This window comes from Amphibalanus amphitrite, unplaced genomic scaffold (assembly GCF_019059575.1).
Source record: "Amphibalanus amphitrite isolate SeventyFive unplaced genomic scaffold, NRLGWU_Aamphi_draft 000166F_arrow, whole genome shotgun sequence".
Lineage (NCBI taxonomy): Eukaryota > Metazoa > Arthropoda > Thecostraca > Balanomorpha > Balanidae > Amphibalanus > Amphibalanus amphitrite.
The window spans coordinates 242,501-386,679 of NW_024881661.1; the positions used below are offsets into that span (position 1 = coordinate 242,501).

Here is a 144,179-nt window from a genome sequence, read left to right on the forward strand (position 1 = left end):
GTACCACCTTCGTGTTTGTGGTTATTCACGTATCTCCTTCCGTGTTTGTGATCAGTTGCGTCTCCCCTACGCGTGTGACTAGTCTCGTCTCCCCTCAGGGTTTGTGATCAGCCGTGATGTGATCAGCGATGTGATATGGAGGCATCGTGTTTCTGATCAGCCGTGTGTCCCTCCCTGTTTGTAATCAGCCGGGTCTCTCCTTAGTGTTTGTAATCAGTCTCATGTCTCCCCTTAGTGTTTGTGGTCAGTCTCGTCCATAGGTGTAGGAACAGGGGGGACGGGGGGGGGGCGGTGCCCCCCCCCCACTTTTCATAGTGGGGGGCCAGTAATGTTAACTGCCCCCCCACTTTTTGCCGAACTTTTTAATGTATTTGTAGGTATCACCCCGAAGAACAAACTTGACGGTTCTCCGGCCTGCCCTTCCATGAAGATTTCCATTTGTGCTTCATCGTTATTGAGTGCAATTTTCCTCCACCCAATGAAAGGTAACTTTGTCAGAAGCAATAAGTGGCAGCTTAGGGGCAGCGCGCGCTGCAAAGAGAGACAATACATACTGGCGCAGCAGAATGCGTAAACGGCGTAAACTAACAATTTATGTTAGGCGGCCTTGCATTAGTTGATCGGTTACTGGCATAGGCGTAGGAACAGGGGGGGGGGGGGGGGGCAGAGGGCAATGGTCCCCCACTTTCGAATGGGGGCCAGCAATGTTAACTGCCCCCCCCCCCACACACACCTTTTGCTGACTTGTCACTTCTTACGTTTCACGCTCGGTCGTAATAAAAATGTTTTTGGATGCTTCTGGAATTTGCATGGGTGCCAACTAGAGATGTCAATCGGATACCAACTTTTTGGTATACCGATACCAAACCGATACCAAGTTGGTATTTGGTATTTCAATTATAATGCTTTCGGTATTTTGTTGGTAGGTATTATGAATCCTCGCTAATGTATAAGAGGTTAAGCATTTGGTAAAAAGTTGGTTTTCATCTCATATTCCCAAGTTGTTTGGTTTCGGTATTTTCCCATAGTTCTAGTTGGTATTTGGTTCGGTATCGGTATCCCGATTTTCTGTAACTGACATCACTACTCACTAGTGCCAACCAGTGGCGGATCCAAGGTGGGGTCACATGGGTCATGCCCCCTTGGGGCCCGGGGGCACCACAGGCCTACCAGGGGCACCACCGACCTATCAGGGGCACTACAGACCTGACAGGGGCACCACCGGCCTATCAGGAGCACCATCGGCCTAGCAAGAGCACCACTGGTCTGCCAGGGGCACCACAGACCTGTCAGGGGCACCACAGGTCTTCCAGGGGCGCCAAAGGCCTTCCAGGGGCACCACCGACCTCGCAGGGGCACCTTGGGCCTGTCAAGGGCACCACGGACCTGTCAGGGGCACCTCAGGCTTGTCAGGGCCCAGGGGCACCACAGTCCTTTCAGGAGCACCACAGGCCTGTCAGGGGCACCAGAAGCCTAGCAGGGGCACCACAGGTCTGCCAGGGACACCACAGACCTGCCAGGGGCACCCACTGGGCTCGCAGGGGCACCTTGGGACTGTCAGGGGCATCACGTGCCTGTCGGGGACACTTCAGGCTTGTCAGGAGCACCACAGTCCTGTCAGGGCCCAGGGGCACCAGCGGCCTAGCAGGGGCACCATGGCCTCGCAGGGGCACCACCGGCCTCGCAGAGGCACCTTGGGCCTGTCGCTGGCACTTCAGGCTCGTAAGGAGCACGCACAGTCCTTCCAGGGGCACCACAAACCTGCCAGGGGCACCTTCGGCCTAGCAGGGGCACCACAGGCCTGCCAGGGCAAAAACAAATATATAAAAAATGAAAATAGGGCACCACCAAAATTAAGTGGCCGAAATCAGTTGAGGTTTTAATTTTGGGTATAGGTAGGGGCACTACTTCGATTCATGACCCTCCCTTGGAGTTTTCCTGGATCCGCTCCTGGTGCCAACGCGGCTGCGGAGGCCAGGGGGACGCGTCCATGAGATTTAATTTCTGGACGGGAGTCTCCCCGAGATTTTGGTCGATTTTTTTCTTGTCACGTTTTTTTTTACCAATTTGAACATGCTTGCGAAAATAAAGTGAACGAAATCCGAGGAGAAAATGGATTTTGGGGGTAGGTGAGGTTTTGTTCCTCTGGGAGCCTGCCCCCCCCCCTCCCCCCACTTTCGAAAACGTTCCTACACCTATGGTCTCGTCTCCCCACCGTGTTTGTGGTTAGTTGCGTCTCCCCTACGCGCGTGATCAGCCTCGTCTCCCCTATACGCGAGTGATCAGCTTCGTATCTCCTTAGTGTCTGTGGCCAGTCTCGTCTCCCTTTAGCGTCTGTGGCCAGTCTCGTCTCCATTTAGCGTCTGTGGTCAGTCTCGTCTCCCCACCGTGTTTGTGGCTAGCCGCTCTCGGCCAAGGCTGTCAGGACCGGCTGCAATGCCAGCCTGTTGATTACGTGCTGCTATCTGAGGCCACCTGGCAGCTATCGGTGCCCAAAAACAGCCGGGTGACCTGGCCGCCGGCGCCCGCTGGAGTTCTGGTATACGGGGCAGGTTCTGGTGCCACACACGGCAGCCTTACAGGGCTGGTTAGGGGCTGGGTACGATGGGAGGTTGTCTGGAAGTGTGAGTACGTGAGAGCGAGTGGGGATGCTGTCCAGAGAGAGGGCGAGAAGAATAGAGGTGAAAACATCTGGAATGGCCACGTGATTGTTATGAACAGCAAAATAAGGCTCTGCTAGGTAGAAGACGGGTTTCAAAGGGACCTGAAGGGGTGCCGCGGAAGGGCTCCAGAGGTGCTGCAGCCGGCGTCGCGTGTCCTCCGTGCAGATGGCCACTACCAGCCGCCGTGAGGGGGCGATCCCACGGTCACGCTCCTTGCTCAGTTCGCACACAGCTGGTGTTGTGACCGCTCAGCTGTCTGGAAGACGAAGGAACTCTGGTGAAACGACTGGAGCGCGGCGTTTACCTGCCCAGTCGACCGGAACGGCGGCTTGTACGACGCGGTGGCGACGGCGCGTGTACGAGAAAGCTCGGCGACGCGAGCGGTGACCTCTGGGGTGGCCCGGGGGCAGGGCGGGCCGCCGCAGGGGGGGGGGCGAGGGGGTCCGGCCGTGCCCAACCACGTCCCCTGCTCGTGAGCGGCGTGGCGACACCGGGCATGTCGCCGTCCGCGCTGTTGTGGCGTGCGTAAAAATCAGAACCGTAATTGGTGTAGCGACCTTGGGCCTGACCTTTTTTGGTTGCGAAATTCAAGGAATGTGTTCAGCCAACGAGACCGATATTCTCAAGCCATTTGCTAGCTTGTCCTTCATTTTCGGAATGTGCTCTGCCCATTTAGGCTGTCACCTGTGCTGATTGGTTGTCCTTGCTCGTTCAGCGACTCCAGAACGCACCCTGGGATAAGCAATAGTTCGAACCTGTTTAGAAAGTGTGCCTGAAAATACAGCGCATTCTCCAGCGCCGGTAAAAGTAACTAGTTATTCTATCGTATCCAGATTATCGCGATTTTTACTCCTCAGTTTCCTGTTCATTTTCCCATTTATAGCCAAGCTCATTTGGTGAGAGTAATTTTGAAACAGAGTTGGTCAACCATCAGCTTCAGAATATCGGCTTCATCAGATGTTGAGTGGCACAGACCCGGTGTTTACCCTGACCTGGTTGTGTTCCGCCCGGCGGGTCTATGCGGAAGATATGTAAATGATCCGGCCACCCGCTGGCACAGGGCGGTGCATGGACTGGTGAGACAGGCAACAGGAAGGGGTGCGGGCCAGCTAACCAGGCAGCGGTCGATGCGAGGCGCCCTTCACCTCCATCTATCCACGCGCTGACATCTGATCTCCGTCCATCGGCCAGGGCAGTCCGGCCAAAAACAACCAGACGACGCAATTAATTAGTACACTACTTGATAACACGGATGTGATGTGTGCGCATGATGACCAGTAGTTTGCCGTGACAGCTCTGCTGATTGCTGATTGTGCTGATAGCTCTAAGTTCCACTTGGAAAGAAGTACGACTGTACATAGCGACAATTCATTTATTGTGCATTGTATAGGTACAGGTTATAATTGAAGTCAAATGAAAGAATGCAGCATCCACGTCTGGATTGCTTCATATTTTTTTCGCTTTATCAAATTGAAAATAAATCCCCTGATCAGCCATGGAAGTCTGGAACTGCATGCCTTTGGATAAATTACCCAAATCAATCAGTTTTTTTTTTTTGGTTAAATTATCTCTAGGCTAAATTAAAACAGGCATAACAAAATTCACCAACAAATTACCAATTCGCTTGTGTAATAGCTGCAATGAAAAATTTATAATTGGTGTAAATATTTTGAGCTCATATTTCACATACCGAGCTGTCGTCTCGATCAAGGTAATACGAGTACATTTCAGCGTCAAGACTATACGTCATTACCCTAGATAACCTCGCTAATTTACGAAACCATGATTTCATAAGTAAAACATAATTAGCACATAATTGAGGTTTTGATGATACAGATCATATGAAAAATCATTAACCTACCATAGTGCGATAGGCACGTAAGTATCCTCATACAGCACTAACACCTAAAAGTTCCGCAGGTAGACACGACGTGTTTCACTTTCGACACGACGTATACATTTTGGCTCTATAGCACGGCGGGTTTAGGACGGGAGAAGGATTTTCGGTGGTTCACATGCTGCCCAGTTACAAGCACTGGGCCTTGTAGAATGATTCCGTGCCTGGGAAACCGCGTGGTGACGACATTCGCTGATCGTGACCGACACTTGTCCCAAATTGCCCTTCCTGAGCTGTGCAGAGCTGAGGAAATGTCTCTTCTCCGTGATGGGAAGTTTATTTGTGGCAATGTCACGATGCAATGTCAAAAATACGGTGCCTCTGTCAAGAGGTAATCTGCACTCGGAAACCTAGCAACCCAGCTGCAGACCGACAGTTACCGCAGAATGAATGACTTGTTCTGTACTATGACAGGAATGTGCGACTCGCGAGTTACTTCGCTGCGTTGAGTGCCGCACGGCGCGCACTCGCATCGTCTGCTTGCCTTCGATGAAATGTTCTCATTCATTTTTTATTGTGACGTTGATTTCTTAGTATGCAGCGTCGATTGTGAGATGGCGGCTAATGACATTCATCAAACATTTTATGCCGTCAGAAATATACGAAAAAGTTTTTTTCATTTTGGTTCAGCCTTTGTGTCTTGAATCTCTGCTCGCTAGTGACATGCAAAAGTTGATTTGAGGCCTAGGAAGGTCACAAAGCCAGTCAAACAGCATGCTAGTCGAATACCGACTGCACTGGGTTTCAATGAACGTGAGTTGAAATATGCGCATAGCTTAGGTAGGTACTGACTTTTGCTAGCATGCACCCGAATCTATGTATGCATATAAAACCGAGACTTTATGAAAATTGTATATTCCTAATTATTAGTTATAGCTTGGGCTAGATTGCGACTGGGTTGAAATCATTTATTCAGGAACGACGCCATCAGGCATGTTGGAACGCGAAAAATGGCATTAATGATCACATTAAATAACGATAATCGCTGAGGTGTGTAAATCTACACATGAAATGCAATACCTACATAGTTACTAACACGAGAGAATGTGCGGCGTGCTTACAACTTCTAACCAGCCCACCGTGAGCCACCCTGCGTCCGAGTGTCCACCATACCACAATCTGACGGAGAAATCGTAAGCCGTTCTTCGAATCTGTCTGGACGGAGCCATGGTGCAGGGAACACCGCTCTGCTGCATGCAATTCCAGGAATGCTGCGCTACTCGCAACGACTAGCGCTTTAGATTATATCCATCCATGTGAGGTGACAGCCACTGTCGCCAGTATCTGATCTTTCAGTGGTCATGAACACTACTGAAACGCGTTTGAACGGCTCAACAGTCGACATTGCAAAGTTTATAAAGTATTTTTTAAAAATAAGACCACCTCTTGTTGTGTATGAAGAAATAGTATGCAGTGCTCTAGCGAGGAACATCTTGATATATGTAGTTAGGATTTTAAATGACCTTTTCCTCGATAATTAATTGGAAATTCAATAAAAAGTAAATATTATATTGTTTGGCAAATTTTCGAACAACAGTTCATTCTCAAGCCACATGAAACAATTGACAACGAAGTTTTATAACTGCCGCCAAGCTACATTTTTTGAATTATCACACGTGATGATTTGTTTGTGTGTGGATAATTGTTATGTGGATAATGGATAATTTGTTGTGGATAATTTGTTATGTGTGGATAATTGTTACTGCGCTTGATTCGAAGATGTACACATATGTATGATTGTGTAAACCGCACCTTTTACGACACGATCTATTACGAGACTTTCGAAGTGTTTGTAATGTTATTGTTGTTGTCTTCTTCCTTTTTTTAATGCGACACGATCAGCTATGTAGCACGACTACGACCAAGACGAACCATATTCATGTATGGGAATTGAGAGTGCTCGCATATTAGTTGTATGCATTTGTATGATTGTTTAAACCGAACCGAACTTTATACGACATAATCTGCTACGAGACTTCCAAAGTGTTCATATTGTCATTGTTGTCACCTTTTTTTTAATGCTACGCGATCTATTCATCACGAGCACGACCACGACCAAAACGAACCATGTATATATTTGTGTGGGTGTGCTCGCATAATACTTTTGATGGTCATGTATGTATGTATATGTGAATAGGTGGATTCGGAACAGCTTGGGATATGATCGATTAAGTTCAGATTTCTGATTTTAAGAAGACCACCTTGTACATCACGTGTGAGAATTCAAAAAATGTAGCTTGGCGGCAGTTATAAAACTTCGTTGTCAATTGTTTCATGTGGCTTGAGAATGAACTGTTGTTCGAAAATTTGCCAAACAATATAATATTTACTTTTTATTGAATTTCCAATTAATTATCGAGGAAAAGGTCATTTAAAATCCTAACTACAAATAAGACCACCTGTTCATCTCGGCGTGAAAGTTTCGCCATTAACGGTTACCCTACAACCAATACAATCATGTCCCTTCCCAAATAACTACATCCGAGCTGCTCATATTACATGCATCAATTCACAGCGCCGCCATGCAGAAAGTTTCGGTCGTCGCGAACGACACTCGGAAGTCGCGTCCGACGCCGGGTGGCGGGCCGGCCGATTTCGCTGCTCTCCCAGCCGTGGCATCTCGCCGCACGTGCCGACCGCACGAGCCGGTACACTGTAAACTCATTTTGACAAGGGGTTGTCGTACAACGACGAGCGTTTGTCAAAAATACTAATAAAGGTTATGTCGAACGACGAATATCTTGTCATAGTTGGTTGATACAACAGGGCAAATATTAGTATCAGCCCCAGCACCTAGTCGACCATTCATAAAATTGACGAGGATTATGGAGGCTATTGTGAAAACTACCAGGGCCTTATTCGTAATATGGAACATAGATTTGCTTATGATTTGTAATTTATATCCTTGTCGAAAGAACCAGCTACACCATTGCAACAATACTGATACATACTTATGTAATCTATGTCCTTGTCAAAGGTATCAGCTATTCCTTTGCAACACGGACTTAGTAACGCTAGTTAGACGTGTTAGTAGTAACATATACAAAGCTGTTACTTGTTATATAGGTGGCGCCAAAAACGTTTCCGGCCGTTTCATTTTGAAAGTTTCAGTTGCGCACCAACCGCCGTGCAGTGATGTGGCCTCCTGCGCACTTCCGTGAAAATGGTAGGTGATAACAGTGTTCGATCGTTTTTGTCATTTTTTAATGAAATGTATGTCTTTCAACTGATAGTAATGCAGATTGAATCAGAGAAATTTGCTAAATAAGTGCGTGATGTATGGAAGCAAGCACAATGTGTTCTGCTCCAGGCCATATTGTTCTGCATATGCTATATATAGCGATGCTTTCTTTCAGGCTTTCATCAGGAGCGAAAGCTCCAGCTTGCAAGCAAGGGTCGCTACACTGAAGGCAGCAAACTACAGAAACTCAAGAATTCTAAAAATGAAAAAGCACCTGAATTCCAAGGGGCTAATGAATTTGAATGCCCCTTAGATTTGAATGGGTTTGCCCCTTAAAATTCGTGTTCCGCAGACTTAGAAATAACATATTTCCGAATCAAGGCATTCCTCGATGTTGCGAGTCCCCAAACCAGTTATTACGAGGCAGGGAACCCAAGTTGACTATCAACTCAAACCTAATGCATGTAAACGTGTGATTCTACAGTGTACTCGATAAGTGATGACGCTCATTGCCTTTTCGCATGCGTTATTGCCCTTGCCCCTTGGGTCATGAGTGTCATCACCATTGTGTGTGTAATGTGTATGTACCATTTTAAATACATGACCTACTTTCAGTAATGCTGTTTTGCTGTAATAATGAGACTGCAGAGCGGCGACCTGCGATCTGTGGAGAAAACTGACGAATACAAGGGAGGTCTTTGTAAAACGTTACAAACCTGAGACTAGTAGATTGCTTACAAGTACAGGTTTGCTGCACGTAGACATTACTATGCTAACTAAGATTTGCATTGATTTGACTTAACAAGTACACGGCTCAGCCCTTTTAAATGCAAACATGCGCAGGTCTTTACCTAGTAGCCGCATGATTATAACTAGGAAAACAGTCGTTCACACAACAATGACAAAGCAAACTTTGGTAGCTAGTCTAACGAACTACATGTGAGTGGGTTGTAAGAAAAACTACCATGACAAACAATAGGGTCGTTCGATGACATGGCAAAGGGTGCGGGGATTTGCGCTAAATAATTTTCCTTGTAAAAGTAACAAACGTTTGTTGAAATGAGTTTACAGTGTAGCACGTGCCGACCGCACGTGTCGGTAGCACGTGTAGCGTTGATGGTCCATGGACGCGTCAGTGATCGCTGTGAAGGGAGACCGCAGCGCCCATGGGGAGACCACAGTGCCCATGGGGAGACCGCGACTCCCCGGAATGAGAACGAGGACGTGGGATTTGATGGGCCATGCTGCGACTGTTTCATCGCGAATATTTTCACACAAGTTCACCCGGGCGTGGAGTCATCAGTAATTTGAGGTGAGAAGATGCACATATATTTCACTGGTGTTTGTTTTAACGAAAGTAATTTGTGCTGTCAGCGGTGGGATGGCTACAGCTGAAAGTTGCAAGCAACAACTGGCAGCTTTCCTCGTACACATTTTATTCGTGGACTGATGATTACAACATGCATTTAATCTAGCAATGCAAATTATTTATTTATTTGACATAAGAACAGCTGGACCCACTTGATCAATTAAGTAAGTAGCATAATTTTTAAATCCTATTTTTACGTTACAAGACTGTATATTTGTGGGCAGATTTTGTACAACGTAACAATTTAGACAGGTCTTCGGTTGTCTCAGGCTATGAAAACGTAACAAAAAAACATAGAGCAAGACTTATATGGCCTTGGAACAGGAGATAGACGGACAACGAAAAATAATGGGAAAACGGAGGTCATGAAAACAGAGCCTTCAGGGCCCTCGCCAAACGTTAGTAGGACATACCGTTACGTGAGGCCTATTTTAGAGTCACTGATCTGCGAAAGAAAAACAGACTGGGTGCAATTTTGACATGGTCAAAAGCTCACGAAACCACTTAACGTCAGGCAATCTAAACCAAACAATGATATGCAGCATTTTTTACCATTTTTGTCGATTTCTAAATGTTTATAGCAGCTTTTTACAACAACCTAGTGATCCAGCTACAGAGGGCTTATGACCAAAGTCATAGAATGTTTCACGCAAAAGAAAGACGATTGTGGAATAGACGTGATGAAGGCGCGAATAATGCTTCTTCGTTTCCTCTCACTCCCCCCCCTCTATCAGCAGAAGGGGAACAACACTTCCCTTATAAATGCATAACACATGTGGTCAAAACACGATTTCAAAGCTATCTTGACTAAGAATGAAAATTTATGATTCAAAATAATTTCATTGAGTATAAAAATAGCAATTCTCAATATATTTTGCAGTGCAATAAATTTGGAAATAGACAGTAAAGGACACAGTGCGCATGCTGGCTAATATGAAATTATCTGACATGTGAGAATGTTCCTTTGAATCTCGTTAATGAGCAATCTTGTCATTTCTCACCGTCATGAAAACAACAATGGCTTCAGAGCGGAGACTTGGTTGGTTCACAACATAACACCACCAGCGGGCTAAGCGGGTCAGACCACAAACGTGTCGGTACCGCAGTGGTTCCGTCTAACAATGCCGTCTCGACTCACTCTTTCCATCCTGTTCCTTCCATCCCCGCCTTGTCCGTGGCGGCCACCCGTTCTATGCGCCACTCCAAGGCCACGCCCGTGTGCCGGCGGCGCCCCCCCCCCCCCCCGCCGGCGGGCCCCTCCCCCTGCCGTGGGCCCGCCCGTCGCGGGCTGCCCGGTCGCCAGAGGTTATATAGGAGAGGCGGACGGCCCAGACTGACACTACCGTCTCCGATTCAGTGTGCCGTGCAACGCCGGGAACAGAGCTAAGATACAAGATGCGTGTGCTTGTGGCCATCGGAGTGCTGGCGCTCGGCGTTCCAGGTATGTGCTTGTGGCAGGGCTCTAATGTGACCTGACCTGACCTCACCTCAGGTGACCTGAGCTGAGCTAGCCCACATAGACACTCTGCTTGCGATTGCGTATCGAAGTGTCTTATACTGGATACCCGGGATGGCCCTTGAATCCATTGTGCATATTTAAATGACATTTTGGTTTCCCTTTATTGCTACTTTCCTATCGTAAATTACTTCGAAATGAAAAAGTAATTGTCATCTATTACAGCATAGAGACTCATTGCTTATGGGCTATCAGCACTGTAAACACAATCCTGTGAAATATAAGCTTTATTTTGGGATCTCTTGATTTTAAACAAAGCTTCGATTTGTTGATGCTGGAAAGTGGAACGAAATCTCGTTCATCGGCCTACGAGCAGACAAAACCTGGAGCTTCTTTGCGCTTAATCCAAGTGAAGCAATGCTGAGATTATTTTCAAAAAAGAATATTTAAATCCTATTTTTACGTTACAAGACTGTATATTTGTGGGAGATTTTGTACAACGAAACAATTTAGATAGGTCTTCGGTCGTCTCAGTGGCCAGTGCTCTGAAAAAAGAAAAATAACCGGACTTAAAATGGGTTTATTAGTTTTTTTCTTCTGTGCTTGCGAGGAGGACATTTTTTATATATATTTTCTGTGACCTTTTTTAGATTCGGCATTCAGAACATCATGAACCTTAGCCAAATAAAGAATTAGTTTCAATGGTTAAAATATAACACATTTTTTAGAAATAATTTTCAACATTAACTTTATACATTAACCCGCGCCCGGCTGGGGGTCCTGGATTTCCACGCCCTGCTGGGGGGGGGGGTGTTTGAACACCCCCCCCCCCTTCTAACTCGGCTCCTGGGCCACGTAGCGATACGCGGAAGGCGGCGTTCGAAAGAGCGTCAAAAATAATGACGAAATCACTTCGGTCAATTTTTTGGTCAGGTCAAAGGTCAGGTCACCAGAGGTCATTGAAGGCAAAATTTCGCCGATTTCCAGGTCGAATGTCGAAAATTTCCAAGAAGCCAACGCATAACTCGGGAACCAATAGAGCTACAACGCCGCGGAAAAGCGCATTCGATAGCCCTACTAACGCCCTTTCTGAGTAATTCTCTCAGATTTGACCTAACGTCAACGGTTTTGCCTGCAGGGGGCAAAAACTGCAAAAATAGCCGATTTTTTCGGAAACAGTTTTTCTGCAATAACTTTTGACCCAAGCCTTATACGAGCTTACTTTTACCAGCATCGTGTTCCTCTCGTCAAGACGCATCGAATGAACTATAACTTGACCTTGAAAGGTCAACTTGAAAATTTGACCTCAGGTCAAGGTCATGACCTGACCGGAAAGGGTCATGTTGCATATCAGTCGATCCGTATCGTCGAGCTGAACACATCTAAGGTGTTTTCATCGCTCTAGCATGCCTCTATCAAAAGTTATTTGCGAAAAACTGTTAGATACCATTCGTGACCTAAGATGACCTCAGGGCATAAACAGGGGTCACGGACACCATTTTCATGTTCAGTGTGTCTAAACCACTTGTAATTCAGTGTTTGGGAGTGTTTATAATGTCTTTCGTCCAAAAGAGACGCATTTCAATTTTCTCCCATTGACTTATAATGGGTAGGTCGCAAAATTGACCTGACCTTAGGTCATCGATATCAAAATTCTGAGATATACATTTTGTACATGCTATTGCTCTTAGCAATCGCTGAAAGTTTCAAAGCGATCGGTCACTCGGTGTAGCTATGACAGACATTGAAACTTTTTATGAGGTGAGGTCACTTCAAGTGACCTGGTGACCTGACCTTGAATGACCTTGGTCTGAAATTTTCACAACATGTGTAGAATTGATGCATGATAAGGTGTACCAAAAACGGCGGCGCTCCGCGCCGCCGTTTTTGAGATATTCGCGAAAAACCACAAGGGGGGGTGTTCAAACACCCCCCCCCAGCAGGGCGCGGGTTAACATTTCGAATGATGCTAAATGATCATGAAAGCTTTTTGTAATCCCGATGTAAAAGTTTCATTTTTAGAGAAGTCGTTTTCATACAGTTTTTATATTTATACAGGAACGTCATGAAAACGTTGTACTTACTGCATTTTCGTCAAAACTTCTTATAACTACCTCCATCCATTTTAAATTTTGAACGTTGTACGTATCGTTTGCTCTGCTGTCACATATTCCGTCTCCGAAGCGGATGTTTTATTTTTATTCAAGCAATATTTAAAACGTTTTGAATCCTACCTTACGGAGCCAAACGCTCACTAAGCTAGAGCCTAGAGCTCCTTGGCTTTTTTCGTAACCCCCTTAAAAACGCCTGCTCACGCCGATATCTGTGACAACGCCGGTCATCAGATAAATTGAGCCCTGTTCGGACGCCGAAATCGGTTCGGAGATGGTTGATAAATGTTGTCGCGGTGAAACGATGTCAGCTGCTAACCGGCTGCGCTCGTTCGCTCGTCGCTGTTGGTCATGGTGACGGTCATAAACAGAAGCAGTAGCTAGTGATACGGTCACTGACTCTATCCGGCTCAGATCAGGTCACTGGCACGCTTCTATCTGATTTCGGGTCACCATCGTAGTAGCGGACATGATAAGGCTCATATCTGGTTAAGTGCATGACCACCGACCAGTAATCACTGGTGCATTTAAAGGTCGTGTCAGGTCATTACGAGGTCACAGTTTTGGGTCATTTCAATTTTCAGGTCACTGGGACGGCCACTGTTTCGGTCACGTCAGGTCACCGTAGCACGCTGGCGCATAGTTGTGTCATGTTTGGACTTATTTCGTGTCTCTGGCCGATGGTGAAAATCCTCGGCGCTTGGTAATCCTTTATGAACTAAGCAGTATGCAGAGCTGTAAGGGTCCACATACGTTAATTTATTTGTTATTTTGCATTAGTCTGCATTTCTAAATACGTGAAGAATCATTGACCTTTTCCTCGAAGAACACCATTGATTTAGTCTGCATTTCATTGAGGCTAGCTTGCCTACCTCACATTTGTTTTAGCAGTCAACTTCCTGGAAATTTTGCATATGAAAGCAATTATTTTGAGACAGTGAATTGGTTTGTTCACTGGGACGTTCATACCAAGTGCATCAATCACATCAGCGCTGCTGGTGAAATAATATAATTTTATTGGTCACGAAGTCATAAAATCTAAGCGGCTTGCTACGCCCACTACATTCTTGCCAGAAACGAAAATCTTGTGTCGGGATGCATGTTGTTGTTCATGCAACTGCAATTTTTCTAATGCTTCCATGCAATCTGCCTAAAATCAGAAGTCATTCAGTCTCGTACAAATAAACGAACCGCGTCTGTTCGTATCACACTCTCATCATGGCCAAGTTCTATTCGTATCGAGCGTCAGTCTGTGGTGGGCTTAGTCAATCATCACATCTAACCGGACACGCTACAGTGCCCCAACGGCACTCGACTGTGACCGAGCCACGCTTGTCGATAAACCAGCGATGCGTGGCTCTGACCCGGTGGCGCGTGCTTCTGACCCAGCAGCGCGTGGCGGTGACCTGGTGACCCGTGTCAGTAAGACGGTGCCCGCTCCGCCGTCACTTCTGACCGAGTAAGCGGCAAACTGTGGCCAAGTGTCGCGACCCGGCTCGTAACGTGTGTCTGATGGAGGGAAGTGAAGGGAGGTCTTTACTCTGGCCGGTCGGACAGTCCCGTGTTGAGAAACACTGCCTGAGGCGAAGGTGCAACCAGCACCGCCGACCGGCGCCGGCCGGCGAGGTGTTGCGTATTGGTGTCGTGTGATCCTCGACGGCGTCCGAGAGTGTCCACTTGTCCAGCGGTCGCGGGGGTCCAGTCCAGTCGCGGGGCCCACCGCCGACAGCCCTGTCGGCCAGTGAAAGTCCCTCAGCTGACCTCGGAACCGAGACATTTTAATTTGCGACACCTTGATCGCTTCCGGCCGGAGCGCCGTCTCGCGTGGGCCAGCTCGCGCAATCTTCGGCAGCGGTCGGGCTCATTCGACATCGCTAGCCCCGCTTCGATTACCCGGCCTCGCTCGCCGAACTGCGGCGCTGGCTGTTTCCAAATATCCGCCTCCGCCCTGTGACAAGTAACAATGAATGGCCACTGACCACTGGCATCAGTAGGACGAGGCCGAGCACGTAGCGGCGCATTGACGCCGCAGGGCGCGCCTCTAGATGGGGTGGAGGGACCGGAGGCAGGCGGCAGCCTTGAGGATGGTGAGAGGACGCCCCTCACCCAGGTGCGTGGGACACGCCCCAGCCCTCGGGCTGGTCTGTGGCCGTCTGGCCGTCCCTGCAGGCTCAGACTGGGCGGAGAGGGTGTCGCGACACCAGCTATCACTTTGACCGCAGGCGGATCGCCCACGACCACAGCCTTGAGGCTGCATGCGTGATGAGGTGGAGAGTGGGGATGTCAAACCGCTGGATCAGCCGGTGAACGGGGACAGTTTGTGGGCTGATGTACGCATGGACAGGAGAGAGTGATTTGCGGTCAGAACAGACTGCTTTTGCAGTGATGCAGGTCCACTTCTGGTGAAATCGTATATACCAGAAATACATTCACAATATTCTGGACGGAACGGTTAGTTCTTATCACAAATTGCTCGAGACGAGGAGAGGTAGACTTTCCATTTCAGTGCCAATTCTTCCTGTGCTGAGAAATATGTCACCTATATTTCACAACAGGACATTTTCCTATTGCCGAATCGCCAGATGGATGGATAGCGCTGTCCTCCGGAGTGCGAATGCCCTCTTGCCTCACAGCTTTATATCGGTGATCTTCGTCACGTGCTTCTCAGGCGTGCCCGCGCCTCTGAGGCCAATCTGAGAGCAGCCCCGGGTCCATCCATTGCCTCAGCTGACCGGTTGCGTAAGGCGGCGCAGCTCGTTTGGGTCTGACGGCCACTCCCGTTTTTGCCGTCGCCGTCGCTGTGGCTGGCTGATTGGTCCATCGCTCGCCCCTACCTCCTGCGCCGGCGGGCCCTCGGGCGCCGGTACGCCTGGTCCCTCCCGACCGCTGGGGTCATGTTTACGCATTAGGTGACTGCCTGCACAAGACTGGCGCAGCGGGCCGCCGCCGTCTTGGGGAGCCAACTTTCTCCTGACCGGCTGTGCACGGTGAAAGGAGCGTGCGGCGCCGGTTAGGCTCGTGCAGAGCTGGTGGGGCGCGACCGAGGGACCCGGTGAGGGGAGCGCCGCCGTCCGCTGGAGATTTGGTTCAGTCAGCCCCGCGGAGCGAGCCAGCCAGATGTGGGGAGAAGTGAGACGGCCGAGGGAAGTAAGCCGTGTGAGTGCTCATCGAAGCCGAACGGGAACATCCACCGGAGATGTGGTGCCTCGCGCTGCACTGCACATGCTGGAGATAACCGTGTTCGTTAGTAGCACGCCGAGACTAGGACACCAAGATAGGTGCTCGGTGTGTGACTCACGGAATGGGAATTTATGTGGCTTCGTGTGTGAGTGGTAATCAGGCATGACGCAGTCGGTTGAGTTACGACGAAAATTACCAATGGGTCTCATCACCGTGTTTAGGAGATCAGAGGAGCGATACATGACTCATGGCTAGCCTGGAACGCTCAGATCAGCTGATAGGAAAACTGGGTTATTGAGCACTTTCACTAAACCGGCGCATCCTCACGACTGTTTTTGCTGAAACGATCTCCGACGCTTCACGATTTTATGAAGAATGGAACATCGATCTCCGAGAGAATAATAATCAGTTTTGTCAAAGGATGTCGAAAAAGCACGATCCTGATCAAAAACGCATGTATCCATCATTGTATACAAGGTTTTTTTTCTACTCATGTTTTGGACTTGACGTTGTTAGCTGCTGGGGACTGTCTGCTGAGCACCAGCATGCACAAAATTACATGACCATTGACCGCGTAAAGCGAGCACGACGGTAACTCAATGACCCTCAGTCCGGTGCCAAAACACACGTGTAACCAGCATAGTTCGGCACGACACACCGTTCAAACATGTAGTTCGTTCCCAGCCATGACCCAGTGTTGCATGAGTCGGTCATTTGGCTTGTGCAACATCTTATTTTCCACAGCGATCTGTAGAGATCTGAATCATTGTACCTGTTTAATTACCATTTATAAAAATGGCCGGTAACCGGCTCAATTAGTCGCTATTTTCTAATACATTAGATAGACACAATCATGAGGAATTTTAGCGAAGTTATCATTCATTAGAGCGAATCAGCATGACCTGATCGTGGCTACTTCAGGCAGCTTATCTGGGATACAAGGAAAGACATGCTGTGAAAGGGAAATTGGGTCGTGTTTAAAACGAAAAATATAAATGTGCAAGACGTAATCTTATTTCAATGAGCACAATTCTTCAAAATACCAAGCAATAATTTAAACAACTATACATTATATCTTACTTTAATTGGGTACTTATCTTCCTACAATCCTCTAAGCAGCACATGAAGACATAGAAAGGAAAGGGACGATTGAAGCGACATCGCGATAAACGTTTTTTGTGCTTGGTATGTTGCAGAATTTCGTGTTGAATGCAAATGCGACTGATGCAATAGCATTGCACTGGCAGCAGTTTCTAATCATGATGCAGCGCTATTGTTATCTAAATTTAAATTCAGCATTATTCTTAAATGCTTCGCAATGTTCTGTATGCAATTTGATTTTATGCACGCTCCCGCCAGTGCCACTTTGTGAAACTGTCTCAGTGTGGCCTAACGATCGTTGACAGTTCAGCCCCCTAATAGCAAATGTGCTTTTGCCTTTCGGGATGTATGTCTAAAATTGATCAGCCAAAATTGTCCAAAATTGTCTCACTGTTGGTGCGCTCTTGGAAAGAGCTGGGTGGTTTTCGCAGGGCTAAGATCTCTCTGCACACCAGCACATAGCTGCCTATAAGGTCCATCTCCCCGACAACCAGTTCGGTTGGCTGGATTGTTAGAATAAGCCGCCCACTTCTGCATGGCTTCCAGTTGGAGACCACAGCTGCTTAGGAAGGGCTTTTCTCGTGACTCTTATCGCCGAGACTCGTTATATATACAGGATGCAACGTCAGCCGCTCTGCACCCGTTAGGGGACAGCTTTAGCATAATCCTTGCCAGAAGCTTATCGGTAGACGAATTCCAGAGCATTTAACCCTATTAGTTAGTGGCAGGGGGGTTGTTTTCATCCACCCCTCAGGTTTTTCGGGAATATCTCCGAAACCGCTGAAGCTACGATGCTGAAATTTTCTGACTTTTCCTAAAACTAAATTGGGCACATTCCCTGAAAATTTCAAGTTCATAACTTTACCAGGGGCGGCTCCAGAGCACTGGGAATTGGGGGGTCCTATTCGTGAAGCGAGTCATTTGGGCGAAGATCACGATGCTGCACCAGTTTTACGAACAGTGAATGAAAGGTATCATGTGATAACATATACAGTTGTTGTGCACCCTCTTTTGACACGTTTTTGCTATAATAGGCGGATCCAGGCGTCCAAAAAGGGGGGTTATGTTTTACCTCCCAACATAGGTGCCCTGACACCGCCTATGCATGACCAATACAATTGTAGTCGTTCTCTCATAAGAAAATTGTAACATAACAAGACCATTACCACCCTTTTTAGAAACAGTACCAACAAAAACCTTATTTACTATACTTTTTGTGTACCCCCAATCTCAATGATCTGTATCCGCCTATGATTTTTGAAAATGCATATTTTTAGGATCCATGTGAATTCCTGGTTCATTCTCTATCGATCGGCAAAAGTTGCGTTAAGATTGGTTCAGAAACCTGGCCGTGATAAACAGTCTAAAATGTATCTGCAATTTGCCCGTTTTTACCCCCCTCTACCCCCCTATTGACATTTTTTAATTTTTATTTCTTAGAAATGTAGATCACGTTGAGCGAAATCGAATGCCGTTTGAATTTTGAAAATCGGCCCGTTAGATCTCGAGATATCAAGGGGGGGTCGTAAACAGCCCCCCCCCCCCTGCCACTAATAGGGGTAGCCAGGAGCCTGCCACTAATAGGGTTAACCGTACAAAATGGTGATTAGTATATATATCCAACAATGTAACGGTAGTCGGATGAAGAAATGACAGCGTCTCGTTCTGGGAGTTTGTATTCCAAAAGCTTTTACTCGAATTCTAAGAAAAAAAATCTATAGAGCTAGCTCTCGCTCTATATTAGTCATTCTTTCTTATGATAATGGGGGCGTGACCAAATTAATATCCAGCACGCAAACGTTTCCGCACGCTGCACGCTAGTGCGTGCTGGAAAGTAAGTGCACCAGCCATGCACGTCACAATTGGCAACACTTGCCGGTCATTCCGATATAGGTACATAAAAGCTCTTTCATTCTTTTGGAAAATTTATGGCTCATGCCCGCATCGACATGTGAGATTTTGTTAGGTGGTATAATCAGTTATGTGTAAATTAGTTACATGGAGTTTTGCTGCCATGTCTGCATCAAATTTTAACCAAGATCTAATTGCCATGCTCGAGTGTATATTATGTGATGGCATGTCCATTATCCTTATGACGATGCATGGCCAGGAATCGGCCTTTGTCAGCGAGCTACCTCGCTATGTTATCAATTGAGGCAGGCACCATAGCATGATAGAATGAGTAGTGAGTACACATTTCAAGGACATCGTTTGTCGCTTTGACATCTTACGGGTCGGCGCACGCATTGTTCGCCTACGGGGATGAACTGCTTCATCAAACATTACCGTGACAGTAATGATCCGCATATCGACTAATGTCAGCCATTGAGTTTAGCGGATGTGTCGTAATGCAGGCTGAAAACTGGGAAATAATGTAAGCGGTGCTCTTACGTAATCGAGAACAACGTGCCAACGCATTTAAGGCATGCCATTGCCATAGTACCACAGCAGCAATCAAAGGCTTTAGATATCGGCGTTAGTGAATGCACGCAACTATGCACGTTTCCATCAGCTTCAGTGCCACGCCTTCTTGTCATCTGACCTACCAAAAGAGGCACGTGGTCTAACCTGCATACTCTCCTCTTCCAGCTCTGGGTCAGGCGGGTTTCGAGTGCCCGGACCAGCTGCCCGGCTTCTTCCCCCACGATGTCAGCTGTGACAAGTACTGGGCGTGCGAAGAGGGCGTCGCCACGCTGAAGACCTGCGGCAACGGACTGGCCTTCGACGACACCGACCCCAACTACGAGAAGGAGAACTGCGACTACCTGCACAACGTCCAGTGCGGCCAGCGTACCGAGCTCGGTGAGTCAACAGGATGGACGGGAGGGTGGCGAAGTCGTCTTCGCGGGAATGAAATGGAGAGCCTCGGTCAGGTAGCTACTGAGTGCAATGCGTCAGTGATGAGGCCAATGTCTTTGATAATTTTGATGAATTAGATAACCTAGGCTAACTGAGAACAATCCTAAATCAAAAAGGTTAGCTTATTAGGCACAGTGTAAACGTCCAGTATTGCAAAACGACGCCAATATCCTTGGCATCACGTTCATCACAAACAACTGGCTGGGTGTCAACATTGACGTCACGTCCACATTAATCACCGAACATCTCTTTGTCCGCAGAGCCTGCGATCTCCTCTCCCAATTGCCCGCGCCAGTACGGCATCTTCGCCGACGAGGCCAACTGCAACACATTCTGGTCGTGCTGGGCTGGCGAGGCCAACAAGTACGAGTGCCCCCCGGGCCTGGCCTACGACTCGGAGCAGCGAGTCTGCGTCTGGGCCGATCAGGTCGCCGCCTGCAAGAAGTCCGGTAAGTGTGGTGGTGGAGTGACAAGAGAGGGACATTTAGGCGTTGGGCTGTAACGTACCGTGACAGTTTTGCCAGTAATGTTATTGGACTACAGCTTGAAGGTAGAAGACCTCAGAGATAAGGGAAGCAACGGAATATTTATAGTTGCGTTCAGACACAGCCCCAGGTGTTGCGTTTTATTTAGAAATGGTAATCGCGCGCTCAGATATTCGTTCAGCACGTCATCTACTTCGCCCACCCCCACTGACCTTGCTCTTGGTGTCGCCTCACAGAGAAGGAGGGTGACTTCCGGTGCCCGGCTGAGGGCAACGGTCTGGGCACCTACTCGCTGTACGCCCACCAGGAGGACTGCAGGCTCTACTACGTGTGCATGGGTGGCGCACCCCGCGAGTACGGATGCCCGCTCGGCACCGTCTTCAAGATCGGAGACCTGGACGGCAGCGGCCAGTGCGCCGACCCTGCCGACGTGCCCGGCTGGTGAGTGACCTCTGACCTGACACCCGCGAGTCGGCAGAGCTGACCGCACCGGCGGCACCTTCGTGATCTCAGGCCGTCTCAAGAGGCAGTAATCGGATTGTCTGGCTCCAGCGGAGGATTGGCGTGGAAACAGCCAACTGGACGCAGATTTTCTGAAGCTATCCACTGCACGATGCCTGCTGCATTACATAATTGTCCTGTGCGCAACCCTGCACGGCATATACCGATTATCTCTGACGATCCTTGCCTTGCTCAGTGAAAAGCTAGCAGCACTTTAGGTACCTGAACTTGCAAATTCAGCGCATGGAAACTCACCTGTTTGTGTTTGCTTTAGTGCACTTTTAGATAAAACATACATTTTGTAATGTCCGTCAAGACAGCCCATATTCAGCCCAGATTCAGCCCGGATTCAGCCCAGATTCGGGACACCTCCGAACAAGCTGAAACTCGCACACAATGTAGGCCATGACATGTCCAATCCACAGTCCAAGTCATTCGGTGGCACTCCTAGCCGTTTGACCTACAGAGGTCAGCAAAGGTAACGTGGCCCAAATTTGCACAGCAGATTGTGGCCCACCCAGTAGGGGTAGAGCGCTAAAAATGGCACCAATCGACTCGCCAGCATCTAATCTTACTTTCCCAACACTCATTTGACCTCTCAAGGTCATGCGATGACCTAAGGTCATTTGTGGGCTATGTCGAAAATACACTTGCACAGCAGTTTTCGAGTAGAGGGATTGACCGAATTCCAAATCAAAGCACATCATCGGGTAAAGTTATTACGGCCCATAGGCCGTAATAACTTTCCTAAAAAACCGCTTCTCGATATGTGACCCCGTTTGACCTTGGCAGGTCAAAATGTGCAAATTAACGACACTCAATACGTCGCAGCCCGGATTCAGCCCAGATTCGGAACACCTCCGATCAAGCTGAAACTCGCACACAATGTAGCCCATGACCTGTCCAATCCACAGTCCAAGTCATTCGGTGGCACTCCTAGCCGTTTGACCTACAGAGGTCAGCAAAGGTCACGTGGCCCAAAATTGCACAGCAGATTGTGGCCCACCCAGTAGAGCTAGAGCGCTAAAAATGGCACCAATCGACTCGCCCGCATCTAATCTTACTTTCCCAACACTCATTTGACCTCTCAAGGTCATGCCATGACCTAAGGTCATTTGTGGGCTATGTCGAAAATACAATTGCACAGCAGTTTTCGAGTAGAGGGATTGGCCGAATTCCAAATCAAAGAACATCATCGGGTAGCCCATAGGCCGTACGTAGTAACTTTCCTTAAAAACCGCTTTTCGATATGTGACCCCGTTTGACCTCGGCAGGTCAAAATGTGCAAATAAACGACACTCAATACGTCGCAGCCCGGATTCAGCCCAGATTCGGGACACCTCCGATCAAGCTGAAACTCGCACACAATGTAGGCCATGACCTGTCCAATCCACAGTCCAAGTCATTCGGTGGCACTCCTAGCCGTTTGACCTACAGAGGTCAGCAAAGGTCACGTGGCCCAAATTTGCACAGCAGATTGTGGCCCACCCAGTAGAGGTAGAGCGCTAAAAATGGCAACAATCGACTCGCCAGCATCTAATCTTACTTTCCCAACACTCATTTGACCTCTCAAGGTCATGCGATGACCTAAGGTCATTTGTGGGCTATGTCGAAAATACACTTGCACAGCAGTTTTCGAGTAGAGGGATTAATTGAATTCCAAATCAAAGCACATCATCGGGTAGCCCATAGGCCGTAGTAACTTTCCTCAAAAACCGCTTCTCGATATGTGACCCCGTTTGACCTCGGCAGGTCAAAATGTGCAAATTAACGACACTCAATACGTCGCAGCCCGGATTCAGCCCAGATTCGGGACACCTCCGATCAAGCTGAAACTCACACACAATGTAGGCCATGACCTGTCCAATTTACAGTCCAAGTCATTCGGTGGCACTCCTAGCCGTTTGACCTACAGAGGTCAGCAAAGGTCATGTGGCCCAAATTTGCACAGCAGATTGTGGCCCACCCAGTAGAGCTAGAGCGCTAAAAATGGCACCAATCGACTCGCCCGCATCTAATCTTACTTTCCCAACACTCATTTGACCTCTCAAGGTCATGCGATGACCTAAGGTCATTTGTGGGCTATGTCGAAAATACAATTGAACAGCAGTTTTCGAGTAGAGGGATTGACCGAATTCCAAATCAAAGAACATCATAGGGTAGCCCATAGGCCGTAGTAACTTTCCTTAAAAACCGCTTTTTGATATGTGACCCCGTTTGACCTCGGCAGGTCAAAATGTGCAAATAAAGGACACTCAATACGTCGCAGCCCGGATTCAGCCTAGATTCGGGACACCTCCGATCAAGCTGAAACTCGCACACAATGTAGGCCATGACCTGTCCAATCCACAGTCCAAGTCATTTGGTGGCACTCCTAGCCGTTTGACCTACAGAGGTCAGCAAAGGTCACGTGGCCCAAATTTGCACAGCAGATTGTGGCCCACCCAGTAGAGCTAGAGCGCTAAAAATGGCACCAATCAACTCGCCGGCATCCAATCTTACTTTCCCAACACTCATTTGACCTCTCAAGGTCATGCGATGACCTAAGGTCATTTGTGGGCTATGTCGAAAATACAATTGCACAGCAGTTTTCGAGTAGAGGGACTGACCGAATTCCAAATCAAAGAACATCATCGGGTAGCCCATAGGCCGTAGTAACTTTCCTTAAAAACCGCTTTTCGATATGTGACCCCGTTTGACCTCGGCAGGTCAAAATGTGCAAATAAACGACACTCAATACGTCGCAGCCCGGATTCAGCCCAGATTCGGGACACCTACGATCAAGCTGAAACTCGCACACAATGTAGGCCATGACATGCCCAATCCACAGTCCAAGTCATTCGGTGGCACTCCTAGCCGTTTGACCTACAGAGGTCTGCAAAGGTCACGTGGCCCAAATTTGCACAGCAGATTGTGGCCCACCCAGTAGAGGTAGAGCGCTAAAAATGGCACCAATCGACTCGCCAGCATCTAATCTTACTTTCCCATTACTCATTTGACCTCTTAAGGTCATGCGATGACCTAAGGTCATTTGTGGGCTATGTCGAAAATACACTTGCACAGCAGTTTTCGAGGAGAGGGATTGACCGAATTCCAAATCAAAGCACATCATCGGGTAGCCCATAGGCCGTAGTAACTTTCCTTAAAAACCGCTTTTCGATATGTGACCCCGTTTGACCTCGGCAGGTCAAATTGTGCAAATAAACGACACTCAATACGTCGCAGCCCGGATTCAGCCCAGATTCGGGACACCTCCGATCAAGCTGGAACTCGCACACAATGTAGGCCATGACCTGTCCAATCCACAGTCCAAGTCAATCGGTGGCACTCCTAGCCGTTTGACCTACAGAGGTCAGCAAAGGTCACGTGGCCCAAATTTGCACAGCAGATTGTGGCCCACCCAGTAGAGCTAGAGCGCTAAAAATGGCACCAATCAACTCGCCGGCATCTAATCGGCGAATCCGGGCTGCAACGTATTGAGTGTCGTTAATTTGCACATTTTGACCTGCCGAGGTCAAACGGGGTCACATATCGAGAAGCAGTTTTTAAGGAAAGTTACTACGGCCTATGGGCTACCCGATGATGTGCTTTGATTTAGAATTCGGTCAATCCCTCTACTCGAAAACTGCTGTGCAAGTGTATTTTCGACATAGCCCACAAATGACCTTAGGTCATCGCATGACCTTGAGAGGTCAAATGAGTGTTGGGAAAGTAAGATTAGATGCGGGCGAGTCGATTGGTGCCATTTTTAGCGCTCTAGCTCTACTGGGTGGGCCACAATCTGCTGTGCAAATTTGGGCCACGTGACCTTTGCTGACCTCTGTAGGTCAAACGGCTAGGAGTGACACCGAATGACTAGGACTGTGGATTGGACAGGTCATGGCCTACATTGTGTGCGAGTTTCAGCTTGATCGGAGGTGTCCCGAATCTGGGCTGAATCCGGGCTGCGACGTATTGAGTGTCGTTTATTTGCACATTTTGACCTGCCGAGGTCAAACGGGGTCACATATCGAAAAGCGGTTTTTAAGGAAAGTTATTACGGCCTATGGGCTACCCGATGATGTGCTTTGATTTGGAATTCGGTCAATCCCTCTACTCGAAAACTGCTGTGCAAGTGTATTTTCGACATAGCCCACAAATGACCTTAGGTCATCGCATGACCTTGAGAGGTCAAATGAGTGTTGGGAAAGTAAGATTAGATGCTGGCGAGTCGATTGGTGCCATTTTTAGCGCTCTACCTCGACTGGGTGGGCCACAATCTGCTGTGCAAATTTGGGCCACGTGACCTTTGCTGGCCTCTGTAGGTCAAACGGCTGGGAGTGCCACCGAATGACTTGGACTATGGATTGGACAGGTCATGGCCTACATTGTGTGCAAGTTTCAGCTTGATCGGAGGTGTCCCGAATCTGGGCTGAATCCGGGCTGCGACGTATTGAGTGTCGTTAATTTGCACATTTTGACCTGCCGAGGTCAAACAGGGTCACATATCGAGAAGCGGTTTTTAAGGAAAGTTACTACGGCCTATGGGCTACCCGATGATGTGCTTTGATTTGGAATTCGGTCAATCCCTCTACTCGAAAACTGCTGTGCAAGTGTATTTTCGACATAGCCCACAAATGACCTTAGGTCATCGCATGACCTTGAGAGGTCAAATGAGTGTTGGGAAAGTAAGATTAGATGCCGCCGAGTTGATTGGTGCCATTTTTAGCGCTCTAGCGCTACTGGGTGGGCCAGAATCTGCTGTGCAAATTTGGGCCACGTGACCTTTGCTGACCTCTGTAGGTCAAACGGCTAAGAGTGCCACCAAATGACTTGGACTGTGGATTGGACGGGTCATGGCCTACAATATGTGCGAGTTTCAGCTTAATCGGAGGTGTCCCGAATCTGGGCTGAATCCGGGCTGCGACGTATTGAGTGTCGTTTATTTGTACATTTTGACCTGCCAAGGTCAAACGGGGTCACATATCGAAAAGCGGTTTTTAAGGAAAGTTACTACGGCCTATGGGCTACCCGATGATGTTCTTTGATTTGGAATTCGGTCAATCCCTCTACTCGAAAACTGCTGTGCAATTGTATTTTCGACATAGCCCACAAATGACCTTAGGTCATCGCATGACCTTGAGAGGTCAAATGAGTGTTGGGAAAGTAAGATTAGATGCGGGCGAGTCGATTGGTGCCATTTTTAGCGCTCTAGCTCTACTGGGTGGGCCACAATCTGCTGTGCAAATTTGGGCCACGTGACATTTGCTGACCTCTGTAGGTCAAACGGCTAGGAGTGCCACCGAATGACTTGGACTGTGGATTGGACAGGTCATGGCCTACATTGTGTGCGAGTTTCAGCTTGATCGGAGGTGTCCCGAATCTGGGCTGAATCCGGGCTGCGACGTATTGAGTGTCGTTTATTTGCACATTTTGACCTGCCGAGGTCAAACGGGGTCACATATCGAAAAGCAGTTTTTAAGGAAAGTTACTACGGCCTATGGGCTACCCGATGATGTTCTTTGATTTGGAATTCGGTCAATCCCTCTACTCGAAAACTGCTGTGCAATTCTATTTTCGACATAGCCCACAAATGACCTTAGGTCATCGCATGACCTTGAGAGGTCAAATGAGTGTTGGGAAAGTAAGATTAGATGCTGGCGAGTCGATTGGTGCCATTTTTAGCGCTCTAGCTCTTCTGGGTGGGCCACAATCTGCTGTGCAAATTTGGGCCACGTGACCTTTGCTGACCTCTGTAGGTCAAACGGCTAAGAGTGCCACCGAATGACTTGGACAGTGGATTGAACAAGTCATGTCCTACATTGTGTGCGAGTTTCAGCTTGATCGGAGGTGTCCCGAATCTGGGCTGAATCCGGGCTGCGACGTATTGAGTGTCGTTAATTTGCACATTTTGACCTGCCGAGGTCAAACGGGGTCACATATCGAGAAGCGGTTTTTAAGGAAAGTTACTACGGCCTATGGGCTACCCGATGGTGTGCTTTGATTTGGAATTCGGTCAATCCCTCTACTCGAAAACTGCTGTGCAAGTGTTTTTTCGACATAGCCCACAAATGACCTTAGGTCATCGCATGACCTTGAGAGGTCAAATGAGTGTTGGGAAAGTAAGATTAGATGCTGGCGAGTCGATTGGTGCCGTTTTTAGCGCTCTACCTCTACTGGGCGGGCCACAATCTGCTGTGCAAATTTGGGCCACGTGACCTTTGCTGACCTCTGTAGGTCAAACGGCTAGGAGTGCCACCGAATGACTTGGACTGTGGATTGGGCATGTCATGGCCTACATTGTGTGCGAGTTTCAGCTTGATCGGAGGTGTCCCGAATCTGGGCTGAATCCGGGCTGCGACGTATTGAGTGTCATTTATTTGCACATTTTGACCTGCCGAGGTCAAACGGGGTCACATATCGAGAAGCGGTTTTTAAGGAAAGTTACTACGGCCTATGGGCTACCCGATGATGTGCTTTGATTTGGAATTCGGTCAATCCCTCTACTCGAAAACTGCTGTGCAAGTGTTTTTTCGACATAGCCCACAAATGACCTTAGGTCATCGCATGACCTTGAGAGGTCAAATGAGTGTTGGGAAAGTAAGATTAGATGCTGGCGAGTCGATTGGTGCCGTTTTTAGCGCTCTACCTCTACTGGGCGGGCCACAATCTGCTGTGCAAATTTGGGCCACGTGACCTTTGCTGACCTCTGTAGGTCAAACGGCTACGAGTGACACCAAATGACTAGGACTGTGGATTAAACAGGTCATGGCCTACATTGTGTGCGAGTTTCAGCTTGATCGGAGGTGTCCCGAATCTGGGCTGAATCCGGGCTGCGACGTATTGAGTGTCATTTATTTGCACATTTTGACCTGCCGAGGTCAAACGGGGTCACATATCGAGAAGCGGTTTTTAAGGAAAGTTACTACGGCCTATGGGCTACCCGATGATGTGCTTTGATTTGGAATTCGGTCAATCCCTCTACTCGAAAACTGCTGTGCAAGTGTTTTTTCGACATAGCCCACAAATGACCTTAGGTCATCGCATGACCTTGAGAGGTCAAATGAGTGTTGGGAAAGTAAGATTAGATGCTGGCGAGTCGATTGGTGCCGTTTTTAGCGCTCTACCTGTACTGGGCGGGCCACAATCTGCTGTGCAAATTTGGGCCACGTGACCTTTGCTGACCTCTGTAGGTCAAACGGCTAGGAGTGACACCAAATGACTAGGACTGTGGATTGGACAGGTCATGGCCTACATTGTGTGCGAGTTTCAGCTTGATCGGAGGTGTCCCGAATCTGGGCTGAATCCGGGCTGCGACGTATTGAGTGTCGTTAATTTGCACATTTTGACCTGCCGAGGTCAAACGGGGTCTCATATCGAAAAGCGGTTTTTAAGGAAAGTTATTACGGCCTATGGGCTACCCGATGATGTGCTTTGATTTGGAATTCGGTCAGTCCCTCTACTCGAAAACTGCTGTGCAAGTGTATTTTCGACATAGCCCACAAATGACCTTAGGTCATCGCATGACCTTGAGAGGTCAAATGAGTGTTGGGAAAGTAAGATTAGATGCTGGCGAGTCGATTGGTGCCATTTTTAGCGCTCTACCTCGACTGGGTGGGCCACAATCTGCTGTGCAAATTTGGGCCACGTGACCTTTGCTGGCCTCTGTAGGTCAAACGGCTGGGAGTGCCACCGAATGACTTGGACTGTGGATTGGACAGGTCATGGCCTACATTGTGTGCAAGTTTCAGCTTGATCGGAGGTGTCCCGAATCTGGGCTGAATCCGGGCTGCGACGTATTGAGTGTCGTTAATTTGCACATTTTGACCTGCCGAGGTCAAACGGGGTCACATATCGAGAAGCAGTTTTTAAGGAAAGTTACTACGGCCTATGGGCTACCCGATGATGTGCTTTGATTTGGAATTCGGTCAATCCCTCTACTCGAAAACTGCTGTGCAAGTGTATTTTCGACATAGCCCACAAATGAACTTAGGTCATCGCATGACCTTGAGAGGTCAAATGAGTTTGGGAAAGTAAGATTAGATGCCGCCGAGTTGATTGGTGCCATTTTTAGCGCTCTAGCTCTACTGGGTGGGCCAGAATCTGCTGTGCAAATTTGGGCCACGTGACCTTTGCTGACCTCTGTAGGTCAAACGGCTAGGAGTGCCACCGAATGACTTGAACTGTGGATTGGACGGGTCATGGCCTACAATATGTGCGAGTTTCAGCTTAATCGGAGGTGTCCCGAATCTGGGCTGAATCCGGGCTGCGACGTATTGAGTGTCGTTTATTTGTACATTTTGACCTGCCGAGGTCAAACGGGGTCACATATCGAAAAGCGGTTTTTAAGGAAAGTTACTACGGCCTATGGGCTACCCGATGATGTTCTTTGATTTGGAATTCGGTCAATCCCTCTACTCGAAAACTGCTGTGCAATTGTATTTTCGACATAGCCCACAAATGACCTTAGGTCATCGCATGACCTTGAGAGGTCGAATGAGTGTTGGGAAAGTAAGATTAGATGCGGGCGAGTCGATTGGTGCCATTTTTAGCGCTCTAGCTCTACTGGGTGGGCCACAATCTGCTGTGCAAATTTGGGCCACGTGACCTTTGCTGACCTCTGTAGGTCAAACGGCTAGGAGTGCCACCGAATGACTTGGACTGTGGATTGGACAGGTCATGGCCTACATTGTGTGCGAGTTTCAGTTTGATCGGAGGTGTCCCGAATCTGGGCTGAATCCGGGCTGCGACGTATTGAGTGTCGTTTATTTGCACATTTTGACCTGCCGAGGTCAAACGGGGTCACATATCGAAAAGCAATTTTTAAGGAAAGTTACTACGGCCTATGGGCTACCCGATGATGTTCTTTGATTTGGAATTCGGTCAATCCCTCTACTCGAAAACTGCTGTGCAATTGTATTTTCGACATAGCCCACAAATGACCTTAGGTCATCGCATGACCTTGAGAGGTCAAATGAGTGTTGGGAAAGTAAGATTAGATGCTGGCGAGTCGATTGGTGCCATTTTTAGCGCTCTAGCTCTACTGGGTGGGCCACAATCTGCTGTGCAAATTTGGGCCACGTGACCTTTGCTGACCTCTGTAGGTCAAACGGCTAGCAGTGCCACCGAATGACTTGGACTGTGGATTGGACAGGTCATGTCCTACATTGTGTGCGAGTTTCAGCTTGATCGGAGGTGTCCCGAATCTGGGCTGAATTCGGGCTGCGACGTATTGAGGGTCGTTAATTTGCACATTTTGACCTGCCGAGGTCAAACGGGGTCACATATCGAGAAGCGGTTTTTAAGGAAAGTTACTACGGCCTATGGGCTACCCGATGATGTGCTTTGATTTGGAATTCGGTCAATCCCTCTACTCGGAAACTGCTGTGCAAGTGTTTTTTCGACATAGCCCACAAATGACCTTAGGTCATCGCATGACCTTGAGAGGTCAAATGAGTGTTGGGAAAGTAAGATTAGATGCTGGCGAGTCGATTGGTGCCGTTTTTAGCGCTCTACCTCTACTGGGCGGGCCACAATCTGCTGTGCAAATTTGGGCCACGTGACCTTTGCTGACCTCTGTAGGTCAAACGGCTAGGAGTGCCACCGAATGACTTGGACTGTGGATTGGGCATGTCATGGCCTACATTGTGTGCGAGTTTCAGCTTGATCGGAGGTGTCCCGAATCTGGGCTGAATCCGGGCTGAATCTGGGCTGAATATGGGCTGTCTTGACGGACATCATTTTGTAGCACTTTTCACTGTAACATTTTCATTTGCTCATCACATTCTTTTCAACAATGCTATCCAGTTTATATTTTTCGACATTAGCTACCCAAATAAGGCAAAATATGCATGCTAATGTTCTTGAGCGTAAGGCATGTGCACGATCCATATCCATGACAACTGTTTTAATTGTCCCGTGCTTGTCCATTTATGTATTCATAATTCAGCTGTACATATTTTCTCGCGTACCATCGATCGATGTCTTTAATAATGTTTTCATTGCTTTCTTCTTTTATCAGTAAACGCCATCTGAGCGCTTTACTAACATACACCGTACTACTTTCTATCTGTTTCTTGTTTTCGCCTTGGCTTACTGAAGCCTGCGGCTTTCTGTATGACCGTGGCTCTGCCAACCTTGCATGAAGCACGCGCTATGCGCCATCCACCTGTGTGCCTCTCTAACTTGTCTGGACCTCTCGCTTGGCGCTCGCCTCCCCCAGTGAGGAATACTACGGCGACCTCGACGTCAAGGAGCTGGCGATGCGTGCGCTGGGCGGCGGCAGCGGCACCTCTGGACGTGTCTCCAAGCAGCTGGAGCCCGAGGTGGAGCGCTCGTCGGCGCTCGAGCTGAGCCGCAACATCCAGTGATGACCCGAACAGGGCGCCCCTGTGACCGTGGTACGACGCCTCGAGCGGCAGCGCGATGAGGGAACGCCGTGCTGAAATGACGCAGAGCTATGATGACGACTTGACGTCCTGGATAGGCTAAATTCAACTGCACTTGCTTGAGCTGCTAATGTGGAGCCTATTCAATTCAGCATGTCAAGAAGTGAAGTGGTGATGACGGCATTGTTGTTTAAGGATTGTGATATGTTGCCGTTCTTTGTGTGTAAAAGGTCAAACGTGGTTTCCAAACAATTTTCCTGAGAGCGAATAACCCAAGGCTCTTCTGTATATATTTTTATAGACACATTTGCGATATTAACGTAATGAAAAGTTAGTCTAGCACGATCTCTTATGCTCGAGGCATGCCAATATCGATAATGCTTGGCAGAAAGTGCAACCTCTTGCATCTCCTAAGGAGATTTTGTTATGATAATTCAAAATCACGCATCTTGCAGCAGCTTTTTATTCAAAACATACGACCCGACACTGCACTGCCGAAGAGCCTTTCTTACAAATGTTTCGACTCCCCACCCCCACGCTGACCAAGTGTCTCTCTTGTTTTCAGTGAGGAGTACTATGGTGACGTGGACATCAGGGCTCTGAGAGCACTCGGGTTCTAAGCATGGACGGGAGCGAGCGAAGACGACGCGTGGATATGCTGCGTGTGTCTGTGTGTCTGCGCGTGCTGGCCGGGACGGTCGTGAGCGAACACTTTCCGTGAGGGTGCCGCCGCGCCCCCTGCGCCACCTGAGTGATTGAAGAGGGGGAGAGTATGCTGCCCTGTGCTACCCCGAGTATTTGATGAGATGAGGATGTGCCAGTGCCAGTGTGCCGATGTGGTGAGAGCAGGGTCGGCAGTGGTGTCATTACCCGTCACCGACCCGCGCTCTTGCGCGTTCGGTGAAAAATTGAATGTCGTTAGGCTGCTCAGAGGAAAGGATTGGTGTAAAATGGACGATCTGTGTTCATAGTATGTCATCTGAAAACAGAAGTTGTAGACAGCTGGTGTACTTGTTCAAGAATGTGTCAATCTTTTCGTCAAAACAAGAAAAACATGGATTTAGAGTGTAAGCAAAGTATGCATACGTTTTGCGTCTTGTTTTCCAACAAGTGAGCAGGCTGTCCAAATATTTTGCTCTTGCGATGGTCTGGCTACCGCTTTCCGAACAGTGTCTGTGCATCGTAATAAGTTATGACTGTAAAAATGACCGACATCGATGCAATATTGAGTACATGTCTTTTTTTACAACGAATGTAAGCACGTCCTGTGTATGAGCTATGGCTTGTTTCTTATCGTTACTTTTACAATGTATATCTGTCACGATTACAGATACACTGATGAAATTTGATTTGTAACAACAGACTTCAATACATGATAGGAGTCAACAACGTTTTTTGGAAACAATTGGACAAAAGATGTCGGTGGGGCTTTCAAATCAGCCAAGTGACACAAATATGAGAATGGTGGGGCCATATAGAGCATAATTGTTATACAGTTTGCATTGATTGTTGGGTTAGAAGAAAATGAAAAAGAGAATTCCATTTATCAACAGGTAAGTTTATTGAGATCAGTTGTTTTACCAAAAATATACAGACTAGCTTTACATATTAAAATATTTGTGAAAGCTTCGCTGAAACAAGAGCATGCCACTTTTTTCAAATATCCACACGTTCCAAAGCGATTATTACGAGCGAGCAAGCGCAGCGAGCGAAGCGAAGTCTTTTCAATATAACGGAAAAATATCAGTATGAGCAGCCCGTCCCGGCCCGGCCCGGCCCGGCCTGTAACGCTTTTGAGAGGCTTATATCTCTGCAACCGCTGGACCGATTGGCCTGCGGTCTTTTTTGCTGGGTAGCCCCATCCCTTCTACCCCGTAATTGACTACTTTTGACACATCTCAGTGACCGTCGTGGCACGTGCCACTTGAAAAGTCAAGGGTGTTCAAGCTGTTTTGCAAAAGTAGTAATTTTGAGAGGCTCATATCTCAGCAGCCGCTTGGGCGATTGTCTTGCGGTAATTTTTGTAGGGTAGCTGCATCCCTTCTACCAAAGGTCGGATACTCTTGATCTATGTGAGTAACCCCCACTGCACGTGCAAAATAAAAAAGAAGAGGTGCCAAATTTGTTCCCATTTGAAAAACTCGGTAATTACTGGGTCGATTTCGCTGAAACTTGGCATACAGGTAGGCACCCACCAGGCAATGCATTCCCATGTGTTGCGGTTAGGGTGCTACTGCACGTGCGCACGTGCAGGGGGCGCTTCCAGATCTCGAGAACGGCTGGGCCGATTGCGCTCAAATTTGGTACACGGTTGGGGACCGGTTAGTAGGGTGCCGTGCAAAAGTCAGTTTGGACCCCATTTGCACGTGCGCACGTGCAGAATGCCGCTTCCAGATCTCAGGAACGGCTGGGGCGATTGCGTTCAAATTTGGCACACTGCTAGCGACCGGTTAGAAAGGTGCTTTGCACAAGCCCCGTTGGAAGTACCCTCTCGCCCTTCCGCACGTGCATGGCTCACTATCTCGCTCGCTCGTTCTTCGCCCAAAAGGCGTTTTACTGGTTTTTTATTTGTCCAGCGTCACTAATTCAACTGAACATGAATAGCAGTCATATGCATAACTACATTTGAAAATTTAAATAACATTTTAGATATTCAAATTATATTACCTACATCGAGGTTTTGTGTTCAATAATGACTTAGTGTAAATATGTAAAAAGCATGTTGAGAATAAGACATACCTACCTACAGCTGATCGAAGCAAATACAACGCAGATGCGACCACAATGATTCGAAACATAATAGGGGAGAGAGGTCATATTGCGCCATGTTCTTAAATGCGCCACACCTTCCTCCTGCCCAAAATGCGATTCGAACGAATACTCGAATGTGTGCATTTACTTCACCACCAATAACTCGCTCTTATTCCGGTCCACGGGGGCAGGTGAGGTGTCTCAGCTTTCTCGCATACCATTTTTTGTGATTTCCTCTATTTTCTTACGCGAAACAGCCTATTTCGACCTTTGCTAGTGTCATGGTTTATCTTAGAGATAGTGATTCAACTAATAATAATTGTTAATTGCTCGTTTAATGGTAGTTTTGGAAGTTTATCACCACCGTGGCTTCGCTGTCGTCGCCATATTTGAAGCTCATGAAAAATGTGTTCCATTCGTAATTGCGCCCACCCTATTTGCGCCCTATTCTTCAACCCAGAGAAACAGCATCTGGTGGTTGGGACACATTTCATTGAACACTTAGATTATTAGAGCGCTCACCTTACCATTACCTTAGCCTTCACAGCATAAATGGTTAATGGGCTGACACGTTCAAATACGCTACTTAGTTAGGTGGCAAACCGTTGTTTTTAATAGGGCGCTTTTGCATGAGAGGCATGGGCGCTTTTTGATGGGGGAGTCCGTAAATGCGCCCTTTGCAGATGTGCCGGAAAGCTTTTCCCTTGTTAATTTTTCTGGGTGTGATACAAATTGGGAGTTGTTATTTGATGCCAAAATAACTGAGGTACAATTTGAGATATCATCAAACATGACAGCTGGTCAACTTTAGCCGCAATAGGCCAATATCCTTAAGGTGGCGCAATATGACCTCTCTCCCCTAAAGCACGAATATTTTATGCAGCTCTTGAAAAACGATAAACCTAGGATTGTGGTAAATGACCTACCAAAGCAACTATAATTATCCAGAATCTCGATCCATGTCTGCAAAACAACAACGAATAACGAAAACATGTCTCTGGACCGATTCAAAATGATCTTGAGATGACTGTTTCGGCTGATTTGTAATGCTGATTACTATGCATTTCAACTGCTGTTATACTCGGGATAAGATTCGCATTTGATCATGCATGCCAACCAGGGTTGTTACGAGCAAAAACCCAACCCACTGGGTTTTTTGGGTTTTTGGGTGGGTAATTGAAAGCAAAAACCCAGGGTGGGTTTTTGCAAAAAAAAACGTGTTTTGCGAACCCCGCGAACCCCGTGTCTGTCACTTTTTCCAGCAAGAAATGACACAAAGCTGAATGATGAAGACAGAAGTGACCGTGACGTCATCGACGAGTGCCGGCCATGCCAGAGACGTTTTTAATCCCAGCAAGAAATGATAAACAAGGCCTGCGAACCTGGATCTATACCCGACCAAGCACTTTAACAGCCCGAACACCAAAAAGACCGTTATGACCAAAAGACCAAAATGACCAAAAAGACCAAAAAGGCCAAAATGACCAATAAGACCAAATTGACCAAAAAGCTCGATGTAGAGACCAAACAAGTACCAAGTACGTTTGCAAGTACCAAATACTATTACAAATACCAAATATGTTTGCAAATACTAAACCAGTACCAAAAACTTTTGTAAGTTTGAACAGATTTTCGCGTATATCTCAACTTTTACACGTCCAATCGGCTCAGGCAAAACACCACTCGAGTTCATATTTCATCGCCAACCGTATCAATCATTTCCATGCGTAGCGATAGCGAGCAAAGATCCCCTAGAAACACGAAAAAACCCACCAAAAACACCAAAAACCCACCAAAAACCCATGAAAAACCCTGGGTTTTTGCAAAAACCCAGGGTTTTTGGGTTTTTCACCAAAAACCCTGGGTTTTTAACAACCCTGATGCCAACTGCCTTCACTTATTACTGACATTTTCATAGATCCTAAGATAGAGTAAAGGTCGCCGTGCGAGAAAAATGTCCAAGATATTCTGGTCGCATGTCATTATACCTACCTATCCGCAGCTATTACATGCGGTCAGTGCAGTCCAAGGCCGTATAAAAGGTGTAGTCTGATAACCGATTATGAAGGATTTCGATCTATTACAAAACTTGTTACCTAACATGTCGAAATGGGACATCGTGTGGTTGCGTGCGAAAGTAAGCAAATATCGATGCAGTATTTATGCTTGTCTCATATTAAGTGCACTTATGATATACTCGAGATTGTTTTTGCACATCTTGCACTTGGACTGTGACTCAATATATTTCCTCTCAACAAATCAGACCACAAATTAGTTATACCTAGCGTTATTTGCGACAATAGTACCATATCCCGCGTCCCGATGGGGGGGGGGGGGGGGGCAGAATCTGCCCCCTCCCGTTTTTCGCCAATAACTTATAACGCGTTGCTCCAGCGACGTCAAACTTTCAGTGCCTTATCAGTTATCATACATCAATTAAACACGTTCCCTGAAAATTTGAGCGAAATCCGTCGGATTGTTTTTTTTTTAGAAAATGACGATTAAGTGACGTCATGTCCGCCATTTTCGCCTAAAAACGGCAAAATTTCAAACGCCGCTAAAATCTTCATTTTTTAACCTTCGCCCCAGTGGGGGGGGGGGGCATATGTTACCACCCTGTCGCGTTTTTCGCGTGTTAACCCGCGCCCCAGTGGCGGTCTCAGCCAACTTCGCCCTAGTGGGGGGGGGGGGGGGGGGGGGCATATGTTACCACCCACCTCTAACTCAAAAACTAAGAGGGCTAGAAAGACGAGGTAAAAAGCAGTCGATAGCTCTCAATGCGTACGTTTGAAAGTATTTCGGTCATTTTTCACCTTAGAGCAAAATTGGGGTCACCAGAGGTCATCAAAGGTCAAAATTTACCAATTGTCATTATATTTTTCAGAAAACATGCCGCTATCTCAGGAACTATGGTAGCTAGAAAAACGCATGGAAAAGCAAGCGATAGCTTTTGAACTCTTCTTTTGAAAAGGTCATAATCAATATTGACCTCCGGTCAACGATTTAGCCTCCAGAGGGCAAAAACTAAAAAAATAGCTGTTTTTTACGAAAAGGATTTTTCGACAATGACTTTCGACTACAAAAAGCCACGACATTTCTATTGCCAGAATCGTGTTCCCCTCGCCGAGACGCGTCAAATGAACTATAATTTAACTTTGAAAGGTCAACTTGAAAATTTGACCTCAGGTCAAGGTCATGACCTGACCGGAAAAGGTCATGTTGCATATCAGTCGATGTGTCTCAACAGGACAAACACAATGAGACCATCCCCAGCGTTCTATCTCTTTCCAATCGCGAGTTATTGGCAAAAAACTGTTTGTAGCCTCAAATGACCTCGGATGACCTTTCTAGAGGCTATCAGCAAAAATGACACCTTGGTCATCACGAGTGGACTAAATTATTGTGATTCTGAAATATTTGGACTGTTCCTATGCGTACACACGGATCTAGAGGCATTTTCATTTTTCTCCATTGACTTGTAATGGAAAGGTCACGCCACTGACCTGACCTTAGGTCACGGATATAAAAAATCCAAGATATACAAATTGTAGGCGCCCATAACAGCATGCAATCCGCCAAGTTTAAAACCTTTCTTACAAACACTGCAGGCTGGACATGATTGCAAACTTTTTTAGGCTTGGTCAGTTAACTTGACCTGGTGACCTGACCTGACATGACCTGGAGTCAAAAATTTCACACATTGTCCAAAATTGATGTACTTAAAGCTACCCCAAGCGGTGCGGCGCTACGCGCCGCGGTTTTTTATTCACACGCAAAAAACGCCACAGGGTGGTAACATATGCCCCCCCCCCCCCACTGGGGCGAAGGTTAATAAAAAACCGCGGCGCGTAGCGCCGCACCGCTTGGGGTAGCTTTAAGTACATCAATTTTGGACAATATGTGAAATTTTTTGCCCCAGGTCATGTCAGGTCAGGTCACCAGGTCAAGTCAACTGGCTAAGTCTAAAAAAGTTTGCAATCATGTCCAGCCTACAATGTTTGTCAGAAAGGTTTCAAACTTGGTGGATTGCATGATGTTATGAGAGCCTATAATTTGTATATCTCGGATTTCTTATATCCGTGACCTAAGGTCAGGTCAGTGGCGTGACCTTACAATTATAACCCTCGCCCGTAAACGGTGTTTTGCCACCTTCGCCCATGCAGGGGGGGGGGGGGGTTGGTGCGACCCCCCTGGCGTTTGAAAACGGAGCGTCGTAGAGCTTAGCGGAAAAAAACAACGGATTGCTCTCAACGAGATCTCGCGATTGGTGGTATATTTTTTGGTCCTAGGTCAACATTTGACCTACTTATGACAGGTCAAAGGTCAAATTTTCTGAAAAATATAACTTTTTCAGATTTCCGCGCCGATTGCGGCAAAACGGTGAGAGATATCGACTTGAAACCTTCACTATCGTGATCCTTGATCAATTCTCTATCGTTTGGTGTGTATTTCGATGTCATAACTCTAAAAATGATGCGTTGGGAGCATCGGAAGTCTGCAAGGTCATTTGTGCATTGGGTCACGTCAGGCGTGTGACGTCACTGACCTGACCCTGACCCAAAATGAACTACAAGAAACAACCGACGATGCCTGAAATGGATAGCAAATTCGAATTCAGGGCATCAAAATACCCCGAAAAGGCATACAAGTGCAAGAAGTCATTACAGGTCAACCGAGGTCACTGACCTGACCTTGACCTTTAGTAACCTTGAAAAGGTCAACGGACATTGTGCCAATGTCAAATCAGCCAGTTATGATTCTAAAACAATCCATCAGTGTGTCAGGTCAGTCGGCATTTATACCAATGTGAAGCAATCTCCAATTTAGCGTAAATCTGGCCGGAGGTTGTTCCCTTTATGACGTCATAACTCCGTGACCTGACATGACCTTGACAAAAAAATACCAAAAGTTGCGCAAAGGATGCCCCATAGGGTACTGAAAATTTGAGCAGGCTATCTGAAACGGTTCGGCGTGTAGCTAAGAAAAACCTCAGGGGGGGGGGGTTGCACCAACCCCCCCCCCCCTACATGGGCGAGGGATAAGTCAATGGAGAAAAATGAAAATGCCTCTAGATCCGTGTGTACGCATAGGAACAGTCCAAATATTTCAGAATTACAATGATTTGGACCACCCGTGACAAACAAGGTGTCTTTTTTGCTGATAGCCTCTAGAAAGGTCATCCGAGGTCATTTGAGGCTACAAACAGGTTTTTGCCAATAACTCTCGATCGGAAAGAGATAAGACGCTGGGGATGGTCTCATTGTGTTTGTCCTGTTGAGACGCATCGAATGATATGCAACATGACCTTTTTCGGTCAGGTCATGACCTTGACCTGAGGTCAAATTTTCAAGTTGACCTTTCAAGGTAAAATTATAGTTCATTCGACGCGTCTCGGCGAGAGGAACGCGATTCTGGCAATAGAAATATTGTGGCTATTTTAAGTCAAAAGTTATTGTCGAAAAACACATTAAGTAAAAACAGCTATTTTTGGAGTTTTTGCCCCTGGAGGCTAAACCGTTGACCTAAGGTCAATTTTGATAAAAAACCTTATCAAAAGAAGAGTTCAAAAGCTATCGATTGCATTTTCATGCGTTTTTCATGGTGTGTCAAAAGTGGAAATAGCCGCCCGGCTTTAGTTCGCCAGCCTTGTCAATAGATGGCAGTACCACAATATGGGCAGCGGATCGTGCAATTGACGTCAAATTTTCGTTATCTGCTAAGAATTGAATGGCGGATCTTTTCATGCAAGAATCAAGTAAATCGGTCCACAACTTTTCTAGCAACAGAGATATGAAATCAAACACCCTGCCAGAGCGACGGCGCGGCGGCCGGCGGCAGCCGTTACGCGCCGCCTGGGAGACTGGCGGCGCTGAACGGTTCCGAATTGGCACTGCACTAAAACCTGTTAACTGCTTGGAATAGTTATTACAGCAAAATTTTCATTCAATTGAGGAATAACCAAGGGCAGGAAGTATGTATGCTTGTGTGCGTACTATGCAAGCCAAGAAACTGCATTAGCAGATACTCGCTAATATTAGATCCAGCCAAGTCCAAACGCATTCCAGGTGATGTGTTTCTGATGGGTCAACAATATTTATCGTTCGAGGGCGGATACAGTTTTAACAATACAAAAAATATTTTTGCACAGCTCTATTCCTTGAATAATTCTCTTCAACGCCTCATTCCTAGTTAAGCGAATTAGGCCATCCTGGTTGAATAAATAAGGCGATTTCGCCACAAGGTCGGGGAAAACCGACCGAAAACGGCCGCGCTCAACGTTAATTTGGGCATGCAGACTCTTAAAAACTCGCATTGGGCGGGCAGGGTTTCCCAGGTATTGGCTCCAAAACACCGTATTCGGCTCCCGAATACGTCCAAGTGACCCGCCTCGTTCCTAGTTAAGCTCTAATTAGATCAAGTGACTCATAGGGAGCGAAAAAGCGACAAAAAGCATGAATTTCCCTATGGCGGCGGGCTGCCGGGTTGCCAGACGGCGCACCGGCTATTTCCACTTTTGACACACCATGTTTAGCTATCATAGTTCCTGAGATAAATGCATGTTTTCTGAGAAATATATTGACATTTGGCAAATTTTGACCTTTGATGACCTCCAGTGACCCCAATATTGCTCTAAGGTGAAAAATGACCGAAATACTTTCAAACGTACTCATTGAGAGCTATCGACTGCTTTTTACCGCGTCTTTCTAGCCCTCTTAGTTTTTGAGTTAGAGGTGGGTGGTAACATGTGCCCCCCCCCCCCCCACTAGGGCAAAGTTGGCTGAGACCGCCACTGGGGCGCGGGTCAAGGAATCAAGACGTAACAAAAAGGTTATACGTGATTCTACTTTGTCTATCAAATAGCTATCTCGGTTTTTTGAAAACGTTGGATTTTGGCCAATTTTTTTTCTTAAAAAAACTGACTTTTTGGGAAAATCATTATAAAATCCAAAATAGTGAGTGTATCGAAAAACCGGAAAAAGTGTCAGAAAAGTGGTCCATGTGCACCTACATACCAAATTTTAGAAGAATCAGTTCAAAAATAAGGGAGTTATTCAAACTTTTATGACGTCACGACACACAATTTTTTCAAAAACAATGATTTTTTGACGTTCTAGACCTCGTACGGAAACAAAAATAGCACCATTCGATTAGCTATAAAAACCTGCATCACATAGACACCTTGTTAGGTCTTAACAACCAACTTAAAAATTTGACCTGATTTGACCTGAACTTGACCTGGCCTCGACCTGAAATTCATCCAGATGTTGTCCATATCGCTTATTGAGTGTGCCTATTGAATTATATGAATAAAATGGCCCATAAAACATGTGTCGCACATGACCTTTTCTATATTTCATTTTTGGTGACCTGACCTGACCTTGACCTTGACCTTTGCATGATATTGTATGCAACGAATATTGTCTTGATAGCCTAAGAACACGTTTTGGACAATCAGTCTCAGTCCATTCTTCGGCAGCTACGGTGCAAGGCCCATACTGTAGAAACTTGCATTTTGTACCCTTGACCTGACCTTGACCTGACCTCTGACCTACTTAAGCAAACAAATAATCGGATCTTAACCCGCGTCCCACTGGGGTCTGCGTATAACGCCCCCTACTGGGGGGGGGGGGCTCTTCATAGCCCCCCCCCTTCTAACTCCGAAACTACTGGGTTGATTGTCAAGTTCAAACGGCGTCGGATAGCCCCGGAAAAACTGTCGAACGAAACCTAATTTCATTGACCTTGAGGTCACCGATGACGTCACAGGTCAGGTCAAAGTAAAAATTATTACCATTTTGGCTTGTTCACATTTTGGGTTCTGGCCGCCCTCTTACAAGTCAAATCAAGCTCATTTTTTGTTTACACACCCGTTAAGATACTTTAGATACCCTGAGGGTACCAAACTTGTACTTTGATTTTCAGGTCAGGGTCAGGTTATCACATGTCACGGAAATATTATATCATACGTTGGTCACGTAACACATGTTTTATGGTCCATTTAGGTCATAGATTTCGAATTTGATGTCGTTTGTGTCATTTGAGGTCATTTTGAGTTAAATTTAGCTTAGGTCACTTTCAGGTCAAAAGGTCAAATTTTGAAGTTATAATTTTTCAACAAAAAAGGTGTGTATTGGATGCAGGTTGAGCTCAGCAACACGATGGTGCTATTTTTTTGGTGTAAGATGTCAAATACGTACTGAAAAATTAATTTGAAAAATTTATAATTGTTATTTTTTTTGCAATAATGCGTATAACTTGGCCATTTTTGAAGATATTTAGCTGAAACTTGCTTGAGTACGTCATAAGCATGTGTTCTACCACATATATTCCAGTTTTTGGAAAAGTCAAGAACTTTTTGATAAAAGATAAAATATAAATTTTGAATTTTATTATAAATGATTTTCATAATTTTCAACATTTCGAAAATCCGAGATGGTAGTTTGATAGCGCAGTCTATTGTGAGTCCTCTTATGCAAAGAAATTGGATCTAGCTTCAAAACTGAGCCCTTGGGAGCGATTGCCGTGGTTCAATGTTTTGCGTCGAAATCGGCCGAACATGACGTCACTCTGACGTTATTTTCGGCGGACTTATGGTACCTACGAAGTTCATATTTTGACACAAGGTGTCAAATTGATGCCTATGAATATCCCCCCCCCCCCAGTGGGGCGAGGGTTAATTAAGCGTCTATCCGCTTCTGTCCCGTGACAACCAGCGCCAAAGCGTGCGGCAACTCATGCCCAGTGGCTCGGCGACCTGGTCGTGGGTCATACAGCCGGCAACTATGCCGAGTTCCCCGCTGTTGGACTATTTGCTGTGCGGCTTTGCTTCCCTGGACACCTGGTACGCGCGCGCCGAGTACTACCCCGGAAATGACCTCCGTACACCCCTTGACCGGTCATGGTCACACAAATACGAAGGTCACGTGACTAGAATATTGCCAATATGGTATGGAAGCCAGTACCCGGGAAATTATATTGAAATTGCGCCGTAGAAGGCAAGTAAAACAAAAAGGTTGTGGGAGGGTGTGACATTAATTTTGGGACACCCTGTAATCTGCCGTTAGCATAAAGCGCATTCGTTGTATGCTAAAGGGATGATAATATAAGCACTGTTTTAAAACATCTGTAGGGGTATGCTTGCAATAGTTGTTCGTCACTGTGAATCATATTCACATGAAAAATAACTATATCACATTTGCGTCACAATCGGTCTCAGCTCCGTGACTGACGTCGTTCCGGTGGCACTGCACCCGGCACGGATAGCAGCCGATCCAGGATGCGCTGCTATCTGAGTTAGTCACTCATCTGGAGCTGGTTTCGGCAGTGCAGTGGGGCAGTTGGGTCGATCAGTGGGACGTTCTAGCCGGTGACGGGAATATGAAGCTTAACAACGTTGCTAGATACCAGTGGACAGGACGACTGGTGAGTAGGTTTTTTATAGCCCGCAATCCGCATCAAATGACAAAAAAAAACTGATATGATAATTCAGGTCGGCTGTTCGACTATACTCAATCATTCTTCTCGTAAACCATGTAACGCAATGGGAATATTTACATGGATGCTTTTTGAAGACCATGCTATGAGAAATTAAAAGGATGTCTCCCTCTTTTTGTTATTTTAGTGACATAGGCAATGCCAATGACATTGCATCTGCCGTATCAATGACTTCGAAATGTTTCAATTGCTATTAAACTTCCATAGTAGGTAACTAGGTAACAGTGGCGGCGAAACACCTTCAATGAAGGGGGGGGGGAGGCACTGCCGACTTTTGGTCCCACTCTTTCCATGCAACGCCCATAGTGATAATGTTAAAATGTCAAAATCAAAGGGGGCCACAGCGCCCCGGTGCCCCCTCGTTCCGCCGCCTACGCTAGGTAAGATACTGAAATGGCTGATGGTGAGTTACCTAGTATACCTACTGGTACTGTGTGCTTGCTTCGCTTACCGATACCTATATACGATCGTATATTTCAGCTGCCAGCAGTTATTGGCTAATGAATATCTACATAATCCCAACTGACAATCTCGGCTGCTTGCTGTTTCTCACAGACGAGTCTGGTGCTGCTTCTGCTGACCAGTGATCAAATATTAGCACATGCAACAGCGCAGACTACCGGGCTGGCCGCTGCTCCTCAAACAAACGCCACCTTGATGGTGGCCGGACAAGGTGGTACCTGGACGTGGACGACCAGGTAGGGTCGTCCGGCGATTCTACCTGATCGTGACGTCAGCTTGTGACGTCATCTGGGGGCAAGTCTTGAAGCCCCGTTTGAGTCCCATGTAAATGGGCGATTTTTGAAGCGCTGTAGAACAAACTCTGTTGGAGCTAGCACAAAACTAAGTGCATCATCGGAAAGACGAGACATTTTTCTTTGAATTATCCAAGAGCAGTTTTTCACTAAACCCATTAGTTTTTCCGAAAATTCGTAATAAAGCCCCCTTGCCTCCGCAGCCTCCCTTCCGCCGGCCTCTTCGCCGTTTTTTTTTAATTTTGCATCCCGGTTGCACTAAGGCCTACCGGGGAGGGGGACCGCGGTAGTTTAGTGGTTAGGATGCTTGCACCGTGATCCAAAGGTCATGCGTTCGAATCTAGGCGAGGGTCGGACTCAAATCGAAATTGCAAGTAGAATATGTGTTTTTTCTTTAAAAATCACTTATATTACAGCTACCCGTTCATAAAACTATCGATAACAATTGACTGAAAGCCAAAATATAGATTATATTCTTATAAAACAAATTCAACTATGGCGGCCGTTGCGCTAGGCTCCGCCCCCGACTCCGCCCCTTCGTGTGACGTCATCTGTGCACTTGGACACACAGGGAGATAAGGAGAGACATACCGGGCGTGTCATGGGCCACCCTTGAAGTCACTTGCTCAGAAGGTCTGTACCACTGCGGCGACGGACGGTGCTGCCACCTGGCCGAGTCTGGTGGGAGTCGGAAAGAAGCCCGGCCGACTACAGGTGGCGCCCTGATCGCCGGTGTTCTGCTGGTGCTGCCGCTCTGCTGATCAACTGATGATTGAGTTGAGGAATTGGAAAAATAAAAACGTGTTTTAGGTATCTGTATTTATGCGAAAGATCAGCATCAAAAGACAAATGTCAATGAAGTGTAGGGATACATTGTATAAGATGCCCACAAGATAAAGAGTCTAGGTATTAGGTACTTACCTAGGGGAAGATGGGGGAACACCGCCCTCTGGGGAACACCGCCCACCCCGATATCAGAAATATGAAAAGGTCTAAAGCGACAGCTGACAGTCTTTTGGCAGCGTGACGTCAACAGAAGTGCAGGTATGGGCAGTGCACCGCATTGGTTTAGGTGATTTGCGAGAAATTCCTAATTTTACGTTTCGTGAATACGTCCTACTTTTTCTAGCATAATAATAAGAGGAAAACTTATCTTATTTGACAGACATTAGTCCTGAAGTAGTATTTTCTGCCATAATTAGGACTCATCCAAGCATTACGTGCTCCTGTTCGAGCGAAATTTTTGATTTATCTATTTAAAAAAAGTTACCTACTTATGTAGTTATTTTAGTAAGTTAAATATTTAAACAGTAGTTACTTATGATGCTGCAGTAGGTAGGTAATCAGCTCCGTTCCAGTAAAAGGCAATGGGAGTGCGATTTAACTTGTCATTTTTTCATCCTTTCCGCACTTCCCCACCCATAGATAATGTCATAGATTACATGAACTACCTGGATTGGACACTCGTTTTTGGCGCGAAAAATAAGAGGCCACTTTGGCCTCTTATTTTTAATGACGGATTTTTAATCAGTATTTTGAGAGGCTGATATCTCAGCAACCGCTGGGCCGATTCGCCTGCGGTCTTTTTTGTTGGGTAGCTCCATCCTTTCTGCCCCGCAATTCACTTATCGTGATGCATTCAGGTGACCGTCGTGGCACGTGGCACGTGAAAAGTCGGGGTGTTTAAGTTGTTCTGCTGGAGTAACAATTTTGAGAGGCCTATATCTCAGTAGCCACTGGGGCGATTGACTTGCGGAAACTTTTGTAGAGTAGCTGTATCCCTTCTAACAAACATTGGATACTCTTGGTGCACGTGAGTGACCCCCGCTGCACGTGCAAAGTGCAAAAAAACAGAGGGGGTGTTAAATTTGTTCCCATTACAGTAACTCAGCAACTACTGGGGCGATTTCGCTGAGACTTGGCATTCATGTAGGCAGTAGGCACCCACCGGGCAATGCATATCCGTATGTCATGGTTGGGGTGCTATTGCACGTGCGCACGTGCAGGGGTCGCTTCCAGATCTCGAGAACGGCTGGACCGATTGCGCTCAAATTTGGTACGCGATTAGAGACCGGTGAGAAGGGTGCCGTGCTTAAGTCAGTTGGGACCCATATTGCACGTGCGCACGTGCAGGGTGCCGCTTCCAGATCTCGAAAACGGCTGGGCCGACTGCGCTCAAATTTGGCACCTCGCAAGAGACCAGTAAGTAGAGTGCCGTGCACCGGGTAGGTTGTAGCTCTGCGCGTGCTCACGTGCTCACGTGCACACCCCTCTGTCATATCTCAGGAACGGAGTGACCGATTGCAATGAAATTTGGTGCGTGATTGGATGCTGAATGTGTATGAGTTTTTCTAAGTCGATGTAGGTGAGGTAATGCACGTGCGCACGTGCAGGGGTCGCCTCCAGATCTTGAGAACGGCTGAACCGATTGCGCTCAAATTTGTCACACAATTAGAGACCGTCGAGAATGGTGCCTTGCGAAAGTCAGTTGGGACCCATATTGCATGTGCGCACATGCAAGGTGCTGCTCCAACATCTGAAGAACGGCTGTGTCGATTGCAATCATATTTGGCACATCGCAAGAGACCAATAGGTAGGGTGCCGTGCACCGAGGAGCCTGTAGCTCTGCGTGTGCTAACGTGCGCACGTGCACACCCATCTGTCATATCTCAGGAACGAACGGACCGATTACAATGAAATTTTGTGTGTGATTGGATGCTGACCGTGTATGAGTTTTTCTAAGTCGACGAAGGTGTGATAATGGACGTGCGCACGTGCGCACCGCACACCCCATATTTACAGCTAAAAACGGACAAGCCGATCTCAGTAAAAACTGGTGTGCGATTCGGAAATAACAAAGTGCATTAACCCTCGCCGGACCTATTGGTTTTCTACATACGCGCCGGCCGAGGGGGGGGGGGGGGCGGGTACGACCCCCCTCGCCGTTTCGCCCCTGGTGGAGCTAGCGCGTCGCGGAAAAAACGAGCGTGTGCGCCGTTACGAGACGCAGAGATTGGTACCCGATTTTAAGGTCCTAGGTCAACCGGTGACCTCTGAGGTCAGGTCAAGTGCCCCAAGGTACGGTTCAGTTTTTGGTGAATAACTTCGCAAAAAACGGCCGCAGAGCCGCGATTTTGGCAGCATCGTGTTCGCCTCGCTCAGGCGCGTCGAATGATATACTTTTTGTTCGGGTCAGGTCAACTTGGGGTGTTGACCTCAGGTCAAGGTCAGGTCAGCACCCCAAGGTCACGAAGTTGGTCGAAAGAGTTCAAGTTGCATATCATTCGATTCGGCAGGTCTTCCAGAGTCCATTGGTGGCTTCCCCGACTCGCTAGCTCAATTTGATCAGGAGTTATTGACGAAAAACTAATATGACCTTGATGACGTCATAAATGACGTCACACAAGGTCAACATTGCAAAAGTGACGCATCTAACCTTGCAAGGAGTGCATCAAATCACGATTCTGTGTGCTTGAGATAGATGGAGATCATTCCCGGCGCCAGAATAACAGTTTTCATTTTTCCCCATTGACTTATAATGGTGAGGTCACGAAAATGACCTGACCTCATAGACCTTTAGGAAAAATCCGAGATATACAAGTTGTGAGACTCATAATGGATACTAGATCCTGCAAGTTTCATTTCCCTGTGACATCTCCTCTGGCAGTGAGGGCGTTGCGAAGTTGCGACATCTGAAGACCGTGCAGAGGTTCACTTATGACGTCATAGGTCAGTGACCTGACCTGACCCAAAAATGCGGTTGGTGTCAAAAGATGCGGCTTGGATCAAAGGTCAGGTATGCCAAGTTTCAGCTCTCTATCGCCAGCGTGTTCGGAGCTATCGCGAAAAAACCCTATGGGGGGCGGCACCCGCCCCCCCCCCCCCTCGGCCGGCGAGGATTAATTGTGTTCCAGCACTGAATATGCATGTGCGCAAGTACACACCCAACAGCAACAGCTTAAAAACTGGATGGCCGATTTCGATCAAATTTTCCGTGCGATTAAGGGATAAGATGACAAAGTGAATTGACTGTGTGCATCATAATGGGTGTGAGTATGCACATATGAAGATGCACAACCCATTTTTATAGCTGAAAAACGGGAAGAGGCTGCAGTGGTGATCAGCTTCGGGTCATAATCGATAGCGTAGCTCGCTCAGACTGGGGATTTCAGTCAGGTCAGGTATATACCTGACCTGAGCGACGAGCGTACTACCCAGCCTGAGTGAGCTACGCTATCGATCATGAACCGAATCTGATCACCACCAGCGTGCTCATTTTTCAGCTCTAAAAAATGGGTTGTGCATATTCACACTTATTCTGATGCACACAGTCAATGCAATTTGTTGTCTTATCCCCTAATCCCACGGCAAATTGGATCGAAATCGGCCTTCCAGTTTTTAAGCTGTTAATGTTGGATGTGCTCGTGCACGTGCGCACGTGCATTATCACACCTTCGTCGACTTGGAAATACTCATACACGGTCAGCATCCAATCATACACCAGATTTCATTGTAATCGGTCCGTCCCTTTCCTGAGATATGACAGATGGGTGCGCACGTGCGCACGTGAGCACGCGCGGAGCTACAGGCTCCTCGGTGCACGGCACCCTACCAACTGGTCTCTTGCAATGTACCAAATATGATTGCAATCGACACAGTCGTTCTTCAGATGTGGGAGCGGCACCTTGCACGTGAGCACGTGCAATATGGGTCCCAACTAACTTTGGTAAGGCAACCTTCTCGCCGGCCTCTAGTCATGTGACAAATTTGAGCGCAATCGGTCCAGCCGTTCTCGAGATCTGGAGGCGACCCCTTGTGGTGTTAGGTTAAGTTCGTTGCGTACTAGTGATGTCAATTTCAGAAAATTTGGAACCCAATACCGAACCGATACCAACCCAAAGTACTGTATGAATACCGATACCAAACCGACTTGGGCAAACCCAGAAAAAATACCGACTTTGTACCGAATACAGCATGTTTTAAGATATTTACATAAATATGTTATAAAAATAATTCTACATGTCTCAGAATGTATTATGCCCAAAAACATTAAAACTACAAACTTGCGCAAAGCTGACATACCAGATGGCACTGGCCATTGGGCACTGACAGATGAAACATGACCAAACATTAACCAACCTTCTCTTAGTAAGACATATTCATAGCATAGACCTCTGTCTGTAACTCTGTATACAGACTACAGAGGTCTATGACTGTATACAATTACAGACAGAGGTCTATGACATATTTTACAAAGTCAAGTTTTAATAACCATCAACATGAAATATAAAGCATAGATACATTTTAAAAAATTAGGTTGAAGCCTTTTATTTCCAACCTGTATGAAGGCTGAAGCTGCATCATCTAGGTTGAAAATGCTTTATATGCATATATAGCTCATGGGTTTATTAAAGGTTGGTAATTATGGGCAAGTTACTACTTTAATTAACCCTCGCACGACCAGGCCATTTCTCATAACACGAACGACCAGGGGGGGGGGGGGTTGTTACGACCCCCCTCCTGGCGTTTCGAAACGGAAGGTCGTAGAGCTTAGCGGAAAAAAACAACGGATTGCTCTCAACGAGATCTCGCGATTGGTGGTATATTTTTTGGTCCTAGGTCAACATTTGACCTACTTATGACCGGTCAAAGGTCAAATTTTCCGAAAAAATCAAACTTTTTCAACTTTCCGCGGCGATTGCGGCAAAACGGTGGGAGATATCGACTTGAAACCTTCACTATCGTGTTCCTTGATCAATTCTCTATCGTATGGTATGTATTTCGTTTCCCTAGCTCTAAAAATGGCGCGTTGGGAGCGCCGGAAGTCGGCAAGGTCACAGTCGGCGGCAGAAATTCGAAAAATCAAAATTTAAATTTTTGAAATCTGATTGTATTTTTGGATTTGGGAGGTCCATTTGCTCCCTATAGAAGCTAATATTGCTGCATATTCCCATTGAGGTGACAAGAATTAGCAAAATAGTGGTTCGGGCGCTTTTCAAAAATAGTACCGGACGCTGTTCCTCTTGTGACGTCATAGCTCCGTGACCTGATCTGACCCGGTCAATTTTCTTGCACCACACGATAGCCAATGCTTGCCCCAACATGCATGGGAAGTTTCATCATGATCCATCAAACAATGTGGGTATCACCGGCAGAAAACCTAGGGATTCGGCGCACACGTTTGGTAACTGTCGGCCGGAGGCTGTACCTCTTATGACGTCATAACTCCGTGACCTGACATGACCCGATCAATTTTTTTTCGGCAAAAGATGCGCAAAGGTTGCCCCAGAGGGTATTGAAAATTTCAGCCCGCTACGACAAGCCGTTTAGCGTGCACTTCGAAAAAACCTCAGGGGGGGGGGGGGTTGATACAACCCCCCCCCCCTAGGCGTTCTAGGGTTAATATTTGCAGCTCTACACTGCAAGCCAAAAAGGTTAGGTACATGATACACTTTGCTTGACTCACCAGCCTCCAGGAAAGATCAACCAGCTACCAGAATGTAGATTGTTTCTTATTTGAGGCAGTCTATTTTTGATAAATAATTATTCATTGTATTTAAACAATGTTGTAGACGCTTAGCACTTAGAAATGCAACAAGCACTCAGCACATTTACATCTTCTGTCTGTCCAACCCAACTTCAGCTACACAACCCACACACAACACGCGCGAGGACATGCGTTCGCTTTCAAGAGACGCGTTTACATAGGGTTTGTTGCAAGCTTATATCTCCGTCCGTGATGTTGCAAAAGATGCTTATGGTGCTTAACAATTTACAAAATGATCCCCTCTAAATATTTGAAGACCACTGCATCGAAATTATCGCCACATTAACGAGCTAGAGCCTCGTCAAATATGCTATGTAAACCGGGTTAATATAATCCTAAAACGTACAAAGAAAGCAATTCACAGCCACAAAATCACCTTCATTTCACAGTACGTGCAAGTGCACACTGCACTCCAGCTCAATTATAACTAAAACACCAGGCTAGTGGCGGGTTGTGCGAGCAGGACTCTACGGCAGCAGATCCCTGTTATCCCTTATCAGAAGCAGATCGTCGATGCGGCTCGAGAGGAGTCGTGTCCGGCGCTTCTCGACGATCCTCCCGGCCTCAGAGAAGGTGCGCTCTGCCTTGGCGCTGCTTGCCGGAGTCGAGTGGACTTGTCTGGCTAGATCCGCGAGGCCGGGAAGCCGTATCTCGTTGCGCTGCCAGTATTGCAGTAAGTCCGCACCAGACGAGACGTCTCGGCCTCCCTTACCGTCCATATACGTCTGAAGTTCGTGTTGCGCGGCTGCTTTGGCGCGCATCTCTGGCTGATCCTCACTTGCTGCGCCTATGTTGTCGGCATCGTCGTCTGACATGGCTTCCAGTGCCAGGCTGAAGGCGCCATCCGTCGTCTCTTCTCTTCCAGATGTCGACGGCGTTGTCGTCAGCTCACTCGGCTTCTCCACCGGCAGTTCCTGAAGTCGTCTCAGGCACGCTTCCGTCGTCTTCTCTTTTACCAGCTCCTGGATCCTTGAACGGTGCTCTTCGGTAAGCCAGGACATCTGTTGGAGGCGCCGGTACCTTGGGTGCAGGACCATCGCCATATAGTGGTCGTCGCCGATCTTCCCTGCAAACTTCTCCCCTTCTACACGAAGGCGCAGGTTGGTCTTCAGCGAGGCGACAATGCGCCGATCCTTGGCCGCCGGCTGCAGGTGCCGCTGCGCGTGCGCAAGCACCAGTGGCACAAGAAATGATGTCGGATGTTTTGATGCCGACAGCTGCTTGCTAGCCTCGTTAACCCGCGACCTGGTGGGGGGGGGGCTATTTTTTGCCCCCCCTCCAGACTTTTCGATATATCTCCAGAACCGCTGCGCCGATCGTCACCAAACTTTCAGTACCCTCCCGGACATCAATTTTACATATGGTGACCAAACATTTTTCCAAAGGCTATGATAGGTTGGCCGGAAATGACGTCAGAGTGACGTCATGTTCTGCCGTTTTCGACCCAAAAAAGGGTTTCGCGGGAAGAGCTGTCAGGCCTATAGCTTTGCAAATACAGAAAAATGATAAAGACATAAAAGCTGTAGAATTGACAGGGCTAAAAAACTGTCATCTCGGATTTTTGAAGTTTTTGGATTTTGACCCCCAAAAATCAAAAAATAATTTTTTTAGATATAATGATCGAAAAATCCAAAAAAATTTTGAATTTCGCAAAAACCGGAATATATGTGATAGTCCTTACCGCCTTCCATCCACATACCAAATTTGAGATTGATACCTCTTTTTTTGGCGAAGTTATAGCGAAAAAACTGTTCAAAATTGATGACGTCAAATTTTCAAACTCAATTTTTAGCAATTCTAGACCCCGTAGCGCAAAACAAAGACCACCATTAGACTCCCCGTGACAAGCTGCATCGAATCAATACCCATTTTATGCAAAACTATCAACTTTAAAATTTGACCTTTTTTGGCCTCACCTTGACTTGACCTTGACCTGAACTTCACCAGAAAGTGACCTAAGCGGTACTGATAGTCTTATAACCAACACCATTGAGTTGGAAATGAAAAATTGGCCATAAAACATGCATCACACAACCTTAGTAAAGTTGGGCTCATGTGACCTGACCTGTGACCCTTGGTGACCTGACCTGGTTTTGTCAGTGACCTCTAATAGCAACATATCTACTAGGCAACTGACGCCCTATCGCTGATTCTCGACAAAATGCGTTTTCCTCGGTGTTATAGCGCATTCCCTAGAAAACCCGTGAACGGTGAAACATTTCATCTTTGACCTGACCTGTGACGTCATCGGTGACCCCGAGGTCAATGAAATTTGGTTTCCTTCGACAAATCTGACAGGCCTTTCGAACGCCGTTTGAATTTTGCGGATCCGTCCAGTAGTTTCGGAGATACGAGGGGGGGGGGCAAAAAATAGCCCCCCCCACCAGGTCGCGTTATAAACAGACCCCACCAGGGCGCGGGTTAACCCGCGCGGGGCTGGGGGGGGGTAAATTTTACCCCCCCCTCGCGAATTTTCGCAATATCTCAAAAACGGCGGCGCGCAGCGCCGCCAAACTTTCAATACCTTTTCTCACATCAATTTGACACGTTCCCTGAAAATTTGAGCGAAATCCGTCGGAAAATTTTTGAGAAATTGACGTTTTAGTGACGTCATGTTCGCCATTTTCGCCTCAAAAACGGCAAAATTTCAAACGCCGCTAACATCTTCATTTTTAAAGGAATCAAGACGTAACAAAAAAGGTTATACGTAATTCTACTTTGTCTATCAAATGGCTATCTCGGTTTTTTGAAAATTTTGAATTTTGGCCCAAATTTTTTCAAAAAACTGACTTTTTTGGGAAAATAATGATAAAATCCAAAATTTTGAGTGTATCGAAAAACCGGAATATATGTCAGAGAAGTGGTCTATGTGCACATACATACCAATTTTTAGAAGAATCAGTTCTAAAATGTGGGAGTTATTCAAGATTTTATGACGTCACGACACGACACACAAAATGATTTTTTTTGGAAGTTCTAGACCTCGTACGGAAACAAAAATAGCACCATTCGATTCGCCGTGAAAAACTGCATCAGATAGACACCTTTTTAGGCCTTAACCCTCGCCCGCACATGCCATTTTCCCATCCTAGAACGCACATGGGGGGGGTGGTTGCCACCCCCCCCCCGCGCCATTTCGTTCCTGTTGGAGATAGAGCTTAGCAGTAAAGACCAAAAAGATTCTTTGGGAAGAGACGAATCCAATGATACCCAGTTTTACCTTCTCAGGTCAGTCATTGACCTTCCAGGTCAGGTCAAACTAAAAAATGTTGCTGTTTTGGGTCACCGTTGGATATCAAGTGCGCTGCTTATCAAATACCGATGACGATGCTGTTTTCTGGTGCCAAGCCAGCTAAAACCTTTGTCACACTACCCGACCAGAATTTTGCTGCTGAGGTCATTTCAGGTCAAGTTAGGTCAAGGTCAATTATATGTGTTTGTATGTCTGTGTGTGTCTGTGTGTATACTGATGTGTGCACCGATTGTTTTTGGGTCCATATTACATGAAATCATGATCTGAGAAGCTTTTACCAAAAATGCAGTCAAAAAACTTCACAAAAAGTAAATTCAGCTTGCCTAAAACGCAATTATCTTAGGTGACCTAGGTTGACCTTGACCCTGACCTTGACCCCTGTACATCGTCGAACAACATGTTCCATGATAGGTGGGAGGTAAGACTGGCAAAAACGGCCGAAATCAGGGTGTCAAAAGCTCACAAGGCCCATGGCAAGCGCAAGATGTTGAGAATTGGCCATTTGGGTCATGACATGACCTGAAAAACAAGGTCATATCTCCGAAACCAAAAATCACAGAAACTTGAAATTTTCAGTGAACATCAAGAAAGGATAGAGGAGCAGCTATACGAAAAATCAGCCTTCTAGCTCTAAAATTGTTGAGTGCAGAGCAGAAAGACTACCTGGGGGGGGGGGTGGCAACCACCCCCCCCCATGTGCGGGCGAGGGTTAACAACCAACTTCAAAATTTGAACTCTTTTGACCTGACCTTGACCTGACCTCGACCTGAAATTCATCCAGAGGTGGTCCATATCACTTATTGAGTGTGCCTATTGAATTCTATGAGTAAAATGACCCATAAAACATGTGTCGCACCATAGGCGTAGGAACGTTTTCGAAAGTGGGGGGCCAGGCTCCCAGAGGTCTAAAACCTAACCCACCCACAAAATCCAATTTCTCCTCGGATTTCGGCCACTTTGTTTTCGCAAACATGCTCAGAGGTTAAAAAAATCGAGACAAAACCAAAAATAAAAGTAGTTAAATTTCAGGGAGAGTCCCGTCCATAAACTCAAACTGATTGACGCGTTCCCCTGTCCTCCGCAGCCGTTGGCACCCATGCAAATTCCAGAGGCATCCAGCAGCTTTTTCATTAAGAGCAAGCGTGAAATGTGCAAAGCGAGTCTTTTCAATATACCTATAAAAATCAGCATGAACGGCCCAGCTAGGCTCAGCCAGGCCTGTAACGTTTTTAAGAGGTTTTATATTAGCGACCACTGCAACTGGGCTGATTGACTGTCAGAGGCCGGTGTGGGACTTTTAGAGGCCGGTCTGGGCCCTCAGAGGCCGTTTATCACTCGCCGGCCCGGACCTATAAGGCCGGGGGGATCCAGGGCGTCGCAAGTCCATCTACGACACGTCGCAAGTTACGACACATGTCCCGTCGCAAGTTGTGTCGTAGCGAAAAAGGAGGGATGTTGAGGAAAGAGGGGTTTGTCGGAGGATACGACAGAACGTAGCTACGACGAGGCTTAAATACCCGCTTTACTCGAGAATTTAAAAGGCTACACGATCAGCTGATCCCGTAGTAAACGTCAGTAAGGTCGAAAACTCTATCACGCATAACGGAACATTCGTCTTTCTGGTTTGCAAGCTTATGAGACAGCCAGGTCAAGCATGTTCTCTGATTCTGAAGCTTTGTCTCAACGGGGTGACTTGTGATCGCTAACGCTCACGTGATTTGCCATAAAATTTGGGATCGATCACAGGAAATTCGTGGCTAAAGAGCATCTAGAAGCGATGCTTTAGAAGAAATGAGTTCAGTGAGTTTGAAGTCACAGAGAGGTAAGAGAGTTGAAGTTGGAGGTCACAATTGGAGGTTACAGAGGTCATCTGGGACACGTCAGGTCACAGAAGTCAACTTGGGGACACGTCAGGTCACGGAGGTTAACTTTGGGTCACCACAGAGCTCAATTGGAGGTCAACTGGGACACGTCAGGTCACAAGAGTCAGCTTGGGGTCATCAAAGAGCTCAATTGGAGGTCACGGAGGTCATCTGGGACACGCCAAGTCACAGAGGTCAACTTGGGGTCATCACAGAGCTCAATTGGAGGTCATATGGGTCATCTGGGATACGTCAGGTCACAGAGGTCAACTTGGGGGTTATCACAGAGCTCTATTGGAGGTCATGGGGGTCATCTGGGACACGTCAGGTCACAGAGGTCAACTAGGGGTCATCACAGAGCTCAATTGGAGGTCATCTGGGACACGTCAGGTCACAGAGGTCAGCTTGGGGTTATCAGAGGTCAATTAGAGGTCACAGAGGTCATATGGGACACTCAGGTCACAGAGGTCAACTTGGGGTCATCACAGAGCTCAATTGGAGATCATCTGGGACACGTCAGGTCACAGAGGTCAGCACGGAGTCATGAGAGAGCTCAATTGGAGGTCATATGGGATACGTCAGGTCACAGAGGTCATATGGGTCACGTCAGGTCACAGAGGTCAACTTGGGGTCATCACAGAGCTCAATTTGAGATCATCTGGGACACGTCAGGTCACAGAGGTCAGCTTGGGGTTATCAGAGACGTCACTTAGAGGTCACAGAGGTCATATGGGACACGTCAGGTCATAGAGGTCAACTTGGGGTCATCACAGAGCTCAATTTGAGATCATCAGGGACACGTCAACTCACAAAGGTCAGCTTGGGGTCATCAGAGAGGTCACTTAGAGGTTACAGAGGTCATATGGGACACGTCAGGTCACAGAGGTCAACTTGAGGTCATCACAGAGCTCAATTAGAGGTCACGGAGGTCATCTGGGACACGTCAGGTTACAGAGATCAACTTGGGGTCATCACAGAGCTCAATTGGAGGTCATCTGGGACACGTCAGGTCACAGAGGTCAACTTGGGGTCATCACAGAGATCAATTCGAGGTCATGGGGGTCATCTGAGGCACATCGGTTTTAGAATTTGGAGAATCTTTTGGGGGATGCCCCTCGCAACGTCCAAGACCGCCTTTCTGGATTCGCCAGTAGTTGCTGGAATGGTGTTAGGCTACTTCATATCCCTGAATACCCCAATAAATGTGAATATAACATATTATGCACCATGTTCAACACTCTCGCTGGCGCGGATTGAGGCCTCATAGACGAACCGTTAGTTCTTGCTTTATAACTCGCGTTAGCGGCAATGGATTGCAACGAAATTTTCAGGATCTCAAGTTTGAACAATTTTACACGTACCATGCAAATTTCGTGACCATGACCCCAATGACCTGTGACCTGTGACCTCTCCCTCAAGGCCATATCAACTTGCGACACAACTTACGACTGCTATTTCAAATTCGTAAGTTGTGTCGCAAATCAGGCACTTTGCGATAGACTTTACATCTTAAGTAACGCTACTCATCAATTGATCCCTCCAAAAACGACTTACTACACAACTTGCGACACGTCGCAGCTGCGACGAGGCTTACGACGCTCTGGATCCCCCCAGCAAGTTTTCTACATACGCGCCGGCCGAGGGGGCGGGGAGCAGGTACGACCCCCCTCGCCGTTTTGCCCCAGGTGGAGCTAGCGCGTCGCGGAAAAAACGAGCGTGTGCGCCGTTACGAGACGCAGAGATCGATACCCGATTTTAAGGTCCTAGGTCAACCGTTGACCTGAGGTCAAGTCAAGTGCCTCAAGGCACAGTTCCATTTTTGGTGAATAACTTCGCAAAAAAACAGCCACAGAGCCGCGATTTTGCCAGCATCGTGTTAGCCTCTCTCAGGCGCGTCGAATGATATACTTTTTGTTTGGGTGAGGTAAACTTAGAGTGTTGACCTCGGGTCACGGTCAGGTCAGCGCCCCCAGGTCACGAAATTAGTCGAATGAGGTCATGTCTCATATCCTTCGATTCGGAAGGTCTTCCTGAGTCTATTGGTGGCTTTCCCGACTCGCTAGTTCAATTTGATCGGTAGTTATTGACGAAAAACTAATATGATCCTTATAACGTCATAAATGACGTCGCGCAAGGTCAACATTGCAAAAGTGACGCATCGAACCTTGCAAGGAGTGCATGAAATCACGATTCGGTGTGCTTGAGATAGTTGGAGATCGTTCCCGGCGCCAGAAAAAGTTTTCAGTTTATCCCCATTGACTTATACCTAATGGTGAGGTCACGAAAATGACCTGACCTCATATGACCTTAACCCGCGCCCTGCTGGGGGGGGGGGTGTTTGAACACCCCCCCCCCCCTGTGGTTTTTCGCGAATAAACGGCGGCGCGGAGCGCCGCCGTTTTTGGTACACCTTATCATACATCAATTCTACACATGTTGTGAAAATTTCAGACCAAGGTCATTCAAGGTCAGGTCACCAGGTCACTCGAAGTGACCTCACCTCATAAAAAGTTTCAATGTCTGTCATAGCTACACCGAGTGACCGATCGCTTTGAAACTTTCAGCGATTGCTAAGAGCATTAGCATGTACAAAATGTATATCTCAGAATTTTGATATCGATGACCTAAGGTCAGGTCAATTTTGCGACCTCACCATTATAAGTCAATGGGAGAAAATTGAAATGCGCCTGTTTTGGACGAAAGACATTATAAACACTCCCAAACACTGAATTACAAGTGGTTTAGACACACTGAACATGAAAATGGTGTCTGTGACCCCTGTTTATGCCCTCAGGTCATCTTAGGTCACGAATGGTATCTAACAGTTTTTCGCAAATAACTTTTGATAGAGGCATGCTAGAGCGATGAAAACGCCTTAGATGTGTTCAGCTCGACGATACGGATCGACTGATATGCAACATGACCCTTTCCGGTCAGGTCATGACCTTGACCTGAGGTCAAATTTTCAAGTTGACCTTTCAAGGTCAAATTATAGTTCGTTCGATGCGTCTTGACGAGAGGAACACGATGCCGGTAAAAGTAAGCTCGTACAATGCTTGGGTCAAAAGTTATTGCAGAAAAACTGTTTCCGAAAAAATCGGATATTTTTGCAGTTTTTGCCCCCTGCAGGCAAAACCGTTGACGTTAGGTCAAATCTGAGAAAATTACTCAGAAAGGGCGTTAATAGGGCTATCGAATGCGCTTTTCCGCGGCGCTGTAGCTCTATTGGTTCCCGAGTTATGCGTTGGCTTCTTGGAAATTTTCGACATTCGACCTGGAAATCGGCGAAAATTTGCCTTCAATGACCTCTGGTGACCTGACCTTTGACCTGACCAAAAAATTGACCGAAGTGATTTCGTCATTATTTTTGACGCTCTTTCGAACGCCGCCTTCCGCGTATCGCTACGTGGCCCAGGAGCCGAGTTAGAAGGGGGGGTGTTCAAACACCCCCCCCCCCCCCCCAGCAGGGCGTGGAAATCCAGGACCCCCAGCCGGGCGCGGGTTAAGAAAATCCGAGATGTACAAGTTGTGAGACTTCTAATGGATACTAGGTCCTGCAAGGTTCATTTCCCTGTGAAATCTCCTCTGGCAGTGAGGGCGTTGCGAAGTTGCGACATCTGAAGACCGTGCAGAGGTTCACTTATGACCTCATAGACAGTGACCTGATCTGACCCGAAAATGCTGTTGGTGTCAAAAGATCCGGCTTGATTCAAAGGTCAGGTATGCCAAGCTTCAGCTCTCTATCGCCGGCGTGTTCGGAGCTATCGCGAAAAAAAAACTATATGGAGGGGCGGCACCCCCCCCCCCTCGGCCGGCGAGGGTTAAGGCCCTCAGAGACCAGTACAGGGCCTGCAAAGAGCAGTTTGAGACTTGGGCCATCAGAGGCTAATGTGGGTCCTTACAGGCCAGCATAGGCCCTCAGAGGTCAGTGTGGGACCCTAAAATGCCGGCATGGGCCGGCGTTGGACCCCAGAGGCCAGCAGAAGGCCCTCAAAAACCAAAATGGGCCTCTGAGGCCAGCATCGGTCTTCAGAATCCAGTGCAAGGCCCTCAGAGGCTAATGTGGGTCCTTACAGGCCAGCATGGGCCCTTAGAGGTCAGTGTGGGACCGTAACAGACCGGCATGGGCCGGCGTTGGACCCCTAAGGCCAAGATGGACCCTCAGAGGCCGATGCAGACCCTTAGAGGCCGGCATCGGGTCTCCAGAATTCAGTGCGGGGCCCTCAGAGGCACCTAAAGGCTAGTCTTGAGACCCCAGAGACAGAAATGAGGCCACCAGAGGCCGGTGTGAGGCCCTCAGACGTCGGCTGGGCCCTTGAGGCCGGTTTAGGGGCCCTCAAATGCCAGTGGAGGACCCTCAGAGGTCAATGTGGGTTCTCAGAGGTCAATATGGGCGCTTGACCGCCATTGAAGGGCCCTCCGAGATCAGTGTAGGACCCTCAAAGACTGGTTTGGAAGCTGTTAATAGCTGGCGTGGGATTCTTGAGCCTCGTGACAATCGAATAAGTGCCAGAGCCCCATACGCCCATGGGGGCCCATTGTTTGTTTCGGGGGGGGGGGGGGGCAAATAGAGGGGCAGATACAGACATTGCTAGCCCCCAGCCTGTTTGAACCGAGGCGGGGGCACGGTCACCCTGGCCCCCAGCTAGTACGCCTTTAACGAACTATGCCGACCCCATGAAGCAGATCTGGTCAAGCGTTGGTCGTTTGTATACGCATTCTCCTGCACCGTGCTAGTATTGTCTTTATACCTTTTCAGTGCTCGCTGTCCCGTATATCGTAATCAACAAAATGCTGCGGCACCAAGACTCACAGTCTTGTCTCTGATATGGTTTTCTTCATTGAGTGAAGGAAATTGCGGTCAATAACGCTGTAGAAACAAAAGGGAATCTTCACTAAAGGGCAAGCTGAATAGTTGTCAAGTTCTGGTGTTTAGGGTACCGGGTGGTAGGTACAGATAGACACTTAAGTCAGCAAAAAGTGGGGGGGGGGGGGGCCAGTTAACATTGCTGGCCCCCCCACCTCCTTAAGTGGGGGGCCATGGCCCCCCCCGGCCCCCCCTGTTCCTACGCCTATGTGTCGCACATGCCCTTTTCTATATTTTGTTTTTTTGGTGACCTGACCTGACCTGACCTGACCTTGACCTTGACCTCTGAATGATATTGTATGCAACGAATATTGTCTTGGTAGCCTAAGAACACGTTTTGGGCAATCAGTCTCAGTCGATGACTCCATTCTTCGGCAACTACGGTGCAAGGCCGATACTGTAGAAACTTGCAATTTGTACCCTTGACCTGACCTTGACCTTGACCTCAAACTTTAAATTAAGTACATGTTTTTAGTTGTTCGTGATGAGATCTTTCGATTGGCGTTTGATTTTTCCAAATCGGACCATTAGTTCGGGAGATAACAGGGGGGGTAAAATTTACCCCCCCCCCCCAGCCCCGCGCGTTCGGCTGGAGACCCCAGCACCGCGCGGGTTAAAAAAGCGCAGGACGTCCACCACTCCGGTGAGGTCGGTTTTCTCGAGCTGGTCCATGAGGCTGATAATGCTCTCCCGGTCGGCCACTCCGTCCAGTGAGGTGAGCGAGGAGTGCGCGTGTAGGATCGAGTCCAGCATCACCCACTCGGAGTTCCACCGCGTGGGGACGGCGGCTTTGAGTCCGCGACCGAGGGGATCCGCGGCCTTCAGCAAGCTGTTGATGTTCGGCTTCTTGGCCAGTCTGACGAGCTTCTTGCCGGTATCGACGAGTTCAGCGACCCCGGCTGTTGCGTTGACGGCGTCTTGGATGACCAGATTGAGGTTATGACAGAAACAGCTCTGCCACCCTCGTCCCTTCCCCTGGAAGGCGAGTCGATTATTGGCCGCGTTGTCCGTGACGAACTTGATGTGCTCGCCGTCCCGCCAGCAGCCCACAGCCTCGAGAGTCTGCCGCATGGCCGCGAAGATGTTGGCTCCAGTGTGGCGCTCCGACATTGGCTTGGTGCCAATCACCCTGGTCTGAAGCTGCCAGTTCTTGTCTATGTAGGACACGTTGATGGTGTTGTAGGAGGTGGACGTCTTCTTGTCTGTCCAGAGGTCGGTACTGGCGGCGATGTGCGGCTGCTCGGAGACCTCAACCCTCAGCCGGGCACGGACGACGGCCGCTCGTTGCTCCGTCTCCTTGGCGACAGTGTTTCGCCCAGGGAGCACGTGGTCGACATCAATGCGACCGTGCTTGGCGCCCAGGTCTACCAGGAGCTGAGCAGCCTTCCGGAACCCTCGACCCGCCAAAACCCAAAAACAAGCAAAATATTACAAATGAGTTGGTAAAATGGCACACAACGACTAACGAAGTTGATTGCAGCATTTCTTTCGCTACATCAACTTAGCCGTTACTCTAAACTGGAAACTAATATCATGCTACCTCATGATGAAGTGAGTAAATATGTTACCAAGTTGTATCACAGCACAATACTGTCTTACAGTTGAGCCTTGTTTGAATAGGGGAATTAAATCGTTTTTTTTAATTAGTCATCCTTCGATACAGCAAGAGACGTCTGCATCCAGTAATTTAATCACAAATCCTTTCTGGATACGCCGGTACCTATTTATTAACAAAGAACCAAAAATGTGTCGCAGAAGAAATGGCACTGATTTCAGAAATAATCTGCAGGTGGATCCTACCCTACCTACCTTCTACCAGGTTGAAAGGTCGGAGGTCTTCAGAGCTGACGTCGCTTAAAGCCGTCGCCACTCGCTTCTTTTCAGCTCGCAGTAAGCCCTCCGGTACCTCCTTTCTCAAAAGAGAGGTTATCTGCGGCTGACTTTGGTTCACAGGACAAGAGTGCTTCTTAACCCGCGCCCGGCTGGGGGTCCTGGATTTCCACGCCCTGCTGGGGGGGGTGTTTGAACACCCCCCCTTGTAACTCGGCTCCTGGGCCACGTAGCGATACGCGGAAGGCGGCGTTCGAAAGAGCGTCAAAAATAATGACGAAATCACTTCGGTCAATTTTTTGGTCAGGTCAAAGGTCAGGTCACCAGAGGTCATTGAAGGCAAAATTTCGCCGATTTCCAGGTCGAATGTCGAAAATTTCCAAGAAGCCAACGCATAACTCGGGAACCAATAGAGCTACAGCGCCGCGGAAAAGCGCATTCGATAGCCCTATTAACGCCCTTTCTGAGTAATTCTCTCAGATTTGACCTAACGTCAACGGTTTTGCCTGCAGGGGGCAAAAACTGCAAAAATAGCCGATTTTTTCGGAAACAGTTTTTCTGCAATAACTTTTGACCCAAGCCTTGTACGAGCTTACTTTCACCGGCATCGTGTTCCTCTCGTCAAGACGCATCGAATGAACTATAACTTGACCTTGAAAGGTCAACTTGAAAATTTGACCTCAGGTCAAGGTCATGACCTGACCGGAAAGGGTCATGTTGCATATCGGTCGATCCGTATCGTCGAGCTGAACACATCTAAGGCGTTTTCATTGCTCTAGCATGCCTCTATCAAAAGTTATTTGCGAAAAACTGTTAGATACCATTCGTGACCTAAGATGACCTCAGGGCATAAACAAGGGTCACAGACACCATTTTCATGTTCAGTGTGTCTAAACCACTTGTAATTCGGTGTTTGGGAGTGTTTATAATGTCTTTCATCCAAAAGAGGCGCATTTCAATTTTCTCCCATTGACTTATAATGGGGAGGTCGCAAAATTGACCTGACCTTAGGTCATCGATATCAAAATTCTGAGATATACATTTTGTACATGCTATTGCTCTTAGCAATCGCTGAAAGTTTCAAAGCGATCGGTCACTCGGTGTAGCTATGACAGACATTGAAACTTTTTATGAGGTGAGGTCACTTCAAGTGACCTGGTGACCTGACCTTGAATGACCTTGGTCTACAATTTTCACAACATGTGCAGAATTGATGTATGATAAGGTGTACCAAAAACGGCGGCGCTCCGCGCCGCCGTTTTTGAGATATTCGCGAAAAACCACAGGGGGGGGGGTGTTCAAACACCCCCCCAGCAGGGCGCGGGTTAAGGTTAGAGGTGCCCGACGACCTCCCAAAGCTACCGTCGTACGCGGACCCAGTCCTATGTGGCAACACGATCCCACAGCTCTTACATTTAACGGCCTGACAAACTCTCCCGTCCAAACGTACTCGTACGAAACGTCGCCACAACGTGCTGTTGCAAGAGGGACCCGAAACGCCTGCTGCAAAGGAAATCCTACCGCTTTCCGAGTTAACCAGACGTTCAAGAAGCTTGATATCTTCTCTAGTTGCAGGAACTGACTCTGCCATAACTGCTGCAGCTCGCCAGCGTGTTGCACCTGAGGCAAGCCGAAAATAACCTTTTACAAGCTGTTTAGGCACATAAGAATAAGAAACGAAGAAATGAAGTCGTACGCTAGAAATTCGGCTGAATGCACGCGGTAATTGTATATTTTTTAATACAAACGTGACAAAAATTGTTTTGAGACCGTCAATTGCATTTACACTTATCACAAGGAACTAGGAAGACTTCTGAGTATTGTATCCCACGAAAATGACTGGAAATCGGTTAAAAAAACAGCTCGTAGGTACTGACAAATTGCAATGCTGTAAAAAAATAAGTTATTTGAACTTGGCAAAAAATTGATGGGAGAATAAAGGGAACTTTTTAAGTGTCTTCTTCAAAGCAAATCAAATGAAGCACCAATCATCAAACGTATACAAAACCGGATATGAGTGTACTAGACTTACCTTCGCTCTCAACGTGCCTGTAACCGCCACTGCGCACTGACATTGACTGGTAAGAGGTCAGGGCGCGACCCTGACATCGAATTTGAATTCGCGCCAATTCAAGTACCTTTATTATTCAAATTTCAAATAGTGTTTCACGACAGATTTCCTGAAATTGCTACACAAATCTACGCTTAGATGAAGCATTTTTTATTTTAAAAAAAATAGAAGAAAATAAAACATGTTTTTATTTGAACACGACAGTTGAAAAATCTTCTCCAACCGCCAATTTCAATTTTTGAATGGTCTTGGAATAGGAACAAATTGAAGGTGACCTTTGATTTGCGACCTTGATAAGGTCATATTTGGGTCATATCTTTCAAATATATTAATTCTTCAAACCACAATTGAAAAAAATCAAATAAAATAGCAAGAATAAATCATGCCTAAATTAAACAGCTAATAAATAAAACAATGGAATAAAAAACCTTTTTAATAAGTCAAGCCCCTGTTTCAATGACCTGCACAAAATGTCAGTAAAATAAGGGCTATTGTAGCCAGTAGACATTTACTGCGCGCGTGCTTTTGTGACGCGCTCACTTCCAGCGTGGCGGTGCGTCGATATTATTGTGGGATTCAGCAAGCTGTAATATTATTTTAAATAATGTAGATTTTAGGCTGGCGGGACTAAATATGTTTTCCGTTTGGTGTATTTTCCTGTGCCATTACTATGCCCTTTGTCAATTTGTGTAACCAAGTGCACTTTTTATGGACAGCCACATTGTATTTCTTGCAAGAATTGGAAAGCTTGTGAGTATCTTTGCTCAACAATCAATGCACTTTTGCAATAGGTTCACACAGAAAGTGCTCATTATTTTTCCATTCAATAGCTACTGTATTTGTGAGCCAATTATTATGTAAAATGCCCCATGTGCCCATTGACTTATGTTTTGATCGCACCATTGAGTACTTTTTAAATATTTGTCTATGTTTTGTTAATGAAAGATACTCCTAGTTTTCTCTGCAACAGATTTGCATTATTTCTCTGCATATATTATGTGTTTTGTATTTCAATGGAAATGACTGACTGAATTTGAGAAAGCAAAGATTTTTCCAAGTAGTTTTTTAGGAAACGAAAAATGTAGTTTTTGAAAAAAATAAGCTTGATTGATATTCTGATACCGACAAAATACCAAATGTTTTTGGTATGTTTTACCGAATACCGAGTCGGTATCGGTTCGGTGTTGGTATACCGAAATTTTGGTAACCGATTGACACCACTAGTGCGTACCGCCCCAGCAAGCTGCCTGGGAGCGCCCGTGCGCAGCCCCGAGACTGCCTGGACTCGCCCGTGCGTCGCCCGGGGCGGGACGTGACCAGACTGGGTCGGTCGCGCGGCGCGCGGCCCGCGCCAGTGGGCTGGCGGAGTGTGCGGGGCGCGGGCGGAGTGAGCGTGACGGACTCGGACTCTGAGACGGACCGATCGCAGACGGACTGGACGGGGCCCGTCTGCAGGAGACGACTACGCGTGTGCCGGTGCGTCTACATTAGTCTTCACTCCAAGTAAGTCCCACTACTTGCGATTACAAGCTATTTCGGCTCTTCAAGATGTCGACTTCAGCGCCGGGTACTTCTGGAACTTCATCTATGGTCTCTGTGAGTGTGACGACCGCCGTTCCATCGACGATGCTGAGTGTGACGTCGTCGGTGACCGGGCCGCTGACGTCTGTCTCTGCCGTGCCGTTTCCCATGCAGCCTTCGGCTCCTGTGGCTGCAATGAGCTTCGATGCCAGACTGATTCCCGAGTTTGATGGATCTACTGATGTTGTAGAGTGGTTCACGCGAGCAGAGATGCTCTGTCAGCTGAGGGGGGCTGCACCGGAGTCTCACCTGCCGCTGAGATTAGCCGGGGACGCATTTGTTGTTTGGCAGGGGATGGAGTCGCAGCATCGGTTCTCCCTGGACGCGATAAGGCAGGCTCTCTACGCAGCTTTTGCGCTGGATCAGTTCGCTGCCTTTGAGCGTTTTGAGTCCCGGAGGCTGGAGGCTGGGGAATCCCCTGATGTGTATCTTGCCGACCTTCGTCGATTGGCCGAGCTGTTCGGCGGCATGCCGGACAGATCGTTGGTGTGCAAGTTTGTAGCTGGTTTGCCTGAGCCGGTGCGTCACACCGTCCGAGCCAGCTCGCGCGCCGACTCGCTTGACTTGACCGCTGCATTGGTCATGACGAGGGCGCTGTTGAGTGATGGACGGGCGCAGCTCGCGGCGGCAGGTGTGGCAGATCGTCGCCGTCTGAGATCGACGATGCCATCTCAGTCGGGGACTGGGATGCCGTCTGAAAGACCGGCCGTCGAGGCCCATGCTGCAACCGCTGCGACTGTGCCAGCAGGTGTGCGGCGCCGCAGGCGGTGCTGGACCTGTGGAAGTGTCGAGCATCTGGCGGCCGGCTGTCCCCGACGCTCGGGAAACTTGGCAGGGGAGGACGCGTCACAGCCGGCGTCCTCTCCAACTCGACACTGAGCGGCGTGCTGCCAATCACACGGCTGTTGGTGGATGGTCATTGCCGAACTGCGCTGGTCGATTCAGGGTGCACTGATAATATTATCCATCTGTCGTGCTGTGAGCGTTTTGTTAAACGCTCTGTGACCGTGACGACGGTGGGCGATGAGAAGCTCTCCTGCAACGGTGTGGGTCGAGTCACCGTGGAGACATCGTCTGGACAGATGGCGGAGATTTCGGTGCTGGTGATGGAAAAGGAACCTTTGGGAGTGGACATGATCCTCGGCATGGACGGGATCTCAGCTCTGGGTGGAGTCAGCGTCAGGTCCCCGACAGAAGTAGTGTTCTGCGGTGTCGCTGTTGCGTTGGAGGCCGATCTTTCTGTCGATGCCCCTGACTATAAAGTGCAGTTCGACCGGCGGGAGCAGACCTGGAAGGTGTCCTGGAAGTGGTCCGCTGGTTCCGCCCCAGAATACTTGAAAAATCAGGTCGCGATGTACAATATTCCTGAAGGCATTCGTGCGGACTTTGACGGAGAGCTTCGTCAGTGGGTGGCGAACGGCTGGCTGGTTCGGTACGATGAGTCGCGGCTTGGACCTCCACGTGGACTTATTCCGTTGATGGCAGTCAATCAGCCTAACAAGCAGAAGGTTCGCCCCGTAATGGACTACAGAGAGCTCAACTCGCACATCACGGCTCACACAGCTGTGGCCGACGTCTGCGCTGAGCAGTTGAGACGCTGGCGCAGACGCGGAGAAAATGTGGCCGTCGTTGATCTTCGCAGAGCGTACTTGCAGCTGCACGTGGACGAGCGTTTGTGGCCCTTCCAGACGGTGATGTTGGATGGTGAGCGCTTCTGTCTGACGCGGATGGGATTCGGTCTCAGCGTAGCGCCGGAAGTGATGCGTGCCGTCGTGAAGATGATTCTGGAGCAGGACCCACTGGTGGAGCGTGGAGTCTTGGGCTTTGTGGATGACCTGCTCGTGGACGAATCGGTCGTCGATGCCGAGTACGTTATCGATCACTTCCGTCGGTTTGGCCTAGATTGTAAGCCGCCCGTGCGAGTAGCTGACGGCGCGCGTGTCTTGGGCCTGCGTGTGTCCAGTGGACACGATGGACTGCAGTGGGCCCGAGACAGTCCGGTCGAGGCTCCCCCTGCCAGACTGACCCGGCGTGCCGTGTTTTCCTGGTGCGGCAAAATCGTGGCCCATTTTCCAGTGTGTCGCTGGCTGCGCCCCGCGGCTGCGTTTCTCAAGCGCAGGGTGAACGGCCTGACGCGTGGGTGGGATGACGAGGTCGAAGATGACGCTCTCCGGGATCAGATGCAGGATGTTTCGACGCGGATTGCGGAATGCGATCCGGTCCGTGGGCCGTGGTGTGTGAGCGGCCATGCTGCAGTCGTGTGGGTAGACGCGAGCTCTCTGGCGGAAGGAGTGGTGATCACGACACCAGAGGGCTGCGCGATCGAGGACGCCAGTTGGTTGCGACGAGACGAGAGCTCGCACATTAACCTCTCGGAGCTAGATGCCGCAGTCCGAGGTTTAAACCTTGCCGTGGCATGGGGGATGAAGGACGTCGAGCTACGCACGGACTCTGTGAATGTTCACCGATGGCTCAGTGACGCACTGACCGGACGCGCGCGGCTCCGTACGAAGGCGCAGAGTGAGCTGCTGATCCGGCGGAGGGTCGGCATCGTCAGGCAGCTTGTTGAGGAGCTGTCCCTCAGTGTCTCTGTGACGCTGGTGCGTTCCTGCGAGAATCGTGCCGATGCGCTGACACGTGTGCCGGGAGAGTGGCTCCGTGCTGATCATCGCACAACTGTGGCTGCTGCCGTGGTCGTGCCCGCTGGAGAGACTCTATCAGCTGCAATCAGGGACGTTCACGAGAGAGCTGGTCATCCCGGCGTTCGCAAAACACTGTATTTTGCGCGCCGAGATGTGACGAGGAGCGTCAGGCGTGCCGACGTGCAGCTGGTGGTGTCCCGGTGTGACATCTGTCAGTCCATTGATCCGGCGCCCGTTCAGCTACCGCATGGGTCTCTCGAGGTGCGCGGGCTGTGGGAGCGCCTGGCGATCGACATCACGCACTATCAGACTCAATCGTACCTGTCACTTATCGATTGTGGTCCATCGAGGTTTTGTCTATGGGGCCTGCTGCGCCGTCCAGACGCTGAAGCTGTGACCGAGTTCCTGAACAGAGTTTTCTGTGAACGCGGTGCGCCGTGTGAAATACTCTGCGACAACGACACAGTTTTCCGCGGGCATCGGTTCGCGGCGTTTGCGGCAAAATGGGGCATTGCGCTGCGATTCAGAGCAGCGTATGCTCCAGCTGGTAATGGCATCATCGAGCGTAACCACCGCACTGTAAAGGTGATTGCTGCTAGGAAGAGGTGTTCCATTGAGGAGGCAGTGCACATCTACAATATCACGCCACGGGACGGAGAGAATGAAGAGGAGTCACCTGCAAGTGGCGTCTACCGATACCGTGTGCGAGATTGTGTGCAACACGCTGACCGCTCGCTCGAAGGTGCAGCGGAGGATGTGCACCAGCCTGTGAGAGGCTTGGTGGCCGGCGAGCCGGTGTGGGTCCGCCAGCAGGGCTCTCGATGCACAGACAGGTCACGGCCGGGCGTCGTAACCGCCGTGCTGTCACCATGGGTGGTAGAAGTGGACGGGGTACCACGTCACGTCAAAGATCTGCGGCGGCGGCAGGCAGTCTCTCCGCACCGTGATGGAGCGGCTGCACAGCGAGGCGTGACGCGGTGCTCCGCCGGGCCTGCGGTTGATGATCCGCCGTTGCTCATCACTACGAGCGTCGCGGCCCCCGACTCGGCGGCCATCGTGGCCGGCGACCCGGCTGTGGCGGTTGGTGGAGCGCCGGGGAGTGTGGCGACTGTAGCACCCGCGGCATCTTCTTCTGGCACGTCATCGGCCGTGTTGACACCGGCGGCCGTTGGAGCGGCGCCTGAGACTTCTTCGGCGGAACCAGGGGCGACTGAGCAAAGTGGTCTGCGTCGAAGCGCACGGAGACCAGTCGAAGTGAAACGCTTCTGCTGCGAGTTTGGTTATTGTGTGGATTCGCAACATAATTAAGTGATCTTGAAGATCAGGTGGGGGTGTGGTGTTAGGTTAAGTTCGGTGCGTACCGCCCCAGCAAGCTGCCTGGGAGCGCCCGTGCGCAGCCCCGAGACTGCCTGGACTCGCCCGTGCGTCGCCCGGGGCGGGACGTGACCAGACTGGGTCGGTCGCGCGGCGCGCGGCCCGCGCCAGTGGGCTGGCGGAGTGTGCGGGGCGCGGGCGGAGTGAGCGTGACGGACTCGGACTCTGAGACGGACCGATCGCAGACGGACTGGACGGGGCCCGTCTGCAGGAGACGACTACGCGTGTGCCGGTGCGTCTACATTAGTCTTCACTCCAAGTAAGTCCCACTACTTGCGATTACACCCCTGCACGTGCGCACGTGCATTACCTCACCTTCATCGACTTAGAAAAACTCATGCACATTCAGTATCCAATCACACACTAAATTTCATTGCAATCGGTCAGTCCGTTTCTGAGATATGACAGAGGGGTGTCACGTGAGCACGTGAGCACGCGCAGAGCTACAACCTCCCCGGTGCACGGCACTCTACTTACTGGTCTCTTGCGAGGTGCCAAATTTGAGTGCAATCGGCCCAGCCCTTCTCGAGATCTGGAAGCGGCACCCTGCACGTGCGCACGTGCAATATGGGTCCCAGCTGACTTTTGCACGGCACCCTTCTCACCGGTTTCTCATCGTGTACCAAATTTGAGCGCAATCGGTCCAGCCGTTCTCGAGATCTGGAAGCGACCCCTGCACGTGCGCACGTGCAATAGCACCCCAACCATGACATACGGATATGCATTGCCCGGTGGGTGCCTACTAGTGGTGTCAATCGGTTACCGAAAATTTCGGTTACCGAAAAGATATGCTGACCGATTCGGTAATCGGTCGGTCAGGCCCCCCAAAAATCGGACACTTTCGGTCACCCTGCCAGTGAAACCATTTCCAAAAAAAGAAAGTATTCCATTTTTGCCTAGTTAAAATGAAATTTATTGGGATGTTAATGATAGAGTTGCAAAATTTCCCCCAAATGCCAAATGCCACATTTTGGCAACTTCATTAGCCAACCCACCCAGCAGGCAGCAGCCACCCATTGTCCAACCACAACTACAAGCAGGCTGATATTGACTCAGTTGGCCCCACATGTACACACAACTTTGAAACTCTATTCCAGTCTAACTGTTAAAATTTCACCTGTAATCAAAGAAGTATTGCCTACAAAAATCATTATACAGTCATCAAAAATGCAAGGACAAAAAGAACTTGAATTACTGAAATGTGTTTCTGAAGACTTGACAGTTAGCACTTAGCAGTGATCACATTTACATTTCACAGGTGTTCTACTATCCCACATTCTCCTTAAATATTGCAGGTACCAACCAAATGTTTGAAATCTAGATGACCACAACATAAAAACATAGGAATCTTGACAAAAACTACATCAGCCCATGTCCGATTTCTGGAATCTTCCACATTCCAAACACAAGGAAGGGTTTCGAAACAGATGCGCCATAACAGAGACTTTAAACCAGCTGATAAAGTTGCTGCAAAAAAAAGTTTTGGATTGTTACATGCTGCCTCGTGAATTATTTTATTGATGTAAATGATCCAACACGATATTGAATTCTAATGAAATCAACATTGTGAGTGTAATTCACTACAAGAAAATTAATTTCCCTTCAATAATTCGACCAAAAGGGCATATAAATAAATATTACGTCATCAACATACATCCTTTCGTTACGGAAGAGAGGATCTTAAAAGTCAATCCTTGGTTCTTCTATTACTTTTTGCGCCACTTTGGCGCCACTTTGTAGGTATTAATTTTGTCTGCATATTTTGTTTTCTTGTAAAGATAAGACAAACAAGAGATAAGACAAAGTGCCTGTGTAATGAATTTTCATTTCATTTTTGGGACAAAATTCAAGCTCAGAGCTACCTAATACCTGCCTTTTCAGCTGGATTTTCAGTGTCAAATTATTTGTAGAGTATCTCAGACCACATCTCAAGACTCAAGGCAAGTTTCCAAGCAGTTTTGATGTGTTTTGTGGTGTTTTGATTCCGCCTTTTCTCCTAGGGAATGTTGTCATGAACATACCTATTACCAACCATTTGACTATACTAATTGATCGTGCTTTTGCAACATGAATGAGCATTCTTCCTTACATAGACCACAGTAGATTCTTGACAATTCTAATCATTTAAATCTGTGAAATGCTGAGGTCCATGTGTTGCTACCCTCAGCAATGTAACTTCTACCACAATATGTATTTTGCAGTGGCTAAGAATTGACTGAACTTGGACTGAAATGCCATTTCCCATTATTTTCCATCAGAATTTACCAAATATTTTAATTTTGGGGTAGAGTAATAGCAAATAGAAGTTCGGTCAAATTTCGGTCAAATTTTGGCTTGGGATGTTATCGGTCGGTATTCGGTCGGAAATTTTTCCCAAATTTTGGTTTCGGTCGGTATCGGTCAGACATTTTTTGGAAAATGACATCACTAGTGCCTACTGCCTACATGAATGCCAAGTCTCAGCGAAATCGCCCCAGTAGTTGCTGAGTTACTGTAATGGGAACACATTTAACACCTCTTCTGTTTTTTGCACTTTGCACGTGCAGCGGGGGTCATTCACGTGCACCAAGAGTATCCAATGTTTGTTAGAAGGGATACAGCTACTCTACAAAAGTCACCGCAAGTCAATCGCCCCAGTGGTTACTGAGATATAGGCCTCTCAAAATTGTTACTCCAGCAGAACGACTTGAACACCCCGACTTTTCACGTGCCACGTGCCACGACGGTCACCTGAATACATCACGATAAGCGAATTGCGGGGCAGAAAGGATGGAGCTACCCAACAAAAAAGACCGCAGGTGAATCGGCCCAGCGATTGCTGAGATATCAGCCTCTCAAAAGACTGAGTAAAAATCCGTCATTAAAAATAAGAGGCCAAAGTGGCCTCTTATTTTTCGCGCCAAAAACGAGTGTCCAATCCAGGTACAGGGTGACACAAAAAAACGGTCATCACCAAAATTCGAATAACTTCGGAAATTTTATTCAGATCATCACCAAACATCGGCCACTTTAGGTCACACCTATGTAGCAGACATCCACCAAGTTTCAAGTCTTCACTACGAATACTTTTAGTACAGTGTGTGTTTTACGGACGCTCCACAATGTGCTCCAGGTGAGCGCCCCGGCGCTGCAGGGCGTAGGCACACCTGCATCCGGCGGGCAAAGTTGTCGATAACCCGATAAGAATAACGTTTCAGGGGTAGCACACCCCCTGAGCACTGTCTCCAGAGGCCATTGCACTCTGTAAAGTGCACAGCCATCGGGTTATCGACAACTTTGCCCGCCGGATGCAAGTGTGCCTACGCCCTGCAGCGCCGTGGCGCTCACCTGGAGCACATTGTGGAGCGTCAGTAAAACACACACTGTACTAAAAGTATTCGTAGTGAAGACTTAAAACTTGGTGGATGTATGCTACATAGGTGTGACGTTAAGTGGCCGAAGTTTTGTGATGATCTGAATAAAACTTCCGAAGTTATTCGAAATTTGGTGATGACCGTTTTTTTGTGTCACCCTGTAGTTCATGTTATCTATCATCATCATCATCATTGTTTATTAAACATCGCTTAAGCAGCGACAAAGCATGTACATTGTACATATAACACATCTCAAATTCGGTGATTGTCATGGCGCTAAAAGTCGTCGAGTGCGATACTGCACTGGTAGGGTAGCGGTCAGCCCAGCGGTAACTACAGAGCGAAGGTCGAGCGGGGCGCCGGACGAGAGCGCTGAAGGCTGCAATGTCAGCGTGGGCACGTGAGCAGCCTCAGCAGTCGTCGGGAAGCCTCGCAGGTTCCTTGTAAAACCAGCCGAATGCTGTCCGTTAGGCCGTTCTCCATGCGTGGGGCCCGCACTCGCTCAGGGTCCACCGGACCGCCGGCAGCCAGCTCCATGACCGCTTGGAAGTCCATGCTGCACATGTTGTAGAGCTGGTGGAGGAATGAATCCTCCAAGTCGCTGGGGCACAGGGCCAACTTCGCTAGGGAGGTAGTCATAGCCTGCTGCAGGCGATGTTGCGCTGCCATGGCCGTCCTAAATGCGGAGAATATCGCGCTCCTCAAGGACTCGCGAACCGGTGCCAGGCCGGCGGCCGCCAGAAGAGCAGAGTGGTGTGCGGTGCGGGGCAGCCCGAATGCCACCTTCACACAGTCGGCTTGCATGGCGTCCAGGCGATCCACATCAGACGGACGGAGAGGAGCCGTGTTGCACCCATACATCAGGGTAGGCAGAACAACTGTCTTCCACAAGAAAGCTTTGTCTGCTGGACAAAGACTTTTAGCCAGCATACCAGCAGGCGCTAGGCCGTAAAAGGCAGCTCGTGCTCGCTTGGCTCGCTGGTCGACGATGCCGGCAGCTCTGAGGCGAGAGTCGAGCGTCACGCCGAGGTGCTCCGACAGAGGCCGGGTCTGCAGCGGCTGACCGGACAATGCCCACGACGGTAACCGTGCCAGCCCTAGCAAAAAAGTCCTATTAGCCGTTTTCACGACGGAACTTTCGCAGAGGAACTTATTTGATACCTGAAAAGTACCTACTCTTTGAGGCCTTAACATCCCTCAAACTGAAATATTTTATGTTCAAAATAATTTTAGAAGTTTAAATCCGGGCATTCTTTGCCCTCAAATCACTTATTTATTTACAAACACAGCAATTTTCGGTTCTAGTAGCCCACCTTTCGACTATGAGGTATCAAATCAGCGTGGCAACTTGCTCCCTCTTTGCTCCCTCGGGTATCTAATTCCGGAATTCTTAAAAACAATGAAAGTATTTATCGAGTTCTCTTTTATACCTATTCAGTTATGTTTTAATGGTGATTAAAATATGGCAAATTTTTTAATTACATTTCACATAAGAAAAACACGCAAAACAATGAAACAAAAATAACTACGGTGGAAATAACCAATCAGCACCTCAGTAGGATATGACGTCATACAAGAATGGTGTTGAAGGCCGTTTGCAGTCCCGGCCGGTAGGTCACGTGACCGCCGGGAGCCTCGGGTCACGCGGCGGTCGGGAGTCGGACGCGGGACGTGGTCGCGGGTGGACGCGCGGGGCATCATGCTTTGCTTTGCTTGCTTTGTCAACTTAATATAACTTACGATCGCATACGTGTGAAACCCAAACACTGCTCAGTGCCCTTAGAAATTGAGTTTTGGAAAGCTCAAGTCCCTATAGCTCCTCAGGTCGGCAACAGTTGAAGCCTCATCTGGACTAGTGAAAAAAGCGAGGGTAAGGAACCTTGTGTTGCTTTTTCTTTTACCGTTATAATTATCTCAAACCATCACAATTTTGAGTTGCCACATTGTCTGGTTCACTACATTCGTGTAAAACTTGGTGAAGGCTGGTGGCTCAAAGAAAGGTGAAGATATTTCTTTAAGTGCCTAATCCGTGAAATATCCCGGCTTTACAAATCTACACTTTTCATTTTTTCCACGATACATTTTTTAAAATTGTTAAAATTTATTCAACATTTGTTAAAAGTGGCTTTGGTTTTGTGTAAACTAGATCATAAAGTTTACTATAGTTTTGTGCAAAACCTGGTGGCTGAAGAAAATAGTAATTTTGCTAAAATGATGTGCGGAAATTTGTTGCTTTCCAATTTCCAAATCAAATTACTCATACCTATATTATATTCAAAATTAGGAGGCATTATTACTGTTTTTTCTTGCAACATGAACTGAGTTTGGGTACAGTGCTCCGGAAACGTTGTGGAACTTTAAGCTAGCTAGAGCAGTTTCCATAAAAATTGTTTAGATAGTTGACATGGCATGTTGACAACGGTTTTGCGGTTTCTAAAAAAGTGAAAAATATTTTCCTGCATTAAACAGACAAGGCATGTTATTCTCATAAGCTATCGAATGTGTGTGCGTGTGTGTGTTTTTTTAAGCTGTCAATTGTAACTTCAGTTACTTCACTTTAGAACATATTGCCCAGAATGCGTCACTGATCATGAGCTGGTATATCATATCATATGTAGCAAATACATAAATGGGAATAGTGTGTCATGAATTTTTGTGCATGCTTCTGGATCATCTGTAATTACATCAAAGGCTCGGCTCAAGAGTGTCCTGCCGACCAGCTTATGCCCAACCCTTTCTGTCCGCAGAACGTCTTCCGTCGCCTGCGACTCCCGCACGCCGTTCGCGCCCCGGCCGTCCGTACCGGTCTTCGCGCTGCGAGCCGCGCTGCTGGAGTTCGCGGCGGCGTCGTGGAGCTCCCATCGGGACAACGTGTGATGCCTGCGTCGAGCTTATAAGCCGTGAGCTTCGATTGGCGGCTCACGCGGTCACCAGCTGTATGTACAGCCTCGGCCCCGACGACCCCGCTAATGGCCGAGACCGGCATACCCCCTGCATGGGTCCGCTGTCCGGCGCAGCGCTGGCCGCCCGCATGTTACGTTTGGCTGTATCGCTGCCCAGCGGGAGCGCGCTCCACGCTGCGGTAGAGGTACACGTTGCGACCCGACTGAGGACCGCAACCGGATGGTGAGACGTCGGCCTCTGCGCCCTGGCCGGGGTAGGCGTGACCGACGTCACAGTGGAGGAACACCCAAACAAGACCAGCCCACCGTCGGAGCAGCATGGAAATATCATGTTCTGCCTGGACGTCGGACCCGGCGGCCGCAGAGCACCTGCACACGTGCGGAGAGGGGCGCTGGAGGCGCGGCTTCTGACATCCCGCGGCGCGGCTGCTGGCAATACCTGACAACGGCGGCAATGGAGGCGGTTGGGAACAGCTGCAGCAATGGTGATGGCGGTGATGGCGACATGGCGGTTTGGGACTTCATCTCAGCGCGGCCGCCGCCCAGGCGCCGCTGCGCCCGGCTGCTCAGCCACCTACCGGATGGCGGGGTGGCCCTTACGGCCCTCACGCCCGTTCGGTCTGCGGCCACGTTCTGGGGTGGCGGTCGCGGGGTTAGCGGCGTTGGACTTCGTCCTTTATCCAGACTGCACCGTACCATCTGAACGGATGGATCTGCCAAGAAAGATGACATCCAAGGCGGCTATGAGGCGATCACAAAGCTTCAGCAAGAGCTTCTCCTTCATGGGGCCGGCCGGCCGTTAAGTCGCAACACCGGCTGCCGAGTGCCAACAGCTGCGTGCGCTGGCGCCGACGCGTTGTGGGCCGCGCTGCTGACGCTCAAGCTGCGATATCAACCATCTATGAATAAGTGGCAGCGGTGGCGGCTTGTCAGTTGTTAACGTGCCTTTGCAGACGTTGTGAATAGCCCGCGTTGGAATCGCATGGTTGGCAACACCACGCAAGCTAAAATGGGCTTCCTTGATGAACCTACTTTTTAAGCATTGTAGCCTTTGTAATTTTTGATGCTTTGCTGTAGGTATTATCTTCTACATATATACTATATAGGCACTCACGTGCTTTGAATCATGCAATTGAACCATGGTAAAGACAATGATAAATGAACTGAGAGCTGACATGCCCCATGCTTTGTGTGTGTGTGTGTGTGTGTGTGTGTGTTTTTTTTTTTTTTTTTGGCGAGTCGATAAAAGTGGTTTTTGACACTGGATGAGTTTTTAGGGGTGTGGTGAGGGGGAATGTAATTCCACAGACCTTTTGTCAGATTCACCAATGCAGTAGGTATGTGCGGTATTTAGATATCGGAGCATTCTTTGAAAGTCGTGAATAGGGCAACTGAGTACCTACCTATAGCCGTGATATCCCCTCACAAAAACTTCTTTTAAATAACCGGGGATAAGTACATAAGCAGAGTAATTGCTATTACGAACACCTAGGTATCACAATGCTGAGCGAATAGGAAAATCTATAGATGGAGAATTGTGCCGCGTTACGGGTGCTCGGGCGCAGCCAATCCAGCGTTACCCCAGCGGTGACCTTGACCCGCATCGTCTGTCTCTGCTCCAAAGCCAAACCGGCGTGGAATTGGGAGCGCTCGAGCACTCATGGTCCAGCGCAATTCTCCACCTGAATCCATTCCTGATACACATTTGCTTGCTCATAGTCATGTAACCCCGGTAAATTCATCTAACTTTCATATTGGTCGCTCCATAGACAGATGGCCACAGATATCAACTTAAAAGGCCATTGTTGCATTCATTTAGTGGAGATCATTAAAGAGCCGTGATAGGCCACAAGTCGCGTGACATCATACGTGTAACAACCAATAACGTCGGCCTGCAAAACCCAATGGAAGCGGCTAGCAGCGTGCAATAAAACAGGGCGCTGCTTTCTAAATGTCTGTCGTGCGCCATAAATGAATATATCTTTTGTAGTGTGGCAACTCAGTATCTTTTTTTAACTATTGTACTAGTATTTACTAATTTCATAATTTTGTAATTGTGCTTACGCTTTATGTTGATGTTAGTGATAAATCCTTAGATAAAGTAAATCGATGTGATATTTAATAGAAAAATAGCAAACTAACGCGCCATTCATTCGAAAGCTGGTAAACCTACTAAAAAGAACTACTAAAATTCCTGAGGAACCAAAGGATTATATTGGTATCAAATAGATGCCTGCTATTCCGTCGTGAAAACGGCCATTGAGTCCTATAGGACAGTCCTATAGAAATTGTGTAGGACTTCTCAGGGAAAGTCCTATAGGATTCTTATAGGATGCCTATAGGATGCCTATAGGATACCTATAGGATACCTATAGGATACCTATAGGATACCTATAGGATACCTATAGGATTCCTATAGGACGTGTTGTTCGATATGACTTGTGATAGGAATCCTATAGGACCTTTACATAGTCCTTTAGGCATCATATAGAACGTTGCGGCTGTCCTATAGTATTTTTCGGTGTCCTATAAGAATTTTATATAGGAGTCCTATAGGAATCCTATAGGAAACGTAAATAACAGCGGTCCGGTCATACACGGGAATCGAACCCAGGACCCTCCGCATAGCAGACCAACGCCCTAACTAAATGCGCCACCAGGACTGGTGGTTTTTAGAAGTCACGGTAAAGGAATGATAACATAGCTCTTAACGACAGTGACTATATAAATGGTCCAACCTGTCAATAGCCTGAAAATGTAATCGTATTACATCAATCATTTAGTACCTATTAGAGCGCGTCTGCGAGATGCGAGATCTAGGTGTTCTCGACTCAAATGGCATTTGGTGTACGCAGTGACAGAGTCGTGAAGTGGGCGCAAACCTTGTCCTGGGTACCTATGTACCCTCCTAATTTTTTAAGCTGCTCTAGCTACATTTAGCATGTATGCATGAGTTGACCTGATGGTACCTATTTACGTATATGACTCCGCGTCATTAATTTTTTTTTTGTCCCATACCTATTGAATTGTCCACCATGTGAAACATAATGGAACAGGTATGCAGGAGTGCCCATGTGACCTGGCTACGTTAAGTACCATAGAACTTCATTCAAGGAGGGGAATTCAAGCACATTAGGTCACATCACTCCCCGCTCTTTTTTCTAGCTATGGACAGCCCGCCACCGCAGGTATTAGTAAAAAGGTTACCCCTGGGGACCCAGCAGACAGATAGCATGGCTAGTGACGTCCGCTGAGTACCCAGGGCTGACAATGGTTAGTTAATGGTTAGTTAATTGGTCATGTTCTGTTGACGGTTGTACCAAATACAGAATACAGAATAGTGTATATAGCGGGCAGGCACATGCAAACTACAACATAGGGGAGAGCGGGGAGAGTTGTATCATGTCCAAGTAGTATCAGGGCGAATTGTGCCAAACTTATCCAATAGATGGCGCTCGTGACACGACCAGCCGACGAGGTTTTCCGGGCGCCATCTTTCTCTGTTCTGTCGTGTGGCTGGTTGGATGCGTCTCGAGGTGAGAACCGATTTTATGTTTTTTTAATGTCATTCTAAAAAAAAAAATAAGTTGCAAGAAAATGTGTGTTTTGGGCATTTAGATGTGCACGAATTTGAAAGATCTCCGTAGCGGTGGTGAGGGTAGGTTCTAAGGCTGCGTAAGTGAAAATGGATTTCTCCAGCTGTCCGCTGTTTTTTAGCACGAGGATGTTTTTTCCAAGATGGCGGCGAGGTACATGTTGTATCAGAGCCGGGTGGGGTATGTTGTAACATGTATGTATGTATGTAGGTATGTATGGGTATGTTGCTTTTGATCGCGAAAGCTAAGCCCTGGCTCGCGTTTGTAGGTAGCTAGTCAATACTCGTTCCATTTCGGCACAATGTGTTGGCTTCTTTGCTCTTAACGGCCCGGGCCACTTTTGCGTCTAGTCTGTTGATGTTTCGTTCGTTTCGATGTTTCGTTCGGATTGCATTGACCTAAGTTTGGTCTTATAAAAGTGAAGCCTTTAAGCATATACTTTGTATTAACCCCATTTAATGTTGTTGTTATGTTCAAAACCAGTAGCAAGCACACTCCCTGAAACATGAAATAGTGATAGGTACAAATTACCCCACCATGTGATGCAACTCACCTAAGCCGTGGGGCAAGTTGTATCAAAAACATTGTTCTATTCGGCAGACCGTAGAAGAAAAACTGGTGGAGGTGGCGGAAAAGTTACTTTGCACAAAAAAGCAGAAGAATCAAGGAAGGAGAGAGTATGGAAATAATGAGTTTATCACGTATAGTTACGAGGTTATGGGTCTCGGAGTAAAAACTGATACAACCCGCCCCACTCTCCCCTACGCACACAAACAAAAATTTCCGTGATCATCCGTCGTTTTTATTTCCAAAGATCCCATGCTTCACACACATGTTTATCTGGCGCGAAGACCCACCCCTATGCTACAAGTTACGCTTGCGAAAGGAGTCCTATAGGAATCATATATGATAGTCAGTGTCCTGTAGGACTCCTATAGGAAAGTGTCCAATAGGCATATCCTATAGGATTACCTTTAGAATCCTTTGGGACATTGTCAGATGTGTGTTTATAGGAAAGCATCATACATATGAGTCTTATAACACTCCTATCTATAGGGCAGTATCCTAAAGGTAACTGTCATATAAGAGTCCTACAGCACTCCTATAGGAGAGTCTCCAATAGGAAACTGCCATATAGGATTCCTATAGCACTCTTATAGGACAGTGTCCTATAGGAAAGTGTCCTACAGGTTTCCTATTAAGTCCTACAGGAAATTGTCCTATAGGACAATATCCTATAGAAATCCTATAGGAGTCCTATAGAAGAGTGTCCTATAGGACGAATTCCTATAGGAATCCTATTGGTCCTATAGGACAGTTCACCAGTCCTATAGGACTTTTTCGCTAGGGAGAAGTTCGCCACCAAAGACGATGCAGTGGCTTTTCGTCTTCTGCGGGTCGGAGTGGACGAATTCTAGCCGCCAGTCCCGCGCAAAGCCACCGACTAGGTCCAGGAGCGTGCTGAGATGAGCGGCGTTGGTTGACAGCTGGAGTAAATCATCTGCGTAGCACACTCCTGGCACGTGGTGCTGGTGCACGTAGGCGCCGCAGCCGGTGTGGTCCAATACCGTCAAAAGCGGGTGAAGGAACACGTTGGCAAATGTCGGCGAAAGAATAGCGCCCTGCCTAGTTCCTCGCAAAACTAAGAATTTATCAGAGCTGATGCCACCGAAGGTGACTCTGGCAGATAGATGGTGATACCAATGGATAGCCAGGAGCCAGCAGTTGACGCTTAAGTGTTCAGTGAGCCGATAAAATAGCCCGTCATGCCAAATCTTGTCAAAGCATTTGCGTGCATCCAGATTGGCAGCGAACACAGGGAGACCCGCGCCTCGGTTTCGTTGGATTGTCTCTTCGACGAGCAGAGAGGCCTCTGCTGTGCCGCGGTTGGGGATGAAGCCGAACTGCAGGTCATGCGGAATGAAGGAGGACTGCAATTCATCCAAGATCAGCATTTCCAAGAGCTCTGAAGCGCATGTCGTGATCGAGATGGGCCGATAGTTATCGAGGCAGTTTGGATCCAGACGGCTATTTTTCAGGAGCGGTACCACTACACTCTCGGAGAAGGAAGCCGGAACAGTGCAGGTGGAGAGGCAGCCCGACCCCCGCCGAAGTTAGTTGGTAGCACTGCTGCTCCACGGCGTACATTTCCTACCAGCCCATAGGGTTTACATGTTAAATGGCCTGTTTTCGGCGAGCGATATCTCGGTCAACCTTTGAAGGAATCAATGGTTCTTAGTCTCAAATGATAGATCGATGAATTTTCTTTCGACAATTCCTCTACCATTTTTCACGAAACCCAGCCGATCTTCTACGGCGTACAGGGTAAAGATTTCTCTGCACGCCAGCACCCGCGATCCGCCTCTCCGATCGTCGGCGCGCCGTCCTCGGTAGCGCAGTCGGTAGCGTATTGGGCTACGGATCCGAGGGTCGTGAGTTCGAATCCTGGGATCGCCGTGTGATTTTGGCTAGAATTGAATGATTTAGATTCTTTGAAGTTTGCATAATCAATTATTAATAGCTAATTAAATGTATCTGCCCACTAATCGGCCCCTGAAACCTGTTATCAGGGCTGGTAAAAATGGTTTTGGTGCTCACCGTAGTAGATGCTCACCGTAGTAGATAGGAAAGAGGCATAGGGAGCGGATGCTCATGGGATGCTGCCTCTTCTCAATGTCATATGACGGTCATATCTGTTTTTGAATGTGTTGATGTTTGGACTCAGTACCACATGTTCAGGCAGTTGGTTCCATTGGTCCACAACTCTTGAAGAGAAGAATTGATTGCGTCTGTGCAGTCGATGTCTTGGCTTTTGCAGTCTGAGCGCATGTCCGCGTGTCCTTTCCCGGTTTGTGCTGGTCTCTAATTTCAAAAACTCTTCTCCAGCATTTACCTTGTCATGTCCGTGGACCAGCTTGTAGACCTCGATCATGTCTCCCCGGCTCCTTCGATCTGCGAGTGATGTCAGTTTCAATTGGTCTAAACGGTCCTGGTATGGAAGATTGGCGAGTTCGGGTACAAGTTTTGTCGCTCTCCTTTGAATCCTCTCCAGCCTGTTGACATCCTTCTGAAGAAACGGGGACCAAGCTTGAATGGCATATTCCATGTGAGGGCGTATCAGAGTCTTGTAAATTGGCAGAAACATTTCCTTGTCCATGTAGGTGAAGGTCCTCTTCACCCTTCCCAGCATGGAGTTCGCCGCTGCTGCTGCTCTCATCACCTGCTCAGATACTTTGAGGTCTGGCGTAATCACGATTCCCAGGTCCTTCTCTTTGACAGTTGAGGTGAGAGTGGTTTGCCCCATTGAGTAGGTGTAGAGGGGATTCTTTTTACCAAAATGCATCACCTTACATTTTTCTTCATTGAAGGTAAGCAGCCACTTCTGGGTCCACTGTTGCAGCCTGTCAATGTCTTCCTGGAGGACGCTCCTGTCATCAGAGCTTCTTATTCTTCTGTAGACCTTGGCATCGTCTGCAAAGAGCTTTCCAGATGATTCTAGGCCCTCCAGGAGATCATCAATGTAGATTAGAAAAAGGGTTGGTCCCAGGACACTACCCTGTGGCACTCCACTCCAGACCTTGGTGGCTCTGACCAAATTTTTGGCCATGAAAAGTGGCTCCTAACACTCGTAACAGAAAAGGCTTGAAAGTGCGGTGAACAACGTCCTTTTTCAGGAACACCTTAAAATCCATCAGTAACTATTTTAGTTTTGCTTATAGCTCACTGATGTATCCTGATTTTGGGACATCGGCTGGTGTCAAACACAGCAAAAGAATGTAGGTATATAATTTCTTCTACTTTTGTTTAAGCTGGTTGGTGACAGAAATGTAAGGCACAAATGCATGTAAGGCAATGAATGTTGTTGACAAAAAAATATAATACTGACTCACCAACAGAGGAAATTTCATCATCTCGCCCACTAGCATAGATCTTCCGCAGGCTGGTCATTGTCTGCTTCATCTGAGATACACATGATTGAATTGATGATGTCCTAAGCTGAGAACTGAAACACAAAGGCATTATAAGTGAAAGTCTAATATTAATTTTAGTTACAAAATGCCTGAAATATAAATCAGGATTGATTATATAGGCATATTTTGAGTATGACGTACCAAAAAGAAAAACATGCAGAAGAGGAACATATCTTGATATACAAAATTTAATTTAATTTAGTAACAAATATGCTAACCTTGGTTGGTTGGCAAATAAATGAGTATCGTTAGCCACTTGAGTTAGGTATCCGTATGCATCTTCAAAATAAAAACAAGCGCCATATTTATGTCTAGCTCCACAGCTTGATCAGCTTAAAATATTGAGGTAGGTGGTCTATGATATTGCTATGAGATTGAGATGTACTATACAGAAGAGGAGCAACTTCAAATCCAACCGAAAAACAACCAACATACCATGAAATGTACAGTTTGCCTGAGTTTGCCCGTGCCGCAACCCTGCACGAGACTTCTTTATCGGGGTTACATGAGCACAGTAAATACGTATTTAGCCGCTAATTCGAATTAGGAACGCATTACCGACTCATGTAGCCACCTGCTAGTACGAATCGGCGATCTGATCCGCGGTTACATGAGCAATGCAAATACGTATCACGATCGGATTCACCGCTAATGCGAATCAGGAGCGTACTACCGACTCATGTATCCACCTGCGAATACGAATCGGCGGTCCGAACAAAATCCGCTGGGAAAGAGGCTTAGAAGCGAATAGGACCAAGATACGTATTACAGGAACTATTTATTTCCAAAAAGAAATATTAAAATGCAAAATAATAGGTATTTTTTATTTGTTTCTTTTAGAATAATAATTAAAAAAAAATATTTCGGTATTTTGTCAAGTTTTCAAAAATAAATATAGTGAAAACAAAAAAGAAAATATCAAAGTACTTTCAGTTGAAACATTTTTCTGACAGCACTACAGACGAATCAAGAGAGGCAAGTGTTTAATGAGTCAAAGCAAGACAACTTTATGTTTAACTTTTTTTGTTAAGTTAATTAAGAATGTTTTGAGCAGATTAAATGCAAAAAAGACATAAGATATTAAGTTTTTTATTCAGTCACCTCTATTGCTACGGAAGTGCGCCACATTTGTATGCTATTCCGTTTGTAATGCGCATCGGGCCGAGAGCCAAACTAGATCCGTTTGACGTCACTGATACGAATTTGCTCATGTAGTCGGTGCACTGAATGCGTTCTTGGGGAGCTGATGCGAATTATCGTAGTGCGTATTTGGAACGGATCGCTCATGTAACCGAGGCGTCTTTATATCTATGGAGGCACTCGATTCGGGCCGTATTTCACAAGAACTATTCTTTGCTGACTGGAAGCGTCAAAATGCAAAATGATAAGCATTTTTTTATTGGCTGCCTCGTAGAAAATAGCAAAAAAAAATGTTGGTAATTTGGTTTAGTCTTTGCATGTGAAATAAAATGAATGAAATATTTTGATAGATAATTTTTTCTGACCACCCTGCTGTCGCTGCATGGCGAATCAGTGCCCACTGACTTAAAACAAGAAAACTTTGTTTTCATTTTTTGATTTCATGTTAATTTTAAATGTTTTTGAGCCTATCAAATGATATAAGTATTTAAAATTTAGTTCAGTCGTCCCGGTAAATGCCGCAACTGCGCCATGACTGTACGCTAATCCTATTCCGTTTGTGATACGAATTACCGGCCGTCGAGGAGTCAGCCCGGGTGAGCCAAACAAGATCCGTTTGACGTAGATAAAACGAATTAGTCTCATGTAACCGGTGCCGTAGATACGTTTGTGGGGAGCTGATGCGCATTAGCGTAGTGCGTATTTGGAACGGATCGCTCATGTAACCCCGGTACTTGAAAAGGCCACTTGAATATCATTATTTGTGTTCTAAACTAGTCGGTAATACAGTGAACCGCCAATGGTAGAAGGCTCTGTGGCTCCCCGTTCGCTCAACACAAGGTCCTCATCAACTGATAAAAGTTACGGAGCCCTATTCTCCGTAGTGTTAAAGCTGGAAATCGACTGATGGCTCTTCGGTGATGGATGCTGACGCTGTTCGCGGTAAGCATTTACAGCTATTCTGAATAGGCTACCAGCTTTGTACTTTGTAGACAAACATTGCGCATAAGACCTCATTGGGAAATTGAATGCTGTTACTAATTAAATATTCGTGCTCAGGCATCTTGTATTTTGAGGTTTGTCGTAGAAATAAAATGAACATATGAAACAAAACTTAGCAGTTATCCTGCACATGCATACTTGCGTTGAAACGCTTATATCTGGCTCCCTAAGTCGCTTGTACAGCTATTGTTCTGGCTCCGATATTATCAGCGAATCGGCGATTTTTACCAGCCCTGCCTGTTATTTAAGAAATTTAAGAAATGAACGTCACGTGCGCGTCACGACTGCCAACCATAAGCGCTACCATATTCTAGTTTGAACTAACTTTTTGCTAGTCCCGACCATATATAGTAGGTTTTCTAGTAGTTATACTAGAAATTCCTACCAAAGTTCGTCCTACCCTTCACTCAATATACCCTGAGCAGGGCGTATTATAAGGGATTTTCACTGGGTCGGCAATCACGATTAGGGGCGGCATTTTGCACTCATAGGGGCGGCACTTGGCATCTGAGGGGGCGGCATACCTACTGGTATTTAACCCTCGCTCTAGCAGGGGGGGGGTCGATGCGACCCCCCTAAGGTTTTTCGAAGATAGCGTAAAAACGGCGGCGCGCAGCGCCGTTAAATTTGGCACAGCCTATGGAGCAACCTTTTTACATATGACCTGAAAATTTCAGGTCCGGGTGACCTTGGGTCAGGTCACCAGGTCAGAAAAACCGGTACAAGGTCATGGTCAAATTTCATTTTTCTTTTTGCACCTGTCCAACTCACAGTTTTGAACTGATTTCCTTCAAACTTTCAGGATGTGCTAAGTTCACCGAGTTGTATAACATATACATAGTTCGGGTTTTTTATGTCACTGACCTGAGGTCAGTTAGAGGTCATTACGTCGTAATGTTAAGCCCATGGGAAAATACTAAATTCGGAAAATCCTGGAGATATCCGCTTCGTTCTATCACTGTTGTGCTTTGAAACCACAGTTCTTAACAGCAGGTCACTTGGTGCTTCTTTGTTTGGTGTGCTTATCCATGGGTCAGGTCAAATGAGGTCAACTGAGGTCAAATGACGTTTTTGCCAATAACTTGGCACTTAATAACGCTAGAGCTTAGAAAATGGTGTCATTGTGTTCCTGGTGATCAGCCGGATCGAATGATATGCAATATGATGCAATTTGGTTAGCTTGAACTTAATTAATTAATTAAAGTTTACTTAAAAATTAAGAAAAACTCTAAGTACACTTATGCAAGCAAACAAGCATATCATTCGACGCGCCTTGACGTGCTGAGTTCACCGATGCTTTTCTTTTCACTCTATCTTAATTAGATTAAAAAGTATAAGTGAAAAACCTTTGACCTGTTTTTAGCGAAATTTTTACATTTATACCCTCAAAACCCCCCAAATATTGACCTAGAGCCCTAGAACAACCAAATTTGCACAGGGGCGAGAACTTCGGAGGGCCCACCTACCTACCAAATTTGGTGCTTCTAGGTGCCATAGGAGCCAATCGCGAGGGGAGTCGCATCGACCCCCCCCCCCCCTGCCAGGCCGTGTTATGAAAAATGCCCTGCCAGGGCGAGGGTTAATGACAAAAAAGACACGTTCGACGGTTCTTTTATAACTCTTTCTAAGTAATGATTTCAGATTCAACCTAAGCTCAGCGGTATAACGTTTATTTTTCCGGGATATAGTATTTTTCTCGTCATAATGCGATAATTGAACTATAATTCCTCAAAATAAAAGTGATGTTGCCCCCCCCCCCCCGAGTAATGTTGGCGTCTCTTCTTTAAGTACCGGAGGCGCTCCTCATTGTCATTTTGCCCCACATCACTGCTCACATGGCGCCCTTCAATGTAATGGTGCCACCCGTCAACGCTCAAAGAGATAATTGCGCTCCTCACAGTGTCGGTGGTGCCCCTCAAAGTGGTTTAAGTGCCCTAAAAAAAAAGTTGGTGGCGCGCCTCAAAATGATGCTGTCGTCCCTTAGCATATCTGCAGCGCCCCCAAAATGACAGTGCTTTCCCTTAACCGGCGCCGGGCTGAGGTTGTTTGAACCCCCTCCCGACCCCTATAACTTGGCTACTGGGCCACGAGCGACACGCGGTAAGCGGTATTCGGCAGAGTGTCAAAAACTACTTGGGTTAGTTGGTTAACCGTACTTTGGTTAGGTCAAGTCAAATATCAGGTGACCAGAGATCATCAAAGGTGAAATGTGGGTGAAATGTTGTCTGTTTCAACATCTATTGAGTATTGACAAACTGGCGCATAACTCGGAGAAGAATAGAACTACAGCACCGCGAAAAAAGCGCATTCGATAGCTCTTCAACGTTCCTATAAAGTTATCAGACTTGACTTAACATCAACGGCTTAACCTCCAGAGCACAACTTGATTTAACCCGTGCCGGGCCTGAGAGGGTTGGAGTGGACAATGGACCCCCCTCCGCCCCTCTACTGAGCTGTTTTAATGAAGAACCGTTTTACTGTAACAATTCTTGACTCACGAAAATTATGACATTGTTTTTTTTTCAGTACTGTGCTCCTCTCGTCGAGATGCGTCGAATGAACTATATTTTGACATTCAAATGTCATTAGGGAAATTAGAGCTCAGGTCCAGGTCATGACCTGACTGGTAAAGGTCATGTTGCATATCAATCCATTTGTTTCGTCAAACTGAAATCATCTAAGGTGTTTTCATCGCTCAGGCATGTCGCATGTCTCTATCAGAAGTTATTGAAAAAAAAAACTGCTGGAGGCCTTCCATGACCTGACATGACCTCAAGGACATAACGAGGGGTCGTGGGTGGCAATTTTCCGATTAAGTGTGTCATTTTTATTGTTTTCTGATGTTTGAATTCGTTACTTTGACATTTGTCTACCTATAAAAAGAGGCACATGCCCTGATTTTCTCCCATTGCCTTATACCTAATGGAAGGGTCGCAAAATTGTCCTTACCTTTGGTCAAAGATATCGCAATTTCGAGACTTACATTTTATATATACAGTTACACACTGTTTGTCTTATCAATCGCTGAAGTTATAAAGGGATCGTTCAGTCGGTGTATCTATGGTGAGCATTTGCCTGTTCCGTAGCTCAGTTGGTAGAGCACCGTCTCCCCGCATTGTCTTCGCTTGCTTTTTGTCCGCCGGTCGAGCCGGAGAGAAAGTTACCGAGTGAGGGTCATTCAAATTTCAAAAACTCAATGAAAATGTCACTGGGGTCACGAAAATGTTTGAGTAGGTAGGTATAACATTCATTAACTTGAGGGGGGGGGGGGATGAACGTATCGTTGCAATACGCTGTTCATTACGCGAGTAACTAATAAATAAAAAATGTATGAGCTTATCCTTACTCCACCCGCTCTCCCTCTCCATAAAAAGAGAGTTAATTGTGTTGCATTTTATTTATATGCAGAAAAATAGAGGCGTCAAAGGATATGGCCGATTATCAGCGACCCTTGCTGCGTAAACAATGGGGTATGACAAGTGGGGGTAATGGCCCCGTCCAGCGCCCATAAAGTGGGCACCACTCGTGCGACCTGCCGACCACTGTTCTATGTAGATGGAGCCATAAAACACCGTGAATGTTTGAAGCTTGACGATACGGATTGACTGGTATGCAACATGTTTTATTTCTGGTGAGGTCATGAACTTGACCTCAGGTAAAATTTTAAATTAATTTTTGTGAAGACCTAAACCACTTTGAGGGACACCACCGACACTGTGAGGAGCGCAATTATCTCTTTGAGCGTTGACGGGTGGCACCATTACATTGAAGGGCGCCATGTGAGCAGTGATGTGGGGCAAAATGACAATGAGGAGCGCCTCCGATACTTAGAGACGCCACCCACATACTCCGATAAGAAGAGACGCCAACATTACTCGAGGGGGGCAACATCACTTTTATTTTGAGGACGCCACCCACATTGTAAGGGGCGGCACTGTAACTTTAAGGACAGCCGCGGATACTTTAAGGGGCGGCTCCATCATATGGAGGGGCGCTACAGATCGTTAATGGGCGGCAATAGGTATGATATTTAGGGACTCCCGATACTTCAAAGGGCGCCACCGTTTGTTTGAGGATGACATCATCACTTTGAGGGGCACCACCGATACTGTTCGGGGCGTCACCGACACTATAACGGGCGCCACCGACACTGCCAGGAGCACTTTGACCGGCGTTACTATCACATTTAACCCTCGCACCGACGGGGGGGGGGGGGCGGATATCCGCCCCCCCTGAGGTTTTTCGCGAATAGCGGGAAAACCGCGGCGCGTAGCACCGCGAAATTTGGTATGACTATAACCTCATCAATTTTACACATGGTGTGCAAGTTTGAACCTCCTACCTTTTAAGGTCAGGTCACCAGGTCACTTTGAATGACCCAACCTCAAGTCACTTTTTTGCAACTTTGTCACCGTGCCAGAGCTACAGTAGATGTCGGAGGCCTTTGAAAGTCGCAGGATATTATTAGGTAATTAGTAGCTACAATTTGTATATCTCGGAATTTTGATATCGGTGACCTAAGGTCAGGTCAATTTCGCGACCTCCCCATTATAAGTCAATGGGGGAAAAATCAACTCCCTGTTTTTACCACTAAAACGGGTCGGAATGGCCCCATATACCATACATGACTTCATATACGATCAACCTTCACTACCTTGAGGTCTGTTTTGCTGTTGGGCAGCTGTGAGGTCATGTGACGTCATCAAAGGTCACCAAAGGTTTTTGGCCAATAACTCCGTACAGGAACAAGATACAGACGCGTGGATGGTCTCAATGTGTTCAGCTCGTCAAGACGCATCGAATGATAAACATGATGACCTCGAGGTCACGTGACCTGAGGTCAACCTTTGACCTTGACCTTTCGAGGTCAACATATATATCATTCGATGCGGATTGACGAGAGGATCACGATGATGCCCTTAGTTTGTTCCTATCTTGACTAATTCGAAAGTTATTCGAGAAAAACTATCCATATCTAGCGCCGCCATTTTGACTTTTTCGACCCCTGTGACGTCATCTTTGACCTGACCTGAAAATGACCTTGATAAAAATTGTAGATCTTGGCCGTGCGTATCCGATGCCGTTTACCGCTTGTCGCTATCTTGCTTCGTTCTCGAGATCTCAGGGGGGGCGGTCATCCGCCCCCCCGTCGGTGCGAAGTTGGCGCAGACCCCCGTCGGTGCGCGGGTTAAGGGCGCCATGAGCACATTGGGGGGGGGGGGCGGCACCATGACGTGGAGGGGCGTTACGAAAGGTTTGAGGGGCGGCAATATGACATTGAGGAGCGCCTCCGACACTTCGAGGGACATCAGCATTTCTTTAAGAGGCGGCACCTTGACTTTTGAGGAGACACCACCGACACTGTAAGGGGCGGCACCATCACTTTGAGGGGCGCCACGGATGGTTTGAGAAGCGGCACCATTATGTATATGGAGGGGCGTTACAGAAAGTTAGAGGGCGGCAACATTGTATTGATGAGTTCCACCAAAACTTTGAAGGGCGCCACTGACACACACTGTAAGGGGCGGCACCAGCACTTTTAGGGGGCGGCAGCATCATTTTGAGGGGCGCCATCGACTCGTTGACAGGAGACACCATCACATTTAGGGGCACCACTGGCACTTTGAGGGAGGCACCATCACATTGAGGGGCGCCACCGATACTGAAAGGGGCGGCATCATCTGCTTGAGGGGCAGCTCCATCACAATGAGGGGCTAGGTGGATACCTAGAGCGGCGGCACCATTATATTGCTGGGTTCCTCTGACACTTCGAAGAGCGTCACTGACACTATAAGGGGCGGCACTAACACTTTAAGGGGCAGCAGCATCATTTTGAGGGGCGCCACCGACTCATTGGCGGGCAGCACCATCACATTCAAAGGCGGCATCATCTTCTTGAGGGGCGGCATCATCTGCTTGAGGGGCGGCTCCATCACAATGAGGGGCTATGTGGAAACCTAGAGGGGCGGCACCATTATATTAGTTGGTTCCTCTGACACTTCGAAGGGCGTCACTGACACTATAAGGGGCGGCGCCAGCACTTTAAGGGGCGGCAGCATCATTTTGAGGGGCGCCATCGACTCGTTTGCGGGCAGCACCATCACATTCAGGGGCGCCACCGGCACTTTGAGGGCGGCACCATCACATTGAGGGGCACCACCGATACTGAAAGGGGCGGCATCATCTTCTTGAGGGGCGGTATCATCACATTGAGGGGCGCCACCGATACTGAAAGGGGCGGCATCATCTTCTTGAGGGGCGGTATCATCACATTGAGGGGCTCCACAGATGCTTAGAAGGGCGGCACCATTACATTGAGTGGGGCTACTAACAGATTTAGGGGCGGCACTGTCACATTGAGTTGCGGGATCATCACTTTCTATAGACGGCTGCTTCACTTTAAGAGGCGGCATTATCATTTCGGAGGGCAGCAGCCTCACTATGAATGACGGCACCTAGCCTGCATGTGCGTGCTGCATCCTAGAGGGGGCGGCAACTGGGTCGGCAAACGGCTGTCACTGGGTCGGCATTCTCCGTGACTGGGTCGGCAATTGCCGACCCAGTTAACATGTTAAAATACGCCCTGACCCTGAGGCAGCCAGTCAGCAGACGCGCCAGGGCGGCTCGGAGAGTGGGAGAAGAGCCGATTATGAGATGCTCGGATGTCACTCCATCCACACCCGGTGCCTTGCCAGTATGCAGGCGGCACAACAGATCAGCTACCTGCTCTGACGATACGGTGCGTTGGACTACTTCGGCACGAGCTGCCAAGACACGAAATTCAACAGCGTCAACAATAAGTCGCTGCTCGTCACTCAGCTGCGCCCTGCTGTCGGAGTGAACTGTCTTGAAGTGGGCTCGGAAATTTGCAGCGGAGCATTCAGCCCCGGTCGCAAGTCCACCGCGCCGGGCCATCTGGACGCGATGCCAAAAGGTGGTTAGGTTCCGGTCGCGGCGCAGGAGACGGAGTAATCGCGCTTGCTCCTCGATGCTGGAAATGGCGGCTTTACGGCGTGCTCGGCGATACGCCCGTCTGGCCTCTCGGTAGCAGTCGGCGACATTGTTGTAGCTGGCCGACCGGCGCAGACCCAAAGTCGATGCCAGAAGCGCGCGCGGTCCCGAGCGGCCGCGGTGCCTGTAGTCCACCAAGACTTTGGCGACCGGCGTAGCTTTGAGCACCCAGCGATGCGAGCAGCATAATGAACACACCGCGAAATGGCAGCGTCCAGGACATCTAGCGATTCGTCGCAAGCGGGTAGAGTGTCAGACAAAAGCTCGCTCAGTGCTGTTTTGTACTGTTCGTTCCTTTCTGAACAGCTCCAATCGAGGACCAGGGTGTTCGCGAAAATATGTCATGATTCTCATCGCTTTGTAGGAAAAATTGCTTGAACGCACGTGCACGTATTTATGCCCATTTGACAGAGGACATTTTCAAGTTTTCTTTCATATGCATTTTAATTTATAATATTAAAAATCTTGCCTTGCACAGAGCGAAAAACAAATATCGCCAAAAAGCACTTGGATTCGATGCCCGTAGTTTCCGTGCTACAACAGTTCGGTGCATGCTTTGATAACAGTTCGGTGCATGCTTTGATGCCTCCGCTGCACCCCTTGCAAGGCGATTTTTTTTTTACTGCACATGCAACTTACTACCAAAGTGATCGTTAAAAATCGAATGAATCCTTGAAAGTCCGAGAAAAAGAATTATTTATAGTCATTTAAACTACAAAGAGATCACCCATTTGGTCAACGAGATGCCTTCCCTGACCATCTGCGAGCTCGCGCAAGATGCGGGGTGCGGTCCAACATGTCTCATTATATTATTGATAATGACATGGGGATTATACCCTACAAGGTCAGGAATCAATAGGTGCTATTTAGGGTAGAAAAGGGCTAAGAATTTACTTTGCTTCGAGGATAAAAAACCCAAATCAATTCTGAGCACCGCTCACCGGCCACGCCCGGTCAACCAGTGAAGCACACATCCACCTTCATGGAGGCGCCGACGGCCAGAACAAACGGTTTGGGTAGATATGCCACCCTCAAAGGCTAGGTAAGAACACCAGCTCCACAGTCCGAAGGTCGTTGCTTGATTTGCGATAGACGCTCATGGTGCCGCGAGGCCTTCTTCTTAAGACTTCAAATTGAAACACCAACATTGCCGCTGAAAACTGCTGCGTGGGACTGCTCTAGAAGTTTAAGCGAGAAATGTGGGGCAACTCGGGGCAAGACAATGGTCAAAACGCTGCAGACATGCGCACAGGTAGGATGGGTTCAAGTCCACACTTCGAAAATTGCACTCCGGTGCCTAAACGAAATGCTAGGGCCCGTTTCTTGAGCAGGAGGACCCTTACCCCCTGGTCGACCCGCTCACTTGGTGTCAACCCCATCGGCCGTTACCTGTGAGATATCTGAAGTCCAAGGACTACAGGAAGACAGCCAAGAATCTGTCTCGGCTGATGATAGTGATTGCAAAGGCCGTCCGTGTTATCACTTCTAACACGTGCGTGCGAATGAACACTTATGTGTAATCTCTAGGTGACACGTGCATCCGCCGAAAAGGGGTTCATATTGAAAACAGCGTGTGGGGTGCGCCCGGTTTGACATGAGGCACTGATACATGTGTATAACAAAACTTGAAGATCCGGGCAACACATTTTTTGCAAGACATTTGATCCTTGCTTATTTGAGCTGGCGATAATGGCGTAACGAATTCATGACATATTTTTGCGAACACACCGAACACCCTGCGCGCTTTGGAGAATCGACATATTGATGAAGAGGGCGATCCGCGCTAGCGGGGGCAGAGACAGCCAGCTTGCAGATGAGCGGCAGATGGGGGCTCAAATTGTTGGGATCCGGAGGCAGAATTGTGCAGCTGAGGACTTGTGGCATCAGGACTCTGGGCACTGCGACATGATCAATGTGCGAACAGTTTCCAGCGCCCGAGTAAGCCTATAGTTTACCGGCTGGGTGAAGTTAAATTCAGCGACAGCGAGTTCGTGGTCGTCTAGAAGATCTTGCATAGCTATGCCACGGATCACATAACGGATCGGCAACTCCCCCCCCGCGACCTGTCTCCCCTGCCACCTGGTGGGCATTTAGGTGAACTATCTTCACTAAGGAAGCGGCCGGCCTCGTGCGTGTTGAGTAGGGTTGTTCAAAAAACCGAATTTTGGAAAAGTATATGGGCTCATGGCTCATGTGGTGCGGTATTCTTTTCTGAGTCCAATGATACCCTTTTTTCCGAAAAGTATTACTGCTAGGCGCTGCTCAAACGGCTTAAAGAGGACCATGTTACGCCCGCCGACCGGCCGGTGTCAATAAGGGCGAGAACTCGACGCCGCGCGCCGGCGGCAGCGCCTTATCGGCACCGCGCGCCACGACACCTGCCGGGCGGCCGGCTGGGCGGTGGGAAGTTATAAGTGCGTGGTCTTATTGCACATGATCGGGGTGAGCTATTCCATGTTTTCGGGGCGGAAAGTTTCAGTGCAGCATCGGTGCGTCTGCCACGGTGGTCTGTGTCGATGGTACAGAAAATAAGTCAAACAGAGCTCAGAAAAGACTAAATGGTTCCGGGTAGTTGCCTCGAAACAATCCGTTTCAAGAATACAGCTGCCTTCTTAACGTACTGTATCACTTGTTAATTCTTCAAAAAGCAAGCTCTGAGCAATAACAGACTTATTTGCATTGCTGTTGACAATTTAAGTTGCTTTTGGACGGTGGCTCGCAGCCCCAATATGCTGCCGCGTAATTCTATTCCAACGACGAAACGGCAACTTAGCGAGAATCGAAAATTTAACGAAGTAGGTACAACAGGAGCTGGCAAGGCTCCTGCATTAGTCTATCCGTCATGAGTGACACACCGGGGTAATGTGTCACGTCAGGGCAGAGCTGTGTTCTATGCCGGGTCTGGATTCGGGTCTTGATCGGCATCGGTGGACACGGCCGCCCTGGCCGGACTGCCGGCGTCGCTTATGCTCGAAGGATTGGATAAACGGCGCTTGATTTATATGAGTAGGTACTCCGGCTAATGTCTCTACTCATGTCTCACTTCGTCACACTGTCAGGGTGGCCACCCTGTCATTCCCAGACATGTTATGTTTTCTTTCGACCTGCTAATCTAAGTTAAACCTAGCGTCGATTCTGTTGCCCCAGCATCTGACATCAACGTATCTGAATAATGACATTGGTGATGCCTATGCTCGTCAAAGCCACCCCCAAACTTGGGCCGATGACTGTCGGGTCTCCTCCATATTCTGTCCTTGTGCATACTGTGCATTGCCAGCCCCTGCTGTACGTATATCGTGAATTTTCGATTCTCGCGAAGTTGCCGTTTCGCCGTTGGAATAAAGTTGCGCGGCAGCATATTGGGGGTGCGAGCCACCGTCCAAAACTAACGTAAATTGTCACCAGCAATGCAAAGAGGTGTTTTATTGCTCAGAGTTTGCTTTTTGAAGAATTAACAAGTGATACGGTACGTTAACCCGCGACCTGGTGGGGGGGGGGCTATTTTTTGCCCCCCCCCCCTCCAGACTTTTCGATATATCTCCAGAACCGCTGCGCCAATCGTCACCAAACTTTCAGTACCCTCCCGGACATCAATTTTACATATTGTGACCAAAATTTTTTCCAAAAGCTATGATAGGTTGGCCAGAAATGACGTCAGAGTGACGTCATGTTCTGCCGTTTTCGACCCAAAAAAGGGTTTCGCGGAAAGAGCTGTCAGGCCTATAGCTTTGCAATTACAGAAAAATGTTTAGAACATAAAAGCTGTAAAATTGACAGGGCTACAAAACTGCCATCTCGGATTTTTGATTTTTTTTGATTTTGACCCCCAAAAATCAAAAAATAGATTTTTGGGATATAATAGTCAAAAAATCCAAAAAAAAATTTGAATTTCGCAAAAACCGGAATATATGTGATAGTCCTTACCGCCTTCCATCCACATACCAAATTTTAGATTGATACCTCTTTTTTTGGCGAAGTTATAGCGAAAAAACTGTTCAAAATTGATGACGTCAAATTTTCAAAGTCAATTTTTAGCAATTCTAGACCTCGTAGTGCAAAACAAAGACCACCATTAGACTCCCCGTGACGAGCTGCATCGAATCGATACCCATTTTATGCAAAAATATCAACTTTGAAATTTGACCTTTTTTTGACCTGACCTTGACCTGACCTCCACCAGAAAGTGACCTAAACCGTACCTGATGGTCTTATAACCAACACCATTGGGTTGGAAATGAAAAACTGGCCATAAAACATGCATCGCACAACCTTAGTAAAGTTGGGTTCATGTGGTGACCCTTGGTGACCTTTGGTGACCTGACCTGTGACCTGACCTGGTATGACCAGTGACCTCTAATAGCAACATATGTACTAGACAACTGACGTCTTATCGCTGATTTTCGACGAAATGCGTTTTACTCGGTGTTATAGCGCTTTCCCAAGAAGCCCCGTGAACGGTGAAACATTTTATCTTTGACCTGACCTGTGACGTCATCGGTGACCCCGAGGTCAATGAAATTTGGTTTCCATCGACAAATTTGACAGGGCTATCGAACGCCGTTTGAATTTTGCGGATCCGTCCAGTAGTTTCGGAGATACGAGGGGGGGCAAAAAATAGCCCCCCCCCCCACCAGGTCGCGTTATAAACAGACCCCACCAGGGCGCGGGTTAAGAAGGCAGCTGTATTCTTAAAACGGATTGCTTCGAGGCAACTACCCAGAATCACTCACTCTTTTCTAGCTCTGTTTGACTTATTTTCTGTACCATCGACACAGACCACCGTGGCAGACGCACCGATGCTGCACTAAAACTTTCCGCCCCGAAAACATGGGATAGCTCACCCCGATCGTGTGCAATAAGACCACGCACTTATAACTTCCCACCGCCCAGCCGGCCGCCCGGCAGGTGTCGTGGCGCGCGGTGCCGATAAGGCGCTGCCGCCGGCGCGCGGCGTCGAGTTCTCGCCCTTATTGACACCGGCCGGTCGGCGGGCGTAACATGGTCTTCTTTAAGCGGTTTGAGCAGCGCCTAGCAGTAATACTTTTCGGAAAAAAGGTCATCATTGGACTCAGAAAAGAATACCGCACCACATGAGCCATGAGCCCATATACTTTTCCAAAATTCGGTTTTTTTTAACAACCCTAGTGTTGAGGGCGTCGTGTCGGAGCTAATTAAGTGATTTTTCTGCGGAACATGGTTTCTCAGCTAGCTCAGAAGATACCTATGGTATAAATGAGAATGGCAAGAATCGTTAGAGACAGGTTAAGTATTTGAGATTGTATCCTTTGTCATGAAAATCGTTGTTTTCATACCCACGTGGGCGACCTAGCGTCCATCGCGAAACTGGTAATTTTCCGATCGCTGTCATCTCTTACATATATTTCATGAGTATATTTTTGATAGATATTCATCTGCCGATTAGATTAAACCTGTAACTTTCACAAATATACTTGCATAAAGTATAAACCCACGCCGGGCCGGTACACGGTACCAACCGCGCCGGGCCGAGGGTGTACCTATGAACCCCCTCCCCCCCCCCTAACTCGGCTTCTGGGCCACGTAGGTAGCCACACGGGGTAAGCGGCATTCCAAGGAGCGTAAAAATAATGGCGGAAATACTTCAGTCATTTTTTAGGTCAGGTCAAAGGTCAGGTCACCAGAGGTCATTAACCCTCGCCCGCACATGCCATTTTCCCATCCTAGAACGCACATGGGGGGGGGGGGTGGTTGCCACCCCCCGCGCCGTTTCGTTCCTGTTGGAGATAGAGCTTAGCGGTAAAGACCAAAAAGATTCTTTGGGAAGAGACGAATCCAATGATACCCGATTTTACCTTCTCAGATCAGTCATTGGCCTTCCAGGTCAGGTCAAACTAAAAAATGTTGCTGTTTTGGGTCACCGTTGGATATCAAGTGCGCTGCTTATCATATACCGATGACGATCAACCTAGGTTAGGTCAACCTAGGTTGACCTTGACCCTGACCTTGACCCCTGTACATCGTCGAACAACATGTTCCATGATAGGTGGGAGGTAAGACTGGCAAAAAAGGCCGAAATCAAGGTGTCAAAAGCTCACAAGGCCCATGGCAAACGCAAGATGTTGAGAATTGGCCATTTGGGTCATGACATGACCTGACAAACAAGGTCATATCTCCGAAACCAAAAATCACAGAAACTTGAAATTTTTAGTGAGCATTAAGAAAGGATAGAGGAGCAGCTATACCAAAAATCAGCCTTCTAGCTCTAAAAATGTTGAGTGCAGAGCAGAAAGACTACCTGGGGGGGAGGGTGGCAACCACCCCCCCCCCCCATGTGCGGGCGAGGGTTAATTAGTGAGTACCACTATCGTATTCACTGAGTATTCATGAGTTATTACTGAACAATGCCTGGCCTGAGTAATTTTTTCAGTGTGGAAGGTCATTTACTGACCTGCGAAGGTAAAACTGAAAATCATTGGATTCGTCTCTTCCCAAGTAATCTTTTTGGTCTCTACCGCGAAGCTCTCTCTCCAACAGGAACGAAATGGCAACGGGGGTGGTAACCGTCCCCCCCCCCCATGTGCGTTCTAGGATGGTATGGCATGTGCGGGCGAGGGTTAACCCGCGCCCGGCTGGGGGTCCTGGATTTCCACGCCCTGCTGGGGGGGGTGTTTGAACACCCCCCCCTTGTAACTCGGCTCCTGGGCCACGTAGCGATACGCGGAAGGCGGCGTTCGAAAGAGCGTCAAAAATAATGACGAAATCACTTCGGTTAATTTTTTGGTCAGGTCAAAGGTCAGGTCACCAGAGGTCATTGAAGGCAAAATTTCGCCGATTTCCAGGTCGAATGTCGAAAATTTCCAAGAAGCCAACGCATAACTCGGGAACCAATAGAGCTACAGCGCCGCGGAAAAGCGCATTCGATAGCCCTATTAACGCCCTTTCTGGTTAATCCTCTCAGATTTGACCTAACGTCAACGGTTTTGCCTGCAGGGGGCAAAAACTGCAAAAATAGCCGATTTTTTTCGGAAACAGTTTTTCTGCAATAACTTTTGACCCAAGCCTTGTACGAGCTTACTTTTACCGGCATCGTGTTCCTCTCGTCAAGACGCATCGAATGAACTATAACTTGACCTTGGAAGGTCAACTTGAAAATTTGACCTCAGGTCAAGGTCATGACCTGACCGGAAAGGGTCATGTTGCATATCAGTCGATCCGTATCGTCGAGCTGAACACATCTAAGGCGTTTTCATCGCTCTAGCATGCCTCTATCAAAAGTTATTTGCGAAAAACTGTTAGGTACCATTCGTGACCTAAGATGACCTCAGGGCATAAACAAGGGTCACGGACACCATTTTCATGTTCTGTGTGTCTAAACCACTTGTAATTCGGTGTTTGGGAGTGTTTATAATGTCTTTCGTCCAAAAGAGGCGCATTTCAATTTTCTCCCATTGACTTATAATGGGGAGGTCGCAAAATTGACCTGACCTTAGGTCATCGATATCAAAATTCTGAGATATACATTTTGTACATGCTATTGCTCTTAGCAATCGCTGAAAGTTTCAAAGCGATCGGTCACTCGGTGTAGCTATGACAGACATTGAAGCTTTTTATGAGGTGAGGTCACTTCAAGTGACCTGGTGACCTGACCTTGAATGACCTTGGTGTGAAATTTTCACAACATGTGTAGAATTGATGTATGATAAGGTGTACCAAAAACGGCGGCGCTCCGCGCCGCCGTTTTTGAGATATTCGCGAAAAACCACAGGGGGGGGTGTTCAAACACCCCCCCCCCCAGCAGGGCGCGGGTTAAAAGGAAAAAACAGTGATGATTTTTAACTACTGTGTAGGTTTCGGACATCTTTGGACAAATGGCTGATTTGGACATTTTTGGACGGACAACCTATTGGACTCCGGACGGACATTGGACAAACTTTTTCTGAAACTGACACCACTAGCTCTCGGCCACTGTGTTTTGAAGAATTTGAACGTGCGCACCAGACCGCAGTACACATCCAGCCAGCGAGCCGAGCCGGTCAGGCCACGGACAAAGACGGTGACGAATCGTGAGCTGCCTTTCCGCTCCACCGATAGCGCTACTCCGAACCGCCGCCACCACACAGGAAGGGTGACCGCGCCACTGCAGCTGCGGCCCGACAGGAAGAACGTCAGATAGCCGGGCCAGTACCGCCGAGTCCCAGAGCCGCAGGCAGGATGGTGTGGTGATCTAAAAAAGGTCCTCTTCAATATTATGTATAAAAAATTAGGTATAAAATTAAAAGTATGGCCTACTGATCGCTCTAAGAAGTCCTATTTTATCTAAGAAGGACCCTCTTTCCGATTTCAGCGAGCCCTGCCAATCTACAGAGGGCCCTCTGTCAGCATTTAACCCTCGCCCGTAAACGGTGTTTTGCCACCTTCCTGCCACCAGAGAGAGCGAGAGAGCGAGAGAGCGAGAGAGAGAGAGAGAGAGAGAGAGAGAGAGAGAGAGAGAGAGAGAGAGAGAGAGAGAGAGAGAGAGAGAGAGAGAGAGAGAGAGAGAGAGAGAGAGAGAGAGAGAGAGAGAGAGAGAGAGAGACACTATTTAGCGGCACGCTGCTACCCAGTACCTAACATCATCAGGTATGGGTGCCTCCGTTCCTATGGAAACGTAAGCAAACTTCACAATGTTGCCAACGTCTTAATGGAAACCGGCTAAGTGTCGATACCTTGTAGCGGCGGGGAGGGTCGTATCGTGAAACAGGGGCCGAGGTCCACCTATAGTCTCGTTAATGGCCAGCTCGTTGGATTTGCTCCGATGTTATCTACTCCAACTGGTAGCCGGTGACCGTCTAGATAGGAACAGGGGATGAACTCGTACTATGGGCAGACGGATGAGGAAAGGTCTTCGTGTACGGCCAAAAACGACTTTAAAGTTGCGAGGACGTGCTTCTTGCTCATACAACTCAAGCATAACTAGAAACATTTGGATCATTATGCATGCTCCAGCTGATTAGGGAATAAAGTATGTAACATTTCCATGTTATGGTAACATTCCAGCTGTTAGATTGGGGGAAACATTGGTATGGACAGGCACCATAGAGAGTCACCGGGGCTGAGCCCGTCCGAATGGACAGGCCGACCAGCCCCCCAAGCACTCTCTGCACCCGGCTACGGGTGTGCTCCCTTGGGAGCAGTGGTGCGCTTCAAGGGAGCAGCCCGCATGAGATAAAGTTGCCTGTCCAGCCCGGATCGAGAGTTGCTGCGTGGAGGAGAAGGATTTGAACTTGATCTGAAGATCCTGAGGATGGAAACGACGGACGGGTGTTGCGTTCACACCCGTTTCCCCGTGCCTTTTAACACTGGTTGCGGCGGCCGGCCGGCTCCCCTCCTTAGTGAAGATATCCGCGCCGCTAGATGGCAGCCCGCTCCGCGGGTACACCGATAACAATGGGAAGCGGGGAGAGTTGCCGATCCGTTAGGTGATCCGTGGCTATGCTGTTCGGAGTGTAGCCTCGAAGACGGTACCAAGCTGCTGGGCGGGATTCGCGAGGCAGCGGCCACAAGGCACAGTTAAAATCGCCGAGTAACACTGTTTGCGCGCAGGCCCGAAGAGACGAGAGGATGGCGGACAATTTACCAAGGACGTCGGCATATTCACTTGCATTAGAGCCGGACGACTCCCAGTAGGGCATGTAGCAGCCTACCACACTGAGTATTGGGCGGTCGTCAGCAAAAACAGTGATCCCACAGAGGCGCGCATCACCACAGTCCACAGTACGAAAACTGAGTCCTGGACGACAGTGGCGGCGGAAGGTAATTTTGGATGGGGGTGCAAAGTTTTCTCAAGGGGCCCCTCTGGAAGTTTTGGGCCCCCTTCAGTTTTTTTTGAGTGATTATTATTGATTTATGAAAAACGAAGATTTTGGAAAACTATCCCCATACACACAAGTTCTGTAAAAGGTTTGAAATTGCAGTGTACCTACCTGTTTCAATTAATGAAAGCATAAAGAAGCAAATGCAGCTAGTTTTTTTATCGGCTAATCTTTAGTCTAGCCATCACCCGCAGCGTCTCAAACCACTTTTCTGGATCCGCAGAGGACCATTGAGGGCCCTACGAGACCGTTCCAAGAAGACCGTGTTTAGGGGCCCCTTGGAAACCGACCACATAGGGACTCCTCCAGAGACCTACATGACTCCCCAGACTGAATGAGCCCTCCGATCAGGGTTGGTCCCTTGAAAGTTGCTGAAAGGTTTCAGAAGGCAGTATAGGCTCGAAAGTCTTTTGAGGGCTCTCAGAAACCGGCATCGGACCCCAAAAAAGCCTGTATGGAGGCCCTCCAAAGCCGGGATGGAGGCCACAGGAGCCGATGTTTAGCCTAAAGAGCCGGTATGGAGGACTGAATAGAGGAAAGGGGTCTCAGTGGGGTCTTCAGGGGCAAGCGTTTGAGCCCCGAAAGTATGTGTGGGGTCTTAGAGGCAGGTAGACCTCTGGGGTATGCACGGGGTCCCAGGAGCTCGCGTGTGAGTCCTAATATTCGGCTGGCGGCTACTAGAACCAGAATTGGGATTCTTAGAAGCTGCTTAGACCCACATTTCATGGGTCATGAGTCCCAAGAGTCGATGTAGGGGCCATAAAAGCCGGTGTAGGGCCCATGGCCCCATAAATTCCGACATTGAGCTCTCAGAGGCCGGCGACGGGGCACCAAGAGCAGATAAAGTGCCTCAACAAGCCGACATGGGGCCTGAGAATTAGTGTGGAATTCCAGGAGCCTGCGTGAGCTCTCGGCGACCTTCGTATTTCGTAAGGTCCACAAAGGTCGTTGGATCCTCTGAATCTGAACTCTGCGGGGCCCTCAGAGGCCAGCATGTCTCCTGACACCTGCCTGCGTTGAGTTGAGACCCTCCGAGGCCGTCGTAGGGTTCTTCAGAGGCCAGCGTTGGCCCTTGAAACCTTCGTTAGGCCCTAGAAGCCGTCAAGAGGGCCCTCAGAGGTCAGCATGGCCCCTGGAGCCTGCCTGCGTCGAGGCCCTCAGAGGCCGTCGTGGGGCCCTCAGACGCCAGTGTGGGCCTTTAGAGCTTGCGTTGGGTCTTAGATACCATCGTGAGGGCCCAGAGAGGTCGTCATCAGGGCCCTCAGCCCCTCAGGGAGCGTCCTGGGGTCCTCAGAAGTTGTTGTGAAGGCCTTTAGAAGCTTTCGAGAGGATCATCAGAGGTCGTCATGAGGGTCCTTGGCCATATTGAGGGTCTTCATGGACCCTCAGATACCTTTGCAAGGCTCTCAGAGGCCTTGGTAAGACCGGTAGAGGCCATCGTTGTTAGGGCCCTCAATAGACCGTTGCAGAGCCCTCAGATGCCAGCATAGCCCCTGCAGCCTGGTTGTGTTGAGGCCCTCAGAGGCCGTCGCTGGGCCGTCTGAAGCCAAATGGGCCCTCAGACTTGAGTTGGGTCTAGGGCCGTCACAAGGGCCCTCAGAGACCGTCGTAGAGGCCCTCAGAGGCCAGTGGGGCCCCTGGAGTCCTGTGGGACCCTCAGCGGTCGTCATGAGGGCCCGTAGTGGTCGTTATAGGGCCCCAGGGGACAGAGTTCGTCGTGAGAGCTCTCAGAGATCATCGTAAGGGCCCTCAGAGGGCGTCATAGGGGCACTCAGAGGCCAGCGTGGCCCCTGGAGTCTCCTTGGGGCCCTGGAGTCTCTGTGGGACCCTCAGCGGTCGTCATGAGGTCCCTTAGTGGCCGTTGTAGGGCCCCAGGGGACAAAGCCCTCAGGTGGGAGCCCTCAGAGATCGTCATAAAAGGGCCCTCTAAGGCCGTCGTGGGGGCCCTCAGATGCCGCGTGCAAGCACCAAACGCGGCTCGGGACACTTCTAGCCGGTGTGGGGGCCCCAAAGACTAGCATGGGGCGCTCCTGACCATCATTGGACATCCTGGACGATTCCACATCAGTGTTCGTTTCCCGATCACTGGTTTTCAGGAGAAATGTATTGGATGGTGCGACGGGCCCCTTGTACGGATTTTGGGGGTGCAAAAAGATATGTTTGCACCCCCATGTTTTTCGATGGGGGTGCAGCTGCACCCCCTGCACCCCCTATTCCGCCGCCACTGCTGGACGATGACGGCAGATGAGAGCCACTCCACCCCGCGGCCGGCCCTCTCCGGCACGCGGAGGCAGCTCCATGGCAGACTGCTGTACGTAATAAAAGTCAGCAGAGACCAGAGGGGACAGTATCGTAGGCAGGTAGGACTCTTCAGCACGTGATAGCCAGACTTCTGCTAGGAAGAGAATGTCGCACTGAGGCAGCAGCTCATCAGCGATGTAGTGCGCTGCAGAGAGAAACCCCTCACAGTTATAGGCTCCTATACTCAGACTGCTGCCGGCGCTGTGTCTGTTGGTCACCGGGGCGCTGTACCCATCGGTCACCGGGCCGCTGATCCCAGTGTGCCTGCCGTGAGCGGCCTCTCTCGCTCCCGCTGCTGCCGATGTGATGTTGTCCTCGGGTACGGCGGTTTGTCGCCACTTGCCACTGACCGTGCTCCTGCCCGTATCCAGTAACAGCGTCCGAGTACCGGGCGGACTCATGTTGGCGCCGCTGAGCTGCTGTGGGAGCAGCGAACCTGAGCTGCGCCGCCCTCCGTCTTCCTCTGGGATGTGCTGGCGGACAGGCCCGGCCGTCTCCCAGGCTGCGGGACTGCGGTTGGAGAGGGCTGGCTCTGATGTGCGAAAAGCACGCCCACGTCGTCGCCGGTTCAATGACGTGGGGCGAACTGTGAGGCCCGCTGGCCAGCTACACGGGTCCATAACACGGGCTACCTCGTCAGCATCAACTTCAAAAGCATATGCCTTGGGTGCACCGTCTGAACCTCGATGTGACAGCTGGTGGAAGTTGTGCAAGGTATGAACGACTCCATGCACCAGACCGAGCACGTCTCGGTCGGAGACATCAGGCCGGAAACCATTTAACACAAACTTTTTCTTAGAAGGCTCGGAACGGCCTACATCATTCATCACAAGAGCCGAGGCAGCACCAATACCTGTCACTAAGGTGGGGCGCGCAGTGGAACCGGTCGGCGCGCGTGACTCCGCCTCAGGCAAGTCAGCATCTGCTGCGACAGGCCGAGCACTCGTAGCTATGCCCGGTGCACGGTCGGGGAGACGGGCAGCGCTGCGCTGACCTCTCAGCTGACCAGTCGGTGGTGCAGTCAGATCCGGCTCGCTGTCGTCATCCGAATCGCCCACGCGCCACTGCAGTGCGTCCGCGATATCGCCACCCAAGGCACGGAGGTCGATACCTGCAGCGATTTCCGCCCCCAGGCTGGGCTCCCAGCGAGTCTCGGGAACACTACCGACGTCCTGCACGGCCGCCGCGGTGGGAGCTGACCTGTTATGTGACCCGGCTACTTCTGGATCAGGAGCATCAGCCGCAGTACGCTGGGCCGGTGAGGCCGTATCTCGGGCAAGAAGATCCTCCACCAAAGCCACCAGTTCAGCAATGCGCGAGTCGCGTACCGCACATTCTTCGCGCAGTCTATTTGTCTCGCTCTCCATAGAGCGCAAACGACCATCGACGTTGGCCTTGTCACGCCTGAGCTCGGCCACCTCCCGCTCCAGGCGGAGCTGCATGGCGATGATCGCCTCCATCGAAGCCGTTGCGTCAGAGTCACGCGACGAAACTGGAGCACACGGACGAATCGGACCGGGCGGAGGCAAATGATCGCGACCAGATGACTTGAGAGTGTTGCTATCCGCGCGTTGGGTCAGCACGCGCTGTGCCGCAGAGTACCCGAGAGCCCAACAGTCCTCTGCGAGGGCGCTGGTGTTGCCCGTCACCCGGCGGCTGAGGTGACGTCCTGCCACCGCCGGCACAGCGGAACACAGCGTGGCGTACAGCTGCTTCCGCAGGCTTCGCAGGTCGTTCTCCTCCAGAGTTGGCAGAATTGCACAGACCTTGGCAGGCTCATAGCGGCCAGAGAAGATATCGTTCGGCGCCGATAAGATCGCCTTTTTATCAGCGGACGTGGTATGGGCAGGAAGAAGTATGTCTAGATTAGTCGGAGCCTGGCCGCTGGGTTCTGAATCCGCGCCTGCAAAGATACCTTCTGGCTCCCGTATGTCCACCCTTTTCGGTTCTGTGTCTTCCATGGCGTAACTCTGCCCGAGAAGTCAACCACAATGCCCAGAATAGCAAAAACTAGATTGAATAATTTGCGAGAGAAACTTTCCTTTAACCCGGCGGCCGCTGGGCCTCCGCGCCACCCGCCGGCCGCTGGGGGGGGGGGGGCATATAGTTGCCCCCCCCTTTACTTCTGCGACGATATCGTCGCAACGCGAAGAGATAGAGAAACGAAACTTTGCACACATCTTTCTGAATACCTAGCCGAGGTTGTGTCCAAATTTGGTGTCGATCCCATTTGAAATGACGTCACAGTGACGTCATAAGTGAAATTATAGATTTGCGACTCTCATATTCCTCACGATACATCAGATATATGGGACCGAATATAAAGGGTCGATTATTGGTCAGAAACTAGATGGAAGTGTAGTTAGATGTTTTAGGATGACAGCAGGTGCTGTCTAGTTCATTTACAGTTGAGTTTCATGCTCAGCGTCATCAAAAACGGTCCATATCGGAAAACGACAAAACTTTATGACGTCACTGTGACGTCATTTTAGGTGCTACAACCACTAAACTTTGCTCAAACATTGCCTAGGTATTCATTTGAAGCTATGCCAAGTTTCACGTTCGTAGCTCATCAGGTTTCGGAGATATTTCACAAAACGTAAAGGGGGGCAACTTTATGCCCCCCCACAGCGCACACTGGGCCGATCGCCAGGTCTAGCACGACATGGGTAAAAAAATCGAACTTTGTGGATGTGCAATGAAACCTATACCAATTTGTTCAAAAATGATCATACTACATTGCTGTGGTCTTTGTTTTCCAACTTAATTGCTATTTCATGGCGAAAACCCAGCTTAAACACGAACTTCGGAATCGTTTGGACCGAACTCGTCCCCCGCACTCTTCGACAGCGTATCTTTGATCCACGAAAACAATCACAATTTGAGGAGGAATTCCACATTTATATACATCAAACGATAGCTCCGGGTCTGCAGAACACACATAACCACATGAAAATGGCGAACTCTTACTTGGTTATGATGTATTTGTACCACAAAGATTTAAAGACGAAAATATAATTTCACATAATTGATGTCACACACAAATAGACTTTTAAAAAAAGTACCGCAAAGTGCCGCTTCGAAAATCTCGCTACATGTCAATGAGTCATTGCACTACAAGATCCAACAGTCATTTCTTGCGACTTTTTGCGACACCGGATGTAGCAGCCAAACATCAAGCCGCGCCGGCCCGGTGCTCGGCGTCAAACGCGCCGGGCCGGGAGGTGTTGATTGAACACTTCCCTTCTAACTCGGCTCCTGGGCCACATAGCGACACGTAGTAAGTGGCATTCGAAAGAGCGCCCGAAATTCCAGATAGAGTCATTAGTCATTTCTAGGTCAGGTCAAAGGTCACGTCACCAGAGGTCATCAAAGGTAAAATGTTGCATATAACAACATTTCTCGAAACACCGGCCCTTTCCTCGGGGACCAACAGAGCTACATCGTCGCGGAAAAGTGCATTCAATTGCTCTTTTAGCGGTCTTTCTGAAATAAGCTCTCAGATTTGGCTTAACCCGCGCCCTGCTGGGGGGGGGGGGTGTTTGAACACCCCCCTTGTGGTTTTTCGCGAATATCTCAAAAACGGCGGCGCGGAGCGCCGCCGTTTTTGGTACACCTTATCATACATCAATTCTACACATGTTGTGAAAATTTCAGACCACGGTCATTCAAGGTCAGGTCACCAGGTCACTTGAAGTGACCTCACCTCATAAAAAGTTTCAATGTCTGTCATAGCTACACCGAGTGACCGATCGCTTTGAAACTTTCAGCGATTGCTAAGAGCAATAGCATGTACAAAATGTATATCTCAGAATTTTGATATCGATGACCTAAGGTCAGGTCAATTTTGCGACCTCCCCATTATAAGTCAATGGGAGAAAATTGAAATGCGCCTCTTTTGGACGAAAGACATTATAAACACTCCCAAACACTGAATTACAAGTGTTTTAGACACACTGAACATGAAAATGGTGTCCGTGACCCCTGTTTATGCCCTGAGGTCATCGTAGGTCACGAATGGTATCTAACAGTTTTTCGCAAATAACTTTTGATAGAGGCATGCTAGAGCGATGAAAACGCCTTAGATGTGTTCAGCTCGACGATACGGATCGACTGATATGCAACATGACCCTTTCCGGTCAGGTCATGATCTTGACCTGAGGTCAAATTTTCAAGTTGATCTTTCAAGGTCAAGTTATAGTTCATTCGATGCGTCTTGACGAGAGGAACACGATGCCGGTAAAAGTAAGCTCGTACAAGGCTTTGGTCAAAAGTTATTGCAGAAAAACTGTTTCCGAAAAAAAATCGGCTATTTTTGCAGTTTTTGCCCCCTGCAGGCAAAACCGTTGACGTTAGGTCAAATCTGAGAGAATGATTCAGAAAGGGCGTTAATGGGGCTATCGAATGCGCTTTTCCGCGGCGCTGTAGCTCTATTGGTTCTCGAGTTATGCGTTGGCTTCTTGGAAATTGTCGACATTCGACCTGGAAATCGGCGAAATTTTGCCTTCAATGACCTCTGGTGACCTGACCTTTGACCTGACCAAAAAATTGACCGAATTGATTTCCTCATTATTTTTGACGCTCTTTCGAACGCCGCCTTTCGCGTATCGCTACGTGGCCCAGGAGCCGAGTTAGAAGGGGGGGTGTTCAAACACCCCCCCCCCCCCAGCAGGGCGTGGAAATCCAGGGGCCGTATTCACGTCGACTTCGTAAGTCAATTTTCTTTCGTAAGTATAATTTGGTATTCATGTCGACACCTCTTAAGTTTTTTCTTACGAAATGTCTGGATATCTACAAAAATTGGTATTCACGTCAAAATTCGTAGGAATATCTTAAGAAATTCGTAAGAAGCGTTTGGTGCAATGACCTTTGCCTTAATCATTGAGATTTAGGGATCCTCCTTGTAGGGATTTACACAACTATCCATTGTATCTATATTATGAATTATAACATGTCCGTCCATCCGTGCCCGCGTCCGTCAGGACTTATGTGTCTTATTGCGCCTGAAAGGCGCCGCGTATCGGCGTGAAATTTGGCATGTCGAATCTGTGGGCGTGGGCGGCCTTTGTATTAAAATTTGGTGCACACCTGGAAAGGAGCAGTTTCCTATCTCAAGAATGGCTGGGCCAATTTCTCTCAAACTTGGTACACACTACAGAACCTGTAAAATCAATTAAATACCATACAGTTATCGCGCAAACATGGCCATCTAGTCCCCCTATATTATAAATTTGAAGTTGTCGGTCACAGCCGAAACCTGTCATCGCTATTTGCGTGTCTAGCGCCGGAACGGTGCAGCGCAGCGGCATGAAATTTTGAGGGCGTATTTGTTAGGTGAATCGAACCATCGTATCAAAATTTGGTTGCCATCCGCCGACGGGGACGTCGTCGGCAGCGTCTTAAAAAAGAGGTACGATCGCCATTGGTTTAACATTACGCGCGGAAAACGGCCACCGCCGAAAAAATGGTTCGACTCTTTTGCGTATATCTCGGCAACGGAGGTTCCCAGCGACACGGGGTTACCACCGATCGACAGAGCGGAAACAGACCTAGCGTATGCAATGCATAGTTTTGTAAAACACTCACCACACGCAAAGAAATGGCCTATAAACTTGAAAAATGGGCCGTTTTTTATACTTTTCAGGAAATGCATTGGCATTTGAAAACGGTGCATTTGATCGACACGGGATGCAGTTCACGGACTACAATAGGATCGGACCTTTTCAGAAAACATAGATTTTCGGCCATTCACTCGCACATCTTTATAATTAAGCGCTTACAATTTGCAAGTTTTACGTTTATGCGGTATGATCATCTTTACACCGTCATAATGTACTGATAACATAGACCTATGGCTATAAATCAACCATTGATTGAAAGAGCATTCTTTTCTGATCACTACACACCCAAAATATTTTCAAAAAGTCAACAAGGGCTCTAAGAAACAGCGCAATGATTGTACCGTTTTTGACGCACGTTTTCCGTCGTAGCGGCGGCGGGCATTGAACGCGGCGGCCGGATGACGAAAATACCACCGTGTGCTTTGAATACGCGTAATACTCGCCGCCCGTCCACTGGCCGCGTGGCCGAGTGGATTGGGTGTCCGGCTGGAAATCCGGAGGCGGGGAGTTCGCGACTGGTCAGTGTCGATCTTTTTCGCTCGCCTTTGTCCAAAGGTAGCATCCGGCCGGCCCGCAATTGCTAAGAGGGCCCGGTGTGCTATACATACATTCACGAGGTGGCGGAACGTGACGTTAAGACTATTTAACGTTAGACGTATTTTCTGACAAAATCCGATCGATGGCTTAACGCCGATATGCCTTTGAACTTTTGACAATGGTCAGCACAGCAAGGCTGCAATCCACCTCTCGCTTCGGGGAATTCGAAAACATAAACGCTCGACAGCAAATAACATAACTTTGAAACAGCAATAACTTAGATGTCATTGGGCCGATTTCTTTGAAACTTGGATTGTCGGTAGGCAGGGCCATGGGCGTAACTTCGTATGTGGTTGGTATGGAGAGCTCCACACCAACTTGAAAGTTGGTGTGGATTTTCCACACCAACTTTAAGTGGTGACACTTCTCATGCACTTCTGAGTAAAAGAAAAACAGCAAAATATGATTCAAGGCCAGAAGAAATCAGTATGGTATGGGTTCTTCATAGTCCACAAAGGCGGATAATTGGGGGAGGGGAGGGGGGTATGGGAATGCTCGAGCACCCCCTGAGCCAAAAAAAAATGCACCCCTCACTGGCAGAAGCACCCCAAAATCTGCAAGTCAACACAAAAATATTTCACATTCTACGGTTAAGAAAAATATCCAAAAAGCATGTCATTTTTAATCAGCAGTAAGCAATAACTGTATGAAGCATTTAATGTAAGCATGCACCCACTAGATATCACAGTTACACATTATGCACGATGAAAATGATTATTATTAATTAAGCCTTTATCATTGTCCAACTGCCCTGGTTTTTATTTGCAAAAGAATTATGCCTCAAGATGCTGGTTTTTTACCCGCTCTGGTGTCATCCCCAGCCTGAAAAACAGCAGTATTCGACGAGATGTGGGGAATAAGTTAGCAATTTTTGAACAAACTTCACATTCAGCAGGGCACAATTACCTTCTCCATGTGCTTTGGCTCTACGATTTTTTAAAAAAAATAAGAATGATGTATTGTTGGTTTCACGGCTGCTGTAGCACATGTGCATAAGTGGCCTGCGCCATAATCGTTGCAATAGCGCAGTGATACCTAATTTGTTGTTCCCGCCATATGAAAGTTTTCCTTAATCAGGAAAAGACAATTTTCATGCATTTGGTATTTTGTATTTTTTTTTTGTAAAAGCTAGCAGTGGCTTCATTTTGACTTTATTTACTTGCCTTTTTGTGATATATTACATTTAAAAAGTGAATAATTTTTATTTAGAAGATATTGTTGTCTAAACATTGCAGAAACGTGCATGCTCGTCAATCTAGCAGTGGATTAATATTCGCGAATCTGCTGCTGGTAGACACAAGACCAGCATTCACGGTTTCCGAATGTGCTGCTTTTGGCATGAAATAAAAGTTAGCCTATTCTAAGCCCGGACTACAGGGTGTCCCAAAAGTTCGTTCTCACCTAAATTTTACGTTTTTAGGCTCTCTTGCTTAAAGGCATGCTGAAATTGGTTCGTAATTGAGCTTACGTGGTTGCCATGGCTAGTAGAAATATGCTCCACAGTAGCTAATTTCTGTAGACAAAATAGTTTTTGCTAGAGAGCCCGCTTCCTACAGAGACGGCTAACGCCGCAACACAGAGGTCTCTGATACGGGTACGTCTCAGTATTTAGTCAGCACGTGACCATTCGCGACGATTGAGGGTGATTGAGGCCTACCAGTCTGCAGCCAATGTCCATCGCTAACTGGACGCACAGTCAGCAAGTGACGCCGATGATTTGTCGGGAGTCAATCACTGCAAGTTTATCCTCTTTCCAGTCAGCCCTCAGGAGTGAGCCAAGTGGCCAAAACTGTGTGGCGCCAAAGTGGCCATCAAAAAGGTCAACGGGTTAGAAAGTTGGTAAGCAGACTTTTCAGGATGGATTACCAGCTGTTTAAGAGTGTTCTTTCGGGGTACATAACTCAAGGTGACTTAAGCTTTGCTTACCGGAGGGCACAAAACAGTCAAAAACGTCTTAAAATGGCCAAACATGAGTTTCGTTATGCCTTAGGCTAAACAAAACTAGAGGGCTGATGACCTCAACCAGGTCATCTGGACTAACTAGTCCACGTTCGAGATGAAACACCCGTCCAAACCCGAAAACAACCCCATAAGGGCAAAGGAGGAGGCCTCCGTTTCGTCCCGTTATGCTCCTATGCAAAAGGCCAGGGTCACTGTGTTGTGGGATTATAGGCTTTCTGGAATTGACCAAGCTGCAAGTGGCAACCCAGAAACAGTTTTGGGAAGCAGAATGCTTTTCCAAGAACATCTAGGAGGATTTTCAGCCCTCAAGCTGAACTCGAACCGCGAGTATGAACACATTTATAGAGGAGAAAATGGCATCCGGGAGGTCGTAGGCCCATCTTCAGGCAAGACAGTGCATCAGTGCACAGGTCAAGCAAAGCTTAAAAGCGGTGCAAGGAGACTGTGACAGGCGTTTGTGGCAAGATCACATGCCAGGCACTTCATCGGATCAAAATTTCATAAAAATTTGTTGGTTATGCTGAAATTGAGGCTCGTCGAAGCGTAGTGCTGTTCCAGCCTCGAGGAGCTCACGGCGCATGTCAAGTCAGTCTGGGTTAACTTAAAGCCTGCTATGCAGCCAAACATGCCGGTTGGCATGCCGCTGCATGTATTCATGTGTTTGCCTATTAAATGGGGAGCACATTGAGGGGTCATAAACATATCAAAACGCAATGTACTCTGTTTCACATGCAAACATAATGTGAGAACGAACTTTTGGGACACCCTGTAATTCTATTCCTCCTCAGTCCAAATTCGGTCCAAAGTTTGATATAATAACTATGCAAGGAAAAATTTTCACATCCACTCTCTGAGACAATGCATGGTCTTCAGGACGGTGCAAGCATGGTTTCCATCCTGCTGAAACCACTGCTGTTTGATGGTGTCGGGCAGTGTTCGCCACGGGCCCCAAAATCCCCAGCCCAGCCCGGCCCGGGCCCATGGTTTTCAGCTTGATACTAACTTAAAAAACGTATTTATTTGATATACTGTTGTGTATACGAGTGGTAAAGTAATCTTGGTGTATACTACCACCTATAGATGCCGCCACATAAACATAGCGCCATGGGCGCCATGATCGCGCATGATCGCAGATTTTGTTGAGAAGGGGCGGGGTTGTTGTTGTGATTTATTTTGACAAATTTATGGACATTTAAGGAAGCTTTCATCGCGAAATACTCTGTAGAATTCAACGTTACTTACAGTGTGTTTCGTGAGTATCCTTTTAAGGTTCTGTTCGTTAAAAAGCCGTCGGTGAAGGAAAAAAGACTGTGTTGGAATTGTCTCACTATCGCCATATATAAGTGTTAAACTTAATGTAGCCCTGTAGCCCATCATTGTTGAGTGGCTTCTTAGTTTTTGGAGTTGTAGTGCTAAGTAAGTTATTCTGATAACTACATTTTAACTTTTATTAACAAACTAATGATGCTAGAGATTCTCTGATCTTTTTGGTTTCGGAATTTTTATGAAAACCCTCCTATGTGTGACATGATGTGATATTGGATAATTCTCAAGATTCCCAAAATTCAATATGAAGTAGGTTTTCTTTCACATTGCTTAAATTTGGTTTAGTTTTAGTATTTTCCCAGTGGGTTTTGTTTGCATCAGTTTCCAAATTTTCTTAAATTGACATTAGTCGCAAAACCCATAGTCCACAAAGCTCTTGGCCCGGCCCGTCCATAGCCCGTTAACTAATGATATTTGGGGGCCCGGCCCAGCCCGTAGCCCAGCCCGGCCCATGGCCCGTTGGGCTGGCCCGGCCCGTGGCGAACACTGGTGTCGGCATAGCCGCGCTGCGGCGAGCGGAAGAACCACTGGAGGATCCTCGGCCACCTCTCTTGGTTTATCGTCACAGAATTTCCGCTATCGTCTTCAGGACCTCGAAGGACAGGGAGCCAAGATATGCATGCCCTGTACGCACATTACACTTTTTTTCTGGCGTTTTGCCGGTTGCGACGAAACTATGAATGAGTTCAGAGATAGGGCAAGATGATAGGGTCTTCTTAGGGCCGAAAACTGAGCGGTATTTACGCTTTGTTCCAATGACGGACCCTCTCTTCGAGTCGAAATTCGACCACTTCAGTTTTCTGCTTACCTACTGTTCGGTGTAGTCATCATCAAAAAGAGGAAAGATCCTTCCTCGCTGCATGAATGTTGGAAGACGTCACCCCTCGGCTCTTAAGTTGGGGGCAATCGCCCTCGCTGCCCCCTGTTCCCGGGTCTATGAGCTGATTGGCAAGGCGATAAACGAGCTGATTGGCGTTTCCACCCGAGCTTGAGCATGATAGGGTCTGTTCCAGTGGTTGCTCAAACCTCCTCTTAGCTCTTATAGCCAGTGAAGGCTTTCAACACCATTAGCGTCGCCACGGGGGGGGGGGGGGGGCAAGCGGGGCAGTTTGCCTCCCCCAACCTCCGACCGAGTACCCCCTGAGATGGATGCAGATCCGATGAGATTTTGGAGTTGGCAAAAATGGGGGTAGTTTTCGAGAATGGCTGTAAACTCCACACCAACTCTGAAAACGTTTCTACACCCATGGGCAGGGCACTGACCACTCACCAGGCGATGCATGGTCATTACGAGCGAGCGAGCGCAGCGAGCGAGCGAGTTCATGCTGAATTAAGGGAAAATCCTGAGTATGAGTGGGGACGCTCTTCAAAAGCTAATATCTTAGGAACGGGACATCCGATTGACAAGCGGTCTTCTTTACTGAATGTCACTTGGACGTAAAAGTTTTGTGGTGTGATGGCCACCATGCGTTCTTGCGAACCACCGCATGTGGCGCGTGGTAAAGTTGGACATTTTTGAAGGATCCCCAAAATTGCAACCTCAATAACGGCACAACGGTTGGGCCGATTAATTTGAAACTCGGTACACAGTTAGGTCTCCATCAGATAATTCATCTGCATGTGTTAAAGTTGGGGTGCTACAGCACGTGCGCACGTGCAGGGGGTGCTCCCAGATCTCGAGAACGGCTGGGCCGATTGCGCTCAAATTTGGTACACGGTTGGGGACCAGTTAGTAGGGTGCCGTGCAAAAGTCAGTTTGGACCCCGCTTGCACGTGCGCACGTGCAGAATGCCGCTTATAGATCTCAGGAACGGCTGGGCCTATTGCGTTCAAATTTGGCACACCGCTAGCGACCGGTTAGAAGGGTGCTTTGCACCAGCCCGTTGGAAGTACCCTCTTGCCCTTGCGCACGTGCAGGGCTCACTATCTCGCTCGCTCGTTCTTCGCCCAAAAGGCGTTTTACTGGTGTGTTACAGATGTGGTGGACCGACTGCACGTGTATACGTGATGTGACAGGGTCCGCTTCTCCATCTAAGAAACGGCTGGGTCGATGTCGCTCAAATTTTGCACACTGTTGGGAACCATTTAGACAGGTGGCTGGCGCAAGTCATCTGGAGTTTCAACTAGCGTGTACGCACGTGTAGGGACCGCTTTTATATCTCAAGAACTAATAAGCCGATTGCACTCAAATTTGGAACACCGCTTCGGTCGAGTATGAAAAGAGTATGGGTAGGGTATGGGATAGTATATGTAGGGTATGATAGAGTAGGGTAGGGTAGGGTAGGGTAAGGTGGGGTGGGGTTGGGTAGGTAGGGAAGGTAGGGTAGGGTAGGGTAGGGCTGAGGTTAAGTAGTGGCAGGGGTTGGGGGTGGGGCAGGGGTAGGGTAGGCTAGGGTAGGGTAGGGTTGAGGTTAAGTAGTGGCAGGGGTTGGGGCAGGGGTAAAGTAGCGGCAGTGTAGGGGTAGTGTAGGAAGGGGGTTGTGTAGGGTTAGTGTAGGGGTAGAGCTGGGTTGAGTAGTGTAGGGGTAGGGGTAGGGGGAGTGGTAGGTTAGTGCAGTAGTAGGGTAGTGTAGGGATATCACAGGCGTAGGACGTCTACTTTACTGACCTATCTACTGCGTAGGGACCGACCGACTCTTCTTAAAACACACATGCGTAAGTCACAAACCTTAACTCTAAAACGTATGCGTAAGTCGCAAACCTGTATTCTAGTCGGATATATTATAAAAGAGAAGTTGTCGGTCTGTACGTCTGTACGTAACAATCGCAAAGTGTCATCCACTTCTGGGTGTCTTGCGCCGGAACGGCGCCATGTAGGAGCGTGAAATTTGGCAGGCACCAAGCGTGGTCAAATCGAACGATCGTATTAAAATTTGGGGGCAATCCGACCAGGGGTGCGTCTCTGGCGGCGTCGCGAGCACGAGGCACGCTCGCCATTGGTTTAGCACGGGGCGCGAAAAATGGCGATATTGGCCGAAATCGGTGCGACGCCTGCTCCTTTCCGGGCTTATATCTTGACGACCGTTTGTCACAGCGACACGCGGTTGCCACCGATCGATAGAGGAGAGATAGGGCTAGCGTATTGATGTGGTTTTATAACGTTGGGCGCGTCACGTGCACATCAGGACCAATTGTTGTGAAAAAATGACCGATTTCGTGCCTCGTGGAGGAAAAGTCGGTGCCGTTTGAAAACGGTTTGACCGAATGAAATCGGTGTGGTACCATTTTTTAGGTAATTGCACGTGTGATACAATGAATGAAAAGAAAAAGTGATTGTTGCTAACACTTCCTTAATAATGAGAAATTTATTTGAAAATTTGATGCGCGCCGAGTGCGCTGTCCTTTACAACATCATAACGTATCGAAAACGTTGAAAATTGACCATAAAACACACCTATTCGGATAGCGCATTCTTTTTTGACCAATATCCACACAAAACATTATCAAAAAGTCAATAAACTTCCGTGAAAATGACTCAGGCATACCATCGTGTTTTGTTAACGTTAGACATATTTTCCGATGAAATCCGATCGATGGCTTATAGCCGGCATGTCATTAAACATTTGACCATGGATGAGATAATAATGGATTGGTGTCTTCGCAGTTTTTGGCGACATTGAGCTCAGGCCTGCCATCTAGCGGGAGAATTGTCGTAAGTTAGGAGCAAGCCGAGTGAACGCCGCTGATTAGCATTGTGACACACGGGAGTGTGGTGTAGTAGCAGGCTTGTTGTGCGATTTTTCAAAAGGTTATGTCTTTATATGTCAGTAAAAGCGAAGAAATTAATAGATTTATGTGCAGGGTCAGTAATAAGATAAGCAGTTCCATGTTATTTCCTCATTAAATCGTGAAACAGGGAGTTATTGGAGACTTCGCCAGCACGTGTCGTTTTCGCCATTTTTCACATGCGTCTTTACTTTGCCTAAATCAAACAAATTGTCCGATCAAAGAACAAAACGAACGAAAGTAGGTACTATCTATAAGTCTAATGAAAACGTTAACCCGCGCCCGGCTGGGGGTCCTGGATTTCCACGCCCTGCTGGGGGGGGGGTGTTTGAACACCCCCCCTTCTAACTCGGCTCCTGGGCCACGTAGCGATACGCGGAAGGCGGCGTTCGAAGGAGCGTCAAAAATAATGAGGAAATCACTTCGGTCAATTTTTTTGTCAGGTCAAAGGTCAGGTCACCAGAGGTCATTGAAGGCAAAATTTCGCCGATTTCCAGGTCGAATGTCGACAATTTTCAAGAAGCCAACGCATAACTCGGGAACCAATAGAGCTACAGCGCCGCGGAAAAGCGCATTCGATAGCCCTATTAACGCCCTTTCTGAGTAATTCTCTCAGATTTGACCTAACGTCAACGGTTTTGCCTGCAGGGGGCAAAAACTGCAAAAATAGCCGATTTTTTCGGAAACAGTTTTTCTGCAATAACTTTTGACCCAAGCCTTGTACGAGCTTACTTTTACTGGCATCGTGTTCCTCTCGTCAGGACGCATCGAATGAACTATAACTTGACCTTGAAAGGTCAACTTGAAAATTTGACCTCAGGTCAAGGTCATGACCTGACCGGAAAGGGTCATGTTGCATATCAGTCGATCCGTATCGTCGAGCTGAACACATCTAAGGCGTTTTCATCGCTCTAGCATGCCTCTATCAAAAGTTATTTGCGAAAAACTGTTAGATACCATTCGTGACCTAAGATGACCTCAGGGCATAAACAGGGGTCACGGACACCATTTTTATGTTCAGTGTGTCTTAACTACTTGTAATTCAGTGTTTGGGAGTGTTTATAATGTCTTTCGTCCAAAAGAGGCGCATTTCAATTTTCTCCCATTGACTTATAATGGGGAGGTCGCAAAATTGACCTGACCTTAGGTCATCGATATCAAAATTCTGAGATATACATTTTGTACATGCTATTGCTCTTAGCAATCGCTGAAAGTTTTAAAGCGATCGGTCACTCGGTGTAGCTATGACAGACATTGAAACTTTTTATGAGGTGAGGTCACTTCAAGTGACCTGGTGACCTGACCTTGAATGACCTTGGTCTTAAATTTTCACAACATGTGTAGAATTGATGTATGATAAGGTGTACCAAAAACGGCGGCGCTCCGCGCCGCCGTTTTTGAGATATTCGCGAAAAACCACAAGGGGGGGTGTTCAAACACCCCCCCCCCAGCAGGGCGCGGGTTAAACGGAATTGCTAACGTCATTGCCGCTCAATATGTCATTCAAGACGCTCTATGAAAATGACCCAACCAGTGCTGCGTAGTCGATGAAATTTCAGTGACTTTGGCTCCAACTCCGATTCCGGTATCCAAATATCGACTCCGACTCCTCCGGGCAGAACTGTCGATTCACACAGACTCCGACTCTGACTCCGACTCTGCAACCCCGGTAAGTCTGTGGAGTCGATGACTTTTCGGTGACGTTCGACTCATACTCCGACTACAGCTTTTAAAATCAACCGACTCCGAGTCGGAACAGAACCGCTGGCTCTGACTACAATTCCGCAGCCCTGGCCCAAGATAGCCGCCTAAAACAACTTTGATGTGTGATCTTCTTCGTACATTGTTAATGTTATTTTAAACAAGGAGTGGAAAAGGGAGACGAACCCTTCACAAACAGGGATCTCCTGTTGCGGATCAATCAGCTGCTGGAACAGAAAGGCATAAACACCACGCATCTCATTTCATCGTTTTCCTAATGACTCTGCACCAATGTAAGCACTGATCAATGCAGTGCGAGCATCGATGTGACATTTGTGTACCTAGTTTGAGTGTTATCCGCCCAGCCGTTCTTGAGATATGGAAGCGGCACCCCGCACGTGCGCACGTGCAGTAGCACCCCCATAGTGACACATGGAAATGCATTGGCCACTGGGTGCCTAACTATTGACGAAGTTTTACTGTAATGGGCCCAGCCATTGCGGAGTTACTTTATGTGGAACAATTTCGACACCCCTAAGTTGGCACGTGACACGTGCCGTAACATTAAGTAAGATGAAGAAAATCGGTCGAAATTCGGAGAAGAAGGAATAAGCCTACCAAATATGTATGACATATTGTCAAACTGCAGTACCACTGTGTGTAAATGACCATATAAAAGGTCGTACAAGTCGATGGGACTGGGCGTTTCAATACAAACCGTCTTACGCATTTTATTTTCGTTATTACCTAAAGGCTGCTTGACGTTTATGGCTTCCAAGCATTTAAGACATTTTTTGTCGTCTCAGGTCCAGTAATATTACCTCCAACTCGTGGGAATATGCACTTCAAGCCAACTAACACACCACACCCACGTGTGTCATAATGCTGAGAGTTGGCATTCACTCGGCTTGCTCCTAACTTACGATAATTCTCTCGCTAGATGGCAGGCCTGATCCCAATGTCGCGGATCCCAATGTTAATTTCCACGAGACACCAATCCAGTGTTATATCATCCATGATTTGACCATCAGTCAGCACGGCATAGGCTACAAGGCACCGCCCGCTTAGGGATATCGCCAAACCCTTGAAAATTGTACTTGCATATAACTCAGCCGTTTCTGGGCCGATTGCGCTGAAACTTGGACTGTCGGCAGGCAGGGCACTCACCAAGCGATGTAGGGCCATGTGTCACAGGTGGGGTGGACTCATGCACGTGCGCACGAGAGGGGGTCTGCTTCTACATCTGATGAATCCTTTGGTCGATTTCACTCAAATTTTGTACACTTTTGGGGACAACTTAGATAGGTGGCTCACACAAGTCATCTGGAGTCTCAGTAAGCGCGTGCGCACGTGCAGGAGCCCATTTATATATCTCAAGAACAGGTAGGACCAAGGCCATATATAGAAGGTACAGTCACTCCCCCGCCGACCAATCAGAGACAGATCCTGAGTGACGTCATCCCTGATGCTCGCAAGGGGTACTCCATTCCTTAACAACGTAAAAATGACAAACTTCATTTGAAGATTATTGATGGTACTTTTCACATATTGCTCAACCGTTGATGTCACTGGAAAGCCCAACTAATTTTCTAGAGACAAAAAAGAGCAACAATATGCTAAGAAATGGCCGGTTTTGAAGATAACGGTGCAGTAGCAGTAGCAGTAGCACCCTCTGCAGTAGCAGAAAAGCAACGTAAAAACGCATCGAGCCTATATTTTTACTATAAGTAAATCATTTTTCGGTATGTTTTTAGATAACGTATTGACATGAATAATAACTTAATTAAAATATTTTTTAGTATTTGTAACTTCATTTCAAAATAATATTTTCAAAAATGGCAGCTGTTGGCAAGAAGCTTGGAAGCGATTGTGGCGCACCACGCCATTATTGTCTCTTATTGTTATGATGCAATCAAAAGTGGAGTGACATGGGCCTGGGTAGGACGATAGCACTCAAATTTGGTAAAACTCCTGTCAAGTATGAGTAGGGCGTAAGTATGCCGGGTATAGGTAGGGTACGGTATGGGAAGGGTAGGGTAGGGTAGGGTAGGGTAGGGTAGGATAGGTTAGGGTATTGTATGGGTAGGGTAGGGTAGTGTATAGGATAGAGATAAGTTTGAGTATGGAAAGGGTATGGTAAAGTATGGGTATGGTAAGGTATAGGGTAGAGGTAGGTTTGCCGTTTGGGTAGGGTAGGGTAAAGTTGGGTATGGTAGGGTAAAGTTGGGTATGGTAGAGTATAAGGTAATCGTAGGGTAGGGTAGGGTATGGGTAGGACTAGGGTATGGGTAGGGTATGTATATTGGTAGGGTAGGGTAGGGCCTTTTGCGGCTTTTTCGGTTGGCGGCGGTTAGACGTGCGATGCGGGCGGTTTCCTTTGTTGCGGCGTTTGCGGCGTTTTGCGGTTGGCGGCGGGCAGGCGTGCGATGCGGGCGGTTTTTTGCGGCGGTGTTTGCGTTTTTGCGGTGTCTGCGTTTGTCGGCGGGCGGCCGTTTTTTTTGCAGCGTTTTGCGGTTGGCAGCGGGCAGGCGTGCGATGCGGGCGGTTTTTTGCGGCGGTGTTTGTGTTTGGCGGCGGGCGGGCGGGCGATGCAGGCGGTTTTGATTTGTTTGCGGCGTTTTTGCGTTTTTTTTGCGGTTTGCGGCGGGCGGGCGATTTTTTATTTGTTTTAATTCATTGCGACCTTTGCGTTGGCGTTTCGGGCGTGCGTTTTGCGCGTTTTGCGTTTTTGGGCGGGCGGGCGCTTTTTTGTTTCCTTTTTACGGTGTTTGCGTTTGGGGCGAGCGGGCGTTTTTTTGCTGTGTTTGCGTTTGGTGGCGGGCGGGCGATTTTTAGGTGTTTTCGGTTGGCGGTTAGCGTGCGTGCGATGCGGACGTTTGTTAGGCGTTTTTGCGTTTTTTTTTGCGTTGGGCGGGCGATTGTTTATTTTTTGCGATGTTTGCGTCGGCATTGCGGGCGTGCCTTTGGCGTATTTTGCGGTTTTAGCGTTTGGCGGCGGGCGGCCGTTTTTTCGAGGCGTTTGCGGTTGGCGGCGGGCAGGCGTGCGATGAGGGCGGTTTTCATTTTTGCGCCGTTTGCGGTTGGCGGCGGGCGGGCGCGCGATGCGGGCGGTTTTTATTTTTGCGGCGTTTGTGGTGTTGTTTGTGGTTGGAGGCGGGCGATTTTCATTTTTGTGGCGTTTGCGGTTGGCGGCGAGCGGGCGGGCGCACGATGCGGGCGGTTTTCATTTTTCGAGGCGTTTGCGGTTGGCAGCGGTCGGGCGGGCGATGCGGGCGGTTTTCATTTTTTGCGGCGTTTGTGGTTGGTGGCGGGCGGGCGCGCGATGCGGGCGGTTTTCATTTTTCGGGGCGTTTGCGGTTGGCGGCGGTCGGGCGGGCGATGCGGGCGGTTTTCATTTTTGCGGCGTTTGCGGTTTTAGCGTTTGGCGGCGAGCGGCCGTTTTTTCGAGGCGTTTGCGGTTGGCGGCGGGCGGGCGTGCGATGCGGGTGGTTTTCATTTTTCCGCCGTTTGCGGTTGGCGGCGGGCGGGCGCGCGATGCTGGCGGTTTTATTTTTTGCGGCGTTTGCGGTGTTGTTTGCGATTGGAGGCGGTCGTTTTTTCATTTTTGCGGCGTTTGCGGTTGGCGGCGGGCGGGCGTGTCGTTTTTCTAATAGTTCAATGTCCAAACTTTTGGATCCGTAGTGCTCCTCGAAAAGACATACCTACCTACTATACAATTAAATAAAGCAACTATCAAACACAACCCTACTGATATAAACATTCAAGTTTTGACAACCAAACTAATGGCCCCATCAACAATATCTATCCAAACGTACAGTTATCGCGTAAACCTGTATTCTAGTCTATATTATGAATTATAAGTTGTCCGTGCGACTGTCATGCCTTATGTGTCTTATTGCGCCTGAAAGGCGCCGCGTAGCGACGTGAAATTTGGCATGCCGAATTGGTGGGCTGATATGACCTCTGTATTAAAATTTGGGACGGATTGGCCCAGGGGTGCGCCGTCAGCACGCGCTCGCGTGCGCCATAGGGTTAACACGGGAAACGGTCAAATCGACGATCGGGCGAAAACCGGCCTGCGGCGCCCACTTCCCGGGCCCAAAACTCGGCGACAGATTGCCGTAGCGAGGTGGGGTTACCACCACTGGATAGAGGAGAGATGGAACTAGCGTATTGATATGGTTTCATAGTACAGCACGCGCCATGTGCAAGACAGCACCCCCGGTTGTCAAAAAATGACCGATTTCGTGCATTGTGGGAAGAAAACCGATGCCGCTGGAAAACGGCTTGACGGAATGAAATCGGTGTTGTATCATTTTGCAGACAAATGTACGTGTAATCATAGGAAAGCAAATAAAGGACGATGATCCGTACCATTTCCTTAATAATGAAACTTTAATTTGAAAATTTAATTCGCGCGGAGCGCGATGTCCTTTACAACATCAAAACGTATTGAAAACGCTGACCAATGGCTATGAAACCTACGTATTCGGAAAGAGCATTCTTTTCTGACCAATATCAACCCAAAATATTATCGAAAAGTCAATAAACTTTTGTGAAAATGACTCAAGCATGCGACCGTGTTTTGATAACGTTACGCGTATTTTCCGACGAAATCGGATCGGTGGCTTCGGCAGGCAGGCCCAGGCAGGCCATTGAACGTTTGACAACAAACGGTAGCGGAAGGCACCTCTCGCCAGGGGAATTCGCCAGTAAATAAAATAAATTTATTCGTGCAATAACTCAGCCGCTACTGGGCCGATTGTGTTGAATTTTGGGACTGTCAACGGGCACATATCGAACGACACATTACCATATGTAGGGTGCTAAATGCTAATGCACGTGCACACCTGGAAAGGAGCAGTTTCCTATCTCAAGAACGGCTGGGCCAATTTCTCTCAAACTTGGTAAACACTACAGAACCCGTAAAATCAATTTGTAGCCGCCGCCTGCTCCGCTCCGCCAAAAAGGCCAGATGATTACCACGCTGTATTGTAACAGCGCATGTGCATGAGCACGGTTTCTGCCAAAGACACACAAACAAATATAACACATACCACAGTTGAACATAGGCGTGAGGGACAGCAACATAGCTATATGAAGTACTATCTCACATTATTACACTTAAGTTAAATCTCGTACTTATGCCGACACACTTACGCCAAAACAATAATCATGTCCTCACCATCGGAGTGACTCTCGGCAGGATGTAGACGGCAGCCAAAGTGAGCACAGTGCTCGAGCGCCACCAAAACCAGGCGCCAAAGTACGTGACCGGGCGCGCCACACCAAACAGGCGCTGTCGAGGCGTCGGGCGCCACACCAGACAGGCGCCACCAGCGCGCCGAACGCCTCACCAACGGCGCCACCAGTACGTCGAGCGCCGCACCAACCGGAGCCACCAACAGAAGCAGGCGCCACCAACAGAAGCAGGCGCCACGGATGATTCGCACCAAAAACCGGGCGCAACCTGCATGCGACACCCCATTTACAAATGTGGCGTAACAGTGACAAAGAAACGAAACAAATCCGTCTAAATGGTACAGGTAAGAGCCAAAACTGTAACAGAGCTGACCACGTAAAAACCAGCAAAACGGTAATTATTAGAAATTATGCGAAACATTACAATCATGGCATACAATTTTATCCATACAAACCATTTCACTTACAGGGCACGCCGCGCCACACGTCCAACTCAACGCAGAAACCGAAATGAACATCACTAAGCGTACCACAACTACATCACCTCTAATCGCCAATGAATAAAAATGCCAATAGAAACCGAAAGACAGGTATACCAAATCGCCACATATAATAAATGAGGGTCACGACACATAATATGCCAAGATATCTTAAGCCAATGACGACAATCAAAAAAAACAAACGCCAACCGAAAGTTCAATACTGCCATCACTATACTGCGCTAGTACTGACACACATACACATGTACTGCCACTAGCCGGCGGTGCCATCTATTGCCGAGCTACGCAAGCAGGAGGGCCACCGGGGGCGCTACTGTCGACCTAACCGCGCACCGAGCAGCTGAGTCGAGCAGACGTACGAGCAGCGCCTACACTCCCCCCTTCAGCATACGGCTGAAGAAGAAAAAAAACTCGAGCGCTGCCACGATAAATACATGGGAACAACAAGACATGACAGAATACATCGATACGCAACACTAAGTTACGCTCGCAACGTCTCGACGCCGCCTGTAGTAGCCTTACAAGCTAACACATATAAACAGGAACACCATCAGAGCTGCACACCTTGGCGGCCGCGAAACACTCACCACTCCAAATCGGCCTCAGCAAGAACTAAAACCATCTTATGGATAGGTCGGAGGTAAGTCGATACACTGGTCTTAACTAAGGCCTTTCGAACACGGCCGTCCCGACTGGGTCTCGTCTCAACTACCCTGGCAAGTGGCCAAGTACCTCGGGGAGCACCTGGCTCGACAAGCAGTACAATATCTCCTACCTGGAGATTTCTCGCACCATGTCTCCATCTTTGCCTAGCCTGGAGCGCAGGCAAATATTCTCTCTTCCATCTCACCCAAAACTGCTCAGCCAAGTACTGCACGTACCTCCAACGGCGCCTCGAGAACGACTCGGACTCACCGAACACACCAGGAACAGGATGAACAGACGCACGCAAGAGAAGTAAGTGATTCGGGGTAATTGGCTCAACGTTACTGTCACTGGTGGTAACAAACGTGAGCGGCCTGCTGTTCAGGATTGATTCTATTTCACAGAGCAGTGTGTACAGCGCTTCACGATCCAACAGACGAGTGACAGGCATAGACCTCCAAATTTTTCGGACACTCCTAATCTGACGCTCTACGGACCCAGAAAAGTGAGAACCGTGTGGCGGATTGAACACCCAGTCAATTCCGTGCGGTCGGGCTGCCCGTTGCAACTCCTCGGGATCAAGCTCTAACAGGGCCTCGCGAAGCTCCCTGTCCGCTCCGCACATGTTGGTCCCATTATCAGATCTCACTTGGCGGATTTCTCCGCGGCGAGCTGCTACACGGCGTATAGCATTGACCAACGAATCAGTGCTGAGCGACTCCAGCAGCTCTATATGTACCCCTCGAGTCGTCATGCAGGTACACAACAGCGCCCAACACTTACGTTCTGTCCGGCCACTCTTCACAGGGATAGGACCGAAAACGTCACACGAGATCTTCTCGAACGCCCCAACGCCCGGAACGACGCGTTCGTCTGGCAGGTCCGCCATCAGCTGCCCGAGCGGCCGGCCATTCACCTTCCTACACACCGTGCACCCACGCAGCATCTTCCTGATCTCTCGCCCCGCGCCAATAACCCAGTACTTATCCCTCACACGCCACAGCGTATGATCTCTCCCTTCGTGTCCCACAGCTCTGTGTGCCTCACGGATCATCAATTTTGAAACGTGATGCTCCCGTGGGAGCCGTGGGAGTATCACCGGATGGCGAGCTCGCATCGAGATTCCTTCCGCCGCATCCAGCCGACCTCCCACCACCAGGAGACCATCACGAATATGCGGTCTGAGAGCGGCCAAGGGGCTGGTCCTCGCCACCCTCACCGGACCGTCCGTGGACAGATCACGAGGAAGATTAGCCATGCCGGACTGAGCGTAGCGGAGAATGTCGGACTCAGCATCGCTCAAGTCCGACTGCGTCAGGAGAGCCCGCGCGCCTCCACCACGTCTTGGCCTGAGTCCTTTCCTCTTCGCCAAAACGTACCTGCGGAAATCACCATTTTTGATGACAGTCATGAATCTTTTGTACCAGGCTACTGCCACCTTCAGCCGATAGAAAGACGAAAAGTAACGAACTAGCCCCCCGAATGGATCAGTCTGACGCCCGACCAACGCTGTGGCTACAGAACTAGACTTCTTTACCTCAGACGCTGGGAGAGGGGTACGCTCAGTCGGCTCCACAGGCCACATTGACTGGTCCTTCATCAAGAAGCCCGGACCCCTTAGCCACATTCCCAAGTTGGTTCCGTCTGCACCACGTGAGCCCACGTCGGCAGGGTTATCTCCCGAGGGTACATAACCCCATTCAGACACCTCTGTCACGTCATGTATCAGGGCCAGTCGGTTCGCAACGTAGGTTTTGAACCGAGTCGTCCTGTTCCTGATCATCATCAACACCACCATACTATCCGTCCACATATGTACTCTGTCGAACCTCGTGTCAAGCTCCCTGACGAGAAACTGCCGGATCAAAGAACCCAGCACGGCCCCAGCCAGCTCGAGCTTTGGGACGGATACAGAGCGAAGCGGGGCCACTCGGGACTTTCCCATCAGGAATTCCACGAACACACTGTCTTCATCACCCTCGGTCACGACTTCCTTTCGAATATACGCCACCGCAGAATAGGCCGATTCGCTGGCGTCGACGAACACGTGCAGCTCCGTGGAGCGCACACTTCCCGATGGACCAGATATGTCACGAGCCAAGCACGCACCGCTCAGCTCCTCAGCTCGGCGAAGCCATGCTTGCCACTCATCAACCAAAGCGGGTGGAATTGCCCCATCCCAGCCACAGGATGCAGCACAAAGTTTCTGCAGAATCAGCTTCGCTGACAGGGAAATGGGAGCCCAGAATCCAATGGGATCGAAAACACTGCTGACAGTGGACAGGATCCCGCGTCTCGTCACCGGGCTCTTCCTGTCTTGAAAGCAAAAACGAAACGTGTCATCCTCCATGCACCATTCCACGCCCAACGCACGATTACAGCCAAGTTCGTCTCTGTCCAGATTCAAATCCCTGACGCCCTTTCCTCTCTCTCCTTCGGGAATGCTCCTTAGGAAATCTGCACTGTTAGATACAAACTTTCTCATGCTGAACGCGCCCGTTTGGCACAGCCGTTTCAGATCATCTGCGAGACTGACCGCTTTCTCAACAGAGTCGACTGCCACAAGCGCGTCATCAACGTACATGTTTCGCAGCAGCACATCAGCGGCCTCGGGAAGTTGCTGCTTTCCCCCCTCGGCGCACAGTTGCACGGCCAAGGATGCAACGCTGCTGCTAGAGACCGCACCGAATACGTGTGAACGCATTCTCCACACTTCAATCTCGCCTGCATCAATGTCATCGTTCTTGAACCACAAGAACCGAAGTAAGTCTGAATCCCTGGCAGGGACATGTACCCTATGATACATCGCCTGTATGTCGCAAGCGAAAGCCACACCACCTTCACGAAAGCGAGAAACAACCGCTGTCAGCGGCTGACCCAGGTGGGGACCGCCTTGGAGAATGTCATTTAGACAAACCCCTGCTGACCGAGCAGCGCAATCGAACACCACCCTGAGTTTCGCTGGGCTTTCTACCGCATGGTGCGGAAGGTACCAAACGTCACGTGACCTTGGGGCAAGCTCGCTGGACGGAACCCTCTCTGCATAGCCGTCATCTCTCAGCGAATTGATCACAGACGCGTACGACTGAAACATGCCCGGGTCCCGTTTGAACTTCCTTCTGAGTGAACCGAGTCGCTTCTCGGCAACTGGGAAGCTGTCAGGAATGCTACCCAGGTCTGACCTTGGAAGAGCGATTTCGAAGTGACCGTCCTCGTCCTTGCGGACGGTACCTTTCACCCTTTCCAACCACTCCTTGTCCTCGACAGACATGCCTTCACGATTGTCAGATACATCACGGAACTCCTCGGAGTAAAGTTTCTCAAACATCAAACGGATGTCCTCCTCGTCATCTCTGCAATCATTTTTTCGCAGAAAGTTAACCAGATGCGGTCTGCCGTCTAGACCGTGACAGGAGAGTCCCACTACGTACCAACCCAAATCAACTCTGACACCATGTGGTCCTTCCTGCCCTGCTGACGGAGACACAACCTCTCTCACCATCAGAAGGTCAGCAACATTTCCACCAATCAGCAGCCCGACAGGCACGTTCAAATCCAGAATTTCTACACCATTCAGATGCTCCCATCTCGTCGCCTGTTCTACACTGCACCTGTCACTGGACGTGACTGGTATGTTGGCCAGTGAGAATAAGGGCGGTAGACGACGGTACTGATCGCCGACGAGAGGCGCGACCTCTACGCCTTCAACGAGGCCGGAGTCCAACTCCTGCCTTGAATCCGTCACCGTATCTATGCGAATCGTCGTCGGCCGTTTCTCTACCCCCAATCGAGTTATGGTTTGATCAGTAATGAAGGAGGTAGAACTGCCTTGGTCCAGGAAGGCATTCGTTACAATCTCCTTGCCCGTGCTCGACCTTAGCCGAACCGGGACTATCGGCATGTAAGTACGTACATCATCAGTGACATCCACGCGTGCACTGACCATGGATGCTCCACCCCCACCGAGCGATTGAACCGTACGGGTACCCACAGGACCCCCACCGGCACCAGTGCTGTCATTCTGCACCGGCTGACTCGGTCCCGGCACACCACGAACAGATGTGCGACCTCCCCCCGGTACCGCACGGATCGCCTCGGTAGGTGACTGATTCACCCGGCCGGGCACCTGAGCGCTGCCAGGCGGCACATGGCTCCCACCAGACGGAACCTGAACAGCTCGAGATCCTGGGGAAGAACCCGCACCAGGTGGCGCCGATAAGAACGTCCTGTGCAGCACAGTAGGGTGCCGTGCACCACAGACGCTACACTTCAGCCGCGAGCGACAAAACCTCGCCACATGTCCCTTTCTCAGGCACCCAAAGCAGAGCCTGTGATCAGACACAACCCCTTTTCTACGGTCCCAGGTCTGCCACATCAGCTGATCACAGTCCCCAATGAAGTGATTGCCATCACAGAACTCGCAGCGCCGGCCAGCTGACGACGGCAGCGGCCGAGCGTTAACAGCACTCACGCGCGCGCGATGAGGATCGACGCGACTCACGCCGCCAGACGCCCGCGGTCCAGACCGCAGCGATCCGAAGACCGCATTACTCTTTACCCTGACCTCAGCTGCCAGAAAATCCACCAGGTCCCTAAGTTCCACCATCCGGCCCTCTGGTCCCTCCATCACCCTGTCGACCTCCCTGAGCCACCGATCCTGCAAGTACCCAGGCAACTTTCGTACAACATCCCTCAGGGTTCGCGGGTGGTCCAGCTCCCCCTTTGGGAGGCCAGCCATGGCATGCTGGATCTCTGTCAGTAACAGCACCAGCCTGTCCAGCCCTTCAACATCCCCTTCAGCTACCTTGGGCCAGTCTCTGAGCTTATCCGAGAAGGTCTCTATGAGCAGATGTCGATTACCGTACCGCACCTCCAGCAAACGCCGGGCCTCAGCATAGCCCTGGTCGCCGAGATAAAGGCAGCTGCGCACGATCTCCCTGGGCTTCCCTTGGGTATATTGCTCGAGATAATATAATAACTCCGATTGATCCCCGGTCCTGGCCGCTACACGGGACTCAAAGGCCTGAATGAAAAGTCGATATTCTGAGATCTCACCACGGAAGGGAGTCAAAGCTGCAGGAGGCAGCAGCGACCGCTGCACCTGCTCTGTCAGTGCAGTAGAGATGTCACTATGCCCCATTTGAATCCTAACATCCTCAGTGATATCATGTCCCATGGCAGCAAGTTTCTGTTCTAGAACTAACTGCTCTCGCCTAGCCTTTATCTTTCTTTGCATCTGTTCTATACGGGCCTCCTCCTCATCTAGCATACTTCTCTCTTTCAAAAATCTCAATTGACCTTGCAGCACAGCACGCTCCTCTGGAGCACTAACTCCCTCACTTACTGCTATCTTACTGCTCTCCCGCTCCTCCTCCATTGCCGCCCACAACCTATCAACTAGCTCTACTTTCTTGCCCGATGTATCTAGTCCACGCTCTTCTAGCAAGCGCTGCAGCTCAGAGGCCCTATAATTACTTATATCATCTCTAGAAGCCATATCAGATAATACCAAGACCTACCTACCTGCGGATGATAGCCTATGTCACCACCAATAACTCTCTGCAAGACTTAAGCTAAACAGATGCCTGACATACATAACAATAACAACCAACCAAAGCAGGATACATCAGAACCCAAATATCAACAATCTCACACACTTAGCAGCACACACAATGAACCTCAGCTTCCACCATAGCCAACCATGTGTCACACCTCCCAATCCCCATACCACAAGCTGTCTGCATCGCACCGAACTGTAGCTACTGGCACCAGATGTCACTGCGATCCTTACTGCCCAGCAAACAATGCTAGGACCATCAAACTAGAGGGCATCACAAGGCACCAGGTGATGACACCTCCGGCCTCCCTGACCGATTGTGGTCCCCAATACCTCATGTATGCAGACGCCAGATGAAACCTCACTGGACGAGTCAGTCTGACGAACTCCGCAGCAGCTCCTCGTCAAGCAGGAGTGCAGGGAGAGAAGAGTCCGATGAAACTGTAGCCGCCGCCTGCTCCGCTCCGCCAAAAAGGCCAGATGATTACCACGCTGTATTGTAACAGCGCATGTGCATGAGCACGGTTTCTGCCAAAGACACACAAACAAATATAACACATACCACAGTTGAACATAGGCGTGAGGGACAGCAACATAGCTATATGAAGTACTATCTCACATTATTACACTTAAGTTAAATCTCGTACTTATGCCGACACACTTACGCCAAAACAATAATCATGTCCTCACCATCGGAGTGACTCTCGGCAGGATGTAGACGGCAGCCAAAGTGAGCACAGTGCTCGAGCGCCACCAAAACCAGGCGCCAAAGTACGTGACCGGGCGCGCCACACCAAACAGGCGCTGTCGAGGCGTCGGGCGCCACACCAGACAGGCGCCACCAGCGCGCCGAACGCCTCACCAACGGCGCCACCAGTACGTCGAGCGCCGCACCAACCGGAGCCACCAACAGAAGCAGGCGCCACCAACAGAAGCAGGCGCCACGGATGATTCGCACCAAAAACCGGGCGCAACAGGGCACGCCGCGCCACACGTCCAACTCAACGCAGAAACCGAAATGAACATCACTAAGCGTACCACAACTACATCACCTCTAATCGCCAATGAATAAAAATGCCAATAGAAACCGAAAGACAGGTATACCAAATCGCCACATATAATAAATGAGGGTCACGACACATAATATGCCAAGATATCTTAAGCCAATGACGACAATCAAAAAAAAACAAACGCCAACCGAAAGTTCAATACTGCCATCACTATACTGCGCTAGTACTGACACACATACACATGTACTGCCACTAGCCGGCGGTGCCATCTATTGCCGAGCTACGCAAGCAGGAGGGCCACCGGGGGCGCTACTGTCGACCTAACCGCGCACCGAGCAGCTGAGTCGAGCAGACGTACGAGCAGCGCCTACACAATTAAATACCATACAGTAATCGCGCAAACATGGCCATCTAGTATAATTGATAGAGACAAGTAGAAAAACACGGAACAAATAGTGCATGGACGCGTTTCGATTATTAAGTCTTGATCAGCATGACATACCCACAAAGAAAACAAGATATCTTGTTTTCTTTGTGGTTATGTCATGCTGATGAAGATTTAATAATCGAAACGCGTCCATGCACCATTTGTTCCGTGTTTTTCTACAACTATCCATGCATTTGTGCATTTCATTTTAGTGAAACCAGCAAGACGCCTTTTGGGGCGACAAACGAGCCAGCGCGCGAGTGAGCCCCCCACACATGCACTGTACAGAAGTGCGAGGGACTTCCAAATGTTCCAAAAATGCGCCACTGTTGAGTGTTGGGGGCGCCCCTCTTCTACTGGGCAAGCCCAACTTCTGCATGAGGTGCCTTATTTCTTGACATTGATGGACATGCACTTTTAGTGGATGGGGAATCACCTGCACCCCCATACATATAGAAAGTTACACCACTGGGGGGGGGGGGGGGGGGTCCGTAAGACTCCCCAGCCTTTTGGCCGCTGACCAAACTTGAGCGCAATCAGCCCAGCTGTTCTTGAGATGTAGAAGCGGCACCCTGCACGTGCGCACGTGTAAAATGGTTCAAACTGGATTTTGCCCGGCACCCTTCGCACCGGTCCCTATAACCGTGTGCCAAGTTTGAGTCCAAACGGTCTAGGCGTTCTCGACATCTGGAAGCGACCACTGCTCGTGCGCACGTGCAGTAGCACCTCAACCGTGACATATGACAACGCATTTCCCGGTAGGTGCCTACCCACATGACAATTTCAACACAATCGGGCCGGTAATTGCCGAGTTATTGTAATAAGAACAAACGTGACACCTGTTTGTACTTTGCACGTGCAGCGGGTGGTCACTCACATGAATCAAGAGTACCCGATGTTTAGTAGAAGGGCTACGGCTACCCTAAAAAAAATTACCGCAAGTCAAACGTCCTAATGCAGTGGTTGCTGAGATATAAGCCCACTTTAACCCTCGCCCGTATAGGGGGGGGGGGGGGGTGGGGGGTTGAACGGACCCGCCTCATGGTTTTTCGCGAATAACTTGCGTAAAAAGCGGCCGATCGCGACGAAACTTTCAGTACCCTCGCGTTAATCAATTTTACACCTACTCTAAAAATTTCATGACCCTGACCCCAATGACCTTTGACCTGTGACCTACTTTTCGAGACCATGTTTGGCCTAGCCGCGCGTTTGCAGTCTTCTCGTGGTTTCAAGCGTTCAAACATGTGATATGATGTTTCCCCCATGCGTTAGGGTGGGTGTCAAGGTCACCTGAAGGTCAGGTCAGGTCATTGACCTTTGATGACCTCGGTTCACTTTTTCGAGTTTTACATGTTTCTAGGCCAGTTTTTGCAGCTGAATTCGAATTTAGCAACCATTTGAACATTTACGAAGTAGTTTTGGTGCCTTCGTAACATGTTACGCAGCTGTCAGAGGCGGTTGACACCTACTAGGAATACCCGGCAGGACCCCTACTGGTTGACCTGACCTGACCTGACCCGACCTGGACTAAATGCATGAAGACATCATCTGTGATCAAAACTAACATGATATTCGTGATCAGCACCCCGAAAAACCCCGTAGCAGCCACACTTTACGACGTTCTAACAGGTCCCGATTGTCCCGACTTTTGGGTCATTGACCTGACCTGCAAGGTCAACCAATGACCTAGGACCTTAAAATTAGGTATCATCGGCTTCCTCTCGTCACGGGCAGCACGCTCGTTTTTTCCGCGAAGCTCTAGCTCGATCAGGGGCGAAACGGCAAGGGGGGGGGGGTCCAACGGACCCCCCCCCCCCCTTATACGTTCGCGGCTGGAAAAAACACCAATACGGGCGAGGGTTAAGAAATTGGTAGTCTCAAAAGCGCTACTTCTGCAAAACAGCTTGGACGCCCTTGACTTCTCACGTGGCACGTGCCACGATGGTCAATTAGATGCATCAAGATCGTAAATTGCGGGTTAGAAGGGATGGGGCAGCCCAACAAAAAGACCACAGGTCAATCAGTCCAGCGGTTGATGAGATATAGGCCTCCAAAAGCATTACAGGCCGGGCCGGGCCGCTCATACTGATATTTTCCCGTTTTATTGAAAAGACTTCGCTTCACTCGCTCGCTGGTAATAATTTTGCTCAATAGTAACAGCCATTCTTAGTCCAGACAACCGTTAGTGTCAATTCTTAAAATAATTCGTCATTTTATTCTTAGCCTACTGCACTGATTTATCGTTGCGTCAGTTTACGACAGCTCGGTGAGTATTCGTAAGTTCACCATACCGTTAAAGGGACCCTCCCACCTTAACATTAGTTTTGAGTTGAGATAGCCAAGTTTCCGGCCAGGCTCAGAAACCACCATTTATCCTGGTCGCAACCCCCGCAGCTTTATGGTGTTCAAGAAATTTCTTCCCTTTACTTGCAGGGTGGGACCAGCGTGGTCCCTATCTCTTAACCATTACGGGAATCTGATGACGTCATCAGGCTTTCGAACGTCCGTCATTAATTTGACTAAAACGTTTTGTAGCACGCGGTGGTATATGCTGCTTTGGGCGCAACAAATGCCGCACTTTCAAATAAAGTCGCTAGGAACAGCGGAGATCCCAAAAAGTAAACAAAAGTAAAAGTCTAATATCTTGAAAACCGGTGAATATTTTTCGGTGAAATTTGGTAGATATTCGTTTTCGCTCTTTCTGAACCGAGCGACATCACTTTCATGCCAATTTATAAACTTTTTTGAAGGTGGGAGGGTCCCTTTAACATTATGTTCTTACGAAAAACTTCAGAAATTCTTAAGATGACACGACGTGAATCGCACTTACGACATTCTTACGAGAATTCTTAAGAAAAGGTCGACGTGAATCGCAAACTGTCTACGACAATTTTTTTATTCGTAAGATATTTTTGCTGTCGACGTGAATACCAAATTTTCGTAAGAAGTAGGTCGTGCGTAAGAAAATTCTTACGAAAATAATCGACGTGAATACGGCCCCAGGACCCCCAGCCGGGCGCGGGTTAACCCTCGCCCCTAGTGGTGTTCTTCCAGCCGCGAACGTATAGAAGGGGTCCGTTGGACCCCCCTGCCGTTTCGCCCCTGGTCGAGCTACAGCTTCGCGGAAAAGACGAGCGTGTTGCCCTTGACAAGAGGAAGCTGATGATACCCATTTGTAAGGTCCTAGGTCATCGGTTGATCTTCCAGGTCAGGTCAATGACCCAAAAGTCGGGAAAATCGGGACCCGTTAGAACGTCGTAAAGGGTGGCTGCTATGTTTTTTTTTGGTGCTGATCACGAATCGTTAGGCGGTGCGGGTGGACATCGATAGCAGCGCCTCTAGCGGTCACTAGGGAAAGCTGGGCTGTAGGCGACGAAATACCGGCTGAGTTGTCACACGTTGAATAGGTTTATAGACATCCGTCTTGTGAAAAATGTGAACTTTTGCCTTCAATATTTCTACAGGCAATTTTAGAAGTGATCTTCACATCTTACAAAACCGTTTAGATTATTGTATTCACTTCAAGCCTTCCTTATTGTTCTTGACGATGATGCTGGAACTATTTATAATCAGTGTTTCTAGCTTAGTAAAATAATATATTGTTCAAACGATGGAAAAACATAAAAGGAAAATTTTAAATGCAATTTTCTCTAATAATTAATCGTAGAATCTCTACACATCAAGGAAAATTTGCATACATACTGATAATTCAAAGTTCTTGGGGAAAGATGTTTTCTTCTTTTCTTACCTCGCCCCAATGGCCGCGAATACACTTGTGATAACTCCTATCGTATAATGTTATTTATGATCATAGATGATGTCTTCATGCATTTAGGCCAGGTCGGGTCAGGTCAGGTCAGGTCAACCAGTAAGGGTTTTGCCGGGTATTTGTAGTAGGTGGCAACCGCCTCTGACAGCTTCGTAACATGTTACGAAGGCACCAAAGCTACATAGTAAATGTTCAAATGGTTGCTAGATTCGAATTCAGCTCCAAAAACTAGCTTAGAAACATGTAAAACTCGAAAAATTGAACCAAGGTCATCAAAGGTCAATGACCTTACCTGACCTTCCGGTGACCTTGACACCCACCCTAATGCATGGGAGCAACATAATACCCCATACTTGAACGCTTTAAACTACGAAAAGACTGCAAACTCGCGGCTAATGCGAGCCGACATACGCTGAATCGCGATTCCGGCCAAACATGGTCTCGAAAGAAGGTCACAGGTCAAAGATCATTAAGGTCAGGGTCATGAAATTTTCAGGTTAGCTGTGAAATTAGTTATCGCGAGGGTACTGAAAGTTTCATTGCAATCGGCCGCTTTATACGCGAATTACTCGCGAAAAAACCGAGGGTTCCGTTCGAAGATTCAGGCCCTGTCGCGCTAGAATGGCATATCGGCCCACTGTGCAGCGGCTCGTGGGTAAATTATCACGAGACGACGAGAGAAAATCAAGAGCGTGGGCACCGCGGTGGCAGCTTGAAAATCTCGTAAGTGGGTCAAAATAATCAATATTTTACAGGCTAATATTACGTTAGTTTCTCATCTAATTATAATAAAAAATGAAACCAAATTGTTCTACGTTAAATTATGAATCGTCCTATACACATTTTATTTCATGAAGTGCATCAGGTGCGCTTAAATATTAAATTCACTGGAACACCTCAAAACACGTCCGACACTCCCGACACACCAAATTATCAATCCAATGATAATGATAATCCTATGATAATGTATATTAATCAAGCCATTTCGCCACAGTAGGCAGCCGCCGCAGTAACGGTGCGCAATGTCCAGACCGCACAGCCCTCTGGCGTGGCCCACTGGTTTCCCTAGTTCGTGTCTCATTCCGCAGAGGTCAGGGCTGAGCTCGAGCTCCCGCACTTTAGCGGCACTAGCTGTTTGTTCCACAGGGCGTCCTTCGGCTCGTGCGCCAAGGTCGCTCCGATCGAGGGCCGGCAGATCATCCCGTTCACCCGTGCCAAGGCGAGTCGAGCACGGCGAGGGAGAGTCGCCGTGACTCTCCCTGGTCGGAGATAACCACCGTTCAAACACGGCCTATCACATTCCAATCACAGACAACAAAACAGACGAGAGGAGATCGCTGCCGGCGCCAGGGGGCGAAGTGGGGCAAAACATGTTTTCGAACGCGTCAGAAGGAAGCAAGCGGGTTAGTGAACTCAGCCCGGCAAAGTGAATGACCTCTGTCTCATTGTCTCATGGCAAGCAGTGAAAAGACTGAGGTGGTCCATCTGAAACTAAGTGACCGCCCTGACCCATCCTGTTGGCTATACCCGCGCACCGACGGGGGTCTGCGCCAACTTAGAACCGATGGGGGGGGGGGGGGGGTGGATGACCACCCCCCCCCCCTGAGATCTCGAGAACGAAGCAAGATAGCGACAAGCGGTAAAGGGCATGGGGGTACGCACGGACAAGGTCTACAGTTTTTACTAAGGTCATTTTGAGGTCAGGTCAAAGATGACGTCATAGGGGTCAAAAAGTCCAAATGGCGGCTGTAGGTATAGAGTTTTACTCGAATAACTTTCGAATTGGTCAAGCTAGGACCAAACTAAGGCCACCATCGTGATCCTCTCGTCAATCCGCATCGAACCATATATATGTTGACCTCATAAGGTCAAGGTCAAAGGTTCACCTCAGGTCACGTGACCTGGAGGTCATCATGTATGCATATCATTCGATGCACCTTGACGAGCTGAACACAATGAGAACATCCGCGCGGCTGCATCTTGTTCCTGTAAGGAGTTATTGGCAAAAAAAAAACCTTTTGTGACATTTGATGACGTCACAAGACCATACAGCTGCCCAACAGCAAAACAGGCCTCAAGGTAGTGAAGGTTGATCCTATATAAAGTCATGTATGGTATATGGGGCCATTCTGACGCGTTTTAGTGAAAAAAAAACAGGGAGTTGATTTTTCCCCATTGACTTATGATGGGGAGGTCGAGAAATTGACCTGACCTTAGGTCATCGATATCAAAATTCCGAGGAAAACAAATTGTAGCTACCAATGGCCTAATAACATCCTCCGACTTTCAAAGGACTCCGTCATCTACTGTAGCTCTGACACGGTGACAAAGGTGCAAAAAAAGTGACTTGAGGTTGGGTCATTCAAAGTGACCTGGTGACCTGACCTTAACCCTCGCCGGCACAGGAGGGGGGGGGGGGTTGATGCAACCCGCCCCTAAGGTTTTTCGCGAATAACTCGCGTAAAAAGCAACCGATCGCGACGAAATTTTCAGTACCCTCGCATTGATCAATTTTACACCTACCCTGAAAATGTCATGACCCTCACCCAAATGACCATTGACCTGTGACCTCTTTTCCGAGACCATGTTTGGCCGGAATCGCGATTCTGCGTATGTCGGCTCGCATTAGCCGCGCGTTTGCAAGCTTTTTGTGGTTTCAAACGTTCATACATGTGATTTGATGTTGCTCCCATGCATTAGGGTGGGTATCAAGGTCACCTGAAGGTCAGGTTAGGTCAGGTCATTGACCTTTGGTGACCTCGGTTCACTTTTTCGAGTTTTACATGTTCCTAGGCTAGTTTTTTTAGCTGAATTCGAATTTAACAACTATTTGAACATTTACGAAGCAGTTTTGGTGACTTCGTAACATGTTACGAAGCTGCCAGAGGCGGTTGACACGTATTACGAATACCCGTCACGACCCCTACCGGTTGACCTGACCTGACCTGACCCGACCTGGTCTAAACGCTTAACGACATCATCTGTGATCAAAACTAACACGATATTCGTGATCAGCACCCCGAAAAACCTCTTAGCAGCCACACTTTACGACTTTCTAACATGTCCCGATTTTCCCGATTTTTTGGTCATTGACCTGACCTGGAAGGTCAACCGATGACCTAGGACCTTAAAATTGGGTATGATTGGCTTCCTCTCGTGACGGGCAACACGCTAGCTTCATCAGGGGCCAAACGCGAGGGGGGTCGTACCAACCCCCCCCCCCCTTGTGCCGTCGAAGGACTCAAAACGGCCTGTGCCGGCGAGGGTTAATAGTTAGGAGGTTCAAACTTGCACACCATGTGTAAAATTGATGAGAAAATAGTCATACAAAATTTCGCGGCGCTACGCGCCGCGGTTTTCCCGCTGTTAGCGAAAAACCTCAGGGGGGGGGGGGCGGATAACCGCCCCCCGTCGCGACGGGGGGCGACCGACCCGCGCACCGATGCGTCGGTGCGCAGGTTAACCCGCACATGACTGGGGGGGGGGCTCCACAGATCCCCCTCCTATTTTTCGGCAATAGCTTCCAGACCGTTTGAACTATCAACACGAAACTTGCGGTACCTTCAGCGGCATCAATTTGACACCTTGTGTTGGAATTTCCCATTTCTAGCTACCATATGTCGGCCGAAAATAACGTAAGAGTGACGTCATTTCGGCTGATTTACATGCAAAGCATTGAACTACTGCAGTCCCTCTCAAGACCTCCGTTTTTTAAGCTAGAACTAATTTATTTACATGGGTGGAGTAAAGACAAACGTAGCTATCGAACTGCTATCTCTGATTTTTAAAATGTTCCTAATTTAGAAAAAATATACAAATACATTTTTAATATTAATCTATTTTATTTATACATTTTGATTTGTTTGAAAAATTGACTTTTAGAAAAAAGGAAATTATGTAATAAAACACCCAATTATGACCAACAATAGAAAGCTTGAGCCTAATATATTTAAAAATGGCCAAGGTATACGCTGTAAAGTAAAAACATCACAATTATAGATTTGCAAATACATTTTTTCATTGCGTTTCTGACATTGTACAGCAATATTAATAGCACTATCGTGTTCCTGAGCTTAAATTGCATTCGATAGACACCTTTTTAGTTGATTTTTGTTAATTTGACATTTGTTGACCTGAAAGTGACCTGACCTCAGCTAAATTCAGTTGAAAATAACCTCAAATGACGCAGTTTTCGACATTCGGGCACTGTTTTCGAAATATATGAGCAAAATGGATCATAAAACATAAGTCACATGACCGATACCTACATGATACAAAATTTTCTTGACCAAGGATGACCTGACCTTGACCTGAAAAATTTGCATTACATGTTTGTTGCCATCCGGATATCTGTGGAATATATCAGCGAGTTCGTAAACCAAAACTGAGCCTGATCCGACGTGTTAGCCGGCGGCCAAAGTCTAAATGGTGAATAACCCAAAATGAGCTGTCCTGTGACGTCATTGGTGACCTCGAGGTAAATTAAATTAGGTTTCGCTCGACAGTTTTTTCCAGGGTAATCAGCCGCAGTTTCGAAATATATAAGTTACAGGCAAAAAAAAAATATGTAAAAAATATAAATTTATACAAATATATAAAAATATAAAAATTATCGGCACTTTTGCTTGTTCACTATTTAGGCTCTAACCGCCGGCTGACCAGTCCAATCAGGCTCATTGTTGGTTTACGCACTCCTTGATATATGAATTCAGGGACGCGGAAACTAGTTTGAAGTTGTGGGGGCATGGGTCATGGCTCTGTGGCGGAGTCCTATTCCGGGGACAAAACCAAGGTACCCCAAATTAAATTTTATCTTCGGATTTAGGCCACTTCATTTCGCAAAATGTCGAATAACGCAATCAAATAAATTTGAATAAAAACGTAAAAAATACTGAAATTACTGCGGACTTCACCTCTGCGCCGTCGAAGGGGCATTCAGATGCATCATTAGCCCTTTAAAAATCGAAAACTGCAGACTTTGAAATTAAATATTTCTGAATTAAAACATTTCTCGTTGTGAGTGCCCAAATCGAATTGCAGGCTAGGGACTCCAATTTGGCTATCTCAACTCAAAACTAATATTAGTTGGGATGGTCACTTTATCCAACAGCATGGAGGGGAGGGCAGCTTGGGTCCCCAAAACAAACTACCTCATTTTTATTTTCGCATTTTGGCCACTTCATTTTGAAAAATAACAAAATTACATTTTTAAGCTTAAACAAAAACAAAATATTTAGCGAAAATATACAGTAGAGTTGTGGGGGCGGCGTCGCCCCCCCCCCCAGCCTTTAACCCGCGCCCGGCTGGGGGTCCTGGAATTCCACGCCCTGCTGGGGGGGGGGGTGTTTGAACACCCCCCTTTTAACTCGGCTCCTGGGCCACGTAGCGATACGCGGAAGGCGGCGTTCGAAAGAGCGCCAAAAATAATGACGAAATCACTTCGGTCACTTTTTTGGTCAGGTCAAAGGTCAGGTCACCAGAGGTCATTGAAGGCAAAATTTCGCCGATTTTCAGGTCGAATGTCGACAATTTCCAGGAAGCCAACGCATAACTCGGGAAGCAATAGAGCTACAGCGCCGCGGAAAAGCGCATTTGATAGCCCTATCAACGCCCTTTCTGAGTAATACTCTCAGATTTGACCTAACTTCAACGGTTTTGCCTGCAGGGGGCAAAAACTGCAAAAATAGCCGATTTTTTTCGGAAACAGTTCTTCTGCAATAACTTTTGACCCAAGCCTTGTACGAGCTTACTTTTACCGGCATCGTGTTCCTCTCGTCAAGACGCATCGAATGAACTGTAACTTGACCTTGAAAAGTCAACTTGAAAATTTGACCTCAGGTCAAGGTCATGACCTGACCGGAAAAGGGTCATGTTGCATATCAGTCGATCCGTATCGTCGAGCTGAACACATCTAAGGCGTTTTCACCGCTCTAGCATGCCTCTATCAAAAGTTATTTGCGAAAAACTGTTAGACACCATTCGTGACCTGAGATGACCTAAGGGGCATAAATAGGGGTCACGGACACCATTTTCATGTTCAGTGTGTCTAAACCATTTGTAATTCAGTGTTTGAAAGTGTTTATAATGTCTTTCGTCTAAAAGAGGCGCATTTCAATTTTCTTCCGTTGACTTATAATGGGGAGGTCGCAAAATTGACCTGACCTTAGGTCACCGATATCAAAATTCCGAGATATACATTTTATAGATACTGTTACCCTTATCAATCACTGAGAGTTTCAAAGCAATCGGTCACTCAGTGTAGCTATGGCAGACATTGAAACTTTTTATGAGGTGAGGTCACTTCAAGTGACCTGGTGACCTGACCTTGAATGACCTTGGTCTGAAATTTTAACAACTTGTGTAGAATTGATGTATAATAAGGTGTACCAAAAACGGCTGCGCTCCGTCCCGCCGTTTTTGAGATATTCGCGAAAAACCACAAAGGGGGTGTTCAAACACACCCCCCCCCAGCAGGGCGCGGGTTAACCTGCGCCCTGGTGGGGTCTGCTTATAACGCGACCTGGGGGGGGGGCTTTTTTTTGCCCCCTCGTATCTCCGAAACTACTGGGCGGATCCGCAAAATTCAAACGGCGTTTGAAAGCCCTGTCACATTTGTCGAGTGAAATCCAATTTCATTCACCTCGGGGTCATCGATGACGTCACAGGTCAGGTCATAGATAAAATGTTTTGCCGGTCACGGGTCTTCTAGGGAATGCGCTATAACACCGAGTAGAACGCATTTTGTCGAAAATCAGCGATAGGGCGTCAGTTGCCTAGTACATATGATGCTATTAGAGGTCACTGATAATACCAGGTCAGGTCACAGGTCAG

The 144,179-nt window shown here is 48.2% G+C and overlaps 4 protein-coding genes and 1 long non-coding RNA gene across 7 annotated transcripts; 3 read left to right on the forward strand and 2 right to left on the reverse strand.

Moving 5' to 3' along the window:
• Positions 1-10,434: 10,434 nt before the first annotated feature.
• Positions 10,435-32,556, forward strand: LOC122383527 (protein obstructor-E-like). 2 transcript variants are annotated; one of them, XM_043370038.1, is made up of 6 exons: positions 10,435-10,551; positions 19,548-19,760; positions 20,078-20,266; positions 20,539-20,743; positions 31,005-31,182; positions 31,736-32,556. In XM_043370038.1, the coding sequence occupies exons 1-5, from the start codon at positions 10,506-10,508 to the stop codon at positions 31,150-31,152; spliced, it is 801 nt and encodes a 266-aa protein (XP_043225973.1). In that variant the 5' UTR covers positions 10,435-10,505; the 3' UTR covers positions 31,153-31,182; positions 31,736-32,556. The 2 variants fall into 2 exon arrangements, with proteins under 2 accessions (XP_043225973.1, XP_043225974.1); XM_043370039.1 differs by lacking the exon at positions 31,005-31,182 and having other exon boundaries at positions 10,451-10,551.
• A 10,667-nt stretch (positions 32,557-43,223) lies between these two features.
• On the forward strand, positions 43,224-44,984 carry LOC122383528. The gene is made up of 3 exons (XM_043370040.1): positions 43,224-43,344; positions 43,972-44,114; positions 44,743-44,984. The coding sequence occupies exons 1-3, from the start codon at positions 43,300-43,302 to the stop codon at positions 44,930-44,932; spliced, it is 378 nt and encodes a 125-aa protein (XP_043225975.1). The 5' UTR covers positions 43,224-43,299; the 3' UTR covers positions 44,933-44,984.
• A 21,492-nt stretch (positions 44,985-66,476) lies between these two features.
• Positions 66,477-70,461, forward strand: LOC122383522. The gene is made up of 3 exons (XM_043370030.1): positions 66,477-66,664; positions 66,931-69,904; positions 70,222-70,461. Exons 1-3 carry the CDS (start codon positions 66,477-66,479, stop codon positions 70,459-70,461), a joined length of 3,402 nt encoding a protein of 1,133 aa, XP_043225965.1.
• Positions 70,462-125,214: 54,753 nt separating this feature from the next.
• On the reverse strand, positions 125,215-127,673 carry LOC122383529. Of its 2 annotated transcripts, none has more exons than XM_043370042.1 (2): positions 125,908-127,673; positions 125,215-125,708 (listed from the first exon to the last, which is right to left on the reverse strand). In XM_043370042.1, the coding sequence occupies exon 1, from the start codon at positions 127,637-127,639 to the stop codon at positions 126,524-126,526; it is 1,116 nt and encodes a 371-aa protein (XP_043225977.1). In that variant the 5' UTR covers positions 127,640-127,673; the 3' UTR covers positions 125,215-125,708; positions 125,908-126,523. The 2 variants fall into 2 exon arrangements, with proteins under 2 accessions (XP_043225977.1, XP_043225976.1); XM_043370041.1 differs by having other exon boundaries at positions 125,215-125,261; positions 125,424-127,673.
• A 4,950-nt stretch (positions 127,674-132,623) lies between these two features.
• Positions 132,624-133,514, reverse strand: LOC122383530. The gene is made up of 2 exons (XR_006256856.1): positions 132,833-133,514; positions 132,624-132,670 (listed from the first exon to the last, which is right to left on the reverse strand). It is a non-coding gene; the product is annotated as an uncharacterized LOC122383530 (long non-coding RNA).
• Between the last annotated feature and the right edge of the window lie 10,665 nt (positions 133,515-144,179).

Bases quoted from the DNA above. Each gene is read 5' to 3' on its own strand.
- LOC122383527 (XM_043370038.1), top strand. From the start codon at position 10,506: ATGCGTGTGCTTGTGGCCATCGGAGTGCTGGCGCTCGGCGTTCCAG. The intron at 10,552-19,547 runs GTATGTGCTTGT...CTCCTCTTCCAG, and splicing joins GCTGGCGCTCGGCGTTCCAG to CTCTGGGTCAGGCGGGTTTC. The intron at 19,761-20,077 runs GTGAGTCAACAG...CTTTGTCCGCAG, and splicing joins CGGCCAGCGTACCGAGCTCG to AGCCTGCGATCTCCTCTCCC.
- LOC122383528 (XM_043370040.1), top strand. From the start codon at position 43,300: ATGAAGCTTAACAACGTTGCTAGATACCAGTGGACAGGACGACTG. The intron at 43,345-43,971 runs GTGAGTAGGTTT...TGTTTCTCACAG, and splicing joins ACCAGTGGACAGGACGACTG to ACGAGTCTGGTGCTGCTTCT. The intron at 44,115-44,742 runs GTAGGGTCGTCC...TTGGACACACAG, and splicing joins ACCTGGACGTGGACGACCAG to GGAGATAAGGAGAGACATAC.
- LOC122383522 (XM_043370030.1), top strand. From the start codon at position 66,477: ATGGAGTCGCAGCATCGGTTCTCCCTGGACGCGATAAGGCAGGCTCTC. The intron at 66,665-66,930 runs GTTGGTGTGCAA...CTGTGCCAGCAG, and splicing joins GGCGGCATGCCGGACAGATC to GTGTGCGGCGCCGCAGGCGG. The intron at 69,905-70,221 runs GTTGGTGGAGCG...GCCCGTGCGCAG, and splicing joins CCGGCGACCCGGCTGTGGCG to CCCCGAGACTGCCTGGACTC.
- LOC122383529 (XM_043370042.1), bottom strand. From the start codon at position 127,639: ATGATCCGTGAGGCACACAGAGCTGTGGGACACGAAGGGAGAGATCAT.